This window comes from Chiloscyllium punctatum, chromosome 40 (assembly GCF_047496795.1).
Source record: "Chiloscyllium punctatum isolate Juve2018m chromosome 40, sChiPun1.3, whole genome shotgun sequence".
Classification (NCBI taxonomy): Eukaryota; Metazoa; Chordata; class Chondrichthyes; order Orectolobiformes; family Hemiscylliidae; genus Chiloscyllium; species Chiloscyllium punctatum.
The window spans coordinates 22,373,086-22,517,264 of NC_092778.1; the positions used below are offsets into that span (position 1 = coordinate 22,373,086).

At 40.8% G+C, this 144,179-nt stretch overlaps 1 protein-coding gene across 3 annotated transcripts; it reads right to left on the bottom strand.

Annotated features, from left to right (window-relative positions):
• Window positions 1–3,074: 3,074 nt before the first annotated feature.
• Window positions 3,075–91,005, bottom strand: rab40c (RAB40c, member RAS oncogene family). Of its 3 annotated transcripts, none has more exons than XM_072559468.1 (6): window positions 90,392–91,005; window positions 35,987–36,047; window positions 28,084–28,144; window positions 18,102–18,179; window positions 7,251–7,473; window positions 3,075–4,800 (listed from the first exon to the last, which is right to left on the bottom strand). In XM_072559468.1, exons 1-6 carry the CDS (start codon window positions 90,561–90,563, stop codon window positions 4,523–4,525), a joined length of 873 nt encoding a protein of 290 aa, XP_072415569.1. In that variant the 5' UTR covers window positions 90,564–91,005; the 3' UTR covers window positions 3,075–4,522. The 3 variants fall into 3 exon arrangements, with proteins under 3 accessions (XP_072415569.1, XP_072415572.1, XP_072415571.1); XM_072559471.1 differs by lacking the exon at window positions 90,392–91,005 and adding an exon at window positions 58,014–58,032; XM_072559470.1 differs by lacking the exon at window positions 35,987–36,047.
• Window positions 91,006–144,179: the final 53,174 nt, after the last annotated feature.

The window sequence follows — 144,179 nt, forward strand, 5'->3', positions numbered from 1 at the left end:
CCATCTATGAGCTTACACTACCCCGATGCCTTAGGGGGAGGCATTGCGTGTCAGTAACAGATCTCGCTTGGAACCATAGTGTGCCAACACCTTAGAGGATGTCTGCTGTTTCTTCACTTCCCTGAAACCGATGGCTTTCCAAGGCTGACCCTGGTCTCGGAGTTGATGCAAACATGCCAGGATGGGTGTGCCTCAATTGGGCCACCCATGAGCCAGTACCACCCTGATGCCACCAAGGTGTATTAATTGTGGCATGCAATTGATATTGAATCCTCATCTAGCTGCAAGTGCAAGTGCACATGGCTCATGTCCAGCTCGTGAAGGCCAGCACCCCACCCTGGCTAGTTTTGTGTATAAATCCTCTAAGTGAAGGATGGGGTATTGAAATGCAAAAAACATTTGTTTAAAATCCCCTCAAAGGCAAACTAACATTTGGACTTCACAATCGATATGACCAGTGCTGCCCATTCCACAAACTGGACTGGGATTTGATGATTCCTTCACTTTCCAGCCTCCTGATTTCTGCCTCTACTGTTGCCCAGAAGGCAAATGGCACTGGGACAGGCCTTGTAGAATTAAGGAATTGCTTCCTGGTCACCACGTAAAGGTGGCCTTTTCTCCTTTGAAAGTCCCTGGACCTTCCTGAAAATCTTCCGGGTACTTAATGCAGACTTCACACAGGTTGACATTTTCTAGTTGAAAAATGTTGAGCCAAAGTGAATCTTTCTCAACCAATTTCAACCCAATGTAGTAAAAGGCTCAGGCCCAACAATCACTGGGAACGGACTCAGCTGCTGCTTATGAGACTGCAACCAAAGTATAGGTTCTCAGTCTAGCCAAAGTCTGACACAAACTTAAGGATTGGAGACCAGAGCGAATATCATTAAAGACTGGTTCTGCAATCACAGCCACACCTGTATAAACCTCCATCACAACTGGGTACCACTTAAGCAATCAAAATAAATAGCTGGTTAACAACATCCAAATCACAACCAATCTAACTATTCCAAACCAGATGTAAGTGGATTTTCCAAAGGAATAAGTTGACTAGGGATAGTCAAATGGCTGTGTGAAGGGTAGGTCATGCCTCACGAAACTTTGAGATGGGTGACCAAACAGATGGATGAGGGCAAAGTGGTTGATATGGTATATATAGATTTAGGTAAGGTGTTTGATAAAGTTCCCCACAGTAGGCTATTGCACAAAATAGCAAGGCATGGAATGGAGGGGGATTTAGCAGTTTGGATCAGAAATTGGCGAGCTGAAAGATGACAAAGGGTGGTGGTTGAAGTAATATTTATCGTGGACTTCAGTCACTAGTGGTGCAATCTGATTTGGGGCCACTGCTGTTCGTCATTTACATAAATGACCAGGATAAGGGCATAGAAGGATGGGTTAATAAATGTGTAGATGACACAAAGGTCGGTAGAGTTGTGGGTAGTACTGAAGGATTTTATAGGTTACAGAGACATAGATAAGCTGTAGAGCTGGGCTGAAAGGTGGCAATTGGAGTTTAATGTGGAAAAGTGTGAGGTGATTCACTAATGGAAGGAGTAACAGGAATGCAAAGTACTAGGCTAATGTTAAGATTCTTGTAGTGTAGATAAGCAGAGAGATCTTGGTGTCCATGTACATAGATCCTTGAATGCTGCCACCCTGATTGATAGGGTTGTTAAGGCAGCATACAGTGTGCTAACCTTTACTGGCAGAGGGATTGAGTTTTGGAACCATGGAGGTCATGCTGCAGCTGTACAAAAAACTCTGGTGCAGCTGCAATTTGAGTATTATGTACAGTTCTGGTCACTATTATAGGAAGGATGTGGAAGATTTGTAAAGGGTTCAGAAGACATTTACTAGGACATTGCCTGGTATGGAGGGAAGGTCTTATGAGGAAAGGCTGAGGCTGAGTGGGCGGCACGGTCGCACAGTGGTTAGCACTGCTGCCTCACAGCGCCAGAGACCCGGGTTCATTTCCCACCTTAGGCGACTGTCTGTGTGGAGTTTGCACATTCTCCTCCAGGTGCTCCGGTTTCCTCCCACAGTCCAAAGATGTGCAGGTCAGGTGAATTGGCCATGCTAAATTGCCTGTAGTGTTAGGTAAGGGGGAAATTTAGGGGTATGGGTGGGTTGTGCTTCGGCGGGGCGGTGTGGACTTGTTGGGCTGAAGGGCCTGTTTCCACACCTGTAAGTAATCTAATCTAATCTAATCTAGACTTGAGGCGGTTTTCATTCTTCGAGAGAAGAAATTTGAGAGGTGACTTAATTGAGACATAAAATAATCAGAGGGTTAGATAGTGAGCATTTTTCCTTGGAAGGCGATGGCTAGCACGAGGGGCTTTAAATTAAAGGAGTGACAGATATAGTACAGATGTCAGAGGTACTTTCTTTACTCAGTAAACGTGCATGGAACGCACTGCCTGCAACAGTAGTAGACTTGCCAAATTTAAGGCCATTTAAATGGTCATTGGATAGGCATATGGATGAGAATGGAATAGTGTAGGTTAGATGGACTTCAGATTGTACGCCAACCTGTGAAACCATCGAAGGCCGAAGGGCGTGTACTACGTTGTAATATATCAATTGAGCTTCTGTTAATGATATAGAATTTTGGACTGTAGCATGAATTTCAGCCCCTCAAAAGTAGTATCCATGTAATAGTGGACCTCATAAATTTAACCTTAAAAAGTAGCTTTAAAAAAAACTGGAAGTGATATCATCCACCACATCAGACCAAAATAGATAAACAGCAAGCAGGACAGAACACTGGCACTTCATCGAAGGCTCAATGATGATGTTACCTAGCATGGTGATGAAACATTGGAGAACAAATCTACCAGCTCAGCGAGCAAACTTACAACCCAAAACAGGATGGTAGCCAGTTAGAATTGCATAGCTGTGCTGCTATACCCCACCATTGAGATGGCAACAGTCACTTACCGGAAATATTTTGAATTTATCAAACACTTCAAAAGTCTCACCCACATTTTTACAACTCCTCAAAAGGACTGTCATGCTTGAAGTTATGTTGGTGCAGTGCATTTGGTAATTCAATAAATGAAAGCAAACTAAGCACCTATTTTGCAAAAAATGTATTTCACAGTTGAACATTGAAACTGTACAAAGAAAAATTGCCAATAAAACAAAATCATTCTCAAGTGGCACAGCAGCTATAATAAATGTGAAATAGTGTTTTACATAATTAAACATCTTACTTCAATTGTTCCCTTTTTTCTCAGAAAGACTAGGTGATACTGCAACTATTGTCCAGTTCAGGTGCAGAAGGTGGCCTATCCTCAGCGTTACTTTAGGTCTCTCCTATGCATTCTTTCCATTTTGTCAGTTTACTTTTGACAATTGGGGAAAGCTGTTACAATTATTGGCCAAAATGCAAAGATTCTTATAGAAAGAAGAGAAATACTATAGTAATTACTTACAAACAGGGAAACAGATCTATTTACTATCTTTTGTTAGAAAGGGGGAAAAGAGGTGAGAGAAAAGTGATAGGGTGCTCCTGGCATACTAACGTTGTTAAAACCATTGCTATAAACCTTTTTTTCCAAACGACCTGAAAGGACATGACAAGACCAAATCTAAAGTTTTCTGCTCAGCTGATTTTCATTTAGACTTCAGTTTCACCTGGAGATGTTTTTGTTGTTGACTTGACAGTTTGTTTTAATGTAGCTGAAAAAAGACAGCATACTTGATTTGTCCAGAAGTTGGAGATGGAGATGAAATCCCCATCACTTGAACCAAGATCACCACAACCTTTGCTAATGTGGAAGACAGATAAACAACCACTAAAATCAATGATGGTATCATACATTATGACAGAAAAAATATTACAAGTCGTCTATAACATATAAATTAAATAGTAATACATATTATTAATTTGTAGTAAGAATTGTGGAAAACTTATGACCTTGGCAGTCAACCATCGGTCTTAAGAGTCGTCCTGGTCTTTACAATTTAAAGATGCAAGGCATGGTTAAGGTATGAAAGGCCACATGCAGGCCGTTGCAGGCTAGATATAGTCTATAATATTAAAAAGGCACGGAAGTTTAGTGATGCTAGTAGAATTATAATAGCAAGAGCATTCTTTGCATTTGTACTGGTTCAATTCCCAGAGATTCTTCTTTCCACCACACAGCAATAATATATTAGTCATGAGGACAAAGGTAAAGAATTAAGTTCTGATCAAAGCCATGTAAACATGCCAGTACCACCTTTCTTAAAAAAAAACTGCTTATCCCTTTATTAACAGTGGCACCTACAAGCCTCCTTACAACACTCTAGTTCGAAATTTCAGTGCAAATTGTCAAAACAAAATGTAACGAGTGCCCGTTTCAACTAGCGTGTTTACTCATTGATCAATGAGGGAAAAATTCCTTTGAAAAATGCAGAACACTTCTTCATTTGGTCCAGTAAGAAGCTGCAAGAACTGTTCCATAGGAGTTCAGGTTTCAAGCTTGACCAGCTGACAAAGTTCTTGCCAAACAAGACAGCTTGAAACAAAACATTTTCGCTAAGAGATTTTGCAGTTAGTGCGTGTGCAACTCTGAGGTGGACTCTGTGGTGGTCGGGGGGGTTTGGTTGACCTCTTCAAACTGTTGCCCTTGCTTCCACCACTGCTTGATGCTAATGAATACGAACGGCCATGCATCATGACAGCATTCATTCCATTGGCCATGGAGAAAGACTTGAGGTGACTTTTTATGGCAACAGGTAGTGGTAATTTGTCAATAAGGTGAACAGGTGTACAAGAAACAATGGCTCGGCAACAAAGGTCTTGCAGTGTGAAGACTGTTTTGAAAAAAAAAGGGGAAAACATTAAACACAATCTTGAGTAAGTACTACTTTAATATTAACTCCAGTTTAAAATTCATCTGAAACATCCAGAAAAAAATGGATTATACATTTCTTTTGAAAATGGTAGCTTAGAAAGGTGTTATAAAGTTAAAATACAGAAGACCGTGAACCCTTCAACATTTTCAAACAGTTTACTATTCATAAGAATGGAGTAATAGCAGTTGCAACATCGCCACAATTTTCAAAATTGTTTGAACCCATGCAAAAGCCATTTAAGATAGCTAGTGATACTGCAGTTTCAAACAAGATCACCCAGTGCTCAAGTCAGTCTTCAAGATTTCTTTTTGGGAATTCAAGCCAAAAAAACTGGAAACAACAGAAGCCATGCAAATGGCTAAAATTACAAGGAATCAATGATTGGCTTGCTATTTAATAAAATCCAAGAAGTGTGTGTTTTGGTTAAAGACCCAGTAACAGACAAAATGGCAAACTAAGTGTCAGTGCTCCCTTTTGTAACAAAAAATTAGTTTTTATTCTTTTTAATTAAAAAATGATCACAACTTTCTGTAGATCAGTTTCTAGTTTAGTATATGCAGTTCTTCCTTCTGACCACTGCATATAAGTGTTATTAAAATAATTTGGGAGAGCATCATCACCTCCACATTGACGATGAATGTTAAAATACAACCCCAGGTTTGGTCTTGCCAAAGGAAAATTAATTGTTGGAATTTTTTTATTAATTTTAATTTTTCAATTTTATTAGTAAACTCTGCTTTCAAACCCATTTCTCCCATTGGAGTCTGACAATTTTATAGGACAATTTAAGATAACTAATCTTAGAATAAAGCATCAATAAATTTAAAAGGTTGACACAGCAAATCAATCCAAAGCAGAGTATTTGACAAATCTCCTAAAATGGAAACATGACGTTCGAAGTCTATTGTTTTTCCTTGCACTACCAGGTCTGTTCACTTGGGGGCAGAGATGACTGCAACCTTACATTAATTGCACCAATATCAATACAAAACATATTACGCCAATAGTTTTTCTCTGTGCATTTCTGAAAAATGCCAAAAGAATGAAGTAGCCTTTGGAAAAGTCACACCAAATTTCAAAGATCAAACTTGGTATAATTTTAATCTTAAGCAAGTGATGATGGCGTATCAGAAGAATGGGCTGAGTAATTCTAAACACATTTGCACTCCAAGCCTACCAGGTCCCTGGAAGGTGCTATTATCTGTATTATTTTAAGATTGCGTCTCAATATATTTGTTTCTAGCCACTGCAAAGGAATTTTAGGACACATTACAGGAAAGGAACAGGCACTTTGGACCTCCAAACCTGCACTGATCCATATCCGCTAAATCTATTTCCTATTTTCTAAGTATCTGTATCTCGTTGCTCCCTGCCCATTCATCTATCTGCCTAGATAGATCTTAAATGACACTACCAGTCCCACCCCTACCACCTCTGCTGGCAACACATTCCAGGCACCCACCACCCTCCATGTGAAAAACTTTACACATATATCTTCCCCTAAAAACTTTTCCCCTTTCACTTTGTGCTCATGACGCCCAATATGGAGTCTTTCACTCTGGGGAAAAAAAGTTTGTTACCCACCTCTCATGATTTTGTAGGCCTTAATCAGGTTCCCCCTCCCACCCAACCTCCTACTTTCTAATGAAAATAAGCCTAATCTACTCAACCTCTCCTCATTAGGTAGCACCCCCCAACAGGCAACATCCCGGTGAACCTCCTCTGCACCCTCTTCAAAGCATCCACATCCTTTTGGGGAATGTGGTGACCAGAACAGTACGCAGTGTTCCAAATGTGGCCAACCAGAAGTCTTATACAACTGTAACATAGTGGTCCAATTGTAACTCATTGCTTGAAATATCTTACAATTCAAAAGTGCAGGATATCCTATGTAATTTTGCAAAATACCAAAAGATGCAAAGGGTGCCCAAAGACAGTGAGGCACAACAAAACAGCTTTAAAAGTCAATGCAAAAAAAAATGTGATGCCACTTGGATGTCTCAAACATCTGCCTCAATTTCAATTAGTGTATTCTCAGTTATTTCTCCCCGTCCATTTATTCCTACTCTTCATCCAGACTAAGGTCATTTTCTTCTTTTTGCTTCTATCTTATGCAGTTATGATTAAATGAAATTTTACTGGTGTTGGTGGCCCTGTCGTACCATAATCAACTGGCACACATAAGCCTAGATGGTAATTCTATTTCAAACATGAAAGTACTAGAGCAGAGACAAATCTTGATCTCAGCAAACTTCCAAGCAGGAGCAAAAAGGTTACTTCAGATAAGCTATGAAAAAAAAATACACTTCTTCCCATTGATCAGTGTATTAAACATGAATAGAATACATAACTTATTTTAATGTAAAACCCAAAAAAAGAATAAAAATGGAAAAAAGAACATTCCCCACCTCTGTTTGGTTTCCAGAACCTTTCCATGCCATGTCGCATCAGCACAATCCGAGAGAGCTCTGTGAATGACTCTGTTACATTGAAGTTGCAGAGTGGACTGACTTCAAAGAATGTCATCCCATTTTTTTCAGCATAGGCTCGTGCCTGTTCAGTGGGAACCTGCCTCTTGAAGGCAAGATGTAACCTGTTACCAACCAAAATTCTCGGTACACCAGGAGCGTGCTGAGAAGATAAAGTATGAAAGCAATGTTAGTTTGAACACTGCACATTCAATTGTGCTGAATCAGTTTGATTGTCTTTCTTCGAAAATCAATTTTGATCCTTTAAAATTAGTTTCTGGTGTAAATTATTTCTAATCGACATCCAGACAATATGAAACTTAGCTAGACAGCACTTTGGTCTCCAAGCCCCACAGACTGGAGTGCAATACAGGCTGCAGCCCTTTCTGAAAATAAAAAAACATTAATTTTGAATATTTTACTACTCTCCACACTGACCTCCATAAACTTTAGCACATTAGAAACTCTGCTGTCTACATCATAATTCATACAAAGTCCTGTAAATCCAGCACCCTTGTTCTCACTGATCTACATTGGCGTTCAGTTCAATAATGCCTCACTTAACAAATATATTGCGAATACTGGAAATCTAAAATAAAAGAAATGCTGCAGAATTTCTCTTGCACTGTGTTTTTCAAATTTATCCTTATTTTCAAATCCCTCCTGGCCTCACTTTACATCTCTGGAACTGCTCCAGTCCTACAACACTCAAATATCTGCAATCATCCAATTATGGTATCTTCTCTGATTTTGACATAGCCAAAAGGGGGAAAAAAAAAGTGGTTGACATCTGCCAAGGGCCTCCACCCACCCCCACAAAAAGCACAAATATTAAACCCCTGCGCTCCTACTATGATTCTTTTAAAAATCTGTCCGACCAAACTTCTGGTTAAACATCCAAATCTCATCTGGCACAGCATCAAAATTCATGCTTCATAGTAAATTATCTGAAGCATGCTACATAAAAGCTGCTTCTTTCTTCTGACCTTCTCATTCTCTCCCACTTACTGCTTTTCTCTCCCGATTCCCTTTTTCCCCTTCCATTTGTTGCTCCACTGTGCTGAACTCCTCATTTCTTCATGTTCACTACTCCCCTTTCCCATTCCACTCAATTCTTGCATCTCACTACACCTCTCTAGAGCCCCTGTTCACACCCAGGGCTTGACAAAGGGCAGCAAGACAGGCAGGAAGGAGGAAGCATTTTAAAAGGACTTAAACGCAGAATTGAAATAACTCAGCTCTTGGTGAAAATGCAGTAACCGTGTTGAATGAAAAACAGAGGCAGTACCAATCAATCAGATGAACCTCCCATTTATAAATTGCACTAAAAAGAAAAATGTGCTTCAAGAATGAGTTTTAAGATTAGAATAAAAAATTCCTCATATGTTTTTAAAATATGTCAGGATGAACAATTTTGAATGTTACATAAATGACTGCCCATCATTCTTTTAGAGTATTATCAACCATAATATGTATTCAGAAGATAATTAACCAATCTGCATTGAAATGTTATGTGGCTATGATTCTAATGTCCGGAATAATAACATTTTGCTACTAAAATGTACCTGATTAACGATTGCCAGAAGAACATTCTTGAAAACAGGTAAAGTAGCGCCTCGACTTACGAACTTAATCCGCTCCGGGACCTGGTTCGTGAACCGGAAAGCTTGCGAACTGAATCAATTTTTCCCATTGTTCGGATAGCGTAAGAATGCTTGGACGTAGCAACAAACGCTGTTCACAGTGCACGCGTCAAAGACGAACTGAATGAGATCACGCGGGGCCAGAGAGCTTTTGCGTCCAACAAGCGCATAGCAAAGCAGAACAGTGAAATCACGTGGTCGCACACGGACTTTTTGCGTTCGTACCTTCATTCGTACCTTGAATTTCGTACGCACGTCGAAGCAAACTTTTACGTACAATCCAGTTCATAAACCGATGTGTTAGTGAACGGGGTCATTTGTATGTCGAGGCGCTACTGTATTTTCAACGGCAACATACTAGCGAAATAACAAGCAATTTCTGCAGTGAACAGTCTCTGCCCTCCACCTAAAATACAATAATCTCCCTTAAACTGCAAGGATTTCCATATGGCCATGAAATCCCAGCGATTTTACTCGAAACCTTTTTAAATTGGCCATAACTTTGGAATATTCTAAAATAAAAACAATTATGTTCGTTGATTTGAATTCTGTGAAACATTAAAAATTGTATCCCCTGAAAAGAAAGGAGCAATTTTTGACCAATTGGTCAAGATTCTGGCAAATAAGTGAACAGATTCAAAAGAGGGTTCAGCAAATTAGCAAAGTTATGCCAATCATGTCATCTACACAAATGAAGTCTAAACTGCTCTTGCATTGTAAATTGAAAAAGACCATTTTCAAAAATGGAATAGCCTCACAACTACAAGGCAACTCTGCAGGTTAACATTGTTATTTATGTAGGTATTTATGAATACTCCTGAACTCAGGATTTTTTTCATTCTGTTTACATTTACTTAACAGGCTTTCATAGGAGAATGGAATAATTACTGCATTGCATCCAATCCAGAAAATGAGAAAAGCTCAATTTATTTCCATTCACATTCAGAGTTTGCCATATTTCCCATACACATGGCAGAGGTGAATTATCCAAGGCTAGTTTATTCTTGTGATGAAAGGTTTATTTTTATGCATATAATTTGTTTTAGGAGTTTGTATTTTAAACCGAAGGTATGCAGGTTTGGTCCCTTTAGTTGAAAGCTTTTGAATTATTTTGGAAGAGACCTGACTGAAGTTAAACGCTAGAGACATTTCTCCCAGGAAAAAAAAGGAGTTTGGCCAGAGAAGTTAATGAATAGAATAATTCAGTGTAAGAGTTTCAGTTTATGATAACTTCCAAACCAATGTCATTTACGAAAGCCCATGCAGTGAATGCACTAAGCACTATGGAAGGCAAACAGCTAGCGAACCACATCTATGAACACCAACTAGCAACCAAGCGACATGACCAACTCTCCCTGGTATCCATACACGAACAACAAGAACCATGAGTTTGACTGGGACAACACAATGGTACTAGGACAGGCCAAACAAAGAACAGCAAGGGAATTCCTGGAACGTTCCTGGTACTCATCCTCTGACTGTCAACAGATACATTGACCTGGACCATTTTACAAACCTCTGCAATGGAAAACCTGGAACCTGCACCACCTGGAAACAGCTCAAACAGGACCACATCAATTCAAAGTGGAACAGTACAGCAGTGCTTCACTAGAGGCAACACATTGATGAGGTCATCTAGAAAGGGGACAAAATGCCTGTCAACAAGCCTACCAGCTCGGTGAACAGACCAACCTCATCTCCCCTCCCAGATCCAATCCTCCAACTTTGCACCGCCCTCTTGAAGTATCCCACCTGTCCATCTTCCTTCCCACCTATCTGCTCCACCCTCCCCCCGCCCAACCTATCACAATCACTCCCCATTTCCATCTACCTATCGCCTTTGCAGCTACGTTACCCCCAGCCCAACCCTCCTACCTGCACCCCATACTCTCTCGCAGATAAACAATGAATCCAACCAGTCCCAAGCTACAGATCTTCAGACTAATGTTTGGTTTGAAATTTACATTGATTATTCAAAACTGAGAAAGTCTAATATCTCAGTTGTCAGAGTCAAAATCAAAATAAAAGAGCTTCACATTTATCACAGGACTGGAATTGTCAAGAAACAGTTAAGTCAACCTCTAGATTTGATGGCAAAGGAAAGTTCCTCTGGATTTTAATTAACTAAAGTGCCAGTGCTCAGGAATGGATGAGCATGTGTTACATTGGAGTGTTTGAAATCTTTTAAGCCACATCACATTTAGATAGCTTAGCTTGTTTTATTTTATTTCACTTTTTTGCATACTTAATTTTAGCTTTATTGTTAAAATTAAATCTGCAGCCTGGGCTGCTTATGTTTCCATGAATGACTGCCATCTTAAATTCAGCAAAAACATGTGATCAATCAGGCCAGATTTCATTCTGGGATCTGACTTGGCAAAAGATTATCAGCTGGGATTATAACATCTTTAACAAACTTCTAATGTAACTACTGCTGATATTAGACAAACGTTTTAAAATATTTGCATGTTCCTCTGTATGCTATTTCAATGCAGTTGTTAACCCATCTTTTTGAAATAACTTTTCTGCAGAATTCCAAAAATCATACATTTTGTTTCAATACACATTTGTATACAGACATTAAAAACACAACCAATAATAAAATTAGGATCTGCTGACATTGCAGTAATCCATGTATAGATAATGAGACCTTTGGAATATGACAGGAGCACAACAGCACGAATAGACTATGCCATTAAAAGATCATTTCCAAAATAGATTCCAGTTACTTCATTTAAAGAAGCTAAATGTGTGATCCTTGTTGCAATTGGTTGCCGCCAAAAATGTTAAAACAGTTTAGACTGAAATGACTGAACAGGTTTTTCTAGTCATGCTACTGAAAGATACTGCAATACAAAAAGCAATGCTATCTTTATTAGACCTTACATTCTGCAATGACTCGTGTAATTACAAGGCTCTAGCTTCAGCATTTACTCACCACACCCTATTAGTATCCTTTACAATAATTAAAAACCTAATCCCTAAAGATGCACAGCATTGTTCTCTGGTATCTGGGGGAGTTTATCAAGGAAGTAGCTAAATCAAACAGAGCTTTCCAGTTGTTCCCTCGTATGTGCAAATTAGCTAATCTCAGCAACTGGACATTAAAGTACACAACTTCATATTCGCAATATCGTCTAAAAGTCAAAATATCCCAAAGCACTTGACAGAACCATGTATGTGGGTGCAGTTGCAGGGGGGAAAACAGGAGATTAAGAATTTACAGAAAATTAGGTTGCAAGAATACTTTTTAAAGAGAGGACAAGACAACAGGATATGGGAGTTTGCACCAATGTGTGGGACTGAGGGGGCTGAAGGCTCCATCAATGCAGGTGGAGCAGTCAGAGTAGGAATGCAAATGCCAGTTTCAAAAAAGTACAGTGGTTGTACAACAGAAGATAGTAGGGCTGCAGAAGGTTGCAGCGATATTAAGGAGTATTACTATGAAGGAATCTGCACAGATCAAGGTTTTAACCTTCACTGACCGAAGGATGGGTAGTCAAAAGGAGGTTGCCATTTGTATCATAGCTACTAAGTTTAGTAATATTAGGAGTAATCGACCTGAGAGATGGAGATGTGGATAAATGTATTTCCATGGCAGCAGAAATTAGGGAATGGTGAATGTAGGTAATAGAATGAGGAGAAATGTGGGATTTGAATATCAATTCAAAGTCAAGCAGGATACTGCAATGTTTCAGCATGAGCAAACATCCAGAGGGAAATATATTAATGCGTGGAACTTTTGACAGAAACAGGATATGATGGCTTCAGTCTTTCCATAGATCAGTTTATGATTTAAAATGGGGGGTGGTGACAATGATAAAGTCAGGTGTGGTCAGTAATAGTATGAAAACCAGTCTGAGGCTTACAAATTATGCCAAAGGTGAAAAAAAAAGGATTAAGCAGGAGATTAAGGCAGACCAAAAAGGTAACTGAATGAGACATACACACCATCTTGAATCAGCAACTAAGCAACACACTGCTGTGACGGGGAAAAGAAAACCACTGAGGAGAGACAACTGAGGTGGGTTAACCATGCAGAACACCTCAGATGGATTAAAATGAAATTAAAAAGAAGAAATTATAACCACAAACATGTGTTGAGGAACTCAACAAAATACAAGACATACAAGTGTTGCTATAGGTCATCAGCAGCAGATTGTACTCAACCACAAATGTGCAAACTCAGTTCATACATTCCCCAACATTACCATCAGGCCAGGAGATCCCCCATCCAATTAAAGTACAAGAGGGCATGCCAAGACTAACATCAAACTTACCTAAAAAAGGAGCTGCCAACCCAGTGAAGCCACACCACAGCATTATATGCATGCTATCTGAAGATGCAGCATGCAATAAGCCTAAGCGACTCCACAACCAACACATCAGATCTAGCTCTGCTGTCCTATCACAGCCAGTTGTGACAGATAGTGGATAATTAAACAATAGAAATATGCCTATCCTCAATGATGGGCAAGTTCAGCACATTATGCTATAGACAAGTCTTAAGAATTTGCATCCATTCAGAGTCAGAAGTGCCGAGTGGTGATCCACTTCGACCTCCGGCATCACAGCTGCCAGCCTTCAGTCAATCCAATTCACTTCACATGGCATCAAGAGAGTTCAGGGTATTAGGCACTGCAAAAGTGATGGGCCCTGAAAAAATGCCAGCAATAATACTGAAAACCTGTGCTCCAGAAATAACTGTTAAGACAAGCTGTTCATGTACTGACATTTTCATAGCAGTATGGAAAATTACCCAAGTACATCTTGCTCACAAAAAAGGACAAACCCAACTTGAACAAAAATAGACTCTATGGTAATTGATCAAATTGATGGTCAGTCGTGTTATCTCCAGCCTGATCTGCATGAATGCCTACCAATAACCTTTCAACCCCAACAAGAATCAATCTACATCCATCTTAAAAAAGCTGGAAGACTCTGCTTCCAATTGTTAGGAAAGAGTGTAAAGATGGCAAAAACAAGGGAACCTTTCTGCTGTTTGGATCATATTTAGTTTAAAAAGGTGAGAGAGAGATTGAGCTGACTGACCTCCAACAATCTGTGCACCCCAGTGCAAGTGGTCTTCAGGATAGTCCTAAGCCCAACCACATTCAAATGTTTAAATGACATTCCCTTCATCATAAAAAAAGGTCAGAAATGGGCATGTTCATTGATGATTTGCAACATCCAGCAATATGCTATTCGTTTTTGATTCTGCAGATAGTGAAGCAGTCCATCCCCATTTGCAGCAAGACTTGGACGACATCCAGACTTAGCTGGATAACTTGCAATTGAGTTTGAGTTCACGTCAGGAAATAACTCTCTCAAACATGAGAGAAATCTAACCATCATCCCTCAAAATTAAAAATAGTATTACCACTGAATCCCACCATCCTGGAACCATTAACCCAAAACTGATCTAAGCCAGCCATACACTGTTGCTAGTGTGGCTACAATAGCTGATCAGAGTCTAATAATTCTGCAGCAATGAACCCAACTCCTGCCTTCCCAATGCTTGTCTACCATCTACAAGGCACACATCAGGATGTGATGGAATACTCCCCCCTTGTCAGTATGACTCCAACACCACCCAAACAGCTCAGATGTCAACAAACAGCCTTTGGAAATAGGTCATTGTTCCTTAATAGTTGCAGAGGTCGTAAGCAATTGGAGAAGCAGGGAGTAGGGTACACAATTAGAACATGTACAAGTTATTAAGGGATTCTTGAAAAGGTTACTGATAGACCTATAGTTGAAAAAGTTGATGAAACTGCTTTCTTAAACAGGAGCAAAACATAGCCCAAGCAAAAGTAGTCAACTGACTTTGTTGAATACTGAACTGGGAAGATTATTAGGCGAGGAGTTAGGTTTAGAAATGACTGATAGAGAATGAACTGGTACGGTGAGGGTGACGGCACTTTATGTTGGAAGTGAGGATGTCGATATAAAAAAAATGAAGCTGGAAAAGCAACAGATTAAATAGTTCATGATCAAGATAAGGGGCTTATGCTCTTCTGTATTTTCTAGGGGGTTGGAAATCCAAGCTAATCTAGCCCAACACGGTGTTGATTAACTATGTCAAATGCATTCACAATTTGTATCTCAAGCATTCTTTCGGTTGTGGAGGAAAAGACTGAAAGATGTTGACACAGGAGTAATCCATTCAAATCCTGAAAGTCAATTCTTTCAATAGCACCATCCCTAACTCCATATGGTTCCCTAGTCCAAAATACCATCTAACTATCAAAAACGCATGGATCTCAGACTTCATATCAATTACCCAAACATTTCTTCACTTCACAATGGAACGCGCCGATTTTAAAGATTATGAACCTTTACTCTTGAGACACCCTTACAAATAGCAAAGGTTGTCCTGCACCCACTCAATCCAGTTCTCTCAAAATTTTGAAAATTGCAAACACCAATTAACATTTTAAATTCTAATTTTTTTTGTTAAAACCCAGCTAATGGCGTCACGAATTTGCATCGCATTTGACCCAGGCAAATTGCCAAGGCACAAGTCAGGAGCGTGATGGAACACCTGCCATTCGCCTGGATGGGTGCAGCTCTGGATTAGTGGTGCTGGAAGAGCACAGCAGTTCAGGCAGCATCCATAACATAAAGAAACTTGGCACTATCCAGGACAAAAGTAGCCAATTTTCATTCTCATCACATCCACAACTGACGTTCAGTGTGTATCATTTACAAGATGCACTGCAGAAATTCAAAGATCCTTAGACAGGACCTTACAAACCCACAGCCACTTTCATCTAGAAGGGCAAAGACAACAGATACATGGGAACACCACCCTCTGCACATTTCCTTCCAAGCTACTCACCATTCTGACTTGAAAATATATCATCAGCTGTTCAATGGTGCTCAGTAAAACTCCTGAAACTCCCTCTTTAAAAGGCATTGTCAGTATACCTACACCAAACTGACTGCAGTGTTTCAAGGCTGCAGTTCATCACCATATTCAAGACCAGTTGGGATGACCCAACCAGTGATACCCACATCCCATGGAGTGAATATATTTTTTGAATAAGTTATATAAGTTTCATATAAAAGTTTTTTGAAAAGTAGTGGTATACAGAAGTGTGCAGCGTACTCCAAATAAAGCATCAGGACATTGACTATATTGAGCTAAAGCAATATTTGTCCCTTTTACACCCTAGCCCTTTAGAAAAATGGTGAAATTCCATTTGGCTTTTTCATTTCTCATACCTGCCCCCAAACATTCTGAGCATAAATTCAGCACATTAGAACAGTTACTAGGTGACACTTTATAGACACAGGTTGTTCTTCACAATAGGAATAACAGATCTACAAATGGGCTAAATTGCCAGAAATGAAGCATAATTTATGGCATATGGAATATGATGTTATTCTGCATTAAGTTCCATCTACCCATACTCTCGCGCAATTTAGCTAGTAAATTTCAAACTCAATTTTAATTGAAATTCTAGTTTTACCTATCTTGCCATTTATGGACTTTGGAGATATTAATTTAACAATGTAATAGTCATTGAAATACTAGGGAGGCTAGTTTTGTTTTCCCCTTTCTGTAGGGAGGAAAGCAGGAAATAAATCAGTCATTCATCCTGGCTGCAGAAAGCACACACACCCTGGAGAAGGAATAACATGACACATCATCATCTAAATGTTTTATCGATTATAGAACTACAGGGAGAGGCTGAATAGGCTGGGGCTGTTTTCACTGCAGCATCGGAGGCTGAGGTGTGACCTTAGAGAGGTCTGGATAGAATAAACAGTCAAGGTCTTTTCCCTTTTTGGAGGGTGTTTTGGGGGGGGGGGGGGGGGGGTGCAGAACTAGAGGACATAGGTTTACAGCGAGAGGGAAAAGATTTTAAAGGGATCTAAAGGGAAACGTTTTCACACAGAGGGTGTGCGTGTATAAAATGAGTTTCCAGAGGAAGAGGTGGAGGATGGGACAATTACAACATTTAAAAGGCATCTGGATAGGTATATGAATAGGAAGGGTTCAGAGGGATATGGGCCAAGTGTTGGCAAACGGGACTAGATTTATCTAGGATATCTGGTTGGCATAGATGAGTTGGACCGAAGGGTCTGTTTCTGTGATATACATCTCTATGACTGAGTATTACATAACCTTCAGTACAATTAACAGCAAAATATTTACATTTCAGCCTCGTTGAAATACTATCCATTGAAAGATGACAGAATAAACAAAAGTTGACAAACAATTACTAGAAATGTTAAGATCATTTACTGCACATGCAATGAATCAACAGTGGATACAGAATTGAAGTACCAGCTTTCTATAGGCTGAAATTTCTGCAGTATGTCTCGTTGCCTTTGTATTCTTAGTGAAGAAAGAAAGAAGTGAAATCAACCACATTCTAAAACACGTGGAAAATTAAAATCATAGAAGGGTACAAACACAGAAGAGAGGTCATTTGGTCCATGGCTCCTGTGCCAGCATTTTAATAGTTACAATGGCTGTGTTTGCTGCTACCAAACTGCAGGAAGTGCATACATCACATTAGGTGAATGTCTGACAACAGTTTTTTCTATAAAGAAAAAGAATTGAGTGCTTTACGAAAACTGTTTTGCAGTGTTGACATTTTTACCACAAATTAACAGGAAATCTTTCTCAACATTGGTGCTGTGACAATCAACTATTGGCCTAAGCGTTGGAACACTATGCAGAAATTGAACAAGGCCATTTGCTTACCCAAAAAGGGATAAAATAATTATGTCTCCTTTCCTTTCACAATCCTAAAAGTATAGTGATTTTCACACATTCTTTATATACATTCAGTATCTTAATTCAGTCTTTTTAAATGTAGCTCATTCTTGTATTCTTCAATTTCACAGCAGGGCTGCATTTCATATGAAATAAACTCTAATGAAAGACTGGAGACTCAATGTTAGCTGTTTCACTCCACTTGTGTTGCCTGGACTACTGACTATTTCTAGCACATTTTAATATCTTCCATTTTTAGCACCTGCAATATTTTGCTTTTGAAAAAAAAATCCAGCACGAGTTATCAAGTTAGGCAACAACAAAAAAAACAAGCACAAGCAAAAAAAGGTATAAACTAGCTTAAGTAGCAACTCCAGCACAATTCTCATTATTCATTGACAAACAAGAACACCTCACCTCATCGATCTCTTTGATCCAGCGGTCAATCCCATCAAAGGACCATCGATTAGTGATGTCATAAACTAAGAGTATACCCTGAGAAACAAAACAATTTTCCATTTGCAATTCTATTTTTTTCTCTCAAGAAAACAGCTAAATACATTAAGATAGAGATTTATTCACAACCTGTAGTTAGCAAGTCCTGAATTTACAATGGGAATAAAGGAAAAACAGAAGGAAACAATAGGAATTTCTAAGGCAGCAAGACATAACCCAGAGTTACAATGCAATCCTCTGAAAACCACAACTTTGAATAAACATTTGTATTCATTTCAGTGTTTTTCTGCACAATGAGTATTTGAAGTACAATGACAATTTAAATAAAGCAGCTTCATTAAGACTAAGCTGCAAAGACATGCCTTTAACATGAATAATAGAACATGATTAAATGAGACTTATTTACCATCATCACTTTTTAATGTTAGAATTGCACTATGATTTTGGAAGCAAAAACCAGTAAATGGCAGCCACACAATGTGTTAATTAAGGATGTGAAGAAATTATAACAAATGGATCTATGTATGAAGAAGTGTCAAGTGACGTATCAGACAGCCAACATGGAAAGGCAGCGTATTATGAATGGCATGAATGAGAGTTCCAGCAGCAGGAAGACCTGATATCCCCACAGACAAATCTTTAAGGTAACCTAATGCTGGTAGGGTACCGTGTGTTTACAGATAACAGAATAAATGCAAGCACACAACACTAAAACTTCATTAAATCAGTAGTTGGGCCTCAGCTGGAATATTGTGGACAATTCTGGTCACAATACTTCAAAGATGTCATGACTTCATGACTGGGTAGAAGTTTCAATTATAAGCAATGTGCCCATTGGGCTATGTATGGGCACTGCTGTGCAGAAGTCTGCAAGGTAAGCTCACGTTAAAGTACTATCCTTTGATGCCATTCAAAAAACTTTTAACAGTAAACCAACCCACATTTTAAAGACAACAGGAGCTGTATTTAGGATACTTCTTGGAACAGAAAAGACTATAAGCAGACTGAAGAGAGATTTCAAAGACCAGAATCCTTGATAAAACAGGATTGTATTCCCTCTGATGAGTGGGCCAGATTTATAATAATTAGCAAAAGGACCTGGAGACTGAGAATTTCCCCCCCCTTCCCCAATTGATCATCAGAAACTGGAAGACTGTATCAAAGAAAAGTAAGCAAATGGATTCATGAAACAGTGGTGGTGATAGAGAGCCGGAACATTTATACACTCGTATGCACCAATCCACACAAACTAGACTGAAGGCACAAGACTTATTTTTGACTAAATTTCCATTAAGATGGAAGAGTACAAACTGAAAATAAAGCCTCTGGTGATGTGACTCTTTGGCATCAATGTCAGTTGATAAAATCATGATTTTTCCTCTGAATTACCCAGGTATAAAGTTGATGCTAGCTTTGTCATTGGAATGGCGTGCAAACTTAAGACAGATGTGTGCAACAGGGTAAAGGAGCCCAAATCTCTCTATTCTGTGCAGTTAAGTCAATATACATGTATTGACAAACAGTCATTGGAATGGAAGTGAAGAAGGGGAGTTCTGGAGGGCAAGCTAATATTCCTTTCCCAACAACCATAACTAAATAATCAAATGAGCTTTAAGTCTTATCTCACTGCTGTTTACAGCATGCTGCTGTCACTAGTACTATATTTGCATACATAACAGTTACTGCATTCCAAGAGTAGTTTGTTGGCGGTAAAGTGCTTAGCTATATCCTGAACTTATGAAAAAAAGTTATTTACAACCACAAATCTTTCCTTTAAAACACAGTGGAAATTACAACTCATTTTGAATTAAATATTTGGCAAACAGTTTAACATCACAGAGGTCGAGTGGCAGGAATCATCAGCGCACACAAAACTTGATCAAATGAGGGTCATCACATCTCAGGCTAGAGGTGAAGTTGAGAAGGTCTCTCAGAGAGACCCGAGTCAGTGTGGGAATTGAACTGTTGCTGCTGTCACACTGCATTAACCATCCAATGGCGTTAACTGACGCCTCCTAGCACTGTACTTTACATAGCAAACAAACTGCAGCAAACCAGGTGCTCCAGATTTCCTCCCACAGTCCAAAGATGTGCAGATTAGGTTAATTGGCCATGCTAAATTGCCCATAGTGTCAGGTGAAGGAGTAAATGTAGGGGAATGGGTTTGGGTGGGTTGCTCTGAGGGTCCGCGTGGACTTGTTGGGCCGAAGGGCCTGTTTCCACACTAAGTAATCTAACCAAATCTAATCAAACAGCCAGAATGAAAATTAGCTCACAAATACGGTATTTTTAAATTTCATATACAACTCAATTATGAAGATGAAAATCAATAAAACTGAATGGAACAGCAATATACCTTTTATTAGCATACACATTAAAAATTTTATTTTCACAGCTACTTTAATTCTATGGAAGCAGAATTATTAGCTAGCCACGGAGTGTTCTGTGGTTTTAAAACCAAAATTATTTCTGACTGGTATAATTTTCTTGGTTTCTTTGCAAGATTAAGTTCCCCTGCCTCCAATAGATCTGGAATTAAATGTCTGAGTGTACTACATAAGTCAGTGGGAAGGCTTACACAATCAGATGAGAATTAATAGCCGAATGACTATTACTGCTTATTTTTATGACATGGTTCTCATGAAAGTACCCTTACTGCAGAGGCAACTGACCACAAAACTTCCCTGTAAGTTTTGTGAAGTTGCTACACATGAACATTGATTTCTCATTGAAATATGCTACAGAAAGTTAAGGCTCACTCATCATTTCTCTATGTTTGCACTCGTTAAATCTCATTTTTTAAGGCTACAATTAGCAGTCGATTGTTCACAAGGTGCCAGATGTCCATTTGGATCATTATTGGTTCACGTTCCTAATAACTTACATGAACAGAATATTTGAGCAAGGAAAGATGGAACAGAATTGGACAATGACAGTAAATGCATTTCCACCAAAGTCAGGGGCATTAAATATAGAGTCAAGTACAATTCATTCATTTTTGATAACATTAACCACATTTTCAGTTAAAAACATTTTTAGTCTAGAATGGAAAAAAAAAGAACTGGTCCTCCAAACACAAGTAGTTCTCTCCCATACTTGCTGTTGATTGGCCAGGGAGAAAGGGCCAGAGCAGCACCGAGTTCGAGGCTAGGCTAGGATTTGGGAACAAAAGCTACGGCTGGGACTGGGAGCCAGTCCAGTTCTGCCAAGCCTGGAAAGAGGAGTGGAGAGGTGCAATTTTATCAGGTAGCTGTCCACTGGGTTCAGTGACTGGCACAATTGAAGTAGGGAAGCTATAGGGAGGGTTTTGGGGTGGACGAACACTCAGCTAACTGATGGAAAACTTCAAATCACCAAGTAATGAATTATTTATAAATAAGGTTGCATGTGTTTTGGAGCAGTATTTTGAGGAAAAGTGCAGCGGAGATCATTGCAATAAACTTGAGATACAGTAAAATGCGTACCAACTATTTGTTCAAAAATATTCCAGGTTTGTGAACATGCACTGGAAATACATGCTATGACTTCAGTCTCCAGAGGGTGTGTTTAGTTTGTGAGCAGAAGTGTGTGTCAGTTATTTTGCATAATTAACTTGACATAAAATAATAGGCATAAATAAGAAATTAATGCCTTCCTTGTATGTTGTGGCTTTAGGTTTAGTGATAATTGAAGATAGCGATACATTCTAAATCTGCGAAGTGCAAAGACTCTATACATCACCACTAATAAAAAAGATATAGTTACTAAATGACTGCACGACCTAATCAAAGAGTTAAACGAGATTTACAAAATGGCCTTGAAAACTGCAACATAGCCCGCAAGAGGAATTCTTTAGAGAAAAGTGTACACTGTGGTATTATCTTAGTTTAATCAAAATAAACTCCCTTGAGCATGGTCACTATATGTTCAGTGTCATGAAGGGGACAAACTTGAAATGCAATGGTAAAAACACCTTAAGTGTACTTCTATAAAAGGTGGTCTTGCAATCTTATGTGTGCGCAATGACATATTATTAACTAAATACATGTGTTAATGACTTCAATTCGCCAAAATAGTTAAAGTAGTAGAAGAGGAGATAAGCAATGATTTAAATAAATTATTGACAGATGTCAATTACAAAGCAAGTGCTTATTATTATTTCAAAGACTTGCTAATACACAAAATTGGTAAGTATTTTATTCTCCACTAAAATGAAATTAATTGACTCAATGTGCACTTGGAATGAACCTAAAAAAAATTTTCAAACATTTCTTCCAATATTACAAATCACTGAAGGGAGCTGCCCACAAAGATCTCATCACTTCTGTGGCGCAAGCTTCTCTTTTCTCACAGCAATTTAAAACTGGAGCTACCAAGGGGATCACTTGCCACGTAGCAGCAACAGCCAATGTTAGCAAGCAGGCAGGTTTTCAATCGCACTGAAATATTCATACACAGCAAACCAGTGAGCTAGAAACACTTAATATCCGTCAACTTTAAGTTTTCAGATAGCAAAATAAATGATTACTTCGGTTTTTATCATGATTCAAAGATAAATTTTGAAGATACAAAATCAGTGATTTTATAAAAAGAACTGTTGACCTAATTTTTTTTAAAAAGTCAGCTTTTTCTGAGCAAGGGTAGATTTTAGGTGCAATTGAAGTTTGTGTACCATTAAAATCCAGTTAAACCTCATCTAACAGTGCAGCTTAAGGATTTTTAAAGTTTCATTAACAAGAATTGAAGCTCCATCAATCCAGTTGATTCCTTTTTTTAGTTTTGGGTTGCCTCACAGCATATTCTCTGGAGAACACAATCACTTGGGGAGTCTGCACATACAAAAAAAAACTAAAAATGTTGTCAGTTTCAGAGGGATAATGATGTGGATTCTTATCGCTTCATTGTTACTACTACTACTGTAACAGCTGGGCAACAAGCTTGATTTCAGTAAAAAAAAATATTTTTCTTCATTAAGCAGAGTGACTGCAGAGATGGAGAATGGAACATTTTCCAATTTTGGGCACACTATATTGGTGTCAAGTGCTCTTCAGTAACAGAATCAGTGTTTTTAAACAAGACAGAAACATGTCCTTTGGCCCACAGCATCCATGCTGGCCAAACATCTAGATATTTGAAACCAACTTTCCCATATTCGGTCCTTAGCTTTGAATGCTGTGGCATTTCAACTGCTCATCTAAATATTTAAATGTCTTGAGGGTTCCCATCTGTACCAGCCTTTAAGGCAGGGAGTTCAATATAGACGCAAGTGAGGACTGCAGATGCTGGAGATTAGAGTCGAAAGTGTGGTGCTGGAAAAGCACAGCAGGTCAGGCAGCATCAGAGGAGCAGGAAAATCAATGTGTCAGGCAATAGCCCTTCATCAGGAAGGAGGCTAGAGCCTCGGGGGTGGAGAGATAAATGAGATGGGGTGGGGAGAAGGTAGCTGAGAACGCAGTAGGTGGATGGAGGTGGGGGTAAAAGTGATAGGTCAGAGGGGAGGGTGGACAGAATACGTGGGAAGGAAGATGGACAGGTCATGAGGGCAGTGCTGAGCTTGAAGGTTGGAACTGGAATAAGGTGGGGAGGAGAAATGAGGAAACTGGTAAAATCCACATTGATGCCATGGGGTTGGAGGGTACCAAGGTATGTGGAGATGAATTCAGTGGGACAGGAGCAGGCTTAGACTATGGGTCGGCCGGGGTAGTCAGGTTTATGGATCTTGGGTAGGAGGTAGAATCAGTTTGGGAATCCCGCACCGCCTATGAGGTTGGAAGCTGTGGGTGGGAGATCCCCTGAGGTGATAAGGTTGTGTACAGCCTGGGAGTTGACAGCTTGGTGATGGGAGGTAAGATTGTGTTCGAGAGGGCAGGAGGAGGGAGTTCTGTACAGTCATCACCCTCTGGGTGAAAAAGAGATTCTTAAATTCCCACTTAAACCTCCTGCTCCTTTCCTTAAAATGGTGCTCCCTGATTAATGACCCTTTTGTGGAAAGCTTCCTCTTTATCTATGCCCTTTATAATATTGTACAACTCAATTAAGTTGCCCCTCAGCCTTTTCTGTTCAAGGGAAAATAATGCTAGACTATCTAGTCTCCTCATAGCTGAATCACTCTTCCTCAGACAACATTCAGGTGAATCTCCTCTATACCCACTGTACAGCAATCTCATTTTTCTCATAGTGCAGTGATTAGAATTACATTAATATTACTTCTAATGTTACATATAGCTCAATCGTAACCTCCTCATTGTTTTATTTAATGCCTTGACGAAATTCAAAAATTCTGGATAAGTGGTGCTGGAAGAGCACAGCAGTTCAGGCAGCATCCAAGTAGCTTCGAAATCGAAGTTTCAGGCAAAAGCCCTTCATCAGGAATAAAGGCAGTGAATCTGAAAGGTGGAGAGATAAGCTAGAGGTGGGTGGGGGTGGGGAGAAAGTAGCATAGAGTAGAATGGGGGAGTGGGGGAGGGGATGAAGGTGATAGGTCAAGGAGGAGAGGGTGGAGTGGATAGGTGGAAAAGAAGATAGGCAGGTAGGACAAGTCCGTTCAAGTCATGGGGACAGTTACTGAGCTGGAAGTTTAGAACTAGGGTGAGGTGGGGGAAGGGGAAATGAGGAAACTGTTGAAGTCCACATTGATGCCCTGGGGTTGAAGTGTTCAGAGGCGGAAGATGAGGCGTTCTTCCTCCAGGCGTCTGGTGGTGAGGGAGCGGCGGTGAAGGAGGCCCAGGACCTCCACGTCCTCAGCAGAGTGGGAGGGGGAGTTGAAATGTTGGGCCACGGGGCGGTGTGGTTGATTGGTGCGGGTGTCCCGGAGAGGTTCCCTAAAGTGCTCTGCTAGGAGGCGCCTAGTCTCCCCAATGTAGAGGAGACCGCATTGGGAGCAACGAATACAATAAATGATATTAGTGGATGTGCAAGTAAAACTTTGATGGATGTGGAAGGCTCCTTTGGGGCCTTGGATGGGAGGTGAGGGAGGTGGTGTGGGCACAGGTTTTACAGTTCCTGCGGTGGCAGGGGAAAGTGCCAGGATTGGAGGGTGGGTTGTTTGGGGGAGTGGACCTGACCAGGTAGTCGCAGAGGGAACGGTCTTTGCGGAAGGCGGAAAGGGGTGGGGAGGGTAATATATCCCTGGTAGTGGGGTTTGTTTGGAGGTGGCGGAAATGTCGGTGGATGATTTGGTTTATGCGAAGGTTGGTCGGTTGGATGGATGGTGAGCACCAGGGGCGTTCTGTCCTTGTTACGGTTGGAGGGCTGGGGTCTGAGGGTGGAGGTGCGGGATGTAGACGAGATGCGTTGGAGGGTATCTTTAACCACGTGGGAAGGGAAATTGCGGTCTCTAAAGAAGGAGGCCATCTTGTGTGTTCTGTGGTGGAACTGGTCCTCCTGGGAGCAGATCCGGCAGAGGTGGAGGAATTGGGAATACGGGATGGCATTTTTGCAAGAGGTAGGGTGGGAAGAGGTGTAATCCAGGTAGCTGTGGGAGTCGGTGGGTTTGTAAAAAATGTCAGCGTCAAGTCAGTCGTCATTAATGGAGATGGAGAGGTCCAGGAAGGGGAGGGAGGTGTCAGAGATGGTCCAGGTAAATTTAAGGTCAGGGTGGAATGTGTTGGTGAAGTTGATGAATTGCTCAACGTCCTCGCGGGTGCACGAGGTGGCGCCAATGCAGTCATGAATGTAGCGGAAGAGGTGGGGAGTGGTGCCGGTGTAATTACGGAAGATCAACTGCTCTTCTACGTAGCCAACAAAGAGACAGCCATAGCTGGGGCCCATACGTGAGCCCATGACTACGCCTTTAGTCTGGAGGAAGCGGGAGGATTCAAAAGGAGAAATTGTTAAGGGGGAGGACCAGTTCGGCCAAACGAATGAATGTGTCAGTGGAAGGGTACTGTTGGGGACGTCTGGAGAGGAAAAAATGGAGGGCTTGGAGGCCCTGGTCATGGCAGATGGAGGTGTAGAGGGATTGGATATCCATGGTGAAGATGAGGCGTTGGGGGCCAGGGAAACTGAAGTCTTGGAGGAGGTGGAGGGCGTGGGTGGTGTCTCAAACGTATGTGGGGAGGTCCTGGACTTGGGGGGGGGGGGGGAAAGAATAGGACAGTGTCGAGGTAGGTAGAGATGTGTTCAGTAGGGCAGGAGCATGCTGAGACAATGTGTTGGCCAAGGTGGTCAGGCTTGTGGATCTTGGGAAGGAGGTAGAACCAGGCAGTGCGGGGTTCCCGGACTATGAGGTTGGAAGCTGTGGGTGGGAGATCTCCTGAGGTGATGAGGTTCTGTATGGCCTGGGAGATGATGGTTTGGTGATAGGGGGGTGGGGTCATGGTCGAGGGGGCAGTAGGAAGAGGTGTCCTTGAGTTGACATTTGGCTTCAGCAGTGTAGAGGTCAGTGCGCCAGACTACCACTGTGCTCCCTTTATCCGCTGGCTTGATGCTGAGGTTGGGATTGGAGCAGAGGGATTGGAGGGCTGCGTGTTGTGAGGGTGAGCCCATATGCCACCTGCTGCATTCAAGAATCTATGAACAACATGGCATTGCTCGATGAATTGTAGTTTCCAAGATAACAGAACATCTGTAACCTCAGTAGTGTACCCACCAAATATTAATAATGTATTACTAATTAATCTGTTTTAAACAGTAAACTAAAAATTTAATTAACTTGACAAAATCTGAAATCCAAAATATATTGTTATGGAGTTGAAGGCGTATACTGTACCTTTCAGAGTGAATGCTGTTCTGTACTGAGAGCTTACAAGAGCGGTCTCAGAGTGTACTCGAAAATTGAAAATATGTAACATTTGGCTGTGAAATAGATACCAGAGTTGGTTGCTATTTTGACAACAATTCAAATAGACCAGTTTAATCTGTAAGTTAGCTCGCTGAGCTTGAAGCTTTGTTTTCAGACATATTGTCACCATACTAGGTAATATAATCAGTGAGAGTTCTCAAAAATCATAAACCAGTTTAAATTATGCCCCAGAATACTAAAACCCAACTGAGTTTGAATTTATTGTTTTGCCAACATTGAACCAAATGAGATGATCTGATGTTGGTGATATAAAGAAAGGTAGGCATTTTGAAAATCAGACAGCGCAACTGCCAGGGGGAGACCCATGACATTGAAACACACTATCAAAAAGGTACCTTTTCATATGAAATATCTTCATAAGAAGAAAAAATGATGACCGGGGAGATCTTCAGCTATAAGAACTAAGACACCAAAGACGACAGCCATTGTATGGTTTTAAAATAAAACTAATGTAACTTTAATAAGTGTTTTATTGGGAAAGTATATGGTTATAGAGTTGGATGCCGGTAATAAGTTGTTAAAAGAAAAGGGAAGCTTAAGAGTTGTGAATAGTTGTTTAATGTTCACTTTTAGAGTTAGAGAATAAATTGATATTATTTTCTTTAAAATAGTGGAATTTGGGAGTTCTGTCACTCAAGTTAATAGATTACGAGGAGAGGTGAGCTTTTCTTTGTGTTTAGTTTAATTAGCAGAAGGGTTCACCGCTGTGTTATAACAATACAAACTATTAATTGCACAAGTCAGAAAATTGATGCAGAGGTGCTATACATGAAACTAAAAGACTCAGCTAAACCTTCTTCAATACCAAGACAGTTATGCAGTTCTATTCATCAGATCTCCATAGTTAATTTCATGAACTGGTCTCTTTTTGGTAAAAGTCATTTAATTAAAACTATTTTATGATGCAGTTCATCAACAGATACAGCAGACCCGGTGACATTTATCGTGCACATTTATAAACATATAACCACACAGACCACAATTACATCAGTCACATGTGAATTGCAACAATACTCTGGCTTAAAGACTTTTAGCAAGTTAGTAAATGGATATATAAATTTGCAACTGAAACAAACAATACTTTCAAATGATGGCAAATGTTATGAAACACATGTAGTCAAACTTTTATCAGATTAAGTGATTCGATCTTGAATTGCATACCTGTGCACCTCTGGAATAGGATCTAAAGATTGTGCAAAACCTCCCCTGACCTGAAGTGTCCCTGAAACAAAAGAATAAATTTATCAACAAAAACATTCTTTCAAAGCAATTCATTGTTAGGGTAAAACATGCAGGGGGATAATTTCATATATTTATTAAAATTTCTCTTTCAAGATCAGTAAATGAGTTTCCAAATTTAATAGGAGTAATTTAACAATTTGATTAAAATCAAAATGAGAAAATACTGACATTTTTCCATTTTGAAATAATTAGATTTTTTTAAAACTCATATATAAATTTATAGTAAAGAAAAACAAAAGAACTGCTGATGCTGTAAATCTGAAATGCAAGCAAAAGTGCTGGAGAAACTCAGAAGGTCTGGCAGCATCTAGAGAGAGTATGCGCAAGAACGGCAGAGTTAATGTTTCAACTCCAGCAACCCCTCATCACAAATGAAAACAGCTGGAAAGAAGTGCTCTTCAGGCTGTGGACTCAAGACGTTAGCTTTGCTTCTCTACAGATACTGCCAGACATGCTGAGCTTCTTCAGCATTTTGTGTTGAGTGTTTTATGGTATTTTGCGCTACTGTAGTGTACCTATTTATTTTCAGTATTTTTTATTCATATGGTCATTTAAAAGCTGCATCTCCATAATGTCTCTTGCAAAATGTGCATTGCTTGTTGTGTTACCTCAATCTTTCTTTCCCCTCCAAAATATAATAATATAACCGCATTAGGGAACTGGAGCTGGAGCTGGATCACTCTGGAGGTACAGGGAGTTATGAGAGGAGTTACAGGGAGGTAGTCACTCCTAAGGTACAAGAAAAAGGTAGATGGGCTACAGTCCCCTGGAAAGGGAACCGGCAGGCAGTGCAAGGATCCCCTGTGGCCATTCCCCTCGACAATAAGGATACTGTTTGGGGGGGGGGGGGGGGGGGGGGAAACACACCTTACCAGGGGAAAGCAGTGGGGCAGAGTCTGTCCCTGCTGCTCAGAAGGAAGGGAGGGGGGGGAAGAGGAGCACAGCAGTAGTCATTGGGGACTCCACAGTTAGGGGGACAGATAGGTTCTGTGGGGACGAGAGACACTCACGGTTGGTGTGCTGCCTCCAAAAGGTGCCAGGGTTCGTGATGTCTCTGATCATGTTTTTGGAATCCTTAAGGGGGAGGGGGAGCAGCCCCAAGTCATGATCACCAACGACATAGGTAGGAAGAACGATGGGGATTTAAGGCAGAAATTCAGGGAGCTAGGATGGAAGCTTGGAGCTAGGACAAACACAGTTGTTGTCCGTGCCACGTGCGAGTGAAGCAAGGAATAGGGAGAGAGAGGGGAGTTGAACATGTGGCTACAGGGATGGTGCAGGGAGGGAGGGTTTTGGATTCTTGGATAATTGGGGCTCTTTCTAGGGTAGGTGGGATCTCTACAAGCAGGATGGTCTTCATCTGAATCAGAGGGATACTAATATCCTTGGGGGGGGGGGGGAATCACTAAGGCTATTGGGGTGGGATTAAACTAATCCAGCAAGGGGATGGGAACCAAAATTGTAGTTCAAATATAGAAAAGGTTGAGAGTAGGGAAGTCCAAAATCAAGTTTCAGGGATGCAAGATGGCACCAACAAGCAAGAAGTTGGTTTGAAGTGTGTCTACTTCAACGCCATCCGGAATAAGGTGGGTGAACTTGCAGCATAGGTTGGTACCTGGGACTTCGATGTTGTGGCCATTTCAGAGACATGGATAGAGCAGAGACAGGAATGGTTGTTGCAGGTTCCAGGATTTAGATATTTCAGTAAGAACAGAAGATGCTAAAAGAGGCGGAGGGGTGGCTTCGTTGGTCAAGGACAGTATTACAGCTGCAGAAAGAATGTTTAGGGGCTCGTCAACTGAGGTAGTATGGGCTTAGGTAGGCCTCCAAATAGTTCCAGAGATGTAGAGGAAAAGGAACAAGGGGCAAAGCCACATTAGATTTGGTACTGGGTAATGAGCCCAGCCAGGTGTTAGACTTGGAAGTAGGTGAGCACTTTGGTGATAATGATCACAATTCTGTTATGTTTACTTCAGTGATAGAAAGGGATAGGTGTATAAACACTGGGCAAGAGTTACAGCTGGGGAAAGGCAATTACAATACAATTAGGCAAGATTTAGGAAGCATAGGATGGGAAAGGAAACTGCAGGGGATGGGCACATTAGAAACGTGGAGCTTATTCAAGGAAAAGTTCCTGTGTGTCCTAGTTAAGTATGTACCTGTCAGGCAGGGAGGAAGCTGTACAGCGCGGGAGCCATGGTTTACAAAGGAAGTGGAATCGCTGGTCAAGAGGAAGAAGGCGGCTTATGTTACGATGAAATGTGAAGGCTCAGTTAGGGTGCTTGAGGGTTACAAGGTAGCCAGGAAAGACCTAAAGAGAGAGGTCAGAAGAGCCAAGAGGAGACATGAGAAGGTGTTGGCAGATAGGATCAGGGTAAACTCCAAGGCTTTCTATAGGTATTTAAGGAATAAAAGAATGACGAGAGTAAGATTAGGGCCAATCAAGGATAGTAGTGGGAAGTTGTGTGTGGAGTCAGAGGAGATATGGGAAGCACTTAAGGAATATTTTTCGACAGTATTCACTCTAGAAAATGACAATGTTGTCAAGGAGAATACGGAGATACAGGCTACTAGACTAGGTGTGATGGAGGTTCACAAGGAAGAGGTATTAGAAATCCTGCAGAGTGTGAAAATAGATAAGTCCCCTGGGCCAGATGGGATTTATTCTAGGACCCACTAGGAAGCCAGGGAGGAGATTGCCGAGCCTTTGGCATTGATCTTTAAATCGTCATTGTCTACAGGAATAGTGCCAGAAGACTGGAGGATAGCAAATGTGGTTCCCCTGTTCAAGGGGAGTAGAGACAACCCAGGTAATTATAGACCAGTGAGCCTTACTTCAGTTGTTGGTAAAGTGTTGGAAAAGGTTATAAGAGATAGGATTTATAACATCTAGAAAAGAATAATTTGATTAGGTATAGTCAGCACAGTTTTGAGAAGCGTAGGTTGTGCCTCACAAACCTTAGAGTTCTTTGAGAAGGTGACCAAAAAGGTAGATGAGTGTAAACTGGTTGATGTGGTGTATATGGATTTCAGCAAGGCGGTCGATAAGGTTCCCCACAGTAGGCTATTGTACAAAATGCGGAAGAATGGGATTGTGGGAGATAAAGCAGTTTGGATCAGTAACTGGTTTGCTGAAAGACGACAGAGGGTGGTGGTTGATGGGAAATGTTCAGCCTGGAGTCCAGTTACCAGTGGTGTACCACAAGGGTCGGTGTTGGGTCCACTGCTATTCATCATTTTTATAAACTACCTGGATGAGGGCTTAAAAAGGTGGGTTAGTAAATTTTCAGACGACACTAAGGTCGGTGGAGTTGTGGATAGTGACCAAGGATGTTGTAAGTTACAGAGAGACGTAGATAAGCTGCAGAGTTGGGCTGAGAGGTGGCGAATGGAGTTTAATGCAGACAAGTGTGAGGTGATTCACTTTGGTCGGAGTAACCGGAATGCAAAGTACTGGACTAATGGTAAGATTCTCGGTAGTGTAGATAAGCAGAGAGATCTCTGTGTCCAGGTACACGGATCCTTGAAAGTTGCCACCCAGGTTGACAGGATTGTTAAGGCGGCATACAGTGTTTTAGCTTTTATTAATAGAGGGATTGAGTTCCAGAACCATGAGGTTATGCTACAGCTGTACAAAGCTCTGGTATGGCCGCACGTGGAGTATTGTGTACAGTTCTGGTCACCGCATTATAAGAAGGATGTGGAAGCTTTGGAAAGGGTGCAGAGGAAATTTACTAGGATGCTGCCTGGTATGGAGGGAAGGTCTTATGATGAAAGGCTGAGGGACTTGAGGCTATTTTAGTTAAGAGTGTAGAAGGTTGAGAGGTGACTTAATAGAGACAAATAAGATAATCAGAGGGTTAGATAGGATGGACAGGGAGAGCCTTTTTCCAAGTATGGGGGTGACAGTGAGCATGAGGGGGCATAGCTTTAAATTGAGGGGTGATAGATATAGGACAGATGTCAGAGGTAGTTTCTTTACTCAGAGTTGTAAGGGGATGGAATGCTTTGCCTGCAACAGTGCAACAGTAGTAGATTCGCCAACTTTAAAGTACATTTAAGTTATCTTTGGACAAGCCTATGGACGTACATGGAATAGTGTAGGTTAGATGGGCTTCAGATTAATGTGACAGGTCAGTGCAATATCAAGGGCCGAAGGGCCTGTACTGCACTGTAATGTTCTATAGTCTAAGTCTAAAAGTCCTGTTTTGAAGACCATTAGGCCTGCTGCATCTTATTAGCAATGTTTTCAGGTGCCAAATCCAAAACTGGCCAATCAAATACAGTTTGGACTCTCCTTTCAGCATCAGTTTTACTCTTTAGGCATGAAAAGCTACATTTTAAATTGGATCTGAAGTCAGCTAAAATAAATTAAACAGCTGAAAAACAGAATGTTTGCTTCTTACTCCATGAACAGCAATGTATTTAGACACAAGTCAAATTAAACATGACCTTTAGGGGGTCCCTTCATGATCGAGAGTTTTTAAAAACATTTTGTTTTATTCATGGTGGGATGGGAATGTCATTGGCTGATCAACCAGAAAAGGCAGTAAACATTGCTCTTGAGAAGGGTGGTGGTGAGTTGTCATTTTGAACCATTGCAGTCCATGTGTGGCAGGTAGACTTAATGCTCTTAGGGAGGCAATTCCAGGATTTTGACCTAGTGACAGCAAAGGGACGGCAATATATTTCCAAGTCAGGATGGTGAATGACTTGGAGGAGAACTGCAGGTGGTGAGTTTCCATATACCTGCTGCTCTTGCCCTTCTATATGCAAGTCGTGGATTTGGAATTCCACCATCAGTATTATTTAGGAGGACAAGGGCAGAAAATGAATTAGAACACTACCATTGCAGGTTCCCCTCCAAACAATTCACCATTCAAACTTGGAAGTAAATCACATTCCCAAGTCTCATGATCAGTAACACCTTCCTCTGTCAAGAGGGAGTAGATCTAGTGTGCTTTCCCCAAAATGTTACTTTGTAGTAATAACATACCATGTTTTACTGACCACGTTTATTGCGGTGTCTCACCCAAAATAAATAGTTTGTAGCTCTACCTTCTCCAGCTTAGGAATTAGTTGAGCAAAAAGATGCCTCTGCCCTGATATCTGAGCCAGTACAGTCTTTATGGGACATCATTGTGTTCTTGTTCCTCAGCTCAAACAGTCTTAGTTCAAACTCCTGTCCAGAAACACACGTCTGTGCACGTGCATGCGTGCACGCACACACACACGTTTGAAATTCTAATTTCTGCTGCTCTGATTTTAATCTCACTACCACAGTTCTGCTTCATTGACTTCAGTTTCAACCTATAGATCAATGGCCCCAATTTGGTACATCTAGCTCATGAAAGGTTCTCCAATTGGTTGTAGTTTCAGAGGGAATACCCTAATACCCCAAGTTGTTAAGCTTCTGGATTGGAGGGGGTGGGGTAAGATGATAACTGGCATCCTTTCTTTATTCACCCATCTTGCTCACTGTTTACCCCTCATTGCAATTTTACCAGCTTTTGATTCCCAATTCTAAGCCCTCAGAATTTAAGCATGCCAAGCTTCCTCTTTGGCAGATTTCCCTATACAGGTTGGTGGTGGGTAGGGTTAGTTACCGGAGAAACACTGGAGGGGAACCATCCCCCACCAAAGACACTACTTCTCTTTATCCCTCGGCCAAAGGCTTCTCAAAGCCCTGTTTCCACCCATAGCCTTTACTGCAGGCTATCATGCAAATGACAAGCAGGCTGAGGGAACTGCAGTACCCTGGGAAATCAATCCCAAGGTTCCCACATGGGCAGGTGATAGCCTAGTATATTATGGACTGTTAATCCAGTGATCCAAGTAATGATCTGGGAATCTAGGCTCAAATCCCATCACAGATGAGGAATTTAAATTCAATAAAGACCTGGAAGCGAGGAGTCTGACAATGACTATGAAAGCATTGGCGATTGTTGGAAAAAGCCCATCTGGTTCACTCACTTCCTTCAGAGAAGGGAACTGCTATCCTGACCTGTCTGGACTACATGTGAGTCCAGACCCACAGCAATGTGGTGGATTCTTAACTGCTTTCTTAATTAACTCTTAATTGCCCTCATCCCTTGAAAGAATTTCCTTTTAATATTCATTCTTGGCAAATGCCTAGCATCCACACTATTAGAGAGGTCAAATAAGATGGGCAATATATAACCAGAATGAGGAGAAAGTGAGGACTGCAGATGCTGGAGATCAGAGCTGAAAATGTGTTGCTGGAAAAGCGCAGCAGGTCAGGCAGCATCCAAGGAACAGGAGAATCGATGTTTCAGGCATAAGCCCTTCTTCAGCTCTCCTTGGATGCTGCCTGACCTGCTGAGCTTTTCCAGCAACACATAACCAGAATGAGCATTTGCTAAAACAACTCAACTATGTGGCGGCAATTCAAAGAAACGTTCATATGGAGGCCAGAAGTGGAAGAGCTGGAGTCCTAGCTGCTGACATTAGACCACATCAGAAATGGGAAAGCTACCTGACAGTTTGCTCCCTCCCCCCCCCCTAAGATTAAGTAATTCAAATTTAGTCTGTGATCAGGGACAGGAATCTGTGACTGCTAGGCAGTATGGGGACTCTGGATGCAGTGTGCAACTGACCCCTTGACCCTTCCAAATGTCCAAGAGTTGCAATGTTCTTGCAAGCTGTGTGCATGAGAGGGGGAAACTGCATGGAGAATGACTGAACTAAAAACAGACCAATTGGGGAGAAAACAGGAACACAGTACTGGCAGGGGACAATATAATTAGTGGCGGGTGGGTGGGAGGAGACGAACACACAGATTGGAGATTGGATAAAAAAAATAAAGTGGGACATGCAAAGATGTAGTAAATGAACATTAAAAACACCAAACAGGGTTGGAGGGGGAGAAATGCAAAATAAAGACTAAATTATTGGTTCTTTGCTTAAGTTCATGTAGCATTTTTGTCACAAAATTAAATGATTTAACACCACAAATAAACGTTAATGGGTGTAATCTTTATAGCCATTATGGAATCATGGTTACAAAGGATTAAAGCTGGGAAATAAATATTCAAGGGTCTGTGAAAGGACAGATAGAAAAAAAATAGTTTTGATAGCACAAGTATGATAAGCAATTATCCTGCATTGGATGATGTGGAATCCATACAGCCAGTGGTAAGAAATTACAAGGGAAAGATGACACTGGAATAAGTATTTGCAGAATACCTATCTAACAATACTGTCGGACAGAACAATCGGGAGATAATGAGAGCATATTTTAAAAGTTGCATATTAATCATGAGTGACCTTAATCTTTTTGGGAAAAATCAAAACAGAGGTAACCAAAGGAAGACTTGATAAGTAGTATTTGGGACAGCTCCTTAGAACAAAAAGCTGTGGATCAAACCAGGGATCAGACAGTTTTAGATCTGAATGTATACTGAGGCAGGTTTAATTCATGCCCTCAGAGTAAAAGATCTGAGGTGACAGTGACCACAACATGGTACAATGTAGCGTTCAATTTGGAGTGTTAACAGCTTGGGTTGGAAACAACTGTACTAAGCTTGAAAAAAAGACTGGCTGGTGTGGACTGGGAGAGGTACTTAGCAGAAAATATGGATTACAAATAATGATAGACATATTGGAAAATAGTTTAGGACTCAAAATACATAACCTTGTGAGGAAGGCGAACTTTAGGAAGGGATAAATTAATCAAGCAATGAATATGTGGCCAATACTTGTTGTAAGACAGTAGATAGATTGAGCAACCTTTCATCAACATTCTGGAAGTACAGCCATAATAAATAATATCAAAATACAAAAACAAAATATTTAATTTTACCAGAGCTCTAGCTTTACACGCCTGCCATCCAGCAGGATTGTAGTGGTCTTGTAGTCAATTCCTGCAAAAGAAAAAACAAACAATTGTCCCTTGCGTGTTATTTGACTTCAGCACTGCAATTCAATGTGAAGAAATTGCACAAACAAAATATTTTTCAAAAATCTGAAAATGTTTTGAATTTTGGTCAGGCCAGTTAACTATGCCATCCCTATCAGAAGGTTAAAATAAGTCAGGGTTAAAGCAACATTGCCTCCAACTTCTCATTCTGTTGGGACCTTGGAGGTTCACACGCACCATCAACTTCCAGAAGCTAAAGTCATGCTTATTTACTGTTTCTCTCCATGGATGCTGTCAGACCAGAGTTTCTTTAGCATTTCCTGTTTTTATTTCAGATTTCTAGCACTCACAGTATTTTGCTTTTATTAATGCAAATATTTTTCCTAGTTTCTGAAAGTAAGTTACTTCATTGAAGGATTCCCCTTTATAATCGTATAATTCATGCAAGCATGCAGACCAGGAAAACCTGCTTGGACTGGTTGAACCAGGAGTACTGCAAAAACAATAGCTAGTCCAGGCAGCTTCTCAAGTTTTAGTTTAGTTTAATTCATTGGAGCTCTGAAGTAAATTGCACTGTAGATAAAAGAGAAACCAGAGGTTATATCGCATATAGATTTCCAGAGACATCTGATAAGGTGTCATGGCAAAGGTTATAGCAAAGTAAAAGTTTGTGATATAACAGATAACATTGGCATGCAAACACAGCAGAAATGAGGAATAATAGCATGTGTGAACCCTTAGAACAGTAGGAGTATACTTAAAAGGGAAATCAGGAGGGCAAGAAAATGGTAACATGGGATAGCTTTGGCAAATGGGTTAAGGAGAATCCAAAGGATTGTTATAAATACATTAAGGACGAAAGGGTAACTAGGGAGAGAATAGGACCCTTCAAAAGAACAGCAAGTCAGCCTAATGTGTGGAACTACAGGAGATAGGGGAAAATACTAAACAAATATTTTGCATCAGTGTTTACTGTAGGGAAAGACATGGAAGATACAGAATGTGGGGAAATAGACGGTGACACCTTGAAAAATATCTATATTACACACAAGGAAGTGCTGGATGCCTTAAAACACAGAAAGGTGGATGAATCCCCAGATCCTGATCAGGTTTACCCTAGAACTCTGTGGGAAGCTAAGGAAGCGATTGCTGGACCCTTAAGCAGAGAAGTTTGGATCACTGATAGTCACGGGCGAGGGGCCGGAAGACTGGAGGTTGGCTAACTGGTGCCATTATTTAACAACGACAGTAAGGAAAAGTCAGGGAGTCTGACATCGGTGGTGGGCAAGATGTTGGAGTGAATCCTGAAGGACAGATTTACATTATTTGGATAGGCAGGGACTGATTAGGGATAGTCAACATTGCTTTGTGTGTACAAGATCATGTCTCACTAACTTGATTGAGTTTTTTGAAGTAGTAACAAAGAGGATTGATGAGGGTAGAGTGGTGGATGTGACCTTCGGTAAGGTGTTTGCCAAGGTTCCTCTTGGTAGACTGGTCAGTAAGGTTACATCACATGAAATACAGGGAGAACTAGCCATTTGGATCCAGAACTGGCTCGGAGGTAGAAGTCAGAGGGTGGTGGTGGTTTGTTTTTCAGACTGGAAGCCTGTGACCAGTGCTGTGCCACAAGGATTGGTGCAGAGTCCACTGTGTTCCGTCATTTTATATAAATGGTTTGGATGTGAACATAGTTCACGAGCAGCTCACAGATGACACCAAAATTGTAGGTGTCTAGTTGACAGCAAAAAATGTTACCTCAGAGTATAACAGCATCTTGATCAAATGGGCCACGGAGTGGCAGATGGAGTTAATTTAAATAAATGTGAGGTGCTACATTTGGAAAGGCAAATCAGGCCATGACTTAGATACTCAATGGTAAGGTCCTGAGAGTATTGCTGAACAAAAGAGACCTTGGAGTGCAGGTTCATAGTTCTTTGAAAGTAAAGTCACAGGTAGATAGAATAGCAAAGGCGGCGTTTGGCATGCTTTCTTTTATTGGTCAGAACACTGAGTCTAGAAGTTGGGAGGTCATGTTGTACAGGACATTAGTTAAGCCACTTTTGCAATACTGTGGACAATTCTGGTCTCCCCCCGATAAGAAGGAAGGTGTGAAACTTGAAACGGTTCAAAGATTTACAAGGATGTTGCCAGGATTGGAGAATTTGAGCTATAGGGAGAGACGGAACAGGCTGGGGCTGTTTTCCCTGGAGCGTCAGAGGCTGAGGGGTGACCTTATAGAGGTTTATAAAATCATTAGGGGCAATTACACCATTTAAAAAGGAATCTGGATGGGTATATGAATAGGAAGAGTTGAGAGGGATGTGGACTATTTGCTGGCAAATGGGACTAGATTAACTTAGGATATCTGGTCAGCATGGACAAGTTGGACCCAAGGGTCTGTTTCCGTGTTATGACTATGACTGAGGTGACTTGATCATGTGGATGTTGAAAGGAATTTCTTCTTGTGGGAAAATATAGAACTAGGGCTCATGGTTTAAAAATAAGGGGTGCCTGTTTGAAGCAGAGACGAGGAGGCTTTCTTTCCTCTCAAGAGTTGTATCTTTGGAATTTTATTCCTTAAAAACAAAGGTAGCAGATGCACAATCTTTAAATATTTTTAAAAAGGTAAAGATAGACAGATTCTTGATTACCAAGGAGATGAACGATTACTATGGATATGCAGAAATGTAGAATTGAGGTTAAAATCAGACCAACCATGATCTAAGACTTGAAAGACCAAGTAGCCTACCCCTGTTCCTCATATGTATGTTCAAAACAAGTATGTAACCTCTCATGAAGCACAATTCTTTCAACGTGACAGTTAACAAAAGACCCAGAATATTCCAACAAGTTAGAGTTAAGTGTGCAGTTACTAGAGTGTAAACAAAATTCTACAACTTATAGCAAGAAGTGCCCCAAATTGCTGGATAATTTGCATTCCTCTTCAGTTAACCTCAAAATAACTGGCAGGCAATGCCAATTTTCCCTTGATGGTCAAAGAAATTGACAGTTATTCATACTTCTATGACCTTTGAATTGAAATCGACGGGCAATTAAGTTGCGTGAAGGATAATTATAATCAATTTACAAATTAAACTGATGGTTGGCAGACAAGTATAAATATGGGAGAATGTAAACTTCACTTTGCAGGATGAATAATAAGTCAATATATTATTTTAAAGGAGATTACAGAACTCTAATTCAGCTACTGTGCAAGTACAGCAAGTGATTCAGCAAATGGAAAAAAAGTAGAGGTTTTATGACTGTGCATGACACTGTTACAGTCCAACCCGTTGGACTATAACGGGGTGTCATGCGATTTTCAACTTCATCTGGAGATGACAATCTGGTTGACTTCATACTTGTTCAACCAGATGCATACAGCTGTGCATCTCAGCCAGTTATTACAAGTCAGATAGCATCAACCGGCAACATGTTGTGCACTGAATAGAAATCAGACAAAAACGCAGGTGGTGGTGAAAACTTTGAAACAATCTAGTCTGGTACACTGCAAATGAATATGCAGCAACAATTTATCAACAGCACCAAAACAAGAAAACTCAGGTATGGAAAATCATTCCAAAATAAGAATATACAACTAGAATGGGGGTTGAAATAGGCAGCATCTGCAATTGGCAATTTGAACTGCAGGCAGAAGGCTGTCCTACGCATAGGTAGGTGTGTGCATACTGTGCCTTAAGCAAAACTGTTTAAACTATTTACTTGCACATGATTGAATGCTAAACTGCTGATTTCTTAACCATTGTAATTGTTGAATTAATTAAGGATATAAGACAAGACTATTAGCCCTGCTGTTCACCAACATCCCAGATAACCTCACCGCAATCAACACTCACTTCCAGAAATGGAACAGCACAAATATTACTTTCCTTAACCACAAAGTACTTGATCAACACAAGTCACTTGCCTACACCCATATAAGTAAAAAAAAACTTAGTATTAAAAAAAAAGGAGAAAAGCAGACATTTTGCTCATTGTTCTTAAATATAGTGCTATATTTAAGAAGTTAACATACATGTTTGAGCTTCAGATCAAGGTGCAAAAATATATTCTGAAGTTATTTTTACATAGAATATCGTCTCCCTCCTGTAGGGAGGATGTTGTGAAATTTGAAAAAAGTTCAGAAAAGATTTGAGAATGTTGCCAGGTTGGAGGGTTTGAGCTTCAGGGAGGAGCTGAATAGGGTGGGGCTATTTTCCCTAGAGCATCAGAGACTGAGGGGTGACATTGAGGGTTATAAAATTATGAGGGGCATAGATAGGGTAAGTAGACAAGGTCTTTTCCCTGGATTGCAAGGGGAGGGGGGGGGGGGGGGGGGGGGGGAGTCCAATACTAGAGGGCATAGGTTAGGATGAGAGGGGAAGTTTTAAAAGGGACCCAATGGGCAACTTTTTCACATAGATGGTGGTGCATGTATGGAATGAGCTGCCAGAGAAAATGGTGGAGACTGGTACTAATACAACATTTAAAAAGCATGCGGATAGGTACCTGAATAGGAAAGGCATACATGAATAGGAAAGGTTTGGAGGGATATTGGCCAAATGGGACTAAATTGGGTTAGGATATCTGGCCGACATGGACAAATTGAACCGAAGAGTCTGTTTCCATGCTGTATATCTCTATGATTCTTTAACCTGTTCACAGAGTGTCTGAGACACATTGTGGGTGGGATGTGAAGTGGCTCAGGGATCATGACTACTGTAACGTAACACAAAACACATACACACTGAAAATTCCCTTAACTAAAAATAATGAACAACATCTGATTTGTCTGCAAATTAATGTAGAAAACCTTTAGTGTCAAAAAGGATAGACTCATGCCCATTACATTACCATGTTACACAATTTTCAAATCGGTGATAAAATATACCAAGAAACGTCAACATGCTTTTACTGCACACATTCTTTGATACATGTGCCTAATTTTGTTTTAATGATTGTCTGATATCTAAAAAGATTATTTTACTACGGTGCAAGCCACTGACCTCTAACAGAAGCATTGTTTTTGCTCTACCTCAAATAAAGAGAAAAAAAGTGAAACTTATGCTTCGCTAATTATGAAAGATCTAGAGTGGAGATGAAAATCATTTCCCCTTGCTAAAATGAGCCAGCTGAGAGCTTCTTTGTCCTTTACAACAACCACAATGCAGAAGGTCAGTTCTAGGCACTAATTACATTATTGATCCTAAGGAGGACACTGGATACTTGCAATTCTACTTTGTTCGACACAGAAATGGCTTCAATGCTATCAATTCAGAATTCACTGTGCACCTAAAATGGAGAACCAAAAGAAGCTCTGTTGTATAAATGAGTTTAGACTGGAAATGTGAAAAGGCCAACAGGTAATAGCAAACGGGGTTTAGAATGAGCTTGACTTGACAATCAAAAAAAGGTCACTCTATATTAATGTATCATTCATTTATCTGCATTGTCTGCTATGTGAGATGGCCAAGTGGATTTGTAACATTTTCTGTTGGCACTAACAACTGAAAATATCCAATAGGTTTCAGCTTTAGCTTATTGGAAAATAGTTTGCATTGTGTAGGTCAAATATTGAAGCCAAAAACTATTTGGCAGTAACAGTAAACATAGTTCAAATGCAGACTGTTGACAACAATTCTCAAAAATCAGAACAACTGAAATGTTTCCAGCTGTTTCTTATAAAGGACACTTCAGGATTATAGCATTTGCTTATTTTTGAGATGCGCCTGTAGCTATCTTTTGCATCCTGTTACGCATGCTAGGATCAATAAAAGCACTGCATTCATAAACCAAAAAGCTTTATCACGAGGAAGTTGCTTTCTTCACAAATGCATGATGATCTGTTTTTAAGCAGAGTTACTAATGGCACCATATCCTCAGAAAAAGCAAAAAGTCTATACAGCGACGAGAAATCCTGAACAGCCATATTCCCTGGAGTGTGCTACTCTTTGTACAATTTTGCTCTACTTATTGAAAAAGGTCTTTTAAGCTCATATTCTGTCCATAGTTAACTTAGTATAGAATTGCAGGCTAACTTTCACCAATGACAGCAGTGATTCACCTAAAAGCTGTAGTTAATTATATTACAAAATCAATTTTACTGAAACAAATCAGATTTTACTATTTTCATAACACTTTGTACCTCACCTGGCATCATGAGTTCAACGTAAATTGAAAGAGAGCAGAATTAGATCTCTGACAATTAAATTTCTCCAGTTGAACATTACAGAAAACTTCTCTATTTTATTGTAAATGTATAAAAAAACTGGTTGATGAAAATAAATGGATGATTACTCATCATTCACCACATCAAAGCCTGAAGTGGACTTTATTGTTTGACCTAATTTGTGGATTTAAAAAAAAAATAGCATTATTCACATTGTTAAAATTTATTAAAACACAGCTTATCGGGGGGGGTAGGGGGGGCAGTGGGGGAGACATTTTGAAAAATTAAAAAAGAATATATTATCTAAAAAAGGATTTTGTTTGTGATTATTGACTCACTAGTAAAGCCTGGTACTTCTTTTTGCAACCTACAAACATCAGGCAATTGCAGTGAGATCAAGCAAAATAAATTTGAACTTCAGGGATTTAATGATTTGATTACTGGCCCTTTAGCCTCTTTTTCCATTTCAAAAAGTGGATCATTAAAAAAAAACCTGTCTCCACTGCGACATTCCAGAAGTATGCAGGGAATAATCTTGAATTATTAATCCTTTGAATTATTCAATACCATAGGGAGAATGCAATTTAGAACAAAGCAATGCATCGTATACTTACAATTCCATCTACTGTAAGCAATTTAAAAGTTGGTTTACACACAAATTCATCTGGACCAATACTGCACAATGTACATAGAATTAACAAACAGTTACTTGTTGCATTAAAACACTGGATTCAATTAACTTCCTTTCCTAAATCCTCCTCCAAAAAGTTCATAATTCTATCAGATTGTATGTTCAAGAAGCCTCTCTAACAGTACACAGTCTTCTGTTTAGCTTTCAGGAGTAGCTTACAAACAAATTTCATAAGATACTCTCAAATTTTCCTTATTTACATTGAGCTCAGCGTTTTAGCTATCAGCTGCTGTTTTCAAGTTCAAGAAAGCCTACATCAGTCAAGTAACTCAAACATGGAGCTCTCAGCACATTAGATGGCATAATAACTGTATCCCTGCACTTAACTCTTGACCAAACAACAGAAATTATACGTTTGGCAAGCAGCTGGATTTTAACCTCATTTGTTTCTCAAATATACAAACACTGGCTAACAGAACTCTACTAGTTGACTGGCTCCAAATCAGGCAAACAATAACAGGTGTAATTTGATATTCTTTTCCAAGTTTGAATTCAATTTTCATGGATAGAATATTGAACTTTTGATTTGTAAAAAAAGCTTGGGGTATTGTTCCTTGCAAAAAATCTTCACGTCAAACAACTACTATTTATCAAAAGGTGGGAGGAAATTCAAATAGAACATAAACACTAGTATGACTTGTTGGGCTGAACAGCCTATTTCTATGCTGTTAGAATGTAAACTAAAATACTACACTAAGCTAATTCCCCCACTCTCTTCTCTGACCTATCACCTCCATCCCCACTCCCATTCACCTATTGTACTCTATGCTACTTTCTCCCCACCCCTACCTCATTTATCTTTCCACTGTAGGCACCTTGCCTCTATTCCTGATGAAGGACTTTTGCCCGAAACATCGATTTTCCTGCTCCTCGGATGCTGCCTGACCGGTTGTGCTTTATCCAGCACCACTCTAATCTAGACTAATTCCATGCCAATGCCAGCCTCACCATTCAAGAAAATATACTCACTTATTTAGACCATGTTCTGATATATAGTCTGTATATATTTCTGAAAACCAAGCTTTATCCACATACATTTATCCACAAATTTAAATATTTTCCTCACTTTGGGAAAACTCCAGGATATCAAATAGCTATCAGGTAAAGAATCTTCACAGACCAGTACCTACAACAGCAATGGAAGTCATTATTGTTTGAAGTGAAGTGATCAACAATGCACTAACTTCAATTTCCCATTGCATAAACTAGTAAAACCAATGAAAAGGCAGAGTAAAAAGAAAAATTCAAAAAAATAATTATTGTATTATAGTGCTGTTAAAAACAAAACACAAATTATGATAGGCTACAATTTTAAAATACAAGCATCCTGATTTCAACAAAATTAATAATTTATTCCACTTCCTCCAGTGTGACTACAGCAAAACCAATTAGTTTCTTTCTTTAAATCCTAAATATCTGTGCCAAACAATTTAGGAAGAATCAACCAAGATTGAGCTCTTAAAATAGCCTAGAAAGAATCCAGTACTTACAGTCTACCCACAAGTGCCTCAAGATGGTGATGAGTTACTTGCATCTCTGAGTACTGAAACCATGTCAAAATATGAACTAAGTAGATCAAGAAACAAGGAGAAATTCATGCAAGCAAACAGGGCATGGAGGAGGAGAGGAAAAACAAACTGAAGAGTAATTCGGTTTAAACAAAAATCAGTGAAATTTTTCAGAGATCAAACACAGAAAAACTTCATTTTTTCAAATGCTATTTGTGCCACCTCCAATTCAACATACACTAGTAGAATCTTCTTCCCATTACTGCAAACAGACCAATCTTTGTGATAATAGTCTACACTTCCAACAGTTCTCGTTTAGCAAACATCTTTCCATGCAAGTTCAAACAATGCTACATCTGCCCATTCATCTTCCTCCTTTTTAACATTTAGGGCTCCAAATACATCTTCCACACAGAAAAACAACTTACTTCTAACTTAGCACAGTGCATTTGCTACTCATCATATGGTCTTCTCCAAATTGTGGAGACCAAACACGTTTATTTATTCAAATTACTGTTCAACTCAATTCTCAATCCCAATTTAACCTTCTGTCCTGTCTACTATACTGAACTAATTAAACTCACATTTGAAGAACAGTATATCATCTTTCTATTAGGCACTTTATTGCCTTAACATCAAGTTTAAGGACTTAAGACCTTACCCAGAGCTCCCTTTATCTCAGACATGTTTTTGCACTGAAGGATAGCTATACCAGATTTACTGGAATTTGAAGAAAGGTGGGTAGATCACTCCAGCCAAATCCCCTCTGCCACATTCTTGGTCAGGCCAAAATTCACAAGATTTGCAAAGCTTCCCCTTCTGATGTTTAATTGTGACCACTTCAGGCTCCTGCCACCACCTTTTGCTTTTTGTGTGTGTCATTATTAACTTCATTTTACTTTACATCAGTATCCCTTTTAGGCACAGATCTGCCTTTTTCTTTGGCTGTTAACTACAAACATCTTCTAAAATGAATGAAGAACAATAACTGGCACAGGTGCTAAATGGACAGACTTCAAACAGATCTAGCAGTTCAAGAGTGGGCATCATTGATGCACTATGGGCCATCAACAGCTGCAAAATTGTACTCCAGCACATTATGCAACCTCATTGCCTGGCATGGTGGGTCAAGCTACAGCATGTGAACTGCAGCAGATCACTACCATCTTCTCAAGGTCAACTAGGGACAGGCAATAAATGCTGGTCCAGCCAGTGACACCCACATCCGACAAGTGGTTAAAAAGAATTCAACCTAACTTCCATTTGATAATTATTAATAGATCACCAACATATTCCACATGGCTAAAATCAAAAGCAGTGGTAAATCTGCTCTTAATGGAAGGAGGATTATTCCATCTGCTGTAAGGTGGTCAAGGTCCATAAAGGAATGAAGGAAATCTTGAAACATTATATTGCACTGCACTTTGTCCTCGCCAGGATGAAAGTCAAATTAACCAAAAAGGACTTTTCTTACATTGTACACAAATTTCTACAGTTACTCATACCACGTGACACAAATCAGCTGCATTCTGACAGAATATGGATTACTCTTGCCTTCTCAACAGTCACCTACCGTTCATTACTATCACACTCATTTGTCAAATGTCAACTACAGGCAGCATAGGTCAAAATGTACATATATTCTCACCTATCAAAAAAGATCATTCTGGTTTCACAGATGTGGAGTCAGTTTCTGTATGGTGGTTAATAATGACCAAGCTCTTATAAAAGAGCAACTGCACAATCTTGAAAATTTGGAGAACTTTGTTTAATAACGTACACCAACAAACAAGCCCAGTTAAGACTGAAAATGCTTCACAAAAGAGCTATAAAAAAACTGAATATTTCAATATTGTCATATGGCCACATAAATGCTCCAGCTGCATAAATAATCAGCTTTGCTTTCTTCTCCTTGCAAACCTGTATTTAACTTATATCTAGATGATCACAAACTTATAACCAAATTGTTAACAGAAACATTTTAGGAGAGTGCCACAAGTATCAACATCCAGATGTTTTTGAATCAACTTGGAATTAAAAATAAAACAATTTCAATTTTAGCAGATAAAATTTGACAGAAGTAGAACAGAAAATAGCACAAGCAAATGGTGAGTTTAGCAGCACACTGGTGTATTTAAGATTTCAACAGGATCTGGACCAGATAGGCCAATGGGCTGAGAAGTGGCAAATGAAGTTTAATTTAGATAAAAGTGAGGTGCTGCATTTTGGGAAAGCAAATCTTAGCAGGACTTATACACTTAATGGTAAGGTCCTAGGGAGCGTTGCTGAACAAAGAGACCTTGGAGTGCAGGTTCATAGCTCCTTGAAAGTGGAGTCGCAGGTAGATAAGATAGTGAAGGCGGCATCTGGTATGCTTTCCTTTATTGGTCAGAGTATTGAGTACAGGAGTTGGGAGGTCATGTTGTGGCTGTACAGGACATTGATCAGGCCACCGTTGGAATATTGTGTGCAATTCTGGTCTCCTTCCTATCAAAGATGTTGTGAAACTTGAAAGGGTTCTGAAAAGATTTACAAGGATGTTGCCAGGGTTGGAGGATCTGAGCTACATGGAGAGGCTAAACAGGCTGGGGCTGTTTTCCCTGGAGCATCGGAGGCTAAGGGGTGACCTAATAGAGGTTTACAAAATTATGAGGGGCATGGATAGGATAAATAGACAAAGTCTTTTCCCTGGGATCAGGGAGGCCAGAACTAGACAGCATAGGTTGAGGGTGAGAGGGGAAAAATATAAAAGAGACCTAAGGGGCAACTTTTTCACGCAGAGGGTGGTAAGTGTATGGAATGAACTGCCAGAGGGTGTGGTGAAGGCTGGTACAATTGCAACATTTAAGAGGCATTTGGATGGGTATAGGAATAGGAAGGGTTTGAGGGAGATGGGCCAGGTGCTGGCAGGTGGGACTAGATTGGGTTGGGATATCTGGTCAGCATGGACGGGTTGGACCGAAGGGTCTGTTTCCATGCTGTACACCTCTATGACTTGATCATATTTTGCATTTGTCATTGAATCAATTATATAGTAAGTTTTTGTAGTTTTATTTAAAAAAAGGATACCATAAAATAGATATACGCACCAGGAGATTAAGAATCTGGATCAGCTAATATAGTGCTTTAGGCATCTGGAGTAGGTCAAAACAGGTAAAATCAACAGTTCACATCATACCCCATGCAACTTTATTTTAGTAGAAGAATTGCTAGTGTGGAAACAATGAATCCACAGACACTCTGAAGAGCACCCCACCCAGACTCTTCCTCTCTCCCCAAACCCTGTAGCCCTACATTTCCCATGGCCAATCTACTTAACTTAGACATCCCTGGATACTATGGGCAAGACTGGCCATTTCCCATGCAATCCACCTAACCTGTACATCTTTGGACTGTGGGGTGAAACTGGAACACCTGGAGGAGACATGGGGAGAATGTCTGTGTGTAGAGTTTGCACACAGTCGCCCAAGGCTGGAATCAAACCTGGGTCTCTGGTGCTGTGAGGCACGTACTAACCACTGAAGCCACACCTGCCCATTCTGCGAACATATTTCTACATTTTCTATTGGCCTAAATGAGAAAAGAACTAGTAAGGGATAAAACAGGTGGTAGCTATCCAATTGTTTGCTTCCCATCTTTACTACAGACATATTTCACAACTTCAGTCAGTACTTGTTGGCACCATTAATACTGGCAGTATTCACAGCTTGCTCTCTTCAAGTAACTGATTTTTAAATTCCACAATCATGGAATGATGTCATTTGGTCTAATATGCCACATTGTGGTGACTGAATAGTTTATGCAGTACTTAGAACTTCTACACCTACAATTTACAAGACCACAAGCTAAAAACTGAAAACTTTTGACAGAATTTGCTTTCAAGATGCCAGTCTGCTGCTCATTTTAGTAATTAGACAAAGTGCTAAGTAGCATTTAGTTCATTGTCCACATTACTTTGAGAATTGGTTAAAAAAAGCGTTTCTACATCTGAGAGAGGCCAAAATGGTCTTTTTGGATAGGCGAAAATCTATTTGTATTTTGACCTATGCTGCTGTAGCGCATAGGCGGCACTTTCAGATTTACAAATGCCCAAATCTGTACAAAGTCTAACAAACTAAGTTTAGCTAGCTCAGTAATGTGACCACAAAAGCTGTTTCACCCAACTGAAACGGATTTTTCCAAACAAACTGAAAACAGACTGGTATTAGATTTTCAAAACCTATCCTCAATTTCACAGCACCTTCCCAATTTCACCAAAATAAAAACAAGTTTGAAAGTCATTCTTAGATACTTAGGCATTAACAATCCTCCTCCCGCCCACACCCCCCCCCCCCCCCCACCCATCCCTAAAGTAATATGCTCCATGAAAATTATAACAAGTATGCTCTCCTAACAAAAACATGCTGCATATTAATGAGAATCAGTTTGGCATAAAACCATGAAAATCCCCAATTCTATTAATTTTGAAACCTGGTTTGGGCAAAAATTTCAAACAAGAATGGCAAGCTGAGAAGACTTGTAATGCATTTGGGAACAATAGCTTTATAAAAAAAGAGGCAGAGAACTCGGAGATTTTACCTAAAGCTTTACAGATCACTTATTAGGCATTAACTCAAAGCATTTCAGGAGACAGTCACACCCTTAGACTAATTAACTTGAATTGTATGTGGAGAGTGTGTTGCTGGGAAAGCACAGCAGGTCAGGCAGCAGAGGAGCAAGAGAATCGATGTGTCGGGCAAAAGCCCTTCATCGGGAATGAAGCTGGGAGCCTCAGGGGTGGAAACAAGCGATGGACAGGTCATGCGGAGTATGCAACTGGAATGCCGATGATGTGGAGGACGAGGACGAGGAATTAGGAAACTGGTGAAATCGTCCGCCTCAGAACCCTTCAACTCCAGGGCATCAATGTGAACTTCACCAGTTTCCTCATTTCCCTACCCCCCACCTTACCCCAGTTCCAACCTTCCAGGTCAGCACCGCCCTCATGACTTGTCCCACCTGTCTATCTTCGCCCTCCTCTTCAACCTATCTCCACACACCTACTGCACTCTCCGCTACCTTGTCCCCAGCCTCACCCTCCTGCCATTTATCTCTCCACCCCCAGCCTCATTCCTGATGAAGGGCTCTGGCTCAAAATGTCAGAGAAGAGAAAGGTCACTGTAATTGGGAATAGCATAGTTAGGGGCATAGAGACTGTTCTCAGTGACCTGGATCGAGAGTTTTGAAGGTTGTGTTGCCTATCTGGTGCTTGGGTTCAGGATCTCTCACCTGGGCTGCACAGGAACCTGCAGTGAGAGGGTAAAGATCCAGTGGTCGTTTTCCGCATAGGTACCAATGACACAGATAAAACTAGGGCAGAGGTTCTGTTAAGAAGTATGAACAACTAGGAACTAAATTAAAAAATAGAACCAAAAAAAGGTAATCTTAGATTACTACCTGAGCCACAAGCTAATTGGCAAAGAGCCAATAAGATTAAGACACGCATTTACCTGCTTAAAAATTGGCGTGGGAGAAATGGGTTTGATTTCATGGAACACTGGATGAAGACCACCCTATTAGAACAGGTCCCTTCTTCCCAGTACTGGTGCCTTAGTCCTAGCAAAGCACATAACTAAAGTTGAAGATAGGACTTTAACATAAATGGGGGTGGGCGAAAGGGTTCAGCTATAGGGGAGATCAGAAAACCCAATTAGAAAAAAAACAGGAGGTAAGAATGCAGGTTGGTGATGTAGTAGATGGTTACCAGAAAATAAAAAGGTGAGGGACAGAACAGATGAATACCTTTATGCACCAAGGAATTATAAATAAAATAGGGAAATTTACTGGTGGAATAAATTTAAAAGGCTTGTATCTAAATGCACAAAGCATTTGAAACAAAGTGGATGAACTAATCACGCAGACAGATATATAAACCGTTAGGATATAATTGGAATTACAGAGACATGGCTGCAGGGTGACCAAGAACAGGAACTGAATATCCCAGGATATTCAATATTTAGGAGGGACAGGCAAAAAAGGAAAAACAAAAAAGGGTGGAGGAATGGCATTGCTGATTAATGATGAAATTAATATAATAATGACAAAGGATATTAGCTCTGGCAATGTGAAATGTGTATGGGTTGAGGTGAGAAACAAAGGCAAAAAATTTAGTGGGTGTCATATTAGTGCAGTGTCACCCCAAACTGCAGTGATGTTGGGAATGGTATTGAACAGGAAATTAAAGATGCATATGATAAGGGAATAACTGTGATCATGGACAATTTTAATCTGCACATAGATTGGACAAAGCAATTTAGACACAATGCTGTGGAGGAACCAACCAGCTAGAGAACAGGCCATCTTAGAGTGGGTACTGTGTAATGAAAAAGAAATCACTGCCAACCTAGCTGAGATAGCTGATTTGGAAACTAGGGTGCTAAATCTTTATAAAGGAAGATACAAAGATAGAGGTGAGAGTTGGCCTTAAGATTCAGGAGAGTTACTTTAAGGGTTGATAATGGATAGGCAATGAGTCTAGATTAGAGTGGTGCTGGAAAAGCACAGCAGGTCAGGCAGCATTCTAGGAGCAGGAAAATCGATGTTTCAGGCATCAGGAATAGAGCAAGGGAGGTGGGGGGTAAAGGTGGATAGGCGATGGCAAACATTTAAGGAACACATGGGGATATTGCAACTGTTTATTCCTGGCTGGCACAAAAGCAAAATGGGTAAGAGGGCCAATTCAAAGGAAATTAGAAGTAGTAGTATCTGATCCAAGGAAGGAGCATACAGATTGACCAAGAAGAATAGACCAATAGGTCTGACGATTGGGAGCAGTGTAGAATCCAGCAAAAGACAGACCAAGGATGGATTAAGAAGGGGAAAATACAGTACGAAAGTAATTTTGCAGGGAACAAAGACTGACACGAAGAGTTTCTAAGCGTATGTGAAGAGAAAGAGATTAGTGTAGACAAATGGGGAAATGCATAGAAAGGGGTCAAAGAAATGGCTGAGCAACTGAATACAATTCTGTCTTCACAAAGATGACAAATCAGATACCAGAAATGTTGGAGAAAGCAAGATTTAGAGAGAGGGAAGAACTGAAAAAGGAGATCATATTAATAGAGAAATGGTGCTGGAAAGATTGAGGGGATTGAAAGCAGATAAATCCCCAGGGCCAGATAATCTACATCCCAAAGCACTTAAGGACGTGGCTCTAGAAATAGTGGATGCATTGGTGGTAATCTTTTAGAATTCTACAGACCCTGGATGAGTCCCTGCAGATTAGAGGGTAGCAAATGTTACTCCAATATTCAAATAAAAAGAGAGACGTAAACAGAAACAAGGGAAATATACACCAGTAGGCCTAACATCACTGGGAAAAATTCTTGAATCAATTATCAAGGACTTTATAGCTGAGTATAAGTGTGCCATCTGTCTGGATGTATCTCTACCTGATGTGGCAACTATACCATTCAAGATCAGAGACAGCTACAGAGAGAGTGATGAACTCAGCCCAGACAGCCACAAAGGCCAACCTTCCATTTATAGAATCTACCAGGCCTGCTGTCAAGGAAAGGCTGTCAGCATTCTCAAAGATCCATCCCATGCTGGCAATGTTTTTTGACAATCTCTACCATCGGGGAGAAAGTACAAAAGCCTGAACACGTACCAACCGGTTTCGAAATAATTTTTACCATGCCGTGAGTCCGTTCAGTATTCGAACACCAAACTCCTAACATTCGTCTGTACCTGTGTTTTTGTTTTGCTGCTGTTTACCTATTTATCTATCTATGCTGTTTAACAATTGATCTGCCTTTAATTGCTCACAGGACAAAGCTTTTCACTGTCACCTGTACCAAGGCACAATAAATTCAATTCAGTGACAGAATCATACAGAGTCAGCATGAATTTACAAAGGTGAAATCATACTTGATACATATGTTTGAATTCTCTGAAAATGTAACTGGTATAGTTGGCAAGGGGGTGCCATTGATGTGGCATATTTGGACTTTCAGAAAAAACATTTAACAAAGTCCCACAAAATAATCTTGCACAATAATTTCTTAAAGCGCATGGGATTGGGAAGGTATATGGATAGGAGATGGATAGACAATTGGTTGGCAGAGAGGAAACAGTAGGAATTAATGGATCCTTTTCAAAGACATAAACCCTGGGGTGTCACAGGGATTACTGCTAGGGCCCCCAGCGATTCACAATATATATTAATGATTGTGATGAGAATACAAAATGTAACATCTCAAAGTTTGCAGATGACGCCAAATTGGTTGGGAGTGTGAATTGTGACAAGGATACAGATATGCTTCAGCATAATCGGGACAGGTTGGGTGAGTGGGCGGGCAAATCAATGACAGGTGCAGTATAATTTGGATAAATGAGGAGGTTATTTATTTTGGAAGCAAAAACAAAAGGTGGCACTTTATTACCTAAAAGGCTGTAAATTGGGAGGGGGAGGGGAGGGGAGGGAAAGGATGGGATGGAGAGTGTGCCATGGGACATGGATGTCCTTGTGCACCACTGAAGGTTGGTATGCAGGTGCAGCAGGTGGTTTAAAAAAAGGCAAATGGTATGTTGGCCTTCATTGCAGGAGGTTGACTACAGGAACAAGGATACATTGTTGCAGTGATACAGGGCCTTGGTGAGACCACACCTAGAAAATGGTGTGTAGTTTAGGTCCCCTTTTCGGTGGAAAGATGCTCTTGCTTGAGGCTGACTATGAGGATGGCAGGACTGACATATGAGGACAGATTGACTAGGTCAGGATTGTTTTCATTCGGGTTCAGGCAAGTGGGGTGGGGTGGGGGAAAAGAGGAAAGACGCGATCTCAGTCTTAAATTCTAACAGGGCTATAGGTGGTTTATTAAACAAAAAAGGAGGGGCATGGATAGGGTAGACAAGGTCTTTTCCCTGGGCTGTCAGAGTCCAGAACTACAGAGGGTATAGGTTTCAGTGGAGAGGGGAAAAGATTTTGTAAAAAAAACAAAGTGAGGACCTAAGGGGCAACATTTTCACGCAGTGGGTAGTAACGAGTTTTGAGATTTGTATCTTGGGTTGAGGCTCTGGAATGCAAGTTTGCTTGCTGAGCTGGAAGGTTCATTTTCAGACGTTTCATCACCATACTAGGTAACATCAGTGAGCCACCGGTGAAACACTGGTGTTATTGATCTATTTTCTGTGTTTAAGTTTCCTTGGAGTGGTGGTGACAAAATTTGCTGTACCTTTTCTTAGAGGGTGGTAAATGGGGTCCAAGTCAATGTGTTTGTTGATAGAGTTCCGATTGGAATGCCATGCTTCGAAGAATTCTCATCCAGGTCTGTGTTTGGCTTGGCGAAAGAGAGTACTGCAGATGCTGGAGATTAGAGTCAAGTGTGTGGTGCTGGAAAAGCACAGGAATTCCTGATGAAGGGCTTTTGCCCGAAACATTGATTTTCCCTGCTCCTCGGATGCTGCCTGACTCTGTTTGGCTTGCCCCAGGATGGATGTGTTGTCCCAGTCGAAGTGGTGTCCTTCCTCATCTGTAAGGATATTGGCGAGTGTGGCTCATGTCTTTTTGTGGCTAGTTGATGTTCATGTATCCTGGTGGCTAGTTTTTGGCCTGTTTGTCACAGTTCTTGCAAGGTATTTTGTAAGTGACCTAAGTTTTGTTTGTTGTCTGTAAAGGGTCTTTCAAGTTTATTAGCTGCTGTTTTAATGTGTTAGTGAGTTTGTGGGCTACCATGATGCCAAGAGGTCTGAGTAGTTTGGCAGTCATTTCAAAGATGTATTTGACATAGGGGAAAGTGGCTAGGGTTTCTGGACACATTTTGCTTGCTTGCTTGGGTTTGTTGCGGAGAGAGAAAAAAAAAAATTTTAAAAAAATCGGCAGACTGTGTTCATTAGGTACCCGCCCTTTTTGAATATGCTGCATAGGTGATTTTCCTCTGCTCTTCATAGTTCCTGTGCTGCAGTGTGTGGCGGCTCATTGAAATAATGTGCTAATGCAGCTTCATTTGTGGCATTGGGATGATTGCTTCTGTAGTTCAGTATTTGGTCTGTATGTGTTGTTTTCCTGTGGACGCTGGTTTGAGGTCCCCCATTGGCTGTTCGCTCTACCGTGACATCTAGGAATGGCAGTCTGTTGTTTTCCTTCTCTTTAGTGAATTTTATGCGAGTAAGGACATTGATGATCTTGAAGGTTTCCTCTAAATTGTTTCGTTTAGTGATGACAAAGGTGTCATCCACGAAGCAGACCTAAAGTTTGGGTTGTATAGTTGTCAAGCAGTTTCTTCATGTCTCTGCATTACTGTCTCTGCTAAGAGCCCTGATAGAGATCCCATAAGTATTCCATGGTTTGTCTGTAGGTTTTGTTACTGAAACTGAAGTGTGTGGTAAGGCATAGGTCCACTAGCTTGATGATGTTGTCCTTGCTGATGAAGGTGGTGGTGTTTGGTGTACGTGTCTTTGGTTCTTCTAATAGTGTGGTCAGTGTTTCGTTAGTTAATGTTGGATGTAAACAGGGCTGTTACTTCAAGAGGCCACTATTTCATCATCTTCCACCTTGGTGTCTTTGATGAGCTTCAGGAATTAGTGGGTGGAGTAAATGGAGTGACGTGAGTCTTCTACTAAGTAGTTTAGTCTTTGGTGTAGCTCCATGGCTATTGTGAATGTTAGGTCTGAGGGGGCTCCAGGTTTGTGAATTTTGAGCAAGCTGTAGAAGCGTGGTGTGTTGGATCCATCTGGTTTCATTTTTTGCAAGCCTGTCTTATTAATTCTCCAGATTTCTGAAGTTTTGAGTAGGGCTGTCATTCAGTTCTCTAATTGTGGGATGGTGTCAGGTATATCACCACCTGTTGGTAAGTGTTGGTATCTGCAAGCAGTGCATTCGCTGTCTCAATGTAGCGTGCTCGGTTTAAAATGACAGTCAAGCATCCTTTGTCTGCAGGTTGGATAACAATGTTTTTATCTTTGAGTCCTGTTAGTGCTTTCCTTTGTATATAGTGTGTTTCCATCCTTTTTCCTGCTTAATGTTGGTGCAACTGTCTCTGTTATGGTTTGTTGTCTTTCAGTGTTGTTTCTAATGCTGCCAAGAAATCTTTGCCCGCGTCTTGGAAGTTTAATTTAATCTTCTTACTAAGATAGTTTTTTTGGGTGGTGGGTGGTGTATGCATGGAATGAGCTGCTAGAGGAAGTGGGGAGGCTAGAACAATTACAACATTTAAAAAAGGCACTTGGATGGTTCTAGGAATAGAAAACGTTTAGGAGGATATGGACCAAGTGCTGGCAAATGGGACTAGATTAGATTAATTTAGTCTAGCACGAGCTAGAATGAAGGCTCTGCTTCTGTGCTGTATATCTCCAGGACGCCATGGATAGACACAGGAAGGAGGTTCCCAATGGTGGGTGCGTTCAGAATCAAGAGTCACACTCTGAAGATTCCAGGTAAACTATTTCAGGACTGAAATGAGGAGACATTTCTTTACCCAAAGAGTAGTGAGCCCGTAGAATTCATTACCACAGGAGGTAGCTCATGCCAAAATATTGAATGCATTCAAGGAGGGGCTAGATATAGCACTTGGAGATGAATGGAATCAAAGGTTATGAGGAAGAAAGCAGAGTTAGGCTATTGAGGTGGACAATTGGCCATGATTTTGATGAATGCTGGAGTAGACTCAAAAGACTGAACGGCCTACTCTTGCTCGTATCGTCTACATTTCTAAGCAACTGGATTACTAGGTTCAATTTAAGCCATCATACGTGAGGAAAGAAGTTAATTCCTTGATGGCACAGAGTATTACCAGAATACTTTTAGTAAGGAGATAATCTAGTTATATAGGGAGACTGAAGATTTTAGGATTCTCCTTAAGCCAGAGAAGCTTGAGATTTAATAAAACTGTTTAAAAATTAATGAAACAGGTTTTGACGGAACAAAGTAGAGAATATTTCTCATGACCAGAGAGTTAGTAACTGGAGGACAAATAAAAAGAAAAGGCCAAAGAACCAAAAGGGAGATGAGAAATGGTGGTAGGAAGGGAATTATGATTTGCAAAGAAAAAAAAGAGAAAAGCAGGTTCAATAGAAAAATTCAAGTAACTTAAAATCAAGCATTTACAGGTCTACAGGGGGGAAAATTGGCTTGGTGAAACTTATCGAATAGTTATTTTCAAGAGCCAGTTGAGAGATAATAGGCTAAATTGTTTCTGTAAAATCCTGTGTTCAATAGTGATCCTGTTATGAAAATTATACATCAACAGAACATTGAGTCTGTAAATGGGAATATGATGAAACGTGCTGAGGTAATTTGCAATTCAGACAATGCTCTCACTCCGTCTAGTCCCATAGCTTTCCTTGAATTCACACAAAGGAAAACTGATCTGACCTCTGATGCAGTGACAGTTGGGATAGGTTCATCAGGAATTGTCAGAATAGGTGTTACCTCTCCACCGAAATTCTGTTGACAGCGAGCATACAGGGCATTGAGAAGATCTGGGAGGGATGTATCATCATTTGCTATCTCTTTTTAGAACCTGTAATGTCATTAAGTCCTTGTCGTAGTCGCCGGGTGTCTGTCTGGGTCTCTAGTTTGGATTGGTATTGGTCTTTGGCTGTCTTAAGGGCTCTGCGAAGGTCATACTTGGATTCTTTATATTTGAGTGGGTCTTCTGATCTGAAGGCCTTACATCTGTTTTTTAGCAGGTTCTGTATGTCCTGATTCATCTAGGATTGGGGAACACCTAGAAAGACTTCCTCAGTATGCAGTCCTCCACACACTTGCTGATAAAGTACGTGATGGTGGTGGCGTACGCGTCCAAGGTACCTTTGGACTGATTGGAATTGGCTGATTGGGCCATGTTCAGACAGAACTGGAGTTGATCCTCTGCCTCCTCCGACCAGCATTGGACCTGTATCCATGAGATGTCTCCTGCTTGAACTTTTGCCTGTAAGCCAGGAGAAGAAATACGGCATTGTGGTCAGAGTTCACAAAAGAGGGCAGGGGAAGGAGTGGTAGGCATCTTTCACAGTGGTCTAAAACGTTCGGACCCCTGCTAAGGCAGGTAATGTTCTGGTGCTACATGGGCAACACCTTCTTTAGACTGGCTTGATTGAAGTCGCCAGTTACAATAAACAGGGCCTTGGGGTATTCCATCTCCGGGGTGTTAGTGGTGGAGTACAGCACATCCAGAGCTTCCTCAACCTTTGCTTGTGACAGTATGTACACAGCAGTTAGTATATCAATGGTAAATTCCCATGGTAGATAGAAGGGGCAAGTCTTTGATAGTGAGGAATTCAAGGTTTGGGGAGCAACGGCTGCCCAGGGTTGTAATGTCCGTACACCACAAGTTGGCGATTAAAAGCAAATCTCCACCCTTTGTCTTAACAGAGGACGCTGTACAGTCTATACAACGGATAGAAAAACCATCAGTCTGAAGTACGCATTGGGAATGGATGGGTTAAGCCTGGTTTCTGTGAAGCAGAGTTCGCACAGTTCTGCAGTCACGCTGGAAGCTGAACAGTGATCGGAGTTCATCCATTCTATTCTCCAGAAATTGTACGTTTGCGAATAAACTAGGAAGGGAGGGTCTTGAAACCACAGTCTCAGTCTTACTAGCAGGCTGGCACACTTACCCATTTCCTCACAGGTTTCTTACATTTGAGTGGCCTGGTGGAGTGGATTGTGACTGCTTCCAGTTAAGTGATCCTTCCTGAGGTCCCTGTGAAGCAGGTAGTTTGCAGTTTAGTGTATTTTCACAGAGGGTCTGCTTAGAACCCAGAGTAGCAGGTAATTTAATGTGGTTCTTTGTTAACTGGAGGAAGTTTGCTTAGGACCCAGTGGTTTCAGCTGCTGCAGATTTGCTGCTCCAGGTCCAGCCATGTTTTTATGCAGAAGTGTTTGGGAAGAAGATTGAGAGGTGAAGTAATTGAGATGTGTAAGATAATCAGAGGGTTAAATAAGGTAAACAGTGAGAGCCTTTTTCCTCAGATTGAAAAAGCTAACATGAGGGAACATACATTTAAGACAGATATCAGGGGCAGTTTCTTTACTCTGAGTAATAGGGGTGTGGAACGGCCTGCCTGCAACAGTAGTAGACTTGCCAACGTTAAGGGCATTTAAATGGATACTGGACATACATATGGATAATAATAGAATATAGTGTCAGTTAGATGGGCATCAGATTAAATTTCACAGGCCGGCGCAACATTGAGGACCGAAGGGCCTGTACTGCTCTATAACATGCTATATTCTAACAGAACAGTACAGCACAGAAGACAGGACCAAAAGGGCCTGTAGTGTGCTGACCTTTCATCTTACTAAGATCAGACTAACCTACATACCCTTCATTGTGCTATCTTCCATGTGCCTTTCCAAGAGTTGTTTGATGTCCGTAATGTATCTGACTCCACACAGAAGGTGGTGGGTGCGTGGAATACACTGCCAGCATTGGTAGTAAAGAACCAACCTCTGATATCTCCCTTAAACTTTAAAATTGTGCCCCCTTGTAATAGATATTTGACTGTGGGAAAAGGTTTCTGGCCATCTATTCTATCTATGCCTCTCAACATCTTGTACACCTCTATCAAGTTGCTTCTCATCTTTCTTCACTCCAATGAGAAAAGCACAAGCTTCCTCAACCTTCCTTCATAAGACATGCCCTCCAGTGCAGGCAGCATCCTGGTAAGTCTCCTGTGCACCCTCTCTAAAGCTTCCACATCTTTCCTATAATAAGGCGACCAGAACTGAACACAATATTCCAAGTGTGGTCTAACCAGGGCTCTATACAGCTGCAGGATAACCTTGCAGCTCTTAAACTCACTCAATCTCCCTGCTAATGAAAGCCAACACACCAAACGTCTTCTTTGACAGCAACTTTGAGGGACCTATGGACATGAACCCCCAAGGTTCCTCTGTTCCTCCACATTGGCAAGAATCCTGCCTTCAAACTTGACATTCCAAAGTGAACCACTTCACACTTTTCCAGTTGAACTCCATCTGCCCAGTTCTGCATCCTGTCAATGTCCTGTGGCAACCTACAACAGCCCTCCACACTCTCCATAACTGCAAACTTTGCTGATGACACAAACTTACTAACCCACCCTTCCACTTCCTCATCCAAGTCATTTATAAAAATCAAACAGCAGAGGTCCCAGAACCAATACCTGTGGAACACCACTGGTTACCAAGCTCCAGACTGAACACCTTCCATCTATAAGCACCTTCTGTCCACAGGCTAGCCAATTCTGTGTCCAGACAGCCATTTTTCCCTGTATCCCATGCCTCCTCACTCTGAACGAGCCTACTATGGGGAACCATATCAAACACCTTGCTAAAATCCATGTAGACCACATCCACTGCTCTACATTCATCAACAATGTTTTGTCACATCCTCAAAAGAATTCAATAAGCTTTGTGAGGCATGACTTGCCCCTCTCCAAGCCATGCTGATTACTTGGAAATCCGTAGTTTGATTAGAAGTAATCACAAATCCTGTCTCTCAGAATCCACTCCAATACCTTGCCCACCTCAGATATAAGACTGACTGGTCTGTAATTCTCAGAATTATCCCTATTCCCTTTCTTGAACAAGGGAATAACATTTGCCACCCTACAATCATCTAGCACTATACCAGTTAACAGCGAGGACACACAGATAATCAAAAGTGCAGCAATCCTTTCCCTCACTTCCTGTAGTAACCTAGGGTATATACCCTATCTTATGTTGTTCCAAATTTTCAGCACATCCTCCTTCCTAACATCAACCTGTTCTAGCATATCAGTCTGTTTCACGCGGTCCTCAGAAATGTCAAGGTCCCTCTCAGTGGTAATTACTGAAGCAAAGTATTCATTAAGGCCCTCCTCTACGTCCTTATTCCAGGCACAAGTTCACTCTCCTATCCCTGATCAGCCCTACATTCACTCTGGTCATCTTCTTGTTCCTCATGCAAGTGTAGAACACCTTAAGGTTTTCCGAAATCCTACCCGCTAAAGCTTTTTTATCCCCCTTCTGGCTCTTAATCCATTCTTCAGTTCCTTCCTGTAACCCTCTATAGCCCTGTCTGATCTTTGCCCCCCCTCAGACTTAAGCAAGCTTCTTTCTTTCTTCCTCGAGATGTTCCCTTGTCACCCAACGTTCTTTCAACCTATCACCCCTTCCTTGCCTCAGTGGACAAACCTGTCCAGCACTATCAGCAAGTGTTTCCTCAACAACCTCCATATTTCTGTTGTGCATTTCCCAGAGAACAGCTATTCCCAATTTAGGGGCCCAAGTTCCTGTCTATAGCATATAATTCTCCATCCCCCAATTAAATACTCATGGCGAAGGATAGGAACAGACTGTATGGGAAAGTAAACGTCAGGAAATTGTGATTACTATCACCAACATACTCTTCCACCAAGAGATCTGACACCTAACATGGTTCATTGCCAAGCACTAAATCCAATATGGCCTCCCCTCTAGTCGGTCTTTCAACATATTGCGTCAGGAACCCTTTCTGGACACATGACAAAAACTGCTCTCTAAACTATTTAAACTAAGTAGGGTCCCAATAAATATTAGGGAAGTTAAAGTCACCCATGGCAACAACCCTGTTACTTCGGCAGCTTTCCAAAATCTGCCTCCTAATCTACCCCTCTGTATCTCTATCGCTATTAAGGGGACGTGCGGGAACCTCCCAAGTGACTTATTTCCGGTTTCAGATTTCCACCCATACTGACTCTTGACAAACCCTCCTCAGTGACCTCCCTTTCTGTAGTTGTGATTCATTCCTGATTAGCAATGCCACTCCAACTCTTACCTCCCCTCCTATTCTTTTTGAAAAATCTAAACTCTGGAACATCCAGCAACCAATCCTGCCCCTGTGATATCCAAGTCTCTGTAATGGCCACAACATGATAGTTCCAAGTACTGATCCATACTCTGGAGTTTGACACCCTTATTCTTGATACTTCTTGCATTAAAATAGACAATTCAACCCATCACACTGACTGTAGCTTCGCCCTATCGAGTGCCTCTCCCTTCTCAGACTCTCTGCACGCTATATCGACCGGTTCACTAGCTACTCCATCTAATCAGTAGCTCAGGATCCGAACTGCTGCCAACCCTCCTGACGAGCTCTGGTAAACCTCCCGCCCAGAATATTGGTTGCACCTGAACTAGGGACACCAGTCTTTCTTGTCTAGGTTCCATGTTCCCCAGAAGGTATCCCAATGATCCAAATATCTGAAACCCTCCCTCCCACACAGCCCTGCAGCCATATATTCATTTGCACTTGCTCTCCATTCCTAGCTTCACTAGCATATAGCTGCATTAAAATCCTGGAACTATTTTTAATAGCACAATGGATGTTCCTACATCACATGGACTGCAATAATTTTAAAAGGCTATCTTCTACTATCACTACAATCAAGGGCAATAAAACTGGCCTAATTATACACATACCTATGAACAAATAAGTTAAAACAAATTGAAAGTCCATGTGCAAGTTTGTGCTAAAATTAGATTCAGTATATTTCAAGGACTTTCTCTGCCAAACCCAACACGCAGTGTGCTCAGATGGAAGCCAGGGAAAGAGTACATGCAGAAATTGTCTCAAGCACTAAGATGAGCTACCAGCCCTGTAGACATGCATGCGAAATCCACAATGGACTCTTCAGTTACAAGTGGGCTGACATAATACAATGGGCTATGTCAGGCATTATACAGGCTGGGACAACATGGGCTATGGTGAGAAATATGGCAGAATCATAACAGGTATCCAGTGGGGTCTATCTCCATGTTGGGAGCAATGTGCACTTTAAACGTTTCTTGCTATAGCATCGACCTCAGGAGTCCGTTTGCAAAAGGGGCTTCTGAAAACAAAAACCATGCATCAGCGCACACTCTGTAGAGGGAGAAATGGGAGTAGGTAGTATGGTTACTATACAGGGACGGGAGTGTCAGTCAAGGAGTCTCAGTGCCAACAATTACAGACATAATCCTGGGATTTGGCCAATCTTCTGCCCATGAGCTGGTCACGTTCAGGGGATATATGCAATTTGACTGCTGTTGACTCTGTAGACTATTATGTACGACCATCACATATTGACAATCAGGGAAATACTATGACAGCAGTCTGGTCAGTCATGTCTAGGACCTGCTCATTGAAGTCAGAGATCTGGGATGAATGTAGTCAAGGGTCAGTGCATTGATCAGTAAAGAGGAGGGTGCAAAGGGTGCACATAGAGGACAGGGAATTAAGTGCCAAAACAGTGGAGCAATCAAGATGGTGTGGGGGGGGGGGGAAGAGGGGTGAGAAGCAGAGGTGTATGCTTAGTTGGATACAAGGGGAAAGTCAAGGTATAAAAGACGGGCAAGTATAAGAGCCAAAAAGTTAAAGTAGGCAAAAAGAATGATTGTTATTGGCAGTGATCATCACCATAGCCTCCACAGCAGAAACAAAGCGGACCATGATTGACATCAGTAAAAGGTGTAGTGTTGAGATTCAGGGCAAGGAGGACAGGTGGAGATGAAGTTCAATAGAGAGTGGGTAAGGGAGACAGGTAGAAAGAGGTTGTCAGGATAATACAAGATAAGATGGGGCATAAAGACTTGATGGGAGTATCTGGTGACCAAGACAGAGGTCAGTGCTGATGCTATTGACCATAGATTGTACTCCCTGCTTGCTGTTTGCTAGATGTGAACTACAACTATAAACTGGCTGAGACAACAGTAGAAGTTTAATGGGTTAGAGTAAATATATTATGTATGTGATTGAAAACTGCAGTTACATTTGATTTGCAATGCACATAAAGAGAGCATTCTCAGAGTTCAAATATAAGTCAAAGGCAATTTGCATCATGGGAGTGATCCTTGTGAACTGAACACTGGCCAAAAAAGTGATCAATAACATGTGAAACATGCTGTGGAAGAAGACAATCACTTCATCTGTCAATGCAAGTATTACAATGGTCTCTACCAAAGAGATGTTTCATGGTTGACGTGGGCCTGAGTTGGGAAGGATCTGAACTGCACCAGTCACACCCTTTGATATAATGCATTGGTCACTTAGCTGGTACTGCACTTTCAAGTTGGAGCACATATGGAAGCTGAATGAACAAAAGGAGACATTGTCTTCTGATGAGGGCACTGCATGTCTAGCTGTCTGGAGAAATATTCCACAACTGCCTGTTCTAAGCTCATAACCTTCTTCCCCTCTGTGTTTGCAACATAATTCACTATCAAGCGACATGTATCCAGCTGCTGCTTGGATGCTGACCACTGTGGTTGCCTGCCTCAGGTGGGGAATGCAGAAGGGCCAGGACCAACAGCAAACCAAAGCCAAGGAGCATCCAACTAAGACAGAGGTTGCAGCTGCAGGCCCCCTCAGCTCCAAAGAAGGAGCAGAGATTTTCACTGATTGTTCTCTCGGGAATGTGAACCAAGACTGCAACAGGTCCTGTATGTCCTGGAACAGAACAGGTGCTTGAGCAGGACCCAAGACCTGCAGGAGTGCCATTCTCCTAGTGGCTGTGAAGGGGACAGTAGTGATGAACTTCTATGCAACTGGCCCCTTCCAGGGAAGAACAGTGACATGTGTGAAATCTCTCCTTCGTGCAACCATAAACGCATCAGTTCACAGAGATATCACAGAAATATTATAATGTATGGAATTCATCAGTAGGAATAAATAATTTATTAAAAATTATGTGCAGACGATGGGAGATCAATGTTACCATTTCCTCGGAGGTGTGCATCTGGTGTTCCTGGCAGCAATCACAAGTCATTCATTCTGGAGCACTCATGTATCTAGTGTTTGCGAGCCCAGGTTCCTGACAACTTTGGTTCCTGGGGCACAAAGGATACCCACTGTGATTATGGCTAATGAAAACTATTAACCAATGCAGAGTACAGAAATACTGTCCCAGTGCTTTGATCACAGCCATCATGCAATGGACAACAGGCTGAAAATGGAGTTTTGGAGATGCCCTTTGGTAAAGGTCAAATAGAGAGTGTGTACATCATGACACGGTGGTCAGTACAGTCAGAATAGGAGGAAAGGTGATGTGCAGGATGCTGAGAAACAGGAGAGGGGAGGATGACCAAGCTCCCCTTGTGCATGACAGAGGTCAGCTGTGATAGGCAGTAGAAGCCAGACAAGTCCTGAAATGATACCCAATTCCAGAAGATGACAGTACTGTAGAGAAAATCATGGACTATAAAATAACCGCAGATGCTGGTCTCTTGTCAGTGGCGACTTCTCCCAGGAATAGTGGTTGGAACATGGGGCTATGAGAAGGGTGACTTAGGGACAAATAGGTAGTTAATGAAGGAGGCTTGAGAAGATAAAAAGGAGAGAGATCTTGCTGCATCTTGCAGAAACATTTGAAACGGACTTTAGCCAAAAAAAAAATTCAGGATAATTAAGTAATTTTGTAAGTTCTGAACAGAAGGGTAACTGGATCCAAAACGTCAATTCTCTCTCCACAGATGCGGTCAGATCAAGAATCAGATATGTACAGCATGGAAACAGACCCTTCGGTCCACTTGTTCTTGCTGACCAGATATCCTAAATTAATTTAGTTGCAATTGCCAGCATTTGGCCCACATCCCTTTAAACCCTTCCTACTCATGGACTCATCCACATTGCTTTTGAATGTTGCATTGTTCCAGCCTCCACCACCACCTCTGGCAGCTCATTCCATACATGCATCACCCTCTACGTGAAAAAGCTAGCTTTAGGTCCATTTTAAATCTTACCCCTCTTAACTGAAACCTATGCTTTCTAGTTTTGAACTCCCCCCACCCTGGGATAAAGATCTTGGCTATTCACCCTGCCCAATACCTCTTCTATTTTCATATCTGATTTCCATCATCTGCAGCTTATTTTAAAAAAAAATAATCTACAGCATGGACATCCTCAAATAAAAGAAGTCATTTTAGGACACGGGTAGGTCTCAGTCTAATCTCTTAAGAACAGTGCAAGATTCCCTCAGTACCGTGCTGAAATGCCAACTTTAAAGTATCCAGTAGTTCTTGAAGCAAATCTTCAGCATATGATCATCTGATTAGAACTGAGTGCTACCTGTGAGCAAAAGTTAACCTTGAATATAGGAATTAAAATCATGGAAGTTTTAAACTGGAAGTGTATGGAGTTTTTTTGTAATATTATAAATCAACTTTCTGTGGCAATGCACACAGGAAGTCAGAAAAAAAAAGGCTGCTTGGTAAAGGCACAATGGAGATTTGTGTCACAGTAATATAGAACGTGAAGTAGACAATGTATATTATTTGTCTAGGAAGATTTTCACATAACAGTCAATTTATGTGATAAGTTTTAGAATCCTACAATGAAAAATGTTTTTAACAATATGCACAATATATTAGCAAAGTTCTTCATGTGATCGTTGGTTTCAGTACAAATATGAAGTTGGACAATACAGTTTCTACCTCAACTTGGAGAATAAAGCTCAAGCAGCAGGAAGGTAAACATTAAAGAAGGTAAAATGAAGAAATTTGTCTCAGACTGGCTTACATTGGTTTGGGTGAGAGTGGCTAGGCAATGTGGATCAGTGACATAGGCTGACAGAAGAGACTTTAGCTATGGACTGGGGGGCTGTGGTGGGCAGAGAGTCCAGTATTCTTCCAACAGACTACAGTAGCAACATGGTGAGTGAGAAGGAACAACCAGGAAGTGGTGAATGGGACTTGGAAACCTTATAGCAAATTAAAAAAAAAGGAGAGAGATTTGGACTGTTGGACAAAATGGGAGACAGATTATGAATAGGCTAGTAAAAGCTCACAAGTGTTGTAGAGCTGTGTGAAGCACCATTGCTCCTTCGCATTCAAAAAGGGACATTTAAGATGTGTCTATCATTTCTTCACTAGTTTCCAATATTCTGTATAAGTACCGTTTAGGTCACTGTACAAATGCAGAAACTTACATGGGTCTACCCTAACCTTACACATTTTGGAAAAAAGGTTTCAAAGCATTTGCTGGACCCTGCTTTGCACATATAAATGTTAATACCATGCAACCGCCACATTTGCTGAATAATAAACAGTAACATGGCAATAGCTTGTCATTGACACAAAGTCCAAGACTCTGCTGCCAATTAATGCATTGTGTTCACTTCACACAAAATAACTGGCAAAATGCTCACCAATTTGCATGCTTAGGTGCGTTCAAATAACTATTAAATGCCAAGTGACATGGCAACAGAACAGGACCACCGTCTTGATTCAGTGCAACATAAATAAAAACACTGATATATTCATGTCACATAAGTATTATTGGAAGCGGTGGTAAATAAATTGCTAAATCCAGGCTAAAAATGAACAATAAAGCTTTGGTTAAAAGAAACACAACATGGCAATTAAGAGGGGAAAGCAGAATTGCACTTAAAACATGAATTGGGAATAAAATCAAGACTAAGAAGAACCAACTAATGAGTGGGATTGAAACTTAAGGAAGTAAAAAGGTTGGACTAAAATGATCACTGTGACCTATGGTGGTAGATGCAGACTGCCATCAATCTGACGCAATTGAGAATTTAATTGAAACATAGATACCACATATCATTAAAATCACATCCAAAAGGTATAATACAATGTATTTACTCTGCAGAGCAAACTATAGATGAGGAGAACAAATTTAAATTAGAACATTAGCTACTCTAAAAGCTTAGGTTAATATTTCACATTAAAATGAAAACTAGCATGAATAACTATATTACTTTTCAATTTTTAAATAAAGTGATTTCCTATAGAAAAGCCACTTAAAGAAGTCACCTTTTGAATAAAATTTGATGTATCAAGCAGCAACAGGCCTGCAACAACATCTAGAGCCACAGTGAATTGGTTTGTCACACCTCCAAATTCGTTAACCAAATCTCACCATTCTTGTCAAGTCTACTGAGAACTGGAAACCATTTCACCAAAGTAGTATCTCAGGTGACAACTTCCAGATAGTTTGCAGCTCTTCCAAGGAAGTAAGGGACAACACAACAAGGCAAGCTTTGATATCAAATCCACCACCAATTATAGATGGCAGCAATGTGAAGTAGTTTTCAATACACACCCAAAGAATTACAGTGTATTCAGGCCAAGTTCTCTTTTAAATCCCATGGAACTTTCAGCAGAATGGCTGAGGAAAACTGTTTCTTAATAACGTTTAAGATTTTACTTTGTGGAAGCTAAACAGCTTGTTTTCTTAATGTAGCTGGCCAAAAACTGCGCATTCCTGTCCCAAAATAGACTCCGAATGACTTCCAAGGGTGTTCCCTTCTTTTCAGTTTGCTTCATCAGGGAAGAATGACTGTTTCAGTCCCATTAAGACTCCTTTCCTCCCAGCATAAAGAAAAGCAACTTCATTTTAGAAAAAAACCCAGTAGTTTTACATTGCCTCTTATCTCTAACCACAGGAATTGGTGACAACCAATTCCCAACACATGCTATTAAACAGTGGGTAACATGTCTAACATGCCTCAGTTCTACATGTGTAGATGGCCTTCTTTTGTCACTTTAATCACATATTTTATGCATTGATCAGTATTTACCCAAGGCAGACAACACTGACAACCTTGCACAGTTAATTAAAAATTCTGCTGACAGCATAATTTATTTTTTCAAAAAGCTTTATGAAGGCTATCAGCTTCTAAATTATCAATACTTATAGAGAACCCGGCGAGCTAATCAGAGCCACACTGGAGAATAATGGTGAATAAGATGACTTAGATAGCGATTTTTAAGCCATCTACCATTGCGTTTAGAAACCTCTTCAAACAATACAACATAAACACTCCCTGACAATCTGCAAACTTCAGTAGAAATGGAGGTCTTCTCCATTTCACGTCTCCATCACTTATGACCACTTCATTGTAATGTTGATGGCTCATTTCAGCTGGAAACTGAAGTTCCATCTTTTTGGGGGTGGAGGAGGAGAGAGAAAAAAGGTGTGAAGAATGCCGTTCAAGAGAGTGCTATTGGTATATCCACATTATAATGAGAGCACAGCAAAACAAAAAAAATGGACAGGAAGACAAATAACTTAAAGTGGCATTTCCCTAACTTGAAAGATTTCACCACTTTAAAAAATGTGACCAACATAATGAAGTGCGTTAATCAATATGACAGTATTACTTGCCTTAGCACACCATGTGATATCAGAGAACTGAGTCACAATGTCGAGAAGTGTGGTCAAAAGCTGAAACAAATCGTTAGGTCGAATAAAAAGGCCCTTCTTCAATAGTACAGGAAAAATGAACCAAGCTCCTTGTGGTACTGACAGAATCACTACCATCATTTAATTATTACTACTGGGTTTCTTTAAACATTATTAAAGTTCCCATCTCCTAAAAAGGAGATTGTACAATAAGACACTGCAAGGTAAACTGCAAATTTTGTCAGAATAGGACATCTTCAGAGAAATGTTTTGTTTTGTTTGGCTTTAGCTACCACTTCATTCCCTTCAACTGCTGAATGGACAGAATTAATTTGACAGTGAAGCTTCTAGACTAAAATACAGAGAGAAATACTGACTAAAACTCAAATTTTATTGACAGTGAATTGAAGAGACACTCGTGGCCTCAAGTGTTAATTACATTTCACGTAAAGTAACACTGGGCAGGCTGAAGGAGGCTGTGACAGGACATCCTGTTTCCTGGAAACCATGAGCTGCGCCTTGACAAATAAATTCAAGGCAGATACTAATTACAGTGGGGGATATACTGGTGTTGTATAATTTCACACAGCCATCTGGCAGAAGGAACTCTTTACATTGCTGTTAGAGTATTGGCTCATAGGCATCTTGCAGTGCACTGTTAATTGTCGGTACCATTCAACTGGAGTTAAAATGAGAAGTGTCTTATTTAACGTATTATAAAATAGCTCATGCATGAAGGGAGATCATTTGGCCTACTGGGTACCAGATAACTCTCGGCAAGAGTAATTTAGCTGGCACCATCCCCTTACTCCTTTGCAAACCTGCACGTTTGAGATCAATTCTGCTTTGAAAACCACTACTGAAATCGGTCTTCACCAGCCCTTCAGACAGTGCATTCCAAATCTCGAGACCAGCTACATAAATAAGCCTTGCTTTATATTGTGTTTGGTTCTATCATCAGTCCCTTTAAAACTATTGTGGATCCATTTATATAGAAAGGAATGGAGGGTTAGACTGTCAGAGTTAGATGAGGAAGTTTCAGAAGAGGCTCAAATAAAGCATGGACTGATCGCAAGCTGTATATTTCATGTAAATTCTTACGTATATTGTTATTGCACTTATTAGCCTCCATTGGTTTTTCTGTTCAACTTTGCATTAACTTTAAAATAATCCTATCTGCTTCAGGCCTTTGATCGATTCCTGACTGACTGAGTATACTCTCACTGTTCAAACCATAGTCAGTAGCAGAGCAGTTACCTCTATCTTAGCACCCAAATTCTCTTTACAAACTGCTTAATTTATACTTACTTTGCCTACTTAAAAAATGAATTTGCATTAAGTTATTTGTTTTTACCACCAGATATTTGAAATCACATTTTCGCCCAAATCAAGTACTTTTTGAAGTATAATCATTGCTGCATGGTCGGAGACAGTGGTGTGATGACAATAAAATTATCTTGTCAATTGATGGAAAAATATTGGCAAACCATCAGGAATAAAACTTCTGTTCTTCTCACAATAGTGAGATGAATTTTTTTTTAAAAAAGTGTCCACCTGAGAGCACAGACTCCTTCAGTACTGCACTGGAGTATTAATCTTGGCTCTTGTGCTTACATTCTATTGTAATTTAAACCCAGAGCTTTGAAAGATAGTAAGATGTAGGAGAAGAATTAGGCCACTTAAACTATCGGGTCTGTTCCATCATTCATGGATGAGGTGTTTCTCATTCTCATTTTTGTTTTTTGGATTTTCAAGATGACAGCAACAGCAGAGTAGGTGGCATCCAGGCTCTTGAGGCTGGGTCTTGCCCATTCTAGTCACTTTTCTGCTTCCCTCTTTAGATTTTGTTTTTTTTTAAAAAGTGTTTTTTTTTTAAAACTTCTTTTCTGGGGAGAGCTTGGTTGTGGAGGCAGTGGCATTCAGTAGCAAATTGGCAGTCCATGGCGAAGCCTGGCATGACTGAAAGCAAGCCCATGTGGGGAAAGTCCAGCATGAAACATCTGCAGGCCCACGCCTCAAGGGCTGAAATGTTTAACTTCAGTTCTTAGTGTAGTGTAAAGTAGAAAAATAAAAGAAAGAGTGTTGAACCTTGATTTATTTTGTTATTTTTGTACGGAGGTACCTTTGTACTTAAGACAACACTGGGAATGGTGACATTGTACACTTCACTGAACTCGTGCCCCTCTGTACTGGAGTACAGGTGTCAATAAAACAGAAATCTAAACCCAAATTCATTCGCCTGCTGGCTCCTTGCAATCCTTGATCGCCTTGCTAATCACAAACCTAACTTTGTGATAAATACACTCAATGACTGTCCAATGAGTAAGGCATTTGATACTTAAATTGATTCCTAGTACGTTGGAAAATAATTGCTATATTGTCAAATCAAGGACATAAAAGTCTAGAGCATATACTATCCCTCAAACACCTCCAATATTTTAGAGTTGTACTTCACTGTTGCAATTATGGTCATAGTTTGAAGGTGGCAGAGTGCCAAAGGTACAAAAAAAAAGAGCAGTAAGGATGAGCAAGTGATGCAATAAGATAATCTACATAGTTAACTTGGCCCACAACCCTTGTGGATTTCTGTTCACAAGTTAATAATTCAATCAAGTTATCAGGGTCAAGTAAGCTATGATTTTAAAGTTGCTGTAATTACCCAAAGTTCCACTTCAAACTTAAATATGTATATGAACACAATATAAAGAAGTCATGTCCTGTTTATTAATTACAAAAAAAAATTAGTTCTTTCAAGTGAAGGTCTGACAAAAACGGTTTCCTCTCGGGAAAGAGTATATAACAGAATCATATAATTTTAAAATTAGATTTGGGTAACTGTGGATAAAGTCAGAAAACACTTCACAATAAAAAAGGCATGTGGAAATCTGAAACTCTCCTGCTGTTCCCAAACACTGCCCAAAACTGCAAGGGTTTTATTAATAGAAAATTTCAATCAGAAATTGGATAGATTTTCCGTGAAAGTTGCAAGAGTTAGAAAACTAAAGCAGATAGATAGCGTTAACATACGGATTAACATGATATCCAGGGCAGAAAGGGGCTTATGTACCTATAGATATTGTTCTGGACATCTCTCTGAAACAGACAGGCCTTGACCATTGGTCTTCAGGCTCAGAGAAAAGGGCACTACCAAAGTTATGATTTATTCCTATCTTGTGTAAGTCATTTGGGCCTAGAGTTCTTAGTCAATTACACTTGTATTTTTCTTTTAAAAAAGAAAAAAAGTCAAAAATTGGTGTAGCTAGCACAAAAGAATTGTGGAATTTTAAGTTCAATCATTATCTTTTATATAGAGTCAGAGATGGACAGCACGGAAACAGAGGAATTTGGAATAAGGGATGCATTTTTACAGAAGGTAGGGTGGGACGAGTGTAGACCTTGGTAGCTGTTGGTGTTGATGGGCTTGTCGTAGATGTGATGGAGAGGTCCAGAAAAGGGGAGGTGTTTTGAGATAGTCCAGTTGAATTTGAGGTTAGGGTGGAAGGTGTTGCTACAGTTGATGAACCATTCACCTCCTCATACGGACATCGATGTAGTGGAGAGAGAGAGAGAGAGAGAGAGGAGAGAGAGAGTGAGAGAGAGAGAGAGAAAGAGAGAGAGAGAGAGAGAGAGAGAGAGAGAGAGAGAGAGAGAGAGAGGAGAGAGAGAGAGAGAGAGAGAGAGAGAGGAGAGAGAGAGAGAGAGAGAGAGAGAGGGGTGCTGGTGTAACTGCAGACAATGAACTGCAGACATGTGACGACAAACAGACAGGTATAGCTGGGTGCCCATGGCTACCGCTTTGGTTTGGAGAAAGGTGAGAAGATTGGAAGGAGAACTTGAGGGGGAGGACCAGTTTTCAGCCAGGCAGGTTAGGGTGTTGGTGGAAGGGTACTGGTTGGGATGGCACAACAGAAAGAAATGGAAAGCTTGGAGACCTTTGTTGTGGTGGATCGATGTGTACAGGAACTGGTTGTCCATGGTGAAGGAGGGGTGTTAGGGGCTGGGGAAACAAAAATTTTGGAGGTGGTGAAGGATGTGGGTGGTGTCATGAATGGAGGTGGGGAGTTCCTGGACTAAAGGAGGACAGGATGGTGCCAAGGTTGTGAAGGGATGTGTTCAGTAGGACAGATGCAGGTTGAGACAGTGGGTCAACCGGGGCAGTCAGGTTTGTGAATCATTTGCAACAATAATCTATTAGTTTGCTTTGAGTCCTGCCATAAATCTGAGGACTAACGCTAAATGGTGAAAAATTACAACATGCACACTGATGCTTGCCTATTTTTCCTTAAGATGCTACATGAATTTTTAAAAAGTTTACTACAAAATCAAAAGGTGCAATACATCAAGGTAAAAAAAAATAAACCTTACAACAAAATTTGTTCACGCAAATGCACAGAATTTACACCGCAACAATATAATGTACTTCATATCACAAAAAAGCTTGCCCAACTATTAATCACTCAGCTGGTTTCTTTCAATAATTATTTTAATCTATTAATCTTAAGTACTGTCAAAGATCAAGACTTCTATTGTTGGCAAGATAAAACACTATCTACAGTGAAGGAAAAGACTAAATGATAAACTTCTAATTTAAAATCACACACTGTGACAGGTGCTTAAGTGTACTTGGATCACAAGAAGCCATGGTGTAGGTTTGTAAAGTAAACATGTGGCAGGGGAATGGGGTTGCAACACAGCTGCAGGAGATTCATAAGTAAACTGATGTACCCAGCTGCCCTCATCTTAAATTGAGAATAGAGAAAGAATAAGAGTTCTGTGGTTTATTTTACAGATTTGCACTGCACTCATCTCCCACTTGACATTCTTCCACCTACAGAGATAAATGAAAAGGTGCTAAATAAGCAACCTCAAACAGTGAAACCTTTTGCAGAATTACCAAAATAAAAAGGGATTAATGAGAGCCAAGAACCATCATCTTCCCATTGCACAATACTAGAGTAAAACGCTCAAATGGCATTTCAAATGATTCAACATATATGGCAACATTGAACAAATTAAAACTTCAGAGTGGTCTTTTAGGAAATTTAATTTAAAAACAAGATTCGTGAATTCTTAATGTTGGTGTTTTGCTGAGAACGTAATTGAGAAAGACTGTGTACTACTGAAGTACTTAGATGGTCTGATTTGCATAAACTCACCTTCCTAATTCAATCAAAATACCTTAAAACACAGGACATGCAGCTGCTTACTGAGCAATGAAATTGCAATTTTCTTTCCCCCATTCATTTGTGGGGTGATAGTGTCACTGGCTAGGCTGGCATTTATTGCCTATCCCCAAGGGAAGTCAAGTGTCTACCACATTGCTATGGACCTGGAGTCACATAGTCCAGACCAGGTAAGTAGAATGATATTATAGCTTGAAAAAGGAGGGTGTGTTTTGTCTCTTGGTCTTTAAATGAAAAAAGGTTAAAACAGAGGTGACAAACAAACAGTCTGCTCCAAAGTCAATAAAGTAAAATAGCTTGAGAGGCCATGGGTTTTGCTTTAAACAGAACAACAGAAAGCAGCCTGAATGGGTGGGGTCTTTCTCCCACAGAGCCGGGATTTTTAATTTAAACCTTCAGTGGCAGTTGCTGAGGTCTTGAATTTGGACGTGGAAGCTCTTATTCCACTCTTTGCTGCAGCTTAGAGCTGGGGTTGCATGACTGAGACAGACAGACAGAGTCTCTTTCACTGAGTTTGCCTTTGTCAAGGGTGTGTTTATGGGATTTTACTACATTAGAATAGTTAATTAGTAATAATTAACTTATACTATTTCATTAATCATTTCAACAGTTATTTTGTCTGTATTTCAATTATGGTGTACGAATAAAATGTATTTTGTTTCAAGCCTGGCAGTTTGACCAAATTGCATCCAGAACACCACACCTTACAACTACCTTTAAAACTAAGGAAAAATGTTAGGGTCTAGACTATCTTTACATATTTTTGAGGGGATTTTGTTCTGGTCCATAACCAAAAGATGACAGCTTCCTTCCCCAAAATAAAGGCAATAGTGAACCAGATTTTGTTTTACTTATAATGGATTCTTGATGATATAGTTAGACTCTTAATTTCAGATTTTAATACTTCAAATTTTACCATCTGCTATGGCTGGATTTGAACACCAGTCCCCAAAACATTACCTTGATTTCTGAATTAACAGTCCAATGATAATACCACTAGGCCATCACCTCCATCAAAAAAAACATTAACCCACATTAACACACCATCCCATCAATACTTGTTCGCATAAACATTAATTTAAAAGGAGGTAAAAACAATGACTGCAGATGCTGGAAACCAGATTCTGGATTAGTGGTGCTGGAAGAGCACAGCAGTTCAGGCAGCATCCAAGTAGCTTCGAAATCGACGTTTCGGGCAAAAGCCCTTCATCAGGAATAAAGCCCCGAAACGTCGATTAAGGGCTTTTGCCCGAAACGTCGATTTCGAAGCTACTTGGATGCTGCCTGAACTGCTGTGCTCTTCCAGCACCACTAATCCAGAAATTAATTTAAAAAACTCTAGTCTCTTCATAAATGCATGCACAAATGTTAAACAGCACATTTCTCCCCAAATTCAAAATAAAGCACCGCCATTTGTTTTCTTGCATCACAAAATCAACACAACTAGTTTCCTACAAGTAGGAGACTTTACAGTGACAACTCATTCAACAAATATGTTGAGCTGACATCTAAATAAATGAACTGAACATATTCTTGCCGAAAGTGAGGACTGCAGATGCTGGAGATCAGAGTCAAGATTAGAGTGGTTCTGGGAAAAGCATAGCAGGTCAGGCAGATCGGAGGAGCAGGGAAAAAAGAAACGACATTTCGGGAAAAAACCCTTCATCAGAAATGAAAGCTATATGAAGATATTCTTGACTATTATTGATTTAAACTTCAAATAAAGACTGACTTAACATAAATATTCTACTTCCACAACAATGAAAGAAAACTCTGAATATCACAACATCAAGTGACAACAGGAACACTAAAGCTTCTACAGAATATTTCCCAATCTTAAATACCACTGTCTATCAAAACAGAATGTGACAAGTACTGAGTATTCATTTCAGAAAATTAAAACTATTTCAGACATTTTGGTAGTGCACTATAAATTGGATTTGTGGGAGCTCTTATGGTACAGTGGTAATGTATGTAGCTCTGAGCCAAGAAGCTCAGGTTCAAGACTCACCTGGTCCAGGGTTATATAGACAGACAGATCTTAACTACATTTGTAACCTAATCCCGAAGACTGGGCCATGAGCCACAGCACATGGATCACATGACTTACTTAGGTGTAACACTACCTGCACAAACCCTAACCCTTAAATCACAAAGTATGATTTGAAAAATTGCATGGGTCTTCTCTCAATGAACACATGTATCACAATGCTGCTGCTAGAACCTTAACAGCACATGTACTCAGAATGACAGTGTATATTGAATGGATTGTGTCTCAAATGCAAACTCTTATCATAGACAGATCATTGAATATAGAAATTCACTGCAATTCCCAGCAGAATAAATAACAGATAACACCATCTTGAAAGTATCTCAAAACAGGAGCCAGCATGTGGTTCTCAGTTAGTGTGTTTTAATCTCTGATAATGCAATAGCGTTTGGCCAATCTGTAAGGATTTATTGACTTGTTCAGCAGCATCAGCAAGACAAACTTGTATACTGCAGATGCAGTAAACTGAAAATGAAAGCAAAAAAAATGCTGGAAATACTCAGCACATCAGGCAGCATCAATGGAGGGGAAGACAAGTTAGCCTTTGAGTCAATAAAATCAAGCTTAAACATTAACCAAATGCTTCCAGTATTTTTGCTTTCAGATTATTTATGCAGACTTTAGTGCAGCCACTATATCAACAGTTTACATTTCGTGATTTAGTCTTATTAGTTCAGATAGATTGTGTGGAAATCTCTATTTTGCTCACCAGCCGTACAGTAACATTGCAGGTCTGCACAGAAGAATAAAAGTTAGAGCTTTTACTTGCCCATTCATCCAAAGGTTCAGATGAAAAATCAACAAGAGCTTAGACACAAGACGAAAGGCTGGAATGAAATTAATTATTTGAATACTCAAGCTACTGGTAGGCCAGAAAGTTAGAAAAAAAGACACCTGTATTTATATCATACTTTGGTTTCAGGATAGATGTTTAATAAACAATTACTTTTTGAATGCACTGACTGCTGCTATTTAGGCAACAGCATCTGCCAACTTACACACAATACGTTCAAAAGCCACAACATGCATGATCATAGAATCCTACAGTGTGGAAACAGGCCCTTTGGGCCCAGCAAGTCCACACTGACCTCCCAAGAGTATCGCATTCAGACCCATTCCCGTTACTCTACATTTACCCCTGATTAATGCACGTAAACTACACATCCCTGAACACCATGGACAATTTATCATGACTAGTTCACCTAACCTGCACATCTTCAGATTGTGGGAGGAAACCTGAAGACCTGGAGGAAACCCACACAGACACAAGAGAATGTGCAAACTCCACATAGACAGTTGCCCGAGGCTGGAATCAAACCCGGGTCCCTGGCGCTGTGAGGCAACAGTGCTGGCCACTGAGCCAGTTAATGGCCTCAGTATGCAAATGTACAAAGAACCTCTAGTTCTCCAGAATGCGTCAACTACGATCTTACAAATAGATTGCATGTATTGTGGATATACTTTCATGGGAATTCGTTCAGTGAACGTTAACCCCTTCATCCCAGGAATAAACCTAGTAATCTACTGAGGAAAGGTTGCACAGCTTGGGTCTATATTCAGACCTTAGAAGATGACTGGGCGAAATTTGATGGTATTAGGCAAGAACTTTCAAAAGCTGATTGGGCGTAGATGTTCACAGGTAAAAAGGGAAGGCTGGAAAATGAGAAGCCTTCAGAAATGAGATAACGAGAGCGGAGACAGTATATTCCTGTTAGGGGGAGAGGAAAGGCTGGTAGGTATGGGGAATGCTGGACAACTAAAGAAATGGAGGGTTTGGTTAAGAAAAAGAAGGAAGCATATGTCAGGTATAGTCAGGAGAGATAGAGTGAATCCTTAGAAGAATATAAAGACAGTAGGAGTATCCCTTAAGTGGGAAATCAGGAGGGGAAAAAAAAGGGGATAGGAGATAACTTTGGCAAATAGAGCTAAGGAGAATCCAAAAGGGTTTTTACAAATATATTAAGGACAAAAGGGTAACTAGGGAGAGAATAGGGCCCCTCAAAGAACAGCAAGGTGGCCTTTGTGTGGAGCTGCAGAAAATGGGGAAGGTACTAAACGAGTACTGTGCATCAGTATTTAATGTGGAAAAGGACACAGAGGATACAGAATGTACGGAAATAGATAGTGGCACCTTGAAAAATGTCCATATTACAGAGGAAGAAGTGCTGGATGCCTTGAAACACAAAAAGGTGGATAAATCCCCAAGACCTGATCAGGTGTACCCTAGAACTCTGTGGGAAGCTAGGAAAGTGATTGATGGACCTCTTACTGAGATATTTGTATCATCAATAGTCACGGGTAAGGTGCCGGAAGACTGGAGGTTGACTAACATGGTGCCACTGTTTTAAAAAAAGGTGGTAAGGACAAGCCAAGGAACTACGCAGTGGTGAGCCTGACGTCAGTGGTGAGCAAATTGCTGGAGGGAATCCTGAGGGACAGGACGTACATGTATTTGGAAAGGCAAGGACTGATTAGGGATAGTCAACATGGTTTTGTGCTTGGGAAATCATGTCACACAAACTTAGAGTCTTTTGAAGAAGTGGCAGATAGAGTTTAATTCAGATAAATGCAAGGTGTTGCATTTTGGGAAAGCAAATCTTAGCAGGACTTATACACTTAATGGTAAGGTCCTAGGGAATGTTGCTGAACAAAGAGACCTTGGAGTGCAGGTTCATAGCTCCCTGGAAGTGGAGTCGCAGGTAGATAGGATAGTGAAGGCGGCGTTTGGTTTGCTTTCCTTTATTGGTCAGAGCATGGAGTACAGGAGTTGGGAGGTCATGTGGCTGTACAGGACATTGGTCAGGCCACTGTTGGAATATTGCAAGCAAGTCTGGTTTCCTTCCTATCGGAAAGATATTGCGAAACTTGAAAGGGTTCAGAAGAGATTTACAAGGATGTCGCCAGGGTTGGAGGATTTGAGCTACACAGAGAGGCTGAACAGGCTGGGGCTGTTTTCCCAGTCGGAGGCTGAGGGGTGACCTTATAGAGGTTTACAAAATTATGAGGGCCATGTATAGGATAAATAAACAAAGTCTTTTCCCTGGGGTGGGGGAGTCCAGAACTAGAGGGCATAGGTTTAGGGGTGAGAGGGGAAAGATATAAAAGAGACCTGAGGGGCAACCTTTACATGCAGAGGGTAGTACACGTATGGAATGAGCTGCCAGAGGAAGGTGGTGGAGGCTAGTACAATTGCAACATTTAAAAGACATCTGGATGGGTATATGAATAGGAAACGTTTGGAGAGATATGGGCTGGCATGTGGGACTAGGTTGAGTTGGGATATCTGGTCAACATGGAACGAGTTGGACCAAAGGGTCTGTTTCCGTGCTGTACATCTGAGAAGTAACATTATTGAAACAAGATTCAATGGACCTGAATTTCAACGTAAAGGCTAACCCATTATTTGGAAGTTTTGGCCCCAGACAGCACTGTTAGACAGATTTTGAACAAAAGGAATAAAAAAGGAGGAGGAGTTAAAAATCAAATCAGCTAGGAACCCTCCAGCCCCAGGGGCTAATTGCGGATTTCTCCATCTTCCTCATTTCCCCTCCCCCAGCCGTCAGACTCAGCACCGCCTTCTTGACCTGCAATCTTCTTCCCGACCTCTCCGCCCCCACCCCCTCTCCGGCCGATCACCCTCACCTTAACCTCCTTCCACCTATCGTATTCCCAATGCCCCTCCCTCAAGTCCCTCCTCCCTACCTTTTATCTTAGCCTGCTTGGCACACCCTCCTCATTCCTGAAGAAGGGCTTATGCCCGAAACGTCGATTGCCCTGCTCCTTGGATGCTGCCTGACCTGCTGCGCTTTTCCGGCAACACATTTTTAAGCGCTGATCTCCAGCATCTGCAGTCCTCACTTTCTCTTCAGCTATGATAATACCAAGTAACTAAGTAGGCTTGGGGGCCAAATGGACTAACCTTGTTCCCATTTATGTTGGATCATCAACGATACACTGAGGCATTGATTGTCACTGTCCACTATGGTGGACAATACTTATTAGGGACTTCTCTATTAAGGTATACAAATAATACTTCATAAGCAGAATGAGTGTTACACATAACATACTTGCAAGCCTGCATAAAATGGACTGTCACCATCTTAATGCTGATATGACCACATACCATATCCATCTCAACCAAATGAGAGTATACAACATGCCATGCATTACACAATAACCTAATCACAAACCCTCTTAGCACCTAATTCAAAGGATAGCTCTCAAGCAAGAGAACTAACAAGTGATTTATCTAATTTTTTTTAATGGGCCGGCCATTAGGATGCGTAAATGGATTGAAGTTTGGCTATCAACCTGAACAATTCATTGTTATTCCTACATTCCACCCAAAAACTAAAAATTAATTCCAGTTTCTAGACCAGAAACTACTGAGAGCACTTTTCACGTGGTCGGGATAAGTTAGCGTATTTTTTTTTCAAAGTAACACCTTAGAAATAACTCCATTTGAGGAGCTGCCATTTCTATGTATCACCTAAAAATTCATAGTAGTACCAGATCACAAACACTAATGCATTATCTGCATGTTATGGATATACAGAAGGAAGAGTTTTCACTTCACAAAAGAAAATGCTAACTTTGAAAAGTACAAACTTTTGGACTCAAAAATTAGCTGAATATGAAACCTCTCAGAAACAGGCAGTCTTTTAATAAATTGATACTTCTATGGTTTTAGCAAGTAGAACTTTGATTAATATAATGAAAGTGGGTTTCAGAAAAACCAAGTAACTTTTAGATCCATTAACTAAAGTAATTCATTTTGATTTAAAATCTATTAAGAGCAATTTTCTAATTACATTAGAGTACAATGGACACCTTGTATGTTTAGCTCAATACATTATGAACTAGCAAAAAGATCACAGGAACTTTGTGCTTAAAATTTTTCACTTTTTAAACAACAGATTACGCCCAAGTAATATTGAAAGAAACTGTACTCCATATTCTATAAACAGTTCAAATATAATGACAACAAACTTACTTGCTGCAATTTCAGTCATTATCTCTCACCTATGTTAAACTACATAGCATTTTATGCATTTGTACTGCCAGGAGGTGGACTCTCCACCAATTATGCCTAATATCATTTGCAAGAAGTTTAAAACTGTAAACTTGTGCAAATACAGTAATACCCATATTATGCAATGCCAATTAGCAAAAGCAGAGTATAAGTTTGTAACTATAGTTGCATGGTGTTCTGCTATCCTTCCTCCACAACAGCACAGACAGCAGTAGCACTCACTCCTAGATCATGCTGCTTTGAAGCTGGAGAGTGTGTCAAATTAGTCCCTGCAGGAGAAAGGCACAGGGTAACACACTGGGAAAACTGTACTGCAAATGGACTCCCTGATATAGCCAATATATATTTGGCCTTAAAAATATCCCAAGGTCCTGACTTCACAGGAAATTTAAGAAATTCAACGAGCTATGTAAAGAGGTCTCAGGTCAGATAATTAAAAGCTTGATCACATATCTTTTTAAGGATTGCCTTAAAAAGGAGAAAAGAGGACATGACCCAGAGGGACTCTAATGATTCAGGATGAAGCAACCAAAAACATGGCCACTATGCTGTGGACATCAGAATAGAGATGTGGAAATATCTCAGAAGGCTTTTGAAAACAGGAGGTAAGTAAATTAATGATGCAGCTTTATGATTTTTTTTAAAAAAGGATCAATGTATTTTAATAATAGCTGATTTTACTAAAATTACATCCCTCCAGTCAGTATGGTTTACTTTAAAAATTCCCAAGTAATTTAAACATTTTTGTAGGTCTCTTGCTTTCTATTGCAATGAATATTTTTGTTATTTGTGGGCGGCACGGTGGCACAGTGGTTAGCACTGCTGCCTAACAGTGCCAGAGATCCTGGTTCAAATCCCACCTCAGGGATTCCACTGTGTGGAATTTGCACATTCTCCACGTGTCTGCGTGGGTTTCCTCTGGGTGCTCCGGTTTCCTCCCACAGTCCAAAAATGTGCAGATTAGGTGAATTGGCCACGCTAAATTGCCCATAGTGTTAGGTGAAGGGATAAATGTAGGGGAATGGGTCTGGGAGGGTTGCGCTTCAGTGGGTCGGTGTGGACTTGTTGGGCCGAAGGGACCGTTTCCACACTAAGTAATCTAACCTAATGTGAACACAACCCCCCATTCTGAAAAATGGACACCAGATTGATTTTTTAGTATCTCAAAATGCATAACAGACTTTCAGAGGATGTATTCTATAACCAAATCGCAAAATATCAAACAAGATGAAATACTGCAATGTTCTAACAAATGAATAGGTATGAAAATATGACTGAGAAAAAAAAATTAGAGCAGAGAAAATAAAATAACTTAAAACAAGATGACGCAAAGACCAGATGTTCCTATTATGTATATCTACTCAAGTAGGATTAAAATATCAAATCTCAATTATTTGGAGCTCATGTTTCAAAAAGTGGAGAACAGAATGCCAAAAGGCTTCAATCTGCCAGATGAAGCATTTGTCTCAATCCTTTAGTCCAAGACCAACATAGCTTTGTAAAAAGCTTTTGAAGCTGTAATGAAAACTCTGTGCCAAACCCATTAAGCAGCATTTCCCCAAGGCAAAGATTAGATTCTTTGGTCTCAAGAGAAATACTGAAGATTCTCAAAGAAGTGTCAGTTATTGCCAGCATGTTACAATTATTCAAAAATAAAGAACATAATTACCAATTCTATCATTTTTACCTAGTTTTTTTCCAACGCAATATCAAGCATCGGAACTTACAAATAATTTGATTTCTGAAAATAAAAACAAAAGAGGATAATGAATGAATTTACTATGCAAGTTGTTAAAGACTTAACATGACAGCCAAGAGACCAAAAACAAAAAGCATTGCTCTGAATAATTCAGAAAGGAAGCAGACTATGAAAACTATATAGTTCGCAGTTCCATTTTTAATTGTCAAAGAACACAAAGCATATCTTCTCCAACACAGCTCATTCCCCTTCAATTGGAAAATAAACACTACCAGAATGCCAAATAAACTTGTTTGACAGTATTTCTTAAATATGAACAGCTATGCAGGAAGTGTGTTTAGGAGTCATACAAAGCCTATTATGCCATTTGGAAGTGCCTCAGTGAGAAACTATTGTAATACATGACAAAGACTGTATAGAGTGCTGGCACATATATCTGAACCATAATCCTGTGCTGCTTTTTCAGTTGGGGATAATTTATCCAATGGGCAGAAGTCCACAGTATGTATAAAATCACTAATATGAACACAGGGAACAAAACTGAGACCAGGAGTCATGTAATTAAAAGGCTGACAAACCTCTCAGTTCACTACAAAATGCACCTCAACTGTTTACTGAACGGATCGGTGCAGGCTCTCAAATCATACTACTATTCCAAACACAGCAGGATTCTAAAACGTGTCTTACTGAAATTTCCCTGACTTGGCAGGATGATTTATTGAGTCATTGCACATCAGTCTATGCACAAGTAATGAAAATGAATACTGAATGACAACATCTAATGGCTTAATATAAACATTTCATTTTGATAACAGCTTGAATAAAAGCTTGGCTATTTGCAAATGCTTATTTTTGCATTAAGTTGTCATACTACCAAACAGAAATTGCACAAGATTTATGATGAGGGGGAAAAAGCAAGAATCCAGGATTTTCTTCTGTTTCTAAAACTGCTGCATCAAAATATTTAGATGTTTATAGTGTCTGTTTTTGAAATTGCAGCTGTCCCTATCATTAGTAAATGAGGAGTTATACAAAGTTACAGTGTGAACATGACAATAGTATAAATTAGTGCACATTATCCATTTACTGTGTATTTTGCAAAACAATTAGATTACTAACCTCTGGCCAACAGCTTGTTCCACAAAATTTCATCCAAAATTTCCACAGATTTAATGCTATTGAACAATTATCTTATTTTAATCAGATCAAGCTTTGACTACAGACAAACATTTCCTCCTAGAGCGCCACATGTATAACTGTGTAGTTTAAAAAAAGGGAAAAAAATAGTTCAAATACTACCCATTAAATCTACTGCTGGTTACTTCAGGTTTAATTATGCCAGTGAACGTACTTTGGAAAATGTAAGAGAAAAAATGCAGCATGCGACAAGATTAGTTGGAACAGATTATACTATGAAAAAAGATTTTGTGGGATTTGTTGATAATCAAGAATAAGTTCGTTCAAATATTTAATGCTTTTTGTTACTGTAATGGTCATTGTGTCTAGGAAGCACTGCACCATGCAATTATTCACACCATGAAACTAAATGAAAAAAAAGAGGAATAATAAAAGCAGAAAATGCTAGAAAGATATTTGGATACACTTGGATCCAGTGCAAGTACAGATTAGAATTTCTAGGTGAAACCCAAAGTCCAGATAAAAAGGGTCCCCAAAACTGTAATACTGGCCAAGTTAGTTTATGCCTTCAAAACCAAAAAGGCTATTCTCACTTGCTATTGCTTCAGATGCCAGGATTCAGTTCTTTCATATACAAGTGAAGAAATGATGGAGATGCCTTTGTTAGATTGGGGTGTACAAAGTTAAAAAAAACACCAACAAATAATTACGCAACACCAGGTTATAGTCCAACAGGTTTAATTTAAGGCACTAGCTTTTGTAGCACTGCTCCTTCATCAGGTGGTTGTGGAGTATAAGATTGTAAGACACAGAATACTCCACAACCACCTGATGAAGGAGCAACACACTGAAAGCTAGTGCCTTCAATTAAACCTGTTGGACTATAACCTGGTGTTACGCGATTTTTAAACTTTGCACATGAAGAAAAGGTCAATTAAGAGATGGAAAGGGTCTAACTGAGAACCGATACACTATACTAATTTTGTTCTATCATAATACTGTAAAAAAAACCACACTGTTTATATTCAAAATGCTATGGTAAATATTGAACACAATTAATTAAAACAAAGAACTGTGGGTACTAGAGATCTGAAACAAAAACAAATTGCTGGAGAAACTCAGGTCTAGCAGCATCTGATGAAGAGGCACCAGACTCTAAACTTTAACTCTTTCTTCGCATAGATGCTGCCAGACCTGTGGCGTTTCTTCAGCAATTGCGGTCTTTGTTTCAGAGCTCTATTTTATTTTAAAATAGAATAGTTTAAAAAAAAAGGGACTTCTTCAAACATTAAGAATCTGAAATAAGAAATCCGAAATAAAATACAGATTTGTCAACAACACATTTTTGGGAGGGTGCATTCAGTTCAAGGAGCATATCTGAAATGTCAACTCGTTTTGGCCTTTATAATTTTTGCATTTTTTAAAAATTTTACAATGATTTGATTAGCTAGAGCTTCATCCATGGTATAGAGAGTGCTAACATCCAGAATATTTTGCAAATCAAGGAAGATCATGAAAGGAATAGCAAGAAAGAGACAGGTGGGGCAGATAAAAGTAAGTAAGATAGGAATAGAAGCACCGAAGGGAAACAGACTGAGGAGATGTAACAGGATGTAAAAGGTGGGGAATCTTAAGATTGAATTTGCAACAGTTTTTTTGATTATCCTGAGTGTTTTGTTTTCATTGAGTTTACTGTTTTGAGCCAACTCGCTTATTGTTTGATAACTCAATTCTGAGCTTGCTTTTATAGTTTTCAAAGTTAATAGTGGTTGGGTGATGTGGGGCAAGTAGGGAAAGGAGAGAGGAGAACATAGACAATAGGCCGCATCATCTTACACCTCTAGAATCTGACGTCAATGCTGTGATGGACATATGAACGCCAATTGACATGCATGGAATATTAGAGTGGCTGAGTACACGTGCAGCTTACAGGGAACATTACTCATAACATTTTAGTACTATCTTAATCAGCCTCATATGTCATGTATCACAAAGGCAGTGGGCCAAGTGCTGAAAAATGGGATTAGAATTCTTGAGTGCTTGTTTTTGTCTAGTGCACTTGATGGGCCAAAGGATCTTTTTCTATGCTATAGATTTGAATGACTATTGATGTTCACACACTTACTATCATAGACGCGTACAGCACGGAAACAGACCCTTTGGTCCAACTCATCCATGCTGACTAGATATCCTAAATTAATCTAGTCCCATTTGCCAGCGCTTGGCCCATAACTCTAAGCCCTTCCTATTAAGGAATCTATCCAGATGCCTTTCAAATGCTGCAATTGTTCCAGACTCCATCATTTTCTCTGGAAGCTCATCTGATCCACGCACCATCCTCTGCATGAAAATGTTGCCCCTTAAGTCCCTTTTAAAAATCTTTCCCCTCTCACCCTAAGCATATGCCCTCCAGCTCTGGACTCCCCCACCCCAGGGAAAACAACTTGTCTATTTACCCTATTCATGCCCTCTCATGACTTTACAAACTTCTAGGAAGTTCACCCTTCAGCCTCTGACACTCCGGGTCAAACCCGCAGCCTATTCAACCTCTCCCTATAGCAAGCAAGAGAATTTGGATTGCTTTCTATTGCAGTAAAAAAAATGGCATCAAGAGAGAAAAGTGATCTTGCAGAAAAGGCATATAGAGGAAATACCCCAACAGGACAGGGAGACTAGGGATAGATAGATGTTCAGGACAGGAGCAATGGGAAGCTTGGGGAACACATGGCTTACTTGGAAAGCCAGAGAGGAAAAAGCAACTTTGCTTGAAAAGATAGTCTCAAATCCTACTAATGGAGAAATCTGCTACCTTTTCAGACCTGTTTAATGGTGAAATGCACCCAAGAAGGCTGTCCTTCCTCCACATGATGAACTCCAACAAGCAAAGTATAAAATATAGAAGCAGACCATTTGGCCCATCGAACCTATTCCCTCCATTCAATACCTTCAATCACAACTTCACCGTATCTCACTATATCCAGATGGATAAAGAAATTGGATATTACTGAGCACTGTCATATTAGACAGGGTGATTGATAAATTATCTGCTGTGTGTCAGAAATAATTAAGCCCTTGGAGTTAAGGGTATGAAGATAGAGACCATATTGGGGGGGGCAAGGATTATTATAGCCATTTCCTGATGAAGAGCTTTTGCCCGAAACGTCAATTTTCCTGTTCCTTGGATGCTGCCTGACCTGCTGCGCTTTTCCAGCAACACATTTTCAGCTCTGATCTCCAGCATCTGCAGTCCTCACTTTCTCCTTTTGAAAATAAAAAGTTTAGTATCATGCTTTAAAACAAAAACAAACCTGGAAAACAGTGCAACTGAAGTCAAGGCACAAAGAATTTTATTAAACAAAATCAGAAAATGCTGGAGAAACTCAGCAAATCTGGCAACAGTTATGTTCTATCTTTGGAAGAAAGCAGAGTTTAACGTTGAGTCCAGTGACCCCCCTTTAGAACGTTTAATACTGCTTTCTCTCCACAAATACTCCTGGATATGCTGGGTTTCTCCAGCAATGTCTGTTTTTGTTTCAGATTTTCAGTATCTGCTGTTCTTTGTTTTAAGATTTTTTTATTAAGTTACTGTTAATTATAAATATCCCTTTACAATGTCACAAACTGATACTTTAAAATTTTATCAATATGCCCATTTAAAAATGGAAATTCAAAACGGCTACTAAAAACAAAGGTTTTCCCCATCCCATGAACAAAAAACAACAAACTTGAGACTGCAGCAACTCAGCAAAAGCTGGAGCTTAGGAGATTAGTGAATTTAAAATGCAAGTTTTAACACAGCAAACATCCCCTCATTACTTGGCAATCATATAGAATTACCAAGGAACCGAAGAGCTAGACAAATGAAGGTTACAAAAATAATGAATGCATAACACAGCACAGCTAATATATTGGTCAAACCCATTATAACTTACCACCTGAGACCACACATTATGTTAAACTCCTTCAAAATCCAATCCCACATGACAAAATCCAATTTTTTTAAGCAACTAGACAATGGTAAAAATAAAAGATGGAATGATAAAGCTCAGGACAGAAATAGAAGTGATAAAGGAAAGTAGCATCTGAGCGCTTGCCCCTATACTAGGGTGTCCACTGTATATTGTACTCAATTCCCATTTATTTTTCATCATTAAAATTCCTCAAGTCATGCTCATGACTGTAGTCAGTTCTAAAATACTCAAACTCTCAAGTGTCTCCAATTTTATTATGGGATGAATGTAATACAGCACATGTATATGTTCAACATACAGTCTATGAGCAAAAGAAATATTGCAAACATCTTAATTACTAAACAGGCCAGTATTTATGAAACTACACCCTAACTTGCAACCAAAGATCAAATTGGGTTAGTTGGCAATTATCACAACTTTAATATGTATTACATGAAAATCAATAATTTCACATGAAATCTTAAAAGATAATTCAAAACCAAAACAACAATACGCAACCAAAACAAAAGCAGCTACTCATGAGGCAACTTAATTAGGGACTCCAAGGTCACAAATTCTACTGCTTGAACTGGTGTCTCAATTCGTGACTTGTACTTTACAACTTGGTCAGAACAAACAATGTCACACAAAAGCAAATAAGCTCTGACCAGTGCACTACTGCTTTCAGAATAGGCACTAACATTTGTGGGTCTAAATCACCTTGCCCTCCCAGCAAGGAGATACAGAACAATGTGCAGTTTATATTTGAAAAATGCACACTAAAATTGATTTTTCAAAAAATATTAAATATTAACTGCAGGTGCTGAAATAAATTAACCAAAAATGTCAGAAATACTCAGGACAAGCAGCATCAACCTGAAATGTTAGATAGTACTGTACAAATTACAATGATATTTGCATTAAATCTTTAAGATATTCAAACATACACTTGCCCACAATAACCAAAATAGTCTCAATTGTTTTTAGCTGATTCGTACAATCTGCTTTTACATTCCTTGCATCTTAGTGCAAGAAAATATCAAATGTCAAAGCAGTTTGTTGTGAAACAATGTTATGCAAGACAAATCAAATATGTTTAGTAAAAAAAACACTGAATTTGAGAGTCTATTTATATAACAGATTAACCAAATGCGCAGGTGACTTGGCAACTTGACATCATGTACGCATACTGAAGTTTGTGCCATTAGCAGCCAGCATTCTCAGTCCTTTAGAACATAGAACATAAAAGAATACAGCGCAGTACAGGCCCTTCAGCCCTCGATGTTGCGCCGATCAAAGCCCACCTAACCTACACTAACCCACTATCCTCCATATACCTATCCAATGCCCGCTTAAATACCCATAAAGAGGGAGAGTCCACTACTGCTACTGGCAGGGCATTCCATGAACTTACGACTCGCTGAGTGAAGAACCTACCCCTAACATCAGTCCTATATCTACCCCCCCTTAATTTAAAGCTATGCCCCCTTGTAATAGCTGACTCCATACGTGGAAAAAGGTTCTCACTGTCAACCCTATCTAACCCCCTAATCATCTTGTACACCTCTATCAAATCACCCCTAAACCTTCTTTTCTCCAATGAAAACAACCCCAAGTGCCTCAGCCTTTCCTCATAGGATTTTCCTACCATACCAGGCAACATCCTGGTAAACTTCCTCTGCACCCGTTCCAGTGCCTCCACATCCTTCCTATAGTATGGCGACCAAAACTGCACACAATATTCCAGATGCGGCCGCACCAGAGTCTTATACAACTGCAGCATGACCTCAGGACTCCGGAACTCAATTCCTCTACCAATAAAAGCCAGTACGCCATATGCCTTCTTATGACAGCTTGGACACTGAACAATTTATGCTTTCAAACATGCCTCTTTCAAGCAAACTAAAATTGGTAAGGGACTTTGAAACCATTAACATAACTATGATACACAATGAAGTTTATGCCAGAAATATTTCTGCTATTCCTCAGCCATAAAAAAGAAACCAGCAGCTGCACTAAACAGCATTACAGAATACTTGAATGTTTGGAATCAAACTTAATCTTATTTCAAACAGCTTTCACTTTGTCAAGCTGCAAACTAATTTCAAAACAAAAAAAAATGCTACATGCTACAATGTAGCCCAGCGTGTTAACTTTTTTAACATCAAATCCATGACCCCTGTAAAAGAATTTGGTATCATCTGTACTTCAGCAGACTTTTAGTGCTATTCCACAATGAAAGACATTTGATACTGAATCTTTACAAATCTGTCCTAAGATTCTATGAATAGCTTAAATCGGGATTGCGATCTGTGAGACTTGCTACCTGACATAAAAAGAGCACGTTGGATACAAATCCGGAAACACACACAGCTCCAGATGACAGGGGGCCTGGGGAGGGGGAAGAGTGTGTGTGTGTGTGTGTGTGTGTGTGTGTGTGTGTGTGAGTGAGTGAGAGAGAGAAGTGGAACGTGTCTACAGGACATTGATGTTTACACTCCAGTATGAAGTTTCCAAAATAAAGAAGAAAAAGCGTTAAGAGGAATGAAAACGTATGCGATGTTCCAAACGAAAAAGCGTTCGGAATGAACCGCGTTGTGATTTAACAAAAAAAAACACAAAAGCATTAAGGACCAACCGCGTTTCATTTTGACCCAGATCACATCGTGGACGTTTCTCCTTGGTCACATCCAGGGTAGACGTACAGGAGACACCTGATCTTATAATGCAAGTGAAGCGTTTTAAATTCCCGGTTTCACTAGCCGGCGTCCCGGACTGGGGGAATTGAAAAGGCTGCGCACGAAGCTGTCGGCTCTTACCGTTGCTGTAGGCGTAGGGGGACTCGCTGGCCCCGTCCTGCAAACTCTCCAGGATCTCTCCCTTGCCCACGTCGCTGTCGCCTACCAGCAGGAACTTGAGCAGGTAATCGTAGGTCTTCACCGGGCTTCCCTGGCTCGTCGTCGCCGCCGCCGCCGCCGCCGTCGTCATCATCGTCCCCCGTGAGCGGCCCGGTTTTGTGATTCATCTCACGGTCACCGGGCCGCCTGAGTTGCCGGGGACTGAAGGGTTAGGGAGGGATGGGGGGGGGCGGCCGGTAATCACTCACTCCTTCCCTCGGACGGTGGTGCGCATGCGCAGGACCCCCCACCGCCTCCAACAACTGCTCGCGCTCCCGCGCATGCGCCTGGCAGACCCCGCCACCGCCGAGGAGCGGGCGCCGTGGGGAAGCGAAAAAAAATCCAACAGTAACTCCTCACTTGGCGCAAAGCCTTTTCTATCGAAGCTGAAAAGGGGTGGAAATAACGTCTGAAATCCCTCCTTGCCCCGTGTTTTTTTTTGAAGAGACAACCTCCCCTACCACGGTGACTTAATCGCGCTCCTGACAGAAACTGGCGCTCGAGCGCTGACGGGCGGCAGCTCGTTCTTGCACCTCCCTCCAAGCTGCGCTGCTATTGGCTGCGGCTAGGACCGTGTGACGCGTTGGTGATCTCCGATTGGTCGGCGCTCGTGGATGGCGTTCCGCGGAAAAAGTCTGCGTGTAATCCAATTGAAATAGTGTTTGTTATTGTCCAGGCAAAGTTAATTAGGATTAAATTCCGAATTTCGTTTATCATTAATTGTGGTTGCTATTCAGATGGTAGTGGTGAACTGCCATCTTGAATCGTTACAGTCCATAGGGTTCAGGTAGACATCCCTTACTGACAGGGAGGGAATTCCAGGATTTTGACCCATCGCTGTTGATAGATCAGTAATATATTTCCAAGACTGGATGGTGAGCGTTTTGGAGGGGAACTTGCAGACGTTGGTGCCCTCGTTCTTCTTGATGTCAGTTGTCATGGGTTGACAATGTGAAGAAGGCTACTATCAATGCCTAACTTTCAACTACCTAAGCCCTAAACTCTGCCTCCGGGCCTCATTTTTTTTCCTTTAAAGATACAAATTCACACTTACCCCTTTAACCACTTTTTTGGCTTATCTGCCCTAGTGTCAACTTATATGATTCAGAATTTCCTTTTTCCTCTTTAATGCTACTATGAAATACCTTGGAGCCAATGTTCCCTCTTAATTTATCTTTTGCCTGAATTTGGCATGTAGTACATTTAAATCAGTGTGAATTGTTGTCCGGCAAAAGATGCTGGAGTATGCATGGGGTTGTGATGCTTTATTATGGTATAGAAATAGAAATTGTTGTTCCTGACATGCAACTGCCAATTTGTATCCATTAAATTTTCACTCTCTCTCTCTCTCTCTCTCTCTCTCACACTCACACACACACACACACACACACACACACACACACACACAAACTTTCAACTACCTAAGCCCTAAACTCTGCCTCAGGGCCTCATTTTTCCTATTCATATACCGATCCAGATGCCTTTTAAATGCTACAATTGTCTCAGTCTCCATCACTTCCTCTGGCAGCTCATTCCATACACGCACGACCCTCTGCATGAAAAAATTGCCCCTTAAGTCTCTTTTATATCTTTCCCCTCTAACCCTAAATCTATGCCCTCTAGTTCTGGACTTCCCCACCCCCAGGGAAAAGAGTCTGTCTATTTATCCTATCCATTCCCCTCATGATTTTATAAACCTCTTACGGTCACCCCTCAGCCTCTGATGCTTCAGGGAAAACAGCTTCACCCTATTCACCCTATAGCTCAAATACTCCAACCCTGACAACATCCTTTTAAATCTTTTCTGAACCCTTTCAAGTGTCACAACATCCTTCCGATAGGAAGGAGATCAGAATTGCACATAATTTTCCAAAATTGGCCTCACCAATGTCCTTTACAGCAGCAACATGACCTCCCAACTCCCGTACTCCATTCTGTGACCAATAAAGGAAGGCATACCAAGCGCTTTCTTCACTATCCTATCTACCTGCGACTCTACTTTCAAGGAACTATGAACCTGCACTCCATGGTCTTTTTGTTTAGCAACATTCCCCAGGAACTTACCATTAAGTGTTTAAGTCCTGCTCTGATTTGCTTTTCCAAAATGTAGCACCTCGCATTTATCTAAATTAAACGCCATCTGCCCATTGGCCCATCTAATTAAGATCCCATTATACTCTGAGGTCACTTTCTTCACTGTCCACTGCACCTCCAATTTGTCATCTGCAAACTTACTAGCTGAACAGGCTGGGGCTGTTTTCCCTGGAGCGTTGGAGGCTGAGGGATGACCTTATAGAGGTTTACAAAATTATGAGAGGCATGGATAGGGTAAATAGACAAAGTCTTTTCCCTGAGGTTGGGGAGTCCAGAACTAGAGGGCATAGGTTTAGGGTGAGAAGGGAAAGATATAAAAGAGACCTAAGGGGCAACTTTTTCACACAGAGGGTGGTATGAGTATGGAATGAGCTGCCACAGGAAGTGATGGAGGTTCGTACAATTGCAACATTTAAGAGGCATCTGAATGGGTATATGAATAGGAAGGGTTTGGATGGATATGGGCCAGGTGCTAGCAGGTGGGACTAGATTGGACTGGGATATCTGGTCGGCATGGACGGATTAGACCAAAGGGTCTGTTTCCATGCTGTACATCTCTATGACTCTGTGTTCACATCCAAATCATTTATATAAATCTCGAAAAGCAGTGGATCCAGTACTGATCCTTGTGGCACACCACAGGTCACAGGTCTCCAGTCTCTAGTCTGAAAAGGAACCGTCCACCATCATTCTCTGTCTTCTACCTTTGAGCCAGTTCTGTTTACAAATGGTTACTTTTCCCTTTATTCCATGAGATCTCACCTTGCTAACCAGTCTTCCATGAGGGACCTTGTCAAACGTCTTAGTGAAGTCCTTTATTCCTGATGAAGGGCTTTTGCCCGAAACATCGATTTCGCTGCTCATTGGATGCTGCCTGAACTGATGTGCTCTTCCAGCACCACTAATCCATATAAATCATGTTTACCGTTCTGCCCTCATCAATCCTCTTTGTTACTTTTTCAAAAAAACTCAGTCAAATTTATGAGACATGATTGCCCATGCACAAAACCATGCTAACTATCCCTAATCAGCCCTTGCCTCTCCAAGTACGCATAAATCCTGTCCCTCAGGATTCCCTCCAACAACTTGCCCACCACCGATGTCAGGCTCACTGGTCTTTGATTTACCATGTTTCTATTTTTCTCTATTCTTCATAACCTACCTTGTTCCTACTTGTTTTAATCTAGTTAGAATGCCCACTGAATCTCAGCAGCTTGTATTGGTGGAAGACGGCCTTGCTGGTGGTTTCTCTAATGGAAACTTGGTTTCTTCCTTGGAGTTGGAAAGGGAGATAGAATCATAGAGATGTACAGGATGGAAACAGACCTTTGGTCCAACTTGTCCATGCCAATATCCTAAATTGATCTACTCCCATTTGCCAGCACTTGGCCTCTAAACTTCCTATTCATATACCCATTCAGGTGCCTTTTAAATGTTGTAATGGTATCAGCATCCACCATTTCCTTAGCAGTTCATTCCATGCATAGATCCCTTTTAATTTTTTCCCCTCTCACCCTAAACCTATGCCCCCTAGCCTTTCCCACGCCAGGGAAACAACCTTGTCTATTTACCCTATCCATGCCCCTCATGATTTTATAAACCTCTATAAGGTCACCCCTCAGCCTCTGATTCTCTAGGGAAAACAGCCCAGCCTATTCAGCCTCTTTCCATAGCTCAAACCCTTCAACTCTGTCTTGCAAAGAGGGGGAATGAAAGGATAATGGCAATGATAATTAAAATAAAGAAAATCCTAAGTTATTTTACAAGTACATTAAGCATAAAAGAATAATTAGGAAACAATTAGGCCCATTAAGTAATTTGTATGTGTGTGTCAGTGTTCACAAGTGAGAGGGACGGCTTGGGTGTAGTAATTAGGGAGAAGAAATGAGATGTGCTTAAATAAATTAGCATAGATAGAGAGGATGTTCTGAGTGGTCTGGCAGGCTTAAAAGTAGATAGGACTGAACTGGATCCAGGACTGGATGAAATGAATCGAGGCTGTTGAGTAAGGCAAGAGAGGAAATAGCAGGGTATGCTTAGAAAACTTTTCAGTTCATGCTTAGCCACAGGAGAGGTGCCAGAGGACTGGAAGTCAGCCAGTGTGGTACCATTATTCAAGAAGGGAGCAAGGGATAAACCTAGAAACTACAGGCCAGTCAGTCTAACCTCAGTGGGAAACTATTGGAAGCAATTCTGGAGGACACAATGATCTGCACTCAGAGAAATAGAGAATCAAGAACAGTTGGCATTGTTTTATTAAGGGGAGCAATTTGACTGAATTTATTAGAATAGAATATCCTTTATTGTCACATGTACTCCAGTACAGGTTTGCAGTTTTTACAATGGCTGCCTTTTAAAGGAACCATGTTAGGTACAAGTACGTAGGCACAAATCTTACAGAGTGAAAAAAAAGTTATTATACAAAAATGGATTAAAAGGAGAGCAGTAACATTACATACAGTATCTAAGAATGGGTTAAAAATGATGTTGTTATAACAGTGTGGAAATGATTTACGTTACAGTCCGGTAAGAATTCCAAACAACAGCAGTTCAACATGTGGCAGCAGGCCCAAGTCCAACAACTAGGAGAAAGCGAGGACTGCAGATGCTGGAGATCAGAGCTTAAAAATGTGTTGCTGGAAAGGCGCAGCAGGTCAGGCAGCATCAAAGGAGCAGGAGAATCGACGTTTCGGGCATAAGCCCTTCAGGAGGGCTTATGCCCGAAACGTCGATTCTCCTGCTCCTTTGATGCTGCCTGACCTGCTGCGCTTTTCCAGCAACACATTTTTAAGTCAAGTCCAACAACTGTCCTGCATTACTCCAGCTTCCAGTCTGCTCTTCACCAGCACTCAGCAGCAACAAGGCAGGTTGTGCTATGCTGGGATTCTCTTCACCTCAGCCATTCTGGTGCTCAGAACACTCCACGTCCTGCATCGCTCCAGCCTGCAGTCTGCTCTTCACCAGCACTCAGCGCACCCTACATTGTTGCTGCTATGTTGTGGTTCGCTTTCACCTCATGCCGCTCCGGGACTTGGGATTCCCCTGCTGCCGTCACTGTGGGACCTGGCCCAGGTCGTGCTTGCTCTGCTGCTCTCATCACTCTGGGAATCGCTCTGTGACTTGCTCTGTGCTCATTCTGCTGATGCTGAGGGACATGGCATGCTTGCTGAGTTCCTGTCCAGTCTCCAGTCGCAGGGGTGGTTAAACGTTGTTGGGGGGGATGGCAGGATGGACGGATAAGGAAGAAGATAGAAAACAAATACTACAGAGAGGAAGAAATACAAAGAACTGGTGAGTAGAGGAGCTTGTAGTGACCAGGTGTATAGATGAGGGCAATGCATTCGACTTGGACTTCAGTAAGGCTTTTGATAAAGTCCAGCATGGGAGATTGTTAGTGAAGATAAGAGCCCATGGAAGTTTGTCTAATTGGTCCAGAATTAGTTGAGTGACAAGAAACAGTGGGTAATGATCACTGTGATTCTGTCAAGTGGAGTTCTGCAGGGGTCAGTATTGGGGCCCTTGGTTTTTGTGGTTTATGTAAATAATTTAGACTTGAACATCAGAGGGTTGATCAGTAAGTTTGTGGATGAGATGAAAATTGTTGTGGTAAGTAGTGTTGATAACCTTCGATTACAGGAGGACATTGGTGGGCTGGTCAGATGGCTTGCGAAATGGCGAATAGAATTCAATGTAGATACATGTAAGGTAGGACGCTTGGACAGGACAAACAAAGCAAGGACCCCGGGAAACACCAGTGATCAGTGGGACTTTGGTGAGTGTGCTGACCAGTTATTTAAGGTAGTGGAACAGTTAGATAAAGTGGTTAAAAAGCATATGGGATACTTGCCATTATTAGCAGAGGCATAGAGTTTAAGAGGAGGGAGGTAATGCTAGAATAAAATGTTGTTTGGGCCACAACCGGAGTATTGTGTACAGTTTTGGAATCCACAATTTAGAAAGGATTTCACTGGAGGAGATGCAGAAGAGATTTACCAGGATGTTGCCCGGAGAAATTTAGCTATGAACAGACTTTGGATAGACTTGCGTTGTTTTAATTGGAGTAGAGGAGACTGAGAAGGGGGACATGACTGAGATGATTAAAATTATGAGGGCATAGATAAGAGAGACAGGAAGGAACTTTTCCCCTTGGTGGAGGGATCAATGACCAGGGGGCTTTGATTAAACGTAAGAGGCAGGAGGTTTAGAGAGGATGAGGTAAAAATGTTTTACTAAGACAGTGATGGGGATATTGAATTCACTCCATGTAAGGGCGGTAGAAGCAGAGACTCTCCTAACATTTTTGAAATATTCAGATGCACACTTGCGATGCCAAGAAATAAAAGGCAGTTAGCCAAAAGCTGGAAAGCAGGATTAGAATAGTTAGGTGGTTGTTATTGACCAACACAAACTTGAGGGACCGAAGTGCATTTTTCTGTGCTGCGGATCTCTATGATTCGATGACTATGTTGGATGCTGGTGTCAGAGGGGGAGATCCAGAGAAGCAAGCAGCAAGCTGACATTGCCAGGTACCTGCTTTGACTTTCATATCGGGAATTGTCACTGTCTAGTTGCTATCCAACAGACTGGAAAATGGGAAGCTGCATCTTAATGAAACAAGCTTAGGTAATATTGAGATGTTTATGCAAGCCAATAGGCCTCTCGTGCTCACCAGCAAGAATGTTGTCTCACCATTCAGCATTTGGTTGAAAAATGGGATATTTTCCTCTCAACATAGAAAAGCTGTCTATCTCGCACAATTTTCCTAACGTTCTCGCCAATGTCCACTGATAGATTCCAGCCACTGTCATTCTCATCACAGATGCTGTCTAACCTTTGAGTATTTCCAGAACTCACTGTTTTTTTAAGTAATTTAAGCAAATAAGACAGGGCCAATGCTGTTTTATTTTTAAATGAGATAGCTTGTCAATGACAAAGCCATCATTTATTGCCCATTCCTAATTGTTTCTAACTAAGTGGCTTGCTAGGCCACTTCAGAGCGCAGTTAATGTGACTCTGAGGTAGCAGACCAGGCCAGACCAGATTATCAATCAATGACAGTTTCATGAAACCAGCTTTGAATTCCAGATTTATTAATCAAATTTAGATTCTAATAACTGATGTAGTGAAATTTAATTCCATTGACATAACCACAGTCACCATATCTCTGAGAGAAATAGAACTAATTTATATTATACATGATTAAAATAGGAATATGGTTGGAAAATACAAATCACTGCATCTGAAGCGAAATAACTGCATCTATTACTGGTAAAATGGTAATAGTCTATATATCATTTCAATTCTTGTGTGGCATGGCAAATCTAACCTGTTGCTGCAATTTTGATTATGCTTATCTGTCAACATTTAGTCATTGAATTTGTTTCCTGGTTCCCTCATGCTCCTTGCAGGACCACATGATGCACTCCATTGGCATTGAATGAAAAGTCACATTGGATTGGGCAAAATCAGTGTAGTCTGATTGACAATATCTACTAAATTGCTTGTGGCATTTTCTGTATCATCTGTAACTGTCTCTAAATGAATATGGAGGATTATTTTCACAGGATCTCATTCAACAATGAACCAATGTAAGTATGCATGTTGGAAGACCATCTGAAATGAGACTAATGGGAGCGATTGTGGCATTGGATAATGTACAGCAATGTAGTTGATTCTTAACCGTGTTCTTTAATGGCCTGGCAAGCTACTCAGTTCAAGGGCATTTATGTACCATTTAGGCATTTGCAACAAATGTTAGTTTTACCAACAACACAGAAAATAGGAGCAGGAGTAGGCCATTCAGCACTTTGAGCCTGCTGTGCCATTCAATATGATCATGGCTGATCATCTTACTCAGTACCTTGTTCCTGCTTTCTCCCCATTCCCTTTAATCCCTTTAGCCCTAAGAACTATATCTAACTCCATGAAAACCTTCAATCTTTAGGCCTTAATTGCTCTCTGTAGCAAAGAATTCCACAGACTGACCACAGTCTGGGAAAGAAATTTCTCATCTCAGTCCTAAATGGCCTATTCCATATTCTTAGATTGTGTCTCTTAATTCTGGATTTCACGGTAAACAGGAATGTCTTTACTCTGTTTACCTTGTCTAATTATGTTAACATTTTATGGATTTCTATTTCTCATTCTTCTGAACTCTCGTGAATATAGTCCTGACCAATCCAATCTCTCTTCATATGTCAGTCTTGCCATCCTAGGCATCAATCTGATAAACCTTCATTGCTCTCCCTCCGTAGACAGACCATCCTTCGTCAGATAAGGAGACTGAATTGGCACACAGTACTGCAGGTGTGATCTCACCACTATACAAGTGTAACAATACATCCCTGCTGCTGTCTCTTGCTATGTACCTTGGTCCTCTTGACCACCTGCTGTATTTGCATGCTTACCTTCAATGACTGGTCTACAAGAACACCCAGGCTTTTGCACAACATATACACCACACCCCCATTTCATTGCCATTCAGTCAGAAAATCTGCCTTCCTATTTTTGCTACCAAAGTTTATAACCTCAGATTTATCCACATGATACTTTATTCATCAAGTACTTGCCCACTCACTCAACTTATCCAAATCATACTGAAACATCTCTGTATCCTCCTCATAGCTCACACTCCCAATCCCATGTGTTTTAACTTTACATGCTAATCTCTCATATAGACCCTTAACGAAAGCCTTCTGATTCTAAGTAAACCACATTCACTGGCTCCCCCTTATCAGGTCTACCTGTAACATCTTCAAAAAATTCAAATACATTTGTCGAGCATGGTTTCCCTTTCATAATCCTGTCCCTGTTTTACAAGTGTTCTGCAATTAAATTTTTTATAATGAATTCCAGCATTTTGGCCACTACTGATGTCAGGCTAACCTTTCTATAATTCCCTGCTGTCTCTCTGCCTCCCTTTTTGTAGATAGTGGGGTTACATTAGCTGTCCTCTAATCAATAGGATCTGTTCCAGAGAATCCCATGACAGGATTAAGAAAACTCAAAGGACAGTGATAGTGGTCAGCATTGCCTGTAGGTGCTGTACTCAGCAGGAATCATGTTAACTTATGCAGTAGCCTCTTGAAACAGAACAGATTATCCTTGCAAACTCCTGGGGAATTTCCTTCACTTCAGCAGCCGTCAAACAGCTCAATCAATCACCTGCAGATTCATTCATGAGCAATAAAAATCCTGAATATTAGTTGTCTTCTTGTCTCCTGTCTGTCTCTTCAATCTTGATAAAGAATGCAAATGGATTGACAAAGTTCTGAGGGTCACTAATAATATGTATTTATGAATTTCTTGTTCCTACTAAATATGTGCGTCTTAGTCAAGTATTCAAAACTGCACCCGAAGCTACACTTTTTTAATTCATTATAAATGTTTCCAATTGGGTTTCTCAATGACATTAATTAATTACTGGTTCAAACTTAACCATTGGAGGAAATATTTAGCATGAAAATCTGGACACATGAAGTTTAAATTTTAGAAATAACATTTAATATTAGCTTTTTAAGCTTCATACACACAAGATGCATTCTTCCTTAATTTTTAAGGTATTAATCTACTCAAAATAAGTAGTTACTCTTTTCTGTACACAGTAATGTATAGAATTCGGTATACATGATTGTAATTAAGCATTAAAATCCAGCAACAGTAGAAAGGATATTTCCAAGAGATCACGAGAACACGGCACATTTCTTTAATATGACATGAAATAAAGACCTTTTGGAAAGATTGTCTTAGGTAACAAAGGAAGAGATCCTGTTACAGGCAATGAATATTAAAGGGTCATATAGTGAGCAGACCTAGTAATATTGCTAATTTTGCTTCCAACATGAATCTCTATGACTATAAATTCTTTTGCTGGGAAGAACTGCATGATGGAGGTAGCTGCTTTTACTCTTTTGTTGACTGAGAGATTAACTGCTTAGAATTCCATGGTGAGAAATCAGAGATAATGTTTTGGGTCCATTTCTGAGGAAGGGTCGCTGGACCCAAAATGTTAACTCTGATTTCTCTGCACAGGTGCTGCCAGACCTGCTGAGCTTTTCCTGCAATTTTTGTTTTTGATTTCCAGCATCCGCAGTTCTTTCAGTTTTTATGCTTAGAATTCTAATGGGCTTTGTGTGGTACTGATCACTGATGTCCAGTCATTAAATGGGAAAAAGGATTCCAACGTAATGAAATCACAAGCAACTTAAAACTGAACCAGGTTGTGAAAATTACAAAGTGGTTTTCTGTGAAACCTGAATGCAATATGTAATTCGTCAATTTTTTTTAACAAATCATTTTTTTGTAAATTAGAATTCTGGCTTTATTTTTTTTCTGTGACATGTAATTTTTCAAATTCCTTTTGACAAGCTCATTGACCAGTCAAGAAAAGAAAGGATCAATATCTCTTGAAGAGCTAATAATTTTGTAAGATCAAAGTGATTCCCTCTGTAAATATGAAATTCCAATCTTGGACATGCAGCACAATTCTCAAAGGCAACTGGTTGATGGACACAACACATGGAAGAAATATTCTGGATTGGTGGTGCTAGAAGAGCACAGCAGTTCAGGCAGCATCCAAGTAGCTTCGAAATCGACGTTTCGGGCAAAAGCCCTTCATCAGGAATAAAGGCAGTGAGCCTGAAGCGTGGAGAGATAAACTAGAGGAGGGTGGGGGTGGGGAGAAAGTAGCATAGAGTACAATGGGTGAGTGGGGGAGGGGATGAAGGTGATAAGTCAAGGAGGAGAGGGTGGAGTGGATAGGTGGAAAAGAAGATAGGCAGGTAGGACAAGTCCGGACAAGCTATGGGGACAGTTACTGAGCTGGAAGTTTAGAACTAGGGTGAGGTGGGGGAAGGGGAAATGAGGAAACTGTTGAAGTCCACATTGATGCCCTGGGGTTGAAGTGTTCTGAGGCGGAAGATGAGGCGTTCTTCCTCCAGGCGTCTGGTGGTGAGGGAGCGGCGGTGGAGGAGGCCCAGGACCTCCATGTCCTCGGCAGAGTGGGAGGGGGAGTTGAAATGTTGGGCCACGGGGCGGTGTGGTTGATTGGTGCGGGTGTCCCGGAGATGTTCCCTAAAGCGCTCTGCTAGGAGGCGCCCAGTCTCCCCAATGTAGAGGAGACCGCATCGGGAGCAACGGATACAATAAATGATATTAGTGGATGTGCAAGTCAAACTTTGTTGGATGTGGAAGGCTCCTTTAGGGCCTTGGATAGAGGTGAGGGAGGCGGTGTGGGCGCACATTTTACAGTTCCTGCGGTGGCAGGGGAAAGTGCCAGGATTGGAGGGTGGGTTGTTTGGGGGCGTGGACCTGACCAGGTAGTCGCGGAGGGAACGGTCTTTGCGGAAGGTGGAAAGGGGTGGGGAGGGAAATATATCCCTGGTAGTGGGGTATGTTTGGAGGTGGCAGAAATGTCAGCGGATGATTTGGTTTATGCGAAGGTTGGTAGGGTGGAAGGTGAGCACCAGGGGCGTTCTGTCCTTGTTACTGTTGGATGGGTGGGGTCTCATAACTTGTAATGTAGGGGTAAATGTAGGGGAATGGGTATGGATGGGTGCGCTTCGGCAGGTCGGTGTGGACTTGTTGGGCCGAAGGGCCTGTTTCCACACTAAGTAATCTAATCTAATCTAATCTAATCTTGTCCGGACTTGTCCTACCTGCTTATCTCCTTTTCCACCTATCCACTCCATCCTCTCCTCCTTGACCTATCACCTTCATCCCCTCCCCCACTCACCCATTGTACTCTATGCTACTTTCTCCCCACCCCCACCCTCCTCTAGCTTATCTCTCCACGCTTCAGGCTCACTGCCTTTATTCCTGATGAAGGGCTTTTGCCCGAAACGTCGATTTCGAAGCTACTTGGATGCTGCCTGAACTGCTGTGCTCTTCCAGCACCACTAATCCAGAATCTGGTTTCGGCATCTGCAGTCATTGTTTTTACCACACGGAAGAAATATGTTGTTGCAGCCTTTCCTTAGATCTGACACCATCAAAAATGTGCTAACCTGTTTTCTAATGGCATTACCCTGAATATATATGTTGCTTATTCCCATGAAATGAAGATAGAGCTGAAATGGAGGAACTCATCATTCAAAATTATAGCATTTCAAATAACATAGATACTTTTAAACATAGACTAACTTAAACTAACTAGATGGGGGTTGGAGCATATAAATTTCCCTAATTATATTGACTAGATATTGTCACCTCTAATAAATCATTGAATTGAGGATGTGGACAATTTATGCTAAGTATTAAGTCATTTTTTAACATTGTGAACTTGCTTTTTCTCCATTCTTGTGAATGTTATCCTTTTTGTTTAACACTGACAGATGCAATTTCCATTTTAAAGTTTTCTTCTAAAGAATTTAGATTAGATTAGATTTTATTGTTACATGCCCTTGAGTACAAGTGTACAGGAGTGCAGAGCGTGTCACCACTGTCCAGAGCCATCTTCGGATGCAATAGTTAGAATTAAAAACTGAGGTTAAAGAAATGGGAACAAAAGGAAATGAAAATGTCCATATCACCCATGCCAGCTTGGCCAAGAGTTTTACCAAGGCTTACCAACACTGCCTGTGGTGGACCTATCAACGCCACAGTACTGCCACCGCTGTAACCGCCGCCAGACTCACCAATGTTGAAGTCGCCACACTCCAGTGCCATCATTTGTCATTGGGCCCAAATCGCTGATGCCATCTTGCAATCAATTGAAGTATCATAATCTGCAATCTTCTTGAACAAGTGCAAGAGTAGTAACCTTTTGCATCAGCACTGACATCAGAGCCTCTGTCACTGCTGATACTGCTATCAACATGTTGAATCATGTGCTGGGCCCACCAACGTTAAAGTTGCCATGCTGTGGTTCCATTACTTGTCGCTGGGCCCAAACTCGCCAATGTCGCCAATGCTGCCAGTTCTGCTGTGACCAAGCTCCCCAAGGTAAGAGAGAACTGTAGAGTAAAGGAAAGTAGAGAGAGAAGAAAGAAAAAGAGAAATGGAAGAAAGTAGTGGATGAGCAGGAGCCTGAATACTGCTACTCTGTCACCACCATCTTGGTCTTTTATCATTTTATATTGCCTCTGAAAACAATATAAAACCTATTTTTGACCCATAATTTGCTGTAACTAGTCAGTGATTGGCACTTGCAATTTGTTTGACTTTGTTTGCCCATTTAGTCTCCTAAATATTTGCACTTCAAGTTACTGGAAGGGTGAGCCAGAATTAGACCAGTCCCTTCTATAGGTTATTGGGGTATTGACTGAACAGGCATGATGTGTCCCTTTAACCCACAACCATGAAAGATTATGGGAGTACTACAAGAAGAAAATTAGAGTTTAGTGGGTGAATTTAATGTCTAATTAAGTGCAGGAAAAGAAAGAAAGAGTGAAAAATGACTGGGTTAGGAAAGTAGAGAATAACAGTAAAGAGGAAAGTTGAAATTTTTAATTTGATGATTTCCAACATCACTTAAGTCAAGGTGGAACTAGATTTTGCACTTGAAGTACAGTAAATCATTTTCAATGCCAGAAAGGCTGACTAATAATAATTAAAACTTATCATATTTTTAAAGGGTACTTAGATTTTTGTGAAAACTTTATACATACCGTTCAGTTCAAAGAACCTTGCACCTCTCAATGTTTTTGAAAGGTGAGCTGGACAACAAGATGCTGATTTGCAAAACTAACAATGAAACTGAACATCTCTGACAACAATGTTTTGATTTCTGCATTTAACTAGATTTCTTCTTGGTTGACATTTGTACTGAAATAACAGCAAGTATTATTAATCTCTGTGTTAGTATGTTAGCATTCTTTTTGACTATTTTGTGCAATAAAGGTTTATCTGCTATCTTGACATTTCTGTCCTCATGTTAGAAAACTGCTTCACGTCATCAAATTAATAATGCGTCTCATTTCCCAGAGTCATGTGTCATATTCATTTTAACATCATGCAGTCATTTTGTCTCCTATTTTGTTTTTCTAAAAGGTGAACATTATTTTGGATTAAATTTAAATCATTGATTTTGCTGCTTAATGAAATCTTATGCAGGGTTCATGAACGTTGGTGTTTTTCATTAACCTGTTATGAGTAGAATAACACGTATGCTTACATACATTGTCTGGCTAGGAACAATGTACCATTTTGTAAATATAAAGCAGCATCAATTACCATTGTAAATTATTCTGTACAATTGGGTCATTTTAAATACTGTAATTGCATTAGTAATAAGACCATCCATTCTATTGTTGTATAGCATGATTATAATGTTACAATCTGCAGTCCATCCCAATGCACTCCATTGCAACAGACAGATCCAATAAGCTGAATCTGTCATCATACTTAAAGTGCTTGAGGACAGCATATTTTAGGGTTAGTAATCTATTTTGTGTTTGTGAATATGCACTGGAAATAATAGAGATTACCCACTGCAAACTCTTCACCAAGCTAAAAAGTGAATATCACAGTAACAACCCATAGAGTCATAGAGATCATTTAAAATGATTTTTGTAATTCGTATATTACAAATTTATTGAGCACAAAAGAAATCGGCAGTTAAAATATCTATTTGTCAGTTAAACCTCACTAATCCTTATGATCAATCCTTGAAGCTAAAATAACAGCATGACGGAATCTTTCGGAGTCCTAGTATTTTTGAATGACCTCCAGTGGAATTATTTTATTGTCACATGTATTTTACAGTGAGAAACGTAATGATATACAGTGAAAAGCTTTCATATATCACACAATCTAGTGCCATTTTGATAGTTTAAGAATAAGAAAAAAATGAAAAGATATAGCTTAAAGAGAAGACCATCTACATTTGAGTTCTGAGCCAGCGCTCAGGATAACATCAAAGTCACTGATCCTCAGGTGCCATCTTTCGCTGCTGGCCCAGCTCATCGAAGTTGGTGTGATGCCCTTCCACCACCACCAGTGCCAATGATGAGGTTGCCAATCCTCAGGTGCTTTCTTTTACTGCTGGACCTAGTTTGCCAACTTTGTCTCAGATCTCGCTCTACTACCCCCCACCCTCCACTCCAAGCGCTGGGCTCAGTCTCCTCCTCGACAAGTACTCGCAGGGATAAGTTGCTGCCACCAATGCCATCCAAGCTCTTTACAGTAGTAAGTAAAGTAAAAGGTAAGTAAAAAAGAAGAAAACTAAAAACAAGAAAAGAGAAGATAGAAAGGAAAAGTGGGCAAGCCCTGAACTCAGGAGCCCTACTCTGCTGCCATCTTGACCAGCTAATAATAGTTGTTGTTTATCAATTTTTTTCTCAATGCAACCTCCATGGAGGTCAATCTTATTGCTGTAACATTACTGTAGTTTCAAGTGAACATGTAGCAGAAGATTAGGAAATATATTTGGTTAGTCGGCTGGTTGATTGCACTTCAAATCACTTTTTAACACAGGCAAATAATGCAGATAACATCCTGAACACTTTCCCACATTTTGGGAACCAATCTTAATTATTTCCAACATCTGAGTGAATGGGAAGTAGTAGCGGTCAAATAGCTGTTTAATTGTTTGGATTTGCTATTAGAATTTCATCAGACCCTATACTGTGTTTAATGGCTGCAGCATTCACAATTAGCTCACATCTGCTTGTCTGATATTCCATCCAAAAATGATCATGATCACCTCAGGACTAGCAGGCACAGCTGTAGTACAGTGCACTAGACTAACAACAGTTCTACAATCAAAGATAAAATTATCAGAAATTTTAAATCTGCAAAATAGAATGAAGCCCAGAGACCTATCTCCAGAGACCTGTATCAATTAATTATTTGTCTCCAGACCAATCACCATGGAAACTACTGTATTTAACACAGATCTGCCCCATGCCACATAACAAAACTAAAACAGAATCTTATTTGTCTTTTGTAAAATCAACTTGCATCTTAAAATTGGAACTTAAAAATATCTTGTTTTCCACTGCTTATATCAATTAGTTTTTGCTTCAGTGTGTTGATGAGTTATAGAATGCAAGTATGTAACAAAACAGAGGTTGTAAGCTTTCATGTTTTGCACTGCTACTTGTGATAAGAAGACCCTAACTAGTATGTGCCATTCCATTCATTTGCCAAAGCTTAGATTTTGAAAATTAGATATGGTGTTTGTTACATTTGCTTCACATTTCCACCCCAGCCCTGCCTCACTTTCATGTGGCCAAGCTATTCATGCTTGGACCTATTGCGGCCTTTAAGAGGCACTCAGATGCCTCCTTCCACTCACCTGTATATTATCTGTGGCAGATGGAGACCCACACCAGCTCTCCCTTGTCAGCATTTTGCAGGGATTGTTCCCTCTGGGACAACCTGGTCTACATTTCCTCCACTCAACACCCAAACCCCGATGGCACCTTCCCATGCAATCACAGAAGTTACAATGTTTGCCTCTTTACCCCCTCACTTCTCACTATCCAAGGCCCCAGACACATCTTTCAGATGAGGAAGTGATTTACCTGCACTTTATTCAATTTAGTCTACTGTATTTGCTGCTCACTATGTGATGGTCACTACACTGGGGAGATAAAATGTTGACTGGGTGACCGCCTTGCCGAACACCTCTGCTCTAATCCAAGCTTCTGGTTAGCAGCCACTTCAATTCACCATGGTGTTCCCATGTCAACATTTTTGTATCAGGCCTACTGCAGTGCTTCAGCAAAAATCAGTGCAAGATGGAGGAAAGTTAAAAATCACACAACGCCAGGTTATAGTTCAACAGGTGTATTTGGAAGCACTAGCTTTCAGAGGGTTATCCTATTGTCTCCACCTATTTGCCTCACTTCCTCTCTCCCCACCCACTGCCATCAACATAATATCAACATTTCTCAGCTGGTTTGAGTACTGACAAAGGGTCACTGGACCCAAAATGTTAACTCTGTTTTTCTGTCCACAGAAGTTGCCAGACCTGCTGAGTTTCTCCAGCAGTTTCTATCTTTGTATCATAAACCTCCTCACCACTCCCCCTCCAAGATGTGGATTTTGTTTCCAGCAAGTTATTTAACCTGATGTGGCAATGTTTATGTTATCCCTCAACATAAGAAACTAGATTTGTATAATGTAGTGTTGAAATACCTAACAGACATTAAATCCTTATGTATCTCATTGCCTGGATTGCTTTCAAGCTATTTGGTTAAAGTGCAAGAGCATGCTTCTAGTAGCATGTTGTGCTTCACATGTTCCAGGTCAGGTGAAAGATGCAGGTCACGTGCCATGATACAGTGATGATGCCATGAGCATGTCTTTTCAAGGTCACTGACATAGTATACTGAAAGCAGAGCTAATGAAACAGAAGTGACAAATTAAGGGATAGATCAATAGAGATACAGTAGCAGACATTTAAGAGGATATTTCAGAAAGCACAAGATGGTTATATTCCAACAGAATAGAAAACTTCCAATGGGAGGACCCATCATCTACTAGTAACTAAGAAAAATTTAATGATAGAATTAAAATGAAAGAAAAATGATATAATTGTGCAATGATGGGCAACTAGTCAGAAGATTGGATAACGTTTTAATAGAAAAAGGAAAGATTGACTAAAGAATTAACAAGGAGAAAAAGTAGAGAGCTATCTAGAAATATAAAAACAATGAGTTTCAGTGGATACTTAAAAAGGAAAAGAGCACTCAAAGCAAATGTTGCTTCTACAGAAATTAATCATGGAAAATAAGGCAACTTAGATGAACTGTACGTGTATTTTATATCAGCCTTCACTGTACAGAATTCAAGTAACATCCCAGAGATAACTGTAAGGCAGAAAATGGAAGGATGGGAAGAACTCAGAAACTTAGGTAATTATAATCTCATGGGTACTTAAGCAAATTATTGGAGCTGTGAGCTGACAATTCTCCAGGTCCAGATGAACTTCATTGTAGGGATTTAAAAGAAATGGCTAATATAATATTTGATTGAATGATTTTAATTTTCCAAAATTCCCTGCATTCAGAGAAGGTTCCACTGAAATGGAAAGTAATAAATATTCAAAAAGGGACTGAAACAGAATGCAGGAAACTACAGGCCAGTTAGCTTAACATTTGTCAGAGGGTAGATGTTAGAATCTATGATTAATGATGTTATCGCATGGCATTTTAAAAAGTTGAAGGTAAGATAGTTAGGCAACTCAACATGGTTTTGTGACAAGGAAATCAAGTTTAACTAATATTTGAAGAAGTAAGGTACGGTGAATAAAGAGGAACTAGTGAACATACTATTTATTACATTTCCAAATGGCAGTTGATAAAATGCCACATCAAAAGTTATTGTGAAAAATTAAATGTTGTAATGTTGTGGGACTATGTTGGATAAAGATTGGCTAACTAATAGGAAGGAAAGGGTAGGCAGACTTGATTCAATTTCTGGTAGGCAAGATGTAATGAGTGTGTTCACAGGGATAAGTGCTGGGTCCTCGATTTTTACCACATAAATGACTTTGATGAAGATACTGAAGATGTTGTGGTTATGAAATTTGCTGATGACACAAATATAGGTAGGAAAGTAGATTGTGAAGTGGACATATGCAAAGGGATGTAGATAGGTTAAATCTGTAGTCAAAGATGTGTCAAACAGAATAATATAGGAAAATGTGAAATTGTCCATTTCAGCAGGAAGAATAAGAAAAAAGCATATGATCTAAATGGCGAGAGGTTGCAGAGCGATCTGGATGTGCATGAATCACAAAAGGTACAGGTATAACAAGTAATTAGAAAAGCTGATAGAATTGCATTGTTTATTGCAAGGGGAATGAACACAAAAGTAGTGAAGTTATGCGTCAGTTTTACAGAGTACTGGTGAGACCACATCTCATTGAGTCATAGAGATATACAACATGGAAACAGACCCTTTAGTCCAACTTGTCATGCTGACCAGATATGCTAAATTAATCTAGTCCCATTTGCCAATATTTGGCCCATATCCATCCAAACCTTTCCTATTTTTAAACCATCCAGATGTCTTGAAAATCTTGTAACTGTACCAGCTTTCACTATTTTCTCTGGCAGTTTATTCCACACATCCACATCCCCTCTCACCTCAAACCTATGCCCTATAGGTTTGGCCTCCACTACTCTTGGGACAAGACCTTGACTAATCACCCTATCCATGCCCCCTCATGATTTTATAAACCTCCAAAAGGTCACCCTTCAGCCTCTGATTCTTCAGGAAAAATAGCCTATTCAGCTTCTCCCTACAGCTCAAACCTTCCAACCCTGGCAACATCCTTATAAATATTTTCTGAACCCTTTCAAGTTTAACAACAAATTTCCTATGGCAGGGAGATCAGAATATGCAAATGTACCAAATGCCTTCTTCAATACCCTGTCTACCTACAACTCCACTTCCGAGGAATTGTGAACCTGCACTCCAAGGTCTCTTCGTTTGGCAACATTCCCCAAGACCTTACCATTAAATGTATAAGTCCTGCCCTTCCAAAATGTAATTTTGAATGTAATTTATCTAAATGATAAATGAAACTCCATCTGCCACTCCTTGGCCCATCTGATCAAGGTCCCTTTGTATTCTGAGATGACCTCCTTTGCTGTCCACTATGCTACCAATTTTGGTGTCATCTGCAAATTTATTAACTATAGCTCCTATATGCACATCCAAATCATTTATATAAATGACAAAAAACAGTGGACCCAGCACTGATCCCTACAGCGTAGCACTGGTTATGGGCTTTCAGTCTGAAAAACAACCCTCTTCCTCCTACCTTGTAGCCAATTTTGTACCCAAATGGCTGATTCTCCCTGTAATCCATGTGATCTAACCTTGTTAACGAGTCTACCACGTGGAGCCTTGTTGAACCCCTTACAGAAATTTGTATAGACAATGTCCACAGCTCTACCTTCATCAATCATCTTCATCACGGCTGCAAAAAACTCCTTCAAGTGGGGCAGCACAGTGGCACAACGGTTAACACTGCTGCCTCACAGCACCAGAGGCCCAGGTTTGATTCCAGCCTCAGGCAACTATGGAGTTTGCATATTGTCCCTGTGTCTGCTTTGTGTGGTCTGGTTTGCTCCCACAATTCAAAGAAGTGCAGGTTAGTTAAAGTGGCTAAACAAGTTTGCCCATTGAGTCCAAGGATGTGCAGGATGGGTAGATTAGCCGTGGAAAATGCAGGGTTACAGGGATAGTGGAAGCGGGGTGGGTCTGTGTGGGAAGCCGTTCGGAGGGGTCTGTGGACTCAATGGGCTGAATTAACTGCTTTCACACTGTGGGGATTCTATGTAAAAGTAATGAGACATGATTTCCTTAAGAAACTACATTTAAATCTTAAATATTGGCACCACGTTAGCTGGCCTGCTGTCTTATACCTCACCTGTGGCTGTCAATGATACAAATATCTCAGCAAGGGGGGCCAGCAATCACTTTCCTAGCTTCCCACAAGTTCTAGGGTTCCAGCGATTTATCTACATACATACATTTTAAGATGTCCAGCACCATTTCCTCTGCAGTATAGACACTTTTCAAGCTATCACTATTTATTTCCCCAAGTTCTCTAGCTTCAATATCCTTCTCCACAGTAAACACTGATGTAAAACATCTGCTCAGTATCTCCCTCATCTTCTGTGGTTCTACTCATAGGTGGTCTTGCTGATCTTTAAGGGGCCTTCTTCTCTACTTAGTTACTCTTCTGTCCTTAATGTATTTGTAGAAACCCTTTGGATTTTCCTTAACCCCATTTGCCAAAGCTATGTCATGTCCCTTCTTTTACCATCCTGATTTCCCTCTTAAGTGTACTCCTACTGCCCTTATACTGGCCTAGAGATTCACTCGATCCCTTCTGCCTATAGTCAAAACGTGTGGCACTGGAAAAGCACAGCCGGGACAGGCAGCATCCGAGGAGCAGGAAAGTCGATGTTTCGAGGTGTAAGCTCTTCATCAGGATTCAGCTGACCTGCTGTGCTTTTCCAGCGCCACGACTTTGGACTCTGATCTCCAGCATCTACAGTCCTTACTTTCTCCCTGCTGTTTATACCTGACACATGCTTTCTTCTTTTTCCTGACCAGAAACTCAATTTCTCTACATCTAACAGCCTTGCCCATCATCCTAACAGAGACATGCTGTCCCTGGAATCTCATTATCTCATTTTTGAAGGCTTCCCACTTTCCAGCCATCCTTTTATCCACCCCAAATCAACTTTTGAAAGTTCTTGCCGAACACTGTCAAAATTGGTCTTCCTTCAATTTAGAACTCTAACTTTGAGATCAATTCCATCCTTTTTCACAAGTATCTTAAAGAATTATTATCACTTGCCTCAAATTCCTCCCCCGCTGACACCTCAGTCACCTGCTCCACCTTATTTCCCAAGTGTAGGTCAAGTTTTGCTGCTTCCCTTAGATACATCCGCATACTGAATAAAAAAAAGTCTTGTACACACTTAACAAATTCCTCTCCATTCGATCCATTAACATCTGTTTCTGGAAAGTTAAAATCCCCGACCATTAGCACCCTATCATCTGATGTATTGTGTTTTGTATTTTTAAGAAAGGATATAAATGTATTGAAAGTAGTTCAGAGAAGGTGTACCAGGAATGAGTAGATTGTCTCATGAGGAAAGATTGGACAGGCTAGGCTTCTTTCAGCTGGAAGTTAGAAGCATAAGAGGTGACTTAATTGCAGCGTACAAGATCCTAAGAGATCTTGACAAGGTGAATGTGGAAAGGATGGTTCCACTATGGGGAGGTATTAGAACTTGTGGCTACTGTTTAAAATAAGGGTCTTCCCTCATCAGAGATGAGGAGAAACCTTTTACAGAGACTTATGAATCTTTGGAACACCCCTCCTCGAAAGGCAGAGGAAGCCATGTCTCTGAATATATTGAAGGTCAAAGTAGATAGATACTTGTTAAATGCAGTGATAAAAGGTTTTTGGCGGCAGACAAGAATGTGAGGAAGTGAGGACTGCAGATACTGTTGATTAGAGTTGAGAGTGTAGCGCTGGAAAAGCACAACAGGTCAGGCAGCATCCGAGGAGCAGGAAAATCGACATATTTCCTGCTCCTCAGATGCTGCCTGAACTGCTGTGCTTTTCCAGCATCAAACTGTGGAACATTCCTGTCATCCATAATCTTACTGAATAATGGAGAAGGCTCAATGACAAAGTTGCCTATTCTGCCCCTAATTTGTATGTTCATAGATACTAATGACTCCAAGAAATGTAGAAATAATGTGAGAAATTGGCATTGAGGCAGATGATCAGTCACAATGCAGTTAAATGGCAGAGTAGGCTGAAAGGGATGAATGGCCCACTCTTGCTTCAATAATCATGTGGATAATGTGTGATGTCTCAGAGGTAGTATTCAGTGTATTGTTAAGAGGCATGCTCATGATATCAGCACCATTTTGCAGGCCTGTGACCTGAGGGTGTAAAGGTCTCATATTTCCATCTTAAATGGAGCCACTTGAAATGTGACATACTGATGAAGGTGTGCTGCTGTGTGTGACCAAATAGCTAAGTGTTAGCCCAGACTGTGAAGTGCCTATATCTGTAATACATGTATATGCCAGAAGCTGCAATAAATGTCTGTTGAATCTTTCAGTACTAGTTTTTATGTTACGGAATCTAACATAATTATTGCTTTTATGGGTAAAAAAATACCTTACTGGAGCCAAAGGCCACATCACACTGGCAGCTCAAATTGATGACACTTAATATATTTTGATTTTATTATCATGTGTACTCAAGTACAGATGTACAGGAGTACAGTGAAAAGTATATAATGTCACCAATCACGGCACCATCTTAGGTGCAAACCTACCTAGATATAAAAAGCTTAGATACAAAGTAGGAGAAGAAACAAACAAATTGAGCATTTTCTTCATAGCATAAGTAGAAAAATAAAGAAATCAGTTACTACTTGGCATTAAAGTCCTTCCTAATATAAACTAGTAAAATAAAGGAGTAATGTTTAAATAAAAACTGCAGATGCTGTAAATCAGAAACAAAAACCGAACAACATGGAACAGTACAACACAGTACAGGTCCTTCAGCCCTCAATGTTGTGTTGACCTTTTGTCCAACTCTAAGATCAAAAAGGTTGCTGGAAAAGCTCAGCAGACCATTTATTTCTCTTCGCAGATGCTGCCAGACCTGCTGAACTTTTCCAGCAACTTCTGTTTTTGAATACAGTTTAAAGTTCAACAGTCTTTGATGAGTCCTGCATTTATCTCATTCTTCGGGAGCCTTCAGTTGTCTGTTATTGATGCCGCAGATACTGCTCTTCCCACATTGGGTTACGATGCCATCACTGATACTGCTGAAGCTGCTGCCTCCAGAACATGTTCGGGCAGCACCTACTCACAAGCCATGGTTTGGGAATTGTGTTTAAAACGAAGTAAACCACTGCAGGTCCCTGCAGTCAAAAGAAAGAAACAACTACTGAAAATGAACTATTTTATAACCCATTTCAGAAGATTAAATAAATTAAAATAGTTATGCTTCAGTAGGAGGATTGGAATGGGACCAGACAGCCTTAGAATAACGAAATTTGCTGTTAAAGTCATAGAGATATACAGCATGGAAACAGACCCTTCGGGTCAAGGGTAATGAGAAAGTAAATAGGGTCCCTCAAAGGTCAGTAAGGCAGCCTATGTGTGGAACCGCTGGAGATGGGGGAGATACTAAACAAGTATTTTGCATCGGTGTTTACTGTGGAGAAGGACAGATATAGAATATGGGGAAATAGAAAATGTCCATATTACAGAGGAGGAGGTGCTGGATGTTTTAAAATGCATAAAGGTGGATAAATCCCTAGGATCTGATCAGGTGTGCCCTAGAACTCTGTGGGAAGCTAGGGAAGTGGTTACTGGGCCCCTTGCTGAGATATTTGGATCATCAAAAGTCACAGGTAAGGTGCTGGAAAACTGGAAGTTGGATAACGTGGTGCCACTATTTAAGAAAGGTGTAAGAAAAAATTCAAGAACTAAAAACTGGTGAGCCTGACATCGGTGGTGGGCAAATGGTTGGAGGAAATCCTAAGGGACAGGATTTACATGTATTTGGAAAGGCAAGGACTGATTAAGGATAGTCAGCATGGCTTTGTGCATGGGAAATCATGTCTTACAAACTTGTTTGAGTTTTTTGAAGAAGTAACAAAGAGGGCAGAGCGGTAGACATGATCTATATGCACTATCTGATTGGTCAAGGCATTGTCATGGAGATAGCACTAGGAAACTATTGTCCTGCACACTTTTGTTTCAATCAAAATAGGTACAATGCCTAGATTTGTTCCTTTTTCTTCCAGAAGAGAGGTTCCTGCATACGAATATATTATGTAGCTTCTATCATGCATATTTGAGCCACATTATTAGAATTGAAGAATTTCAGTTAAATAAATAAATTAGAGACCATTTAGGACCACTTTCTTTGTTGCAGAGAAAGTTGAGAGGAGATTTGTTCAGGATATTCAAAATCATAGATCGAGATAGAGAAGAACTGTTCCCAATGTTCGCCACAACATCATGAGCCAAAGGGTCTGTTCCTCTGCTGTACTATTCTGTGTTCTATGTTCTAATGGTGGAAGGATTGAGAACCAAAAGGTGCAGATTTAAGGTAATTAGCAGAAGAAACAAGAGAGACACAAGAAGAAACTTCTTTATGCAGCAAGTGGGTAGGATTTGGAATGTACTGCCTGAGAGTCTGGTGCAGGCAGGTTCTATCAAAACATTCAAGGGACGAGGAGATGGTTATCTGAAATTGAAGAATGTGCACAATTATCAGGAGAAGAAAGGGGGAAGGTGACAAGGCAAATTGTTCATTAGGTAGGAACAGGCACAGACTTAATAGATTGGATAGCCTGTGTTGTAACAAAAAAACTGTGAAACAAATTCTACCTTGACCCTTAAATACAGCTTGTTTTTATTTATTGTTAGATATACAGGAAACTGATATATTTTAGGCTAAATCTGTCCATTGTTAGCACAGGTTATTATTGTAGTTGTGTTCATTGGAACCATTTCAGGTGGTTTGGGTAGGTTTGCTGCCACCATTCCTTCTTATTAATTTAAATGATTTCCCCACTTGATATCAATAATTTAGACAAATACCAATAGGAAGGATTGGTGGTAGTGAATCTAGTCGTTCAGTTACTGATACAAAGTGGGGAAGTATGCCCACATGAAGTATTCGGCAGAAAGTAGACTCTATCTTTATAAATGGTATAGGTTAATTATTTAGTATTTAGTAGCCATGTTATATCTAAAAGAAATAATAGCCTATTGTGAGGCACTAGGCTCAATGAAAGAATGAGTATACATTTCTGTTAGCTAAGCGGATATTAGCAATGGCAACTGGCACTGCCAGACACTGCTTAGCAACTCCCAGGAATAGTTCTTCACATCCTGATGGGTGGATCTTATCTTGTGATGTCAGTTGACCTTTTCAGGTACAGACCACAACAGAAAACATTTTACTCACCATTGTTGGACCTCCCCAAATGTAGTTTGCCTTTCTCTTTTAGTGTTTCCCTGTCAGATTCCACCTGTTGAGATCTTTTAGAAATTCCAGTAAACTTCCTCCTACCTTTTGGAGCTATTATAAAAACTTACCAGGATAAAAATCATTTAAATTATTGGGATGTCAATGTCTATGATGTAAAAAATTGAAGAGTTTTTATTCTTTAGCATTGATGGGCAGCAAAATTGCAGGAATCTGTTACGAATTTAATCTCTTGTTTTGTTAACAATCCTATACTCCACATATTGATGGGCACAATATTTATGTAAAAATATTTGATGTCTACTTGTTTATTTTGTTTATGAAAGGTATGACTTACGTTCTTGCTGCTTCTGACTAATTGCAGTAACATGTAAAGTATATATTTATACAATACATTATCGTGTTGCTCAGAAATGTCCCAAAGAAACTTAAACACATCAAGCATTTTGCACACATCAAGGTTCTAAGAGATATGATAGTCTGGACAGTTATCGTCTTCATTCAAATAGTACCATGGGATTTTTAATGTTTACCTTCAGGCTAGTTTGATTGAAACAACATAACAATACCTTATTACTGGAGTAAAATACCAACATGCTCAGTTCAGGGTGAGGGGTTTAATCCTACAACTTCCTGATTCTATAGTTTGAACATAGAACATAGAACAATACAGCACAGAACAGGCCCTCTGCCCTCGATGTTGTGCCGACCTTTTATCCTATTCTAAGATCAAATGAACCTGCATGCCCTACATTTTACTATTATCCATGTGACTATCCAAGACTCGCTTAAATGTTCCTAATGCACTGCTGGCAATGCATTGCACACACCCATCACTCTCTCTGTAAAAAGCCCACCTCTGACATCTCCCTAAACCTTCCTCCAATCACCTTAAAATTATGCCCCCTCATGATAGCCATTTCTACCCTTGAGAAAAGTCTCTAGTTATCCACTCTACTCATTATCTTGTACACCTCTATCAAGTCACCTCTCATCCTCCTTCGCTGTAAAAAAGATCTAGATCCCTCAACCTTCCTTCATAAGACATGCCGTCCAGTCCAGGTAGCATCCTGGTAAATCTCCTCTGCACCCTCTGTAAAGCTTCCACATCCTTCCTGTAAGGAGGCGACCAGAACTGAGCACAATATTCCAAATGTGATCTAACCAGGGCTCTAAAGAGCTGCAGCATAACCTCACACCTGTTAAACTTAATTCCCCTGCTAATGAAAGCCTTTACGTCTTTTTAAACCCCCATCAACTTTGGTAGCAACTTTGAGGAATCTATGGATGTGGACTCCAAGATCCTTCTGTTCCTCCACACTGCCAAGAATCCTGCCTTTAACCCTGTAATCTGCATTCAAATCCGACCTTTCAAAATGAATCACTTCACACTTTTCCAGGTTGAACTCCATCTGTTACTTCTCAGCCCAGCTCTACATCCTGTCAATGTCTCATTGCAAGCTATAACAGCCCTCCACATTATCCACAACTCCATCAACCTTTGTGTCATTGGCAAACTTACTAACCAACCTCATTTCCTCTTGCAAGTCATTTATAAAAATCACAAAAAAGCAGAGGTCCCAGAACAGATCCCTAAGGAACATCACTGTCACTAAGTTCCAGGCTGAATACTGTCCACATACTACCATCCACTGTATTTCCATGGGCCAGGCAATTCTGTATGCGGACAACCGCATTTCCCTGTATCTCATGCCTCCTTGATTTCTGAGTGACCCTACCATGGGGAACCTTATCAAATGCCTTACCAAAATCCATGTACACCACATCCACCATTCTACCTTCATCATTGTATTTTGTCACATCCTCAAAGAATTCAGTAAGGTTTATGAGGAATGACCTGCCCATCACAAAGCCATGCTGATTAGCTCTAATCAAGGTATGCTTTTCCAAAGAATCATAAATCCTGTATCAGAATCCTTTCCAATAATTTACCCACCACTGACTTAAAACTGACTGGTCTGTAATTCCCAGGATTATCCCTATTCCCTTTCTTGAACAACATTTGCCACCCTGCAATCATCTGGACTACTCCAGTGGACAGTGAAAATGCAAAAAATCATCACCAAAGGCACAGCAATCTCTTTCCTTGCTTCCTGTAGTTACCTTGGGTATACCTGTATGACCCAGGGGACTTATCTATCCTCATGTTTTTCAAAGTTTCCAGCACATCCTCCTTCTTAACATCAACCTGTTCGAGCACATCACACTGTCCTGACAAATGGCAAGGTCCCTCTCATTAGTGAATACTGAAGCAAAGTTTTTATTAAGGACCTCCCCTACCTTCTACAACTCCAGACACAAGTTCCCTCCACTATCCCTGATTGGCCCTACCCTCACTCTGGCCATCCTCTTGTTGCTCACATAAGTGCAGAATACATTAGGACTTTTCTTAATCCTACCCACCAAGGCTTTTTCATGTCTCCTTCTAGCTCTCTTAAGTTCATTCTTCAGTTCTTTCCTTGCTACCTTGTAACCCTCCAGAGCCCTGTGTAATCCTTGCCTCCTCAACCTTAAGTATATTTCCTTCTTCCTCTGGATTAGATGTTCCTCATCCCTAATCACTCAAGGTTCCTGCACTGTACCATCCCTTCTTTGTCTCAGTGGGACAAACCTATCCAGCAGTCACAGCAAGTGCTCCCTAAACATGTCCACATTTCTGTGATTGTAACTAAATAATTCAACGTGGCACCTCATTGGTGTCAAACTGTGCATATCACATTTGTGAACTGCATTTCCACAATGCAACATGTTCAATGGAATCTATCGCGGCATCAGTGTGTACATCACTGTTCACCCATGCAGAATGCAATTAATGTTACTTATAGAGTCATAGAGATGTATAGCACAGAAACAGACCCTTCAGTCCAACTTGTCCATGCCGACCAATCTAGTCCCACCTGCCAGCACTTGGCCCATATCCCTCCAAACCCTCCCTATTCATATACCCATCCAGATGCCTTTTAAATGCTGCAATTGTACCAGCCTCCACCACTCCCTCTGGCAGCTTACTCCATACATGCACGACCCTCTGCATGAAAAAGTTGCCCCTTAGGTCCCTTTTATATCTTACCCCTCTCACCCTAAGCCTATGCTCTCTAGTTCTGGACTCCCCCACCCCAGGGAAAAAAGACTTTTGTCCATTTATCCTATCCATGCCCCTCATGATTTTGTAAACCTCTATAAGGTCACTCCTCAGCTTCCAACGCTCCAGGGAAAACACCCCTAGTCTATTCATCTTCTCTCCATAGCTCAAATCTTCCAACCCTGGCAACATCTTGCAAATCTTTTCTGAATCCTTTCAAGTTTCACAACATCTTTATGATAGGAAGGAAACCAGAATTGCACGCAATATTCCAACAGTGGCCTGACCAATGTCTTGTACAGCCACACAATGACCTCCCAACTCCTATACTCAATACTCCGACCAATCCCGGCACAACATCGTGGGCCAAAGGGCCTGTTCTGTGCTGTACTTTTCTATGTTCTATAAAGGAAAGTATACCAAACGCTTACTTCACTATCCTCTCTCTTCAAGGAGCTATGAACCTACACTCCAAGGTCTCTTTGTTCAGCAAAAACTCCCAAGGACCTTACCATTAAGTGTATAAGTCCTGCTCTGACTGGCTTTCCCAAAATGCAGCACCTCGAATTTTCTAAATTAAACTCCATCTGCCTATTGGCGCATCTGATCAAGATCCTGTTGTAATCTGAGGTAACCATCTTCGCTGTCCACTACACCTCCAATTTCAGTGTCATCTGCAAACTTACTAGCTGTACCTCTTATGCTCAGTAGCCTACCGTTAACAGTACACTCCCAACCATTTCATCAGTTGCCTCAATTCATTCCCAATCTTAAAATGAGAACATCACATTGCAACCCAAAGGCAAGGCTGCATGCAGAAGCATAGGAAGTCGGCAAATGTACCTTTAAATGTTTTATGAGTAACCCAAGTATATCTTTGACAAAAGAATAAGCTAAGAGGGACAAGGACCTGACAAATGATCCCCCCATTTGATGTATTTTCTTTGTATGATACTTTACCACCTCTTACTACTATTTTAAAAACTGGTAATCTTTGATAGTTATTAACACAGCCTTATACAAACCATTTTAAACTACTGAGTGACAATTTCTGATGTGCAAGTCAACTGGATTGACAGTAACTTTTTGATAGCTGATCATAGTTTAAGACTGAACATAACCGAAATATTTTGCCTGACAGTGTTTTGTCTCTCAGCATAGAGTTAAGGAGAATCCAAAGGGTTTTTAGAAATACATTAAGGACAAAAGGGTACCTAGGGAGAGAATAGGGCCTCTCAAAGATGAGCAAGGCGGACTTTGTGTGGAGCTGCAGGAGATGGGACAGATACTAAACGAGCGCCTTTCATCAGTGTTTATTTGGAAAAGGACATGGAAGATATAGAATGTAGGGAAATCAATGGTGACATCTTATAAAATGTCCATATTACAGAGGAGGAGGTGTTGGATGTCTTGAAGTGCATAAAAGTGGATAAATCCCCAGGACCTGATCAGGTGTACCCTAGAACTCTGTGAAAAGCTAAAGGAGTGATTGCTGGGTCTTTTACTGAGATATTTGTATCATCGATAGTTACAAGTCAGGTGCTGGAAGACTGAAGGTTGGCTAATGTGGTGCCACTGTTTAAGAAAGGTGGTAAGGACAAGTCAGGGAACTATAGACTAGTGAGCCTGATGTCGGTGGTGGGCAAGTTGTTGGAGGGAATCCTGATGGACAGGATGTACATGTATTTGGAAAGGCAAGGACTGATTAGGGATAGTCAACATGGCTTTGTGCATGGGAAATCATGTCTCACAAACTCGATTGAGTTTTTTGAAGAAGTAACAAAGAGGATTGATGAGGGCAGAGCAGTAGATGTGATCCATCTGGATTTCAGTAAGGCATTTGACAAGGTTCCCCATGAGAGACTAGTGAGCAAGGTTAGATCACATAGAATACAGGGAGAACTCGCCATTTGGATACAGAACTGGCGCAAAGGTCGAAGACAGAGGGTGGTGGTGGAGGGTTGTTTATCAGACTGGAGGCCTGTGACCAGTGGAGTGCCACAAGGATTGGTGCTGGGTCCACTTGTTTTTGTCATTTATATAAATGATTTGGATGTGAGCATCAGAGGTATAGTTATTAAGTTTGCAGATGATACCAAAATTGGAGGTGCAGTGGCCAGCGAAGAAGGTTACCTCAGATTACAGCGGGATCTTGATCAGTTGGGCCAATGGGCTGAGAAGTGGCAGATGGAGTTTAATTCAGATAAATGTGAGGTGCTGCATTATTTTAATGCAAATTTTAGCAGGACTTGTACACTTAATGGTAAGGTCCTAGGGAGTGTTGCTGAACAAAGAGACCTTGGAGTGCAGCTTCATAGCTCCTTGAAAGTGGAGTCGCAGGTAGATAGGATAGTGAAGAAGGCATTTGGTATGCTTTCCTTTATTATTCAGAGTATTGAGTACAGGAGTTGGGAGGTCATGCAGCTGTACAGGACATTGGTTAGGCCACTGTTGGAATATTGTGTGCAATTCTGGTCTCCTTCCTATCGTAAAGATGTTGTGAAACTTGAAAGGGTTCAGAAAAGATTTACAAGGATGTTGCCAGGTTTGGAGGATTTGAGGATTTGAGCTTTTGGGAGAGGCAGAATAGGCTGGGGCTGTTTTCCCTGGAGCGTTGGAGGCTGAGGGCTGACCTTATCGATGTTTATAAAATCATGAGGGGTATGGATAAATCGGCAAAGTCTTTTCTCTGGGATGGGGGAGCCCAGAACTAGAGGGCATAGTTTTAGGGTGAGAGGAGAAAGATATAAAAGAGATCTAAGTGGCAACCTTTTCAGTCAGAGGGTGGTACGTGTATGGAATAAGCTGCCAGAGGAGGTGGTGGAGGCTGGTACAATTGCAGCATTTAAGAGGCATTTGGATGGGTATATGAATAGGAAGGATATGGGAGGGAAGAATGGAGGGATATGGGCCAGGTGCTTGCAGGTGGGACTAAATTGAGTTGGTATATATGGTCAGCATGGACAAGTTGGACCAAAGGGTCTGTTTCCGTGCTGTATATCCCTATGACTCTATCTACAAGATAGAGCAACCAGCAAACAATTAGTCAAAGTATTTTGTTGTGCTTCATCAAGAGGATACCGGGGACAGAGGAAACAACTCAAGTATGTCCTTAAAGTCTTCCCAAGAAAATGCAACATCCCCACTGACTCGTGAGAATCTTTAGCCCAAGACTGCCCAAACTGGAGAAAAAGCATCCACCAAATGCCAAACGTTTTAAGCATCTCTGACAGACCCAGATATAGTTCAAGCAAAAACAATGAAAGGAGCAGCAAAACCTGAGCATCCCAGCCGTCTGCTTCTTCAAATACTACCTTCCTTCCTTTAATAAGATGTCAGATCCAACACTGGACTTCTCAGTCACCCCAGGATTCACAATACTGGGGTGTCAGAAAGTTATTCTCGATCTCGAGGGTCAATCTAAGAAGGAAGGTTTCTTATTATTCACCAGCAAAACAATCTTATTAAAGCAAATTATTTGAGAAGTACTCAACAGGTTTTGCCATATCTATGGAGAGAGAAAAAAGTAAATACATAAATGGTTAATTATCCCGCACTCCATTGAATCTTGTTTACAGCAGTTGCTGCTCACGATGTGGTCTCCTCTTCACTGGGGAGACAAAAACGCAGATTGAGTGATCGCTTTGCAGAACATTCTGCCCCTAAAAATGGTCCTGAGCTTCAAGTTGCCTGAAATTTCAACATCCCGTTGTGTTCCTGCGCCAACATTTGTTTCTTGGGACTAGAGTGTTCCAGTGAGCCTGAGCAAAAGGTCAAAGAACTGCATTTCACTTTTCATTTGGAAACCGTGCAGCCTCCAAGACTCAACATTGAGTTCAATAACTTTAGAGCCTGATTACCTCCTTCCATGTTTTCTACCCACCACACACCCTGGTCCTGTATTGACATGGGTTGCTTTCAGCACAACCTGCCCATTATCTCCTATTCTTAGACTCACCATCACCTGTTCAGCTTCTCTCCTGTCCTGGCTTACTGTCAATAATCCCCTCTTCTGCTCAGCCCTCTTATCTCTCCCTCTCTCTTTCCAGGCTCTGTCTCCATCTTTCTGCTCATGTCTTACCCATGGCCCCCCTCCACCCAGTCCAAAATCCTGTCTTCACTGTATATACCACTTTTTTCTAGCTGCTGTCATATGTTTTTAGATTCATTTTGTGGGATGTGGGGATCACTGGCTGGTCAGCATTTATTGCCTGTGCCCAGTTGCCCTTGAGAAGGTGGTGGTGAGCTGCCTTCTTGAACTGCTGCAATCCACCTGCTGTGGGTTGACCCACAACGCCGTTAGGGAGCGAATTCCAGATGTTGACCCAGTGACGGTGAAAGAACAGCGATATATTTCCAAGTTGGGATGGTCAGTGGTCTGGAGGGAAACGTGAAGGTGGTGGTGTTCCCACATATCTACTGCCTTTGTCCTTCTAGATGGAAGTTGTCGTGGGTTTGGAAAGTGCTGTCTGAGGACCTTTGGTGAATTTCTGCAGTGCATCTTACAGATAGTACACACTGCTGCTACTGAACTTCGGTGTGGACAGTGTGGATGCTTGTGGATGCAATGCCAATTGAGTGGGCTGCTTTGTCCTAAATGGTGTCAAACTTCTTGAGTGTTGGAGCTGCACACATCCAGGCAAGTGGGGAGTATTCCATCACACTCCTGACTTGTGCCTTGTAGATGGTGAACAGGCTTTGGGGAATCAGGAGGTGAGTTACTCGCTGCAGTATTCCTAGTCTCTGACCTCCTTTTGTGGCCACTGCATTTATATGGTGAGTCGAGTTGAGTTTTTGATCAATGATGACTCTAAGGGTATTGATAGTGGGGGATTCAGTGATGGTAAAACCACTGAATGTCACGGGGCAGTGGTTAGATTCTCTTGTTGGTGATTGTCATAGCTTGGCATTTGTGTAGCAGGAATGTTACTTGCCCCTTGTCAGCCCAAGCATGGATATTGATGAACATCAATGAGCTTGAAATATTAACTCTGCTTTCTCTCCAGACCTGTTTAGTTACTCCAGCAATTTCTATTTTTGGTTCAGCCATATAAATACTTCACTGCAAGAGCAGATCGGATGCTGAGAATTCTATGGTGCGTAACTCACCTCCGAACTGTCATTAAGGCACAAGTCAATATTCAGATTGAATACTCTCCAGTTAATGGTATCAGTGCTGCTCCAAAGAAAGTTGGGAGTCCACTCCATCTATGGTAGGATAATTCATCTCTGTCTCATTCTGAGTTCTACAGCACCACAGATGCCAGCAATGAGCCAATTAGAATAACTCCAGGTGATATTAAGAAATGGTTGGAGCCACTGGATACAGCAAAGATTATTGTTCCTGGCCACATTTTGGTAACGGTATTGAAGACTTGCATTCCAGAATTAGCAGTGCTCCTTGTCAAGCTGTTCCAATACAGCTACCACATTAACAACTATCTGGCCAATGTGGAAAATAGACCAGGTATGTCCTGCTGATAAAAAGCACAACAATGCAATTGGGCCAATTACTGCCACATTAGTTTACTCATGGTCATTACCATAGTGATGGAACGTATCATTCGTCATGTTTAGATTACTTACAATGTGGAAAGAGGCCCTTCGGCCCAACAAGTCCACACTGACCCGCCAAATAGCAACCCACCTAGACCCATTCCCCTACATTTATCCCTTCACCTAACACTACGGGCAATTTAGCATGGCCAATTCACCTAACCTGCACATTTTTGGGCTGTGGGAGGAAACCGGAGCACCCGGAGGAAACCCACGCAAACACGAGGAGAATGTGCAAACTCCACACAGACAGTTGCCTGAGGCAGGAATTGAACTCGGGTCTCTGGCGCTGTGAGGCAGCAGTGCTAACCACTGTGCCACCGTGCTGCCCAGTGAACCGGGTCTCTGGCATGTGAGGCAGCAGTGCTAACTACTGTGCCACAGTGCCGCATCATTAACAGTGTTTGTTGGCCAAGGCTTTTTCAGCAGCACCTTGAATCCCATGACAACCATCATCAGAAGTACAAGGGCAGCAAGTGCACAAAGGAACACCACCATCTTCCAAGTCACCAAGTCACCAAGTCGTGTCTTGGGAATATATAATTGTCCCTTCACTGTCTCTGAGTCAATTGCCAGTAACCCACTCTGTAACAACACTGTGGGTGCCTCTATACCATATAGACAATGGTAACTCAAGAAGGCGGTTTATCAACAATTTGTCAAGGACACCTAGGAATGGAAAACATATTCTGGCCACAGGATCAGGAAGACATCTCAAAATAACTTGTGTAGATTTTACCATTGTGTAGATTGGTATTAAACTACTTTTCTGTGTAGTTTTCAAGACAATAATTGTATTATTGACAAGAATGTGAAATGATGCAAGAATAAGTGTTGCACAAAACCTGAGATGGGGCCATGATTCCTGCTTTGTGTCCCTAAACCTGCTTCAATATTAACATGCGTGCATTTTGGGGGCCTGTTTCTCAAAAGGGGTGAAAGTTTCATCTCCAGCAACTATTGTTTCTGACTGCTTATCTGCTACCTTCTTAACTGGAAGCATTAAAATATGAAGTGCTTATATTCAAAAATAAATGGTTCTGCTCAGAAACCCATTAATTCTACACAAAAAAATGTCCTTACAGTTATTGTCTTATTAATCAACCAAATATGATTATGAAAAAAATATTTAATGCAGAACATTACAACCTACTGTTGTCGTGTTCTGGAACACAATTCTCGGTACATTCCCTTGACCATCATGTGCTCCTGATGTCAAAACCTGAAGATTTATGGCCTGATATTGTGTACAGCTAGTGCCAGTCACCTACTCTGATACTGAACCTTGGTCTTTATATATAATCATACACATATTGTTATGTATTGCTCCTCAATTTTGCAGTCAACTTAATTTATCATAGAAATAAGGAGAAAAAATAATTGTATATATTATCCAACATTGCAGAAGATGAGATTGCACCGTGAATATCTATGGGATTTCTGATTAGTTTTAAACCCATTAATTTGACCAGTCAAGCATATAATGGTCCCTGTACACCTTAGTATTCCATATTGAGTTATAACTCAACATCTGCAGTAATTGCTGCTCTTGGCACTTTTCAAACTTCAACTTTCTGTTATTTTAACAAGGAACACAGAATGATTCACGCTGTGAACATCTATTTAATACTGCTCTATTAGCCCAACAGGCAGTCTGCGTGAGGTAGAGAGAGATGAATGATTTAAATCTTGCCTCTGTTGCCCTAAGCATTTCACCTGACAGTTGATAACATTTATCATAATTGGAGTTGATATATCTGAGTGCCAGGCAGCCCCAGGACTTAAATCAACACTCAGTGGATTGCAAAACAAATGTTCTTACCAAAGGAACAAAGCTGCTTGAAATCGCAATGGTCTTGATATTCACTCACACCTGAGAACAGTTGTGTCAAAAGGCAGTGTTACATACCAGCTCTGCTCTGAGTAACTCAGACACTCAATCAGAGTGCCCACTTGGCACTATTCTATGCCAAGAGATGCTTAGCGGACTTTACACAAATATTAGAATATACATTTCTCATATCTTTACCACATGTGACAGATATGAAATTTAAAGCATGGTGATGACAGTGGTGTATGCAACTCGAACATAAACTGATGTAATTCAAGCTCTGGGCACCAGCACTTTCATACCCAAAGCTGAGGCACCATATTAATTGGGAATTTTATCAAGCCTACCTTTCTGAAGATCCATGAAAATGCAGTATTGTTGAATTGGTAGTGACTCAGTAAATGTGGGCGCAAGTGCCCTCTCTCAGGGGAACCTCATCTCAACTCTTTTGCACCATTTGCCATGATGAGATTTAAAACCATATCCTCAGGACACTATCCTGGGTCTCAGAGCTCTTAACCTCGTGACTTTACCACTGAACCACCATATGGCCTACGTTGCCCTGCAGATTGTTTCAGAATGGGAAGAGCTTGACAAAAAAGATTCTAATCTGTAATAGGTCGCTCTTTGTAAAATGTCTGCCTTAAAAAGATTTTAGAGTTCTATTACAGTTTGTCTTTTACTAAGATATAAAAGCTCAAAAATGAATGCACAGTGAGAAAGACCATATGAAACAAATTGAAACAATTTATTTATTAATGTAATGTACTGACTATCTTTGGTTTCAAAATCAATGGCAATGATTTTAGTTTCCTGTCGCTCCATTTGTGCTTCGAACTGAGTTTGCAGTTTTTACGGTGAGTTACATTTTCCAGGCAACATAATTCCTATCTGCAGCAGGCTCAAGAAGCATTCAAACTGAGTGATGTTATTAGAACACAAAACCATTTTCTGATCTTACCACTTGAGTAACATCACATCCTGTTCCTACACAAATTCCAGCACGAACCATGTCTTGGGGGAGATGATTCAGAGACATTCTATAAGGAGGTCACACTGACTCTATATAGCAAACTGGTTCAGTCTCTGCTGGAGTATTGCATTCTGTGCACCCCACTTTAAGAAGGATGTGAATGCATTGGAGAGTGTGCAGTACTCAGTGATGAGAAATTAGTTATGAAGATAGAATGAAGAAGATAGGCTGTTCTCCTGGAGAAGAGAATGCTTAGGGTAGATTTGATCAAAGTTTTCAAAATTACAAACGGTCTGGACAGATTAGATAGGGGGAAATTGCTCACCTTTGAAAAAAGGACGCTGATTGCACTCATGTGGAACATCTTTGGATGCTTTACTACATAAAGGATATATATGAATGTAAATTATTGCTTCTGAGATGACATCTTTGATTTCAAAACTTGTAATCATTGAGGCAAATCCTAACCAAAAAGTGACCCAGAGGGCACAGTTTTAAATTGTTTTGCAAAAGAAGAGAAATATTTTATCACTCAATGAGTTGTTCAAGTCTGGAATGCCCTACCTGGACATGGGGTCCAGAAAGGGTTGACTGAGACATTCAAGAGAATATCAGATGACTATATAAATGCAACCCATATGCAAAATTATAGGGAGAAAGCAGGAAATTGGCAGAAGTCAATATACCCACACAGACAGTGAAGAAGTGATGGGCCAAATGGCTTTTTTATGCACCATAACAGTTCTGTGATTTTGCTGGTGTATTTTTCTACCTGAAAAGAGAATGTTTATTGTTACCAATATCGGCTCTGTACTGTTAAGATGCTTGGGATATTGCAATTATTTCTCATTGCTTTCGTTAATAGGATATGGGCATCTCTAGAAAATCCATCATTCACGGTCCATGCTTAATTGTCTTTGAAGTTAATGTCTTGCTGAATTTTTAAAGAGGGCAGTTGGCGTCTGGAGTTGCAACGGTCAAGAAGCAACAACGCCTCTTCTTCCTCAGGTGACTCAGGAAATTTGGCTAGCAAACGTGGTTCCCTTGTTCAAGAAGGGGAGTAGGGATAATCCTAGTAACTATAGGCCAGTGAGTCTCACTTCTGTTGTGGGCAAAGTCTTAGAGAGAATTGTAAGGGATAGGATTTATGCACATCTGGATAAGAATGATGTGATCAAGGATAGTCAGCATGGTTTTGTGAAGGGCAGGTCGTGCCTCACAAACCTTATTGAATTCTTTGAGAAGGTGACTAAGGAGGTAGATGAGGGGAAAGCGGTAGATGTGGTATATATGGATTTTAGTAAGGCGTTTGATAAGGTCCCCCATGGTAGGCTACTGCAGAAAATACAGAGATATGGCATTGAGGGTGAGTTGGAGGTTTGGATTAGGAATTGGCTCTCTGGAAGAAGACAGAGGGTAGTAGTTGATGGCAAAGGTTCATCTTGGAGTGCCGTCACTAGCGGTGTTCCGCAAGGATCTGTTTTGGGACCATTGCTGTTTGTCATTTTTATAAATGACCTGGAGGAAGGGTTAGAAGGTTGGGTGAGCAAGTTTGTGGATGATACGAAAGTCGGAGGAGTTGTAGACAGTGAGGAAGGATATGGCAGGTTACAGCGGGATATAGAGAAGCTGCAGAGCTGGGCAGAAAGGTGGCAAATGGAGTTCAATGTAGCTAAGTGTGAAGTGATTCACTTTGGTAAGAGTAATAAAAAGATGGATTACTGGGCTAATGGTAGACTACTTGGTAGTGTGGAAGAGCAGAGGGATCTTGGTGTCCATGTACACAGATCTCTGAAAGTTGCCACCCAGGTAAATAGTGCAGTGAAGAAGGCATATGGCGTACTGGCTTTTATTGGTAGAGGAATTGAGTTCCGGAGTCCTGAGGTTATGCTGCAGTTGTATAAGACTCTGGTGCGGCCGCATCTGGAATATTGTGTGCAGTTTTGGTCGCCATACTATAGGAAGGATGTGGAGGCACTGGAACGGGTGCAGAGGAAGTTTACCAGGATGTTGCCTGGTATGGTAGGAAAATCCTATGAGGAAAGGCTGAGGCACTTGGGGTTGTTTTCATTGGAGAAAAGAAGGTTTAGGGGTGATTTGATAGAGGTGTACAAGATGATTAGGGGGTTAGATCGGGTTGACAGTGAGAACCTTTTTCCACGTATGGAGTCAGCTATTACAAGGGGGCATAGCTTTAAATTAAGGGGGGGTAGATATAGGACTGATGTTAGGGGTAGGTTCTTCACTCAGCGAGTCGTAAGTTCATGGAATGCCCTGCCAGTAGCAGTAGTGGACTCTCCCTCTTTATGGGTATTTAAGCGGGCATTGGATAGGTATATGGAGGATAGTGGGTTAGTGTAGGTTAGGTGGGCTTTGATCGGCGCAACATCGAGGGCTGAAGGGCCTGTACTGCGCTGTATTCTTCTATGTTCTATGTTCTATGTTCTAAGTCCATAAGGACCTTCATCAACTTCTACAGATGCAAAATTGGAAGCATACTGTTTGGGTGCATAATGGCCTGTATTACAATTGCTCTCCGCTGACTCATAGGAAACTACAAAGAGTGATGTCCACAGCCACGCCATCATGGGAGCCAACCTTCCATCCATGGACTCCATTTACATAGCTCACTTCTGCGGGAAGGCTACCAACATCATCAAAGATTCTTCGCACCTGGTAATGATCTCCTAAAATCTCTTCCATCAGGCAGAAGTTAGAGGTCTGAATCAGCACACCAGTAGGTTCAGGGACAGCTTCTTTCCAGCTGTTATTAGACAATTGAATGGTCTCTGTAGCTTCAAATAATGCTGATCTTGCTAACATTGATCTCTCTTGTATGCCCTGTGCAATGTTACCTCTGTGCCCCGTCTATATCTTTTGTTCTGTACATCCTTGCTTCCTATGATCTGCCTGTACTGCTTGTAAACAAAGCTTTTCACTGTACTTCAGTACAAGTGACAATAAATCAATCAATTTCGGTCTAAGTTTCCTTTAAAACTGGAAGAGTCAATTTCTTTCCTCAGTTTCTCTTCTGGTTAGGATTTATCTCAAAAATATAACTTTTGAACCCACAGATGTCATCACAGAAATAATAATTTACATTTATATATATATTTATCATTTATATAGTAAAGATATTTTACATGAATGCAGTCAGCTTCCGTTTACAAGGAGGAGCAACTTCTCCTTGTCCACTCTGCCAGACTGTTTGGAAAGAGATATTAGGAGAAATTACCAAAACGGGAGCATAGGAAAAGAGAGAGGCAGGGAGGTAAGAGGTTTCAGGAGGAAAACCCAGAGTTCACTGGTAAACACCAGTGGTTAATTATTGAATAGTCTGAGTCCAGGCATATACCTTTCAAGTCAGAATTCATTTGATAAGGTGCCACATCAAACGTTATTGTGCGAATAGAAGCTCATAGTTTAAGGGGTAGTATTTTGGCATGGATAGAAATTTGGTTGATTAACAGGAAGCAGTGAGTAGACATGAAAGAGTCCTGGGAAGATGTAATGGGCGGTGTGCAACCGGGATAAATGATACTCCTGCTCCTTGTTTATATGAATTTTACTTCAACACACATACCACTGACTCCACCTCTCTGAATCCTTGTCCCCCATATTCTATACATCTACCCTTCCAACTTCTCACCCAACTATCCCTTAACATATTGCCATTACCTGATCCCAAGTTCGATGAGGTCTCAGGCAACCTTGCCAGACCTTTCGAAATAACAAGCTTCCAGATCAAGGCAGCGAAAAACATGATTGCCGATGTTTAGGGACAATTAAAGTTGAGGGTACTCAAGTGGCCAGAATTGGAAGAGATCATGGGAATAGGTTGCAATGTGCTTCCAAATAAACCTGTTGGACTATAAACTGGTGTTGTGTGATTTTTAATTGGGAATAGGAGGAGGCCATTCCACCCCTCAAGCCTGTTCCACCATTCAATGAAATCATGGATGATCTGTGGTCTATGTACTTGTCTTTGGCCCATATCCCTTAATACCTTTGCTTCAGATAAATCTATCCATCTCAGATTTAAAATTAACAACTGATCCAGCATCCACTGGCATTTGTGGAAGAGAGTTCCAAACATTTGCCACATGTGGAAGTGTTTCCTAACATCTCTCCAGAGTGGTCTGGCCCGATTTCTGGAGTCTCCAGTTGAACTGGAGGGATGAGGCAATGATAAGGCTTGAAGTATTCAGAGTTCAGCAATGTTATGGAGGTTCAAGTAGGCAGTCTTTCTGATGGAGATGTGGTCAAAGGCTCAACTTGGGATTAAACACAACAGTCTGCATCTGCCTAGACAGGAAATGGAGTATGTGAAGGGGACCAAAGGCAATAACTTACCAGTGTTTAGGTGGTGGAAATTTGTACCCTTCACAAAGACAGCTAGTGTGCTAAATTGGAATTAGTGAAGGTGGTTGTAGAGATAATGATGAGATTAATCACTTTGAGATCAATATATCTGTGGGAGCTTTTGGATGTGTGATAATGCTTTCATTTTAACAAGGTTATTTTGTCCTTGGGTTTTTTTAAAAGCGGGTCATAAAGGCAGAGGTGCTGAGGGGTTTAGGAAGAGAGTGGTTTAACAATAGCAGGGGAGCAGCCAGTTCTCCCAGTACAGGTTTTTTCTAGTTTGGTTTAGCTGTGGCAGTCACAAGATGCTGGAGTCCAGGAAGGTTGCAAGCTTCAGCAAATGATTCCTGACCGACTTTCTCTCTGAAAATTCTTTGGATGTCGTTCCCTCCTGCCTGGAAGAATCTGTGTTTCAATTTACCTTTTTGCCAAGGGGTGAGTTTATGGGATATTATTGGATTGGAACAGTTAGTTAAATTGCTGTATCGGGTCAGTTAAGCTTTCCAATAATTAAGTTATTCTAAATTCCATTTTCATTTGTACATGTTTCAACTGCAGCGCTTAAATAGATTCAGTTTTGCTTAAAGCTGAGTGGTTTGACCAGCTGCGTCACACCTGGAATATCCACTTCACACCTGCCCTTAAAATAAGAAAAAGTTAGGGTCTGGGCTACCTTCTTAAAATATTGTGAGGGGGTCTGGCCTGGTCCATAATCGATGACATCACTCAGGACTATCACCTAGATGAAAAATGAAGGTGGAGGGCAATTTTATCTCATTGGGAATCTCCAGAAGTAATGGTGGAGGAATAGGAAGATAATGTAACTCTAGATGATGCACTAACAATGATTTCAAGCAAGGACAATTCAAGACAGCAGGAAAGTGGAGGAGAGAAGCCAGAAGATGATGTGGAGGTTGGCTATACTAATGCTACAGGTAGGTCAAGAAAGAAAAAGAGGTAAGGTTTCCCACAGTCATAGTTACCATGAATGTCATTTGCGACTTTAATAGGGAACATTAAGGACCAATACAATAAAGGCTGGAAACCTAAGTAAAGGGAGTCAAGAAGGAAATCTGGTAAAAATGGACACGAATTCCATTATATTCACTGAATATTTTGTAAACTCTCAGGGGATGGTTAATGGATTAGCAATATTTAGGGCACAGAAATTATCTTTCTTCTAAATGCTGAGAACCTGAACTTTGGATCTCTGTCCTCTCAATTTGAACTGAGGCATGACCTCTCCCGTGAGACCTTCAACAGACCTCCATTGCAATGCCCACCAATTTTTGCTCATTTGTGCTCTATGAATCCTCCAGTGCAATCTCCTCTAACTCATTATACAAGTCAACGTGGGATTGTGATATCCTCGCTGCCTTTGCTGGTGTTAGCAGGGTAAGAAACATCGTTGTCTTCAGCCATGCGTTGTTCTTATCACACTCACTACCAGCCAGAGTCCATGGACACAAAAATCGATTCTTTGTTACCCCTTCCCCTCCCCCCTAGAATCATGATAGGAGTCTCCATCTCCCCCACCAGCTTCTGTTTTCGATGGACCATCATCTCCAGATGATGGTTTTTGTTATCTCCAGAATGTGGCCACCACCAAATACATCTTACCCTGTCCTCCACTTTCAGCATTCTGAGGGCTCATTCTCTCTTTGACACCAGGGTCCACTCTGCTATCCCCTTCAAAAACATCTCTTCTTTTTCAAAATCTGTTCACAGGGTGCTGGTGGTGAGATTTATTGCCCTAATGCCCTGCAGAAGGTGATGGTGAGCTGCCTTCCTAACCTGTGGCAATCCTAGTTGTGTAATGACAATCCCCAGCACCCTCCCCTCCCCCTCCACCGGAGCTCCAGCACCGTTTACCCTTTCTCTCCTCAATGTCTAAGGCCCGCAAACCCGTTCAAGTTGAGCCATCAAGTAATGTGTACTTTATTCAATTTGGTAAATAATTCTCATGATGCTGTCTCCTGGGGAGACCATCTCAGATTGGATGGCTACTTTGCAAAGCACCTCTGGGTCAGTATCAATTATGACTGATTGAGCTACTGGTGGCTTGCCCTTAAACCTCCCAGCCAGTTCACATCACCCTGATATTTCCCATTGTCCTTGGCTTGCTGCTCTGTTCTAATGAGACTCACTGCAAGCTTGATGAACCTTGTCTCTCAATTGTTGACAGTCTTCCGCACTCAGCATTGCATTGTAGAATTCCTAAAGTGTGGAAGCAGACCATTTGGCACATCGAATCCTCACCGACCTTCAAAGAGCATCCCACCCAGATCCCTCCCTTTCTCTGTTACTTTGCAATCCCATCCCTGCACACTATGGGGCAATTTAGCATGGCCAATTCACCTAACCAATCTTTGGATTGAGAGGAAACTGGAGCACCTGCAGACACAGGGAGAAGGTGCAAATACCACACAGTCGCCCGAGCATGGAATCGAATGTGGATCCCTGGTGCTGTGAGGCGTCAATGCTAACCACTGAGCCCAAACTTGAGTTCAATATTTCCAGACACTCATTTCAGCAATTCTCTCCCCACACCCTGCCAACCCTTCTCAATTTTGTTTCATTTTGACAGCAGTTCTTCAGTTTACCTCAACTGTTTATCTTGTTTTTGCGTTTGGACAACAGCTGGTCATTATTCAACCATTTCCACCTTCTCTGGACCCATCTTTTGTTTCTTTATTTGTCACATTCTTGTGGCTATTCACTTCAATTCCACTGGCACTAAATCTCCCATCTTCCTATCAGAGGGCTCCCTATTTTGTCCATATTCATACATTTGAGATTAAAAACATTGTTGCCTCTGTTGCTTTCTCCAAAGATGGTGCCTAATCAATGGTGCATTTCTAGTTTTTATTTCAGATTTCCGCCGTTTGCAGTATTTTGCTTTTGGGTTAATCCCTGAATATCTATCTATCACAGTTTTCTGGAAAGCCTCCTGGTCTTTCTTTCATTCCCTCCCTGGCTAGTCAATTGTCTTCTTTTTACATTCAGTTTCTCAATAAAAAAAATTTAAAAATTAATTCCTATGGTTCATTTCTGAAAAACCCAAATGGAAAATGAGAATTGCTATTATTCCACCAGGAGATCTACCGTTCTGCTTGTATCGAAGGAATGAGAGTGTGTTGGATTGTTCTTCAGCTCTCAGCCTGAGGCCTCTAGAGAAAAGTAACCAGTACAATGCTTTTTTAGGATCAGCTAATTAGCCTTCAAGTAAAAACATCAGTGAAAGAGAACATTAACCAAGCACTTAAAGACACAAAAGATAATTTCAGAGTTCAATATAATTGTGTTATTGTGTGTTTCTGACCTGCTCGTGATCCAAGCATGTTAATGTATTCCATTGAGAAAGTGTCTATAAAAAGGATGAACTGTCACACAAATCAGTTAAGGATCAGATCAGATTGAAGAGAAACATAAAGAATGTTGTAGTCCAGAGACTGGGAAAATGTCAGAAGCATATAAAGGATAATCAAAGTAAGTATCCAGGGGACTGCACACTCTGGAATGTCCACCTCCATCTTGTTTGGAACAGTTAAATTGCTTAGCAGTATCCAATCGAAACAAATGCCTGGTTAAATGGTCACCCGGTTCTAATGGAGGTTGATATTTGCGCGGCCGTTTCAGTGATTACAGAACTAGCCTTAAATAAAATTTGTTCTGTCCTCCAACCCTTAGGTTTGCACAAAACCTTGGTTAGACTGAGAATCTATAGAGCCATAGAGATGTACAGCACGGAAACAGATCCTTTGGTCCAACTTGGACTGACCAGATATCCCAACCCAATCTAGTCCCACCTGCCAGCACCCAGTCCATATCCCAAACCCCTTCCTATTCGTATACCCATCAGATGCCTGTTAAAAGTTGCAATTGTACTAGCCACCACCACTTCCTCTGGCAACTCATTCCATGCACGTACCACCCTCTGTGTGAAAAAGTTGCCTCTTAGGTCTCTTTTATATCTTTCCCCTCTTACTCTAAACCTATGCCTTCCAGTTCTGGATTTCCCCACTTCAGGAAAGAGACTTTGTCTATTTATCCTATTCATGCCTCTCATGATTTTATAAACCTCTATAAGGTTACTCTCAGCCTCCGACGCTCCAGGGAAAACAGCCCCAGCCTATTCAACCTCTCCCAATAGCTCAAATCCTCCAATCCTGGCAACATTCTTGTAAATCTTTTCTGAACCCTTTCAAGTTTCACAACATCCATCTGATAGGAAGGAGACCAGAATTGCATGCAATCTTCCAACAGTAGCCTAACCAATGTCTTGTACAGCCGCAACATGACCTCCCAACTCCTGTACTCAATACTCTGACCAATAAAAGAAAGCATACCAAACGCCTTCTTCACTATCCTATCTACCTGCGACTCTACTTTCAAGGAGCTATGAACCTGCACTCCAAGGTCTCTTTGTTCAGCAACACTCACCAGGACCTTACCATTAAGTGTATAAGTCCTGCTAAAATTTGCTATCGGAGAACATTTACAGACGAAGGGTACAACTTCGGTTCCAATACCTTATGAGAAGCATCTGGTTCAGTTACCACTCATTGCAGTAAAAGACTCAGGCCCAAGCATGATGGGATGAAATTTGTTGAGAACGATTCCCTTTGATTGGCTCAACATTTTTAAATTAGAAAATGGCTACCTGTGCGAAGTCCTAATTAAGTACCTGGAAGTTTTTCAGGAAGGTCCAGAGACTATCAAAGGAGCCAAGGCCACCTTGCATAATTGACCAGGAAGCAATCCCACAATTCTGCAAGGCCCAGCCTGTGTACAGGCAGATAACAGGAGGCTGGAAAGTGAAGGAATCATCAAACCCCAGTCCAGTTTGTGGAATGGGCAGCACTGGTCGTATCGATTGTGAAGCCAAAGGGGTTGGTTCACCTTTGTGGGGATTTTAAACAAACAGAAAACCACCTTTTGCAACTGGGTAAATGCCTAATCAATCACAAAGAGGATTTTTATGCAAAGCTGGCAGAGGGATGTCCTTCATACAGCTGGACATGAGCCATGTGCACTTGCAATTGCAGTTAGATGAAGATTCCTGGAGGTATACTACAATTAATACACATAAGGCTTTGTACCAATATATGAGAATGCCATCTGGGGTATCATCAGCCTGTGCCATTTTTCAACAGACAATGGAGAACATTTTGCAAAATCTACCCCACATTGACATTTAATGATGATGTGCTAGAAGGAAAAAAATGTGTTCCAGACACCCCAAGTGACCTACTTGGACTATGGAGTCAACAAGACTGGATTACACTTGTTGGAAGATAAAGTGAGAGCAATCAAAGTGTCCCAGCTCCCACACCTCCACTGGAGATTAGGTCTTTCTTTGGGCTGGTGAATGTTACTGAAAGCTCAAAAATAACCTTGCCTCCATCCTGGCACCTTTGCGTCAACTCTTAAAAAGGGTTGGCCTTGGAAACAGTCCTGTAGTCAAGCCAAAGCTTTCAGTGAAGTGAAGAAACAGTGAAGAACAACCAGAAGTGTTGGTCACAGATAACGAGCCATTGTTTACTAGCAGTGAATTTGAGTATTTCCTCAAGTTGAATGGTGTTCAGCATATAAGAACAACTCCATACCATTTATCATCCAATGGTCTGGCAGAAAGAGCAATGCAAACTTTAAAGGCCGGCTTGAAGAAACAGCCTACAGCTTCACTAGATACCAAACTGTCCCAGGTCCGATATATTTACAGGACCACCCCTCATGCAACAACAGGGTAGCTCAGTTGCTAATGGGAAGAAGACTACGCATCAGGTTTAATCTGATCTTCCTGGACCTGGTGGGGGAGGGTGAACTGGCATCAGGACATAAGACTCTGCTAAGCAAGACAGCCAGTTTACTTCAGGGGGATACATTTACTCTAGGAACCATGGGAATGGGCCAGCATGGGTAAGAGGAATGGTTGACACAAGGTCAGGTCCAGTGATGTATAAAGTTCGGGTAGGTGCAACGGTCCTGAACAAGCATTTGGACCATATGAAAGCTGAAAACTCACAAATGGTGCGGGAGCTAAACATGCCCAGCTCCTCAACAGCTATTACGACTGTTCCGAAACTTGTGGGTTCTCTATCTCCATCGAATGTTGAAGATACCTGGGAATCTGGGATGGACTCTGTGGATGTCGCCACCTCAATGCCTTTGCTGCCTGGAGAATGTATTTTTTTTCCAAGATGTTCCAGGTGCAAGAAGTGAGCTACTGTAAGTTACTCATCACCTGTATCCAAGGCAGAGTTGGGGTAACCTGACCCCGTACTAAAATGCCCCAGGAGGAGCTCCAACAAAAAGAATTGGCCTATGTCCTCGGATTCAGAAGGGAGAAATGTGCTGATTGTAATGAGGTCAGCCAGTTTGAATTCCGTGATTGGGGCTGTTAACCTGGCCCCATTAGGGAGCCCTGGCTGACAGATAAGAGCAGGAGTGTCAGAAGTTCTGCTCACTCTCAGAGCAGGCTCTGAGGGAGCTGGATCAGTGTCAAGGACTCTCTACATAAAAATAAAGGGTGAATTGGCAATGGGATATCAGCCTCGCTGGAGTTATTTCACTCTGCTAGTATATAAAAAGGAACAGCGTAAGTAAAATAAGTATTTGTCCTTCAGAGAATATGATTGAGGAATTACTAATGAAAAATAAGGAAATGGCTTTGAATAAGTGTTTTAAATCTATCTTTATGGTAGAAGACACTAAAAGCATCCCAATAATAACATAAAATCAAGGGATAAAGTAAAGGAAGAACTTACTACAATTACTGTCAATAAAGACAAACTAATGAGACTAAAAGCTAGGAATCTCGGATCTCTGGCCTGCATTCTCGCATCTTAAAGGAAGTGGATACAGAGATAATGGATACATTGATTGTAATCTTCAAACATTCACTAGTGTCTGTAAAGGTATCTGTAAACCATAACTGCAACATTCTTAATTAAAAATGGAAGAAGACAGAAAGCAAGAAATTATAGGCAGTTAGTCTAACATTCATGATTCGGGAAATGCCAGCAAACATTACTCAGGGAGTAGGGGGAGGACATTTAGCATATCATAACAGGCAGAGCTAACATGGTTTTGTGAAAGTTTTGTGAAACATTTGACAAGTTTATTCATGTTCTTTGAAGATTTAATGTGTGGATAAGTGGGAACCACTAGTAGATAGAGTCAAAGAGTTGTACAGCAATCTAACTCATCCATGCTGGCCAAATATCCTAAATAAATCTAGTCCCAGTTGGCCTAAATCCCTCTAAACCCTCAATCATGTACCGATCCACATGACGTTTAAACGTTGTAATTCTACCAGCTTCCGCCACTTCCTATGGCAGCTCATTCCATACATGCCCCATCCTCTGCGTGAAAAAAGTTGCCCCCTGGATACCTTTTAAATCTTTCTCCTCTCACCTTAAACCTCAGCCCTCTAGTTTTCAACTCCCTTATCCTGGGAAAAATAGACCTTGGCTAATCATCCTGTTCTTGTACCAGATGATTTTATAAATCTGTGTAAGGTCACCCCTCAGCCTCCATTGCTCCAGAGAAAATAGCCACAGCCTATTCAATCTCTCCCTGTAATTCAAGGCTTCCAACATTCTTGTAAATCTTTACTGAACTCTTTCAAGTTTAACAACATTTTTCCTCATAGCGTATTTAGATTTCCAATATGTATTCTGTAAAGTGCAACATAAAGAGTTCGTGTAAAATATAAGTGCTCATGATATTGGGGGCAATATCATGCAGAGAGGATTGGCTAACTAATAGGGCAGATCGAATAAAAACAAAAAAATGCAGGAGAAACTCAGCAGGTCTGGCTGTGGAGAAAGAAACATGATTAATATCTCATGTTCATTATGAAGTTTGTGCAGTCATATTGACTTGAAATGGTAACCCTGTCTCACTCTATTTACATTCAGATTCAAATTCAAATTTTCAGCATCTTTCAGATCACCAGCAGTAGTTTTCCTTGATTACCCAATTATTTACAATCTATTGATAACTTGGATGATGGGGCCAAATATATTGTGTTCAAATTTGTTGACAATAAAAAGATAGTGAGGAAAGCAACTTACACGTAGTATACAAAGGGTCTGGAAACCAATATATGTAAGTTAGCTGAGTGATTAAAATACTGTTAGATGGGGCATAATGTGAAAAATGTAAAGTTATAGTACGCCATTCTACAGAGGGATTTGGGTGCCCTTGCAAATGAAACATAAGTTGGGTTACAGGTGCAGCGATTAATTAGGAAGGCAAAGTGAATGCTGGCCTTACTGCATGAGGAATGGAGTATAAAAGTTGTGCAGGCTTGCTCTACAGAACATTGTCAAATCACACTGAGAGCCATGTAAGGCTTATATAAAGGGGGAAGTATTTGCATTGAAGGCAGTTCAGAGACAGTTAACAAGCTGATTTTTGGAACTATTTTTTTATTCACTCACAGGATGAAGGCATCCCTGGCTAGGCCAGCATTTATTGCCCATCCCATATTGCCCAGAGGGCAATTAAGAGTCAACCGCATTGCAGTAGGTCAGGAGTCACATGTAGGCCAGACCAGGTAAGGATGGCAATTCCCTGCCCTAAGTGAAGCAGATGGGGTTTTCCTGACAATGGTTTTATGGTCATCATTAGACTTCTAATTCTAGATATTTATTGAATTCAAAATCCATCTGCTGTAGTGGGATTCGATCTCGGGTCCCTGGAACAGTCCAGCAATATTACACCTAGGTCATTACCTTCCTGAGTGAGGGGAATATTTTATAAAGAAGGTTAGGTCTTTACTCATTGGATAATATAAAGAAGGAGAGGTAACCTTATTGAAACGTAAGACTCTGAGGGACCACAACAGGGTATATGCTGTTTAGATGTTTCACCTCCAAGTGGAAACTAGAAATAAGGTCCATCGTTTCAGATTAAGAGGTTGACCACAGAAATGAAAAGAATTTCTTCACTCGGAGGGCTGTTGGTCCTGGGAATTCTCTACCACAGAGAGAAGTGCAGGCTAGGCCATTGAATATAGTCAACGACAAGTTGGAAAAGCCGGAGGACTGCTATGAGTCAAAGGGGCCGGCGGGAAAGTGGAATTGAGGACAAGCAGCTCAGCTGTGATATTATTGAATGGCAGAGCAGGCTCAAAGGGATTTCTTATGCTCTTTAGTTTTGAACACATAAGGTTGAAACCTAACACAATTGCACCCATGCTATGAGCCCAAGAATAGGCATAAGAATAACTTAACAGAACTGAGCCTTGCTGTTTAGGAGTTCAGTTTGCTGTTAAGCTGATTGCTGGGCCCCGGATTTGCCTTAAGGAGATCGGAGAATGAACTGAGTTTGGTTCTCAGGGCACAGCCCTCTGGTGTTGCATTGTCCCAGAATCATACCCACTTCAGCGACTAAATTAATTTTGGCCCCTATTCATTTCAGTTACTATGTGATTTAAACTAAGTGTTCTAATGGATTTTTGTCAAATGCTTTCATCATGCACTGGAGGGGTTTGAGTTATCAGCAGAGGCTGGATAGGCTGGGACTTTGGGACTTTCTTCACTGGAGCATTGGAGGTTGAGGGGTGACATTGTCAAGGTTTTATAAAATCTTGAGGGCCTAGAATAAGGTGAATAGCAAAGATGATTTCCCTAGAGTAGTGGAGTTCAAAACTAGAGGGTACAATTTTAAAGTGAGAGGAAAAAGATTAAAAAGGTACAACGTTTTCACACAGTGGGTGGTTTGTATATGAAATGAACTACCAGGGGAAGTGGTGGATGCAGGTACAATTACAACATGTAAAAGACATTTGGACAGGTACATGAACCAAACATGGGAAAATGAGACTAGTTTAGTTTGGGGCACTTGGAAGAATTGGACCAAAGGGTCTGTTTACTGTTTGACTCTATGACTCTATAAACCAACTGGTTAAGTTTCAATTCTGGTAAATTTTGATGAGGCAGCATTAAAGTGGATTATGATCATAATAGGCATTTTAAAAAAATAATTCAGATAGTCAAAAACTATGATGCCATTGTGATGCTGAAATGTTATGATCTGGAACTACTTATAGATTACACACAGGATTGCTAATCACTTATGTTTCATTGCATTTTATTTGTGCTCAGCTTTGCAATAGCATATTTAATAGAATCATTTGTATAATTGTGAAAAGTGTTTCAAGTGGTTGTGTGGCAAGAGGAGTAAAATATGACAAAATACAGGAATAGATCATTGTGCTCAGAGTCTGGTTCAGTGCAGTAATGTTGTAGCTGTTTCTTTCGTCCTGAACGTTTTGCTTTGTCTTCCCATTGAGACACAGTTGCTGTTTAAAGATGTCTCTTTCTTATGGTGTTCAGATGGTTCTTGTCTAATGACTGGCCGAGCTCAAACAGCTTTTATCACACTTCGGATTGTGAGCCATTGAGGTTTCTGTACCCCGTGTCTTTGGCTATGGATAGATGCGGGGCAATTGTTGAATAGTTGCCCAGACTGTTAGAGGGAGATGAAAGCACAGGCAGCAGCAAAAAAAATGCAGCACAGATGCAAAGCCACCCGAATATTTATAATACAAATTGAACCGATATACATTTTTTGGAACTGATTTTAGGATCCCCAGCTTTTACTACCTCTGTGTTATTTGTATTGCTATGGTAACATCTTTTATTACATTATCACAATGACAATGTCTCTCCATGGGCGAATGCAACCAATTTTTCAGTGACATTTGTAGTTTAATTTCTAGTAGGTTTGAAGATTAGCAACTATACTAGATAGCTATCACAGCCAGTTAGCCTCTATTGAATCAACTTTATCTTTTTTTGCCCAGACACTGATCATGATTCTGATATAGAATGAAGAAGTAAGTAAGCTATGCAGTAAATCGATCTGTGAACAGATTATGCAGCTCCCTACATCAGCAATAGCTTTTAAACCCCTGGCCACTATGATAAGGTTATCTGATTTTCTGTTGTTTGCATAAAAATCAAATTTTGGTTGTTTGTAGGTGTAAAATTTAGTAATAACTCAAAACTTGACTCTGTAGGGTTAGAATGGAGCCTCGGGGGTGGGGGCATCTGCAAATTGTCATTCCTGGCACGAACTCTCTCCAACCAGCATCCATACAATATGCATGCAGCTTTTCACTTTGTTTAATCATTTATGAAGGCTGCGGAGAAATGAACTTGCAATTCATAAAAAATGATGAAATGATATATAGTCAGGATTCTCATTAACGTGAGTTTGAAAGATAAACAATTGGTGCTGTGATGACAACATGGTCCCCAGCAGAATTTGCTTGCTTTCTTGTGGGAAACCAGATGGGGAGAATGAGGAGTGGATTTATGGTGGTGTTTTTAAGCAGAGATGGCTTGCTAGCTGTCTACGTGCCCCATAAGCTACGTCTCTGGGTAGGTTAGATTTTTTTCTGGGTGGTTGGATGGGCTGGGTGGTGAGGTCTGGCAGTGAATCCATGTCGGTGTGTTGGTTACCTTTTGCCTCAATCCAATGACTGTATTGTCTGTATCGGCTGTCAAAGAGCAACCAACTCCCCTGATTGCACCACACCTTCCAGACTTTGAAACCTATTTCACAAGAGACGGGTAGGAGTTTGCTTTGTTTGTGATAATGGAGCACAGGTTCTAATATATACTACAGCATTAATCAGCTGCAAAATATGAGTTCACTTAAGGCTATATCTGGAATGCAGTGAAATGGCTGTGGAAGAATCAGACCAGAAGTCCAACTTGACATTGGGAGCACCTTGCCCATCTCTTCAGGTTTTCTGCAAGTTGCGAGGTGATATTCTCAATAGGGATTGGAGAGATATCAATTCATGGTGATCGCTGCTTGTTGAACAACTGGTTAGCAGCCCAACTTGTCTCATTAATGTTCAGCTTCATGTATTAGTGAGCTTGAGGTTGGGAACACGCAACATGGAAACCAGAACAGGTAGCTAGTGGATTTAGCTCACTGCTTGCTCAAACACTCTGACAGGGTGCCCTCTAAGCACAGAACTGCATTGCAGGGCACACCAGCGACTAGCGTTGAAAAGCTGCTGTGGGGGCAGGAAGCGCACAGGCAAAGGCACCTAGTTCACAGTGGACCAGGCTGCATCTCAGCTTGCTTGCTCTCTCTGCACTCATCTGATCTCCTGTCACCTTCCAGCAAGCTCACACCATCCCTGCCTTGTTTTGCTGTGACCAGACAGCTCTCCTTGCTGCCCAGCGGTCCTCAGTCACGGGGAGATGGCCACCTTATTGTATAGCAGTGTGCTCCATCACTCCCATACCAGCACCAGCAGCTTCCACACCAAATACAACGGCACATGCAGCAGGCAGCCACCTCTCAAAG

Coding starts and splice junctions, on each gene's coding strand:
- rab40c (XM_072559468.1), bottom strand. CDS start 90,563: ATGATGACGACGGCGGCGGCGGCGGCGGCGACGACGAGCCAGGGAAGC. Junction 18,180..28,083: donor CCTATTCCAGAGGTGCACAG/GTATGCAATTCA, acceptor TTTGTTTCTCAG/GGTATACTCTTAGTTTATGA. Junction 7,474..18,101: donor GGATCAAAGAGATCGATGAG/GTGAGGTGTTCT, acceptor TTATCTTCTCAG/CACGCTCCTGGTGTACCGAG.